Source organism: Rhamphochromis longiceps, linkage group LG5, assembly GCF_057381845.1.
Source record: "Rhamphochromis longiceps isolate RC_006_pf linkage group LG5, R_longiceps_female_GT1.1, whole genome shotgun sequence".
NCBI classification, from domain to species: Eukaryota; Metazoa; Chordata; class Actinopteri; order Cichliformes; family Cichlidae; genus Rhamphochromis; species Rhamphochromis longiceps.
The window spans coordinates 18072937-18217115 of NC_140561.1; the positions used below are offsets into that span (position 1 = coordinate 18072937).

General features: G+C 42.2%; 1 protein-coding gene and 1 non-coding gene across 5 annotated transcripts; both read right to left on the reverse strand.

Annotated features, from left to right (window-relative positions):
• Nucleotides 1–2363: 2363 nt before the first annotated feature.
• On the reverse strand, nucleotides 2364–92654 carry foxp4 (forkhead box P4). Of its 4 annotated transcripts, none has more exons than XM_085406239.1 (18): nucleotides 91928–92654; nucleotides 58887–59066; nucleotides 42519–42608; nucleotides 32088–32210; nucleotides 27750–27875; nucleotides 24109–24247; nucleotides 21315–21516; nucleotides 20727–20825; nucleotides 19263–19361; nucleotides 15647–15734; nucleotides 14309–14392; nucleotides 12012–12237; nucleotides 11638–11714; nucleotides 11452–11553; nucleotides 8310–8431; nucleotides 7615–7681; nucleotides 6383–6555; nucleotides 2364–5768 (listed from the first exon to the last, which is right to left on the reverse strand). In XM_085406239.1, the coding sequence occupies exons 2-18, from the start codon at nucleotides 59055–59057 to the stop codon at nucleotides 5618–5620; spliced, it is 2139 nt and encodes a 712-aa protein (XP_085262365.1). In that variant the 5' UTR covers nucleotides 59058–59066; nucleotides 91928–92654; the 3' UTR covers nucleotides 2364–5617. The 4 variants fall into 4 exon arrangements, with proteins under 4 accessions (XP_085262365.1, XP_085262364.1, XP_085262363.1 ...); XM_085406238.1 differs by having other exon boundaries at nucleotides 24109–24244; nucleotides 27750–27881; XM_085406237.1 differs by having other exon boundaries at nucleotides 27750–27881; nucleotides 91928–92652.
• A 41111-nt stretch (nucleotides 92655–133765) lies between these two features.
• trnai-uau (transfer RNA isoleucine (anticodon UAU)) lies at nucleotides 133766–133859 on the reverse strand. The gene is made up of 2 exons: nucleotides 133822–133859; nucleotides 133766–133801 (listed from the first exon to the last, which is right to left on the reverse strand). It is a non-coding gene; the product is annotated as a tRNA-Ile (tRNA).
• Nucleotides 133860–144179: the final 10320 nt, after the last annotated feature.

Below are 144179 nucleotides of genomic sequence, written 5' to 3' on the forward strand. Positions count from 1 at the left end.
ACATTGTAATAAGTATTTTATTGCATTTTATAATGCCATTGTCAATAATTAGTACAGATTACATGCAACTAGACCTACTGTACAGTTTTTTATTGTCTGCATGGACAGACACAAGAAGATTCAGGTTACAAATACACAGATATATGTGTGTGTTTTATACAGCATGAAGGAAAGGGCAGTGACTGGCATTACATGGCTACCCGGGGTGGAGGGTCAGAGGTCTGGGCTCCACTGTCTGTCTAAAGCCACCATCCAGTCCCTGTTCCCACCTCTTCCTCGGGTCACACTTTCAAATAACAAGAAACATTAAAACAAATAAAACAAATAAAACAAAAACAAAGGATAAAGAGAGGTAAACAGGTAAACTGAACTAAGAAACAATACAAAGAGTCACTGCTGAAAATGTACACACATTCCTAAGGTTTAACCAGAGGAGAGCTGAAGTGGTAGTTCCATCAGATTCTGGCTGTCTACTTGATAATACCGTCAGGCAAATGCTCCACTTTGAAAGTCCCTTCCCCTTCGTATGACACCTCAGAACTGTCCAATCACACATTACGATTTGATCTCCCCATGTCCTTTGAGCTAGTCACCAGTCAACCGGATGTGGGCTGCTCCTACAACACCATTACGTGGATGTATGCGAGATAACAGCTATCAGTAAAGGTGATCAGTGAAGTCGATGGAGAGTTTTGGAAGTAGCTTGGTCTTTGTTTGGTTAAAGTTGTGGCATTGGTTTGGTTACAGTTTGGTTAGAGTTCAAGAGTTTGGACTAAGCAATGTTTTGCTTGCAATGCCTTTGGTAGTCAGAGGATGAGCTGCATCTCTGAGAGTCATTCCACATTTTGGTATTGAGACTGCGCAAGAGGACGAGTATCAAAAATGCAACAGTGTCAGTCTTTGATCTGCCTTTGTGGGACTGGGAGATGAGGTTTCTGGCTGGTCACCACCTGCCAGGTGTTTGACTCAGTGACACCCCCACGGCACCTGCAGATGATTGACAGCTCTGCGGGTCGGAGTTCAACACAGGAATGACAGGGGTCAGGGGTCAGAGGGAGGGGGTCAAGGGGAGTAGGGACACATATTGGCACCTGAAAGGACCAACAGCAATACCTTTCTAGAGCTCCGCAGTTTTTAAAGCAAGAGAGGGGCTACATATTCGTAAATTTTTTTTCCTCTTTCTCTTTTTCTTTTCAGAGGTTTTGGTCCTGTCTTTGCGGAAAAAAAGTCCTTCTGAGGTATCAATACATAATGAAGAAACTTTTTAGTTTGTTTTCCATATGTTGTTTTTTTTTCTTTCCTTAAAAATGCATAAATGCAGTACAGAGACAAAAAAGTATCAAAATAGACCTAGCTAAGATAAATATACAAACAGGTGTTACCTAAACCACTGATCTAACTTTAGTTCTTTTCATTTTTTTCTTTTTTTTAAAGAGATAATACATTTTTAAAAAAAAATCAGCGTCCCAGACGTTTTATGAAGAACCGAAAACAAACAAACCTAAAAAACATTGGAAAAAACCCCAAACTATTAAACCAAGATACCTGCAGCACTTAATATGATAAATACATATACTTCTGCATTAGCAGTACAGTATAGGAATCAGAGCTGAAAGCTTTACAATAGCTAAACAGGTTCAGGAAAAGAAAAAGAAAAGAGAAAGAAATCCCAACAGAGAAAAATCAAAGGACAAAATGGGAAAGAATGCCCTGGAGAGATAAGCCAAGCATCAATATACAAGAATACATCATGTTATGCCAAGGTGGAGAAAGAACAGAAGTGTTACATGGTGACCTGTGAACAATCTACATCTTTATAAAACAGCTTTGTTTACAGGTGTACCTTAAAGCACAAGTCAGAGATCATCTATGTACTGTATGCAGCAGTTCCTCTTAGTTTGGATATTACTAGTAGTGATGTGTTAGTCCTCTCAGTGTCTCTGTGAGTGTTTTGGTGAAAGGGGGTGCTGCAGTGTTGTGGGTCTTTGGATATCTGGATGGTCAGAGCCTCCGTTTGCACTAACCCCTAGCCCTGTTTCTACACTTCTATTATACCCCTCTGTGTGTGCATGTGTGTGTCTATTTGTGTGTGTGGCACTAATATATTCAGCCCATCACTACATCTGACAGCCAGCTCCCTGCAACAACACGCAGCCATTAATGACCAGCTTCTCATTGGCCGAGAGCTGCGCCTGATGATGAATATGCACACGTACAGTCAAAGCACACAGTTGAGAGGCTGTTCACATAGCTCGATGCTAATCGGGTACAGGAGTATGGTCAGTTTGAAACAGCTGATAGAAAACTGTTCATAGATAATGAGCACTTTACAGCACATTTGGAGACGTAGAGAGTGCTTCAGATGTGGTTTAAGGAGAGGTAGTCATTTTTAAATCTATGGAAAGTGAAACGCCTCTATGTTTTATTTTGTTTTTTTGGGCTCAAGCAGATGTATTAGGGAGTCCAGATCACCAAATACTTTTTTTGTTGCCACTTTTAAAGTAAGCGTTAAAACAATTTTGGCTTTTTTTTTAAATCATCATTGAGGATGAATGGAGAAAACAATGTTTAAGAGATTTCAGTCTCCCGTTGGCTATGTGTTGAACTGTTTTGAAAAGGAGGTAGTGTTATTTTTGGTTTTTAATCTCACTTCAAGATTTCTGTCTGCCACTTTGTACTTTGTAATAAATCAGTCTCTAATGTGACAGGAAACAGTCCTGTGTGAACGCAAACTCGTCGGAAATGTGATTTTTTTTTTTCGTTAAATAACAAAACCCATCTGAAGTGCAAGAGATAGTTTGACATAATAATAATAATAATAAAAACAAAACATTAAAATAGGAACCAATCTTTAAAATTACTTAACGTCCCTTGGTTGTTTTCCTCTTACATTGGTATATTTTTGCTGTTTTCCATTGTTCCCTCTTTATTGTATAATCAATAGATATTTGGAATAACTCCTCCCTGCCCAAAGATATCACTTTTTTTTAAAGCAGATTACAGTACACAACTTCTTCCTGTGAATGCTGAACATTTATGTGTAAAGAGCTTTCTCTTATGGATTTAAAACTTCAACAGTATCAATATAAAGTACCTATATAACAGCAGCTGTTTCAAAGATTTTTTTTCCATTTCACCTTTTGTTTTAAATCTCAGACAGAAAGGTAATTGTTGTGTTCAAATGCCTTGTGAGTGTTTATATTATTTTTTATTTTTAGGCCTGCTCACACTGTAGTCGGGCCACTCCCAGGATTGTGTTTGGAACACAGCTGAGCCTGAGTATGAGAGAGAGAGAGAGAGAGAGACGGGGCTTCATCTCTAAGTGCTTTTCTCTTTCTTCTGTGTTTCTGAGGAACTGTGCGAGGTTTGTTAATACTAGTTTTTGGCCTCATAAGTAATGTGGGTCATTCCTAACTGTCTCCAAATTGTAGTTTGCTTTACACACTTTGGTTTTTGGAATGGTCAGCACTGTAAGTCAGGTATAATTTTTCAACACAATAGTTATATGAATACAACAATAAGAATTCAAACTCCTGGTTTGTTGACTTTTGGACAGTTCTTAAAAAAATTAAATAAAAGAATTTAAAAAAAAAACAAAGGGAAAAATGAACTACAGGGTTTTTGGTTTTCTACATATTTCTTTGGTTACCTGTAACAAAAATAAAAACGGGAATAGGCAGATAATAGATTCAAAATAAATGTTAAATTTGGTATGGCACTGTAGAGAACAGTAATGCTTTTCTGCTAATGGAAACAAAGAAATCTCACGTGCTATTCCTTTAACGTAAACTCACACAGTGAATTGCAGCTAGCTTCTACACAGTAACTATTACAACCACAGAGCTTTGAATCGAAGCTGAGCAGAGTTGCCACATTTGGTGTCCCACAGAAAGAATCCCCCCTTATTTCTTTAACGATTTGGACACAGTTCCAGGCAGAACCTCTGTGGGATGAGGTATTCTCTGACTGCAATAATAATATATCTATATATAGTTTTAAAGCATCATGGATATTTCCCAACTAAATACACAACCAAAAACAAGTGAGTGAGAGATAATTAGAAGAAGAAAAAAAAAGATTCAGCTGTTAAATAATCTGTCTGGACAACGGCAACTTTAAGTGCTATCTCCCAATTTCTTGCCTGCTACGCTGGGGACAGAAAGGGAAAGGGGCGGGATTAAAGGATCAGGTAAATTGGGACAATACTGAGCTTTTTTTTGTGTTTTTTGTTTTTTGCCAATACTCATTTGGAATGGTGTGAACAACCAGAGTAAACTAAACAACTTACAATACAAAAAACATAAACAGCATCCATAGAAAAGGTACGTCAAAACGCCACCTTGGAAATATTGATCCTCAAAAATAAACAATGATAACAACAACAAATTAAAAAAAAAAGGAAATGACAAAAAGCTACCACACATTTTTTTTTCTTGTTATATTCCATAATCATGAACAGTTTCATTTTTTTTTTAGTCACAATATTCTGGTAGACACTTTCTCCATCGTTTCTTACAGATTCCCCTCTTTTTTCTTCTCTTTCTCAAACGTGTTCCGTGCTCATCACTCCATCTGCAGATGGACGAGAGAAGAAGAACAGCACCAAACGGTCCTATTCCTGCAGTCTTCTGGGGGTGGGGATGTGGAATGGGAGAGGATGCAGGAGGGGCAGGGATGTGTGTTCTTTTTTTCCCCACATAGAATCAAAGAGTTTTAAAGAAGTCCCTCACTAAGTGTCTTGCTGCTGGCAGAAGTTTGGGCAGGGACCAGGGCCGGTCACACGCAGATGTGGATGCGGGTGCCTGCTCTGCAGAAGTGTTAAAGTACTGTTGGAGGTAATCTTTGTAAGTATTCTTCCTTCCTCCTCATCGAGAAGCCCAACAGTTTTAGTCTAATCGGATCAAAGGAAATGGAAAAAGCAAGTGACTGGACTAGGGCGAAGAAGGAGAGGTATACTGCACAGCCCCTGATGACCGCTCCCATCTATATACACATGATCCTCTGCGTGTGTGTGTGTGTGTACGTGTGTGTTCTTTCTAACACACACATCTAGGTGTCCTCTCAACTGACGTAGAGATAAAATGGCTAGCCAGGCAGCCCGAGACAACAGAGAGGAGTGTGTATGCAGGGTGGTAGGCCGAGGAGGAGAGAGTGTGTGCGCGCGCGTGTTTGTGTCTATGTCCACTCCTCTAGAGGTTCTCTACATAGAGGGCAATTTTTCCAGGGAGAATGACAAGACATGGTGTGACAAGTGAATGAGTGTGTGTGCGTGTTTGTGTGAGTGTGTATGCATTAAGTGGTGTCATACCTTTGAGCCAAGTGTTGAGAAAGCAACACATGGAGGTAAAGCAGTGCTCCACAGTCTTATTTTTGTGTCTGAAAGTAACGAAGGTCATCTAACCCTGTTGTTTTTTTTTGTTGTTTTTTTGAAGTTACTCAATGTCATCCTTAGTTGCTTGAATTTTCTTAAAAACAAAAGAACATTCTCTTATTTTTCTCTCTTATCTGTTTTCTCATAAGTGTACTGTTGGTAATTTTTTTCCTCTTCACACGGGCGAGAAGGGCTCGGGGATTGGTCTCAAAAAGTCCCGTCCCTCCGGCTTGTCTGAGATCTGTCCTACTCCAGCTCCTCTGTGGGAAGATCCTCCTCCAGGTCACGCTCATCGCTTGGCAATGGCAGGCTGTGTGTGACACCAGCCAGGAGCGATACTGACCGGCTGTCCTCCTCCACCACTTCAGTGGGCTCTTCCTTCACATGCACTGGGTGGCTGGAAGAGAGAGCGGAAGAACAAATCATCAGATGCTGTCTTTCAGACTTTTTAAGTTTTTGAAATGCTGAAAAGAAGAAAAAATAATCTTTAAATATGCCACAAGGATTTCCTGTTTCCAGAAGTCTTGCCATGGTTTACGATAGCTTCTGGTTGCATTTATACAATTTTATTTAATGAGCTGCAATATTCCTGATACAACAACTTGCACACATTAGCACTGGGAAATGGGATATTTTGTTGCTGCTGGCTGATGTATCCTGTAAAATGTAACCAGTAGATTAGTTACTTCTGTGATTGAGGTCTCGGGAAATTTGCTTAGGTTATAATAGAACTTAAACTCTTCAGTGACACCTGTTCATTTACTTAAAGTCTACTTTTTACTTAAACCCAGGGGACAAGGTTCTCTTTAATATTGCCACTTTAAAAAAAATTTTTTTTATAATTTTAAAATTTAGGCATCTACATAAAGCTCTCCCACACTAAACCAAAAATATATCTGTGTCGATACGCTTAGCATATGGACATAATATTATGGGCATCCTGTTTTTCCTGGCAGCACCTGTATGTTCTGCATGTGGGAGTTTACACGTGCGCCTTTATGTACCACATACCTGTACTGTTGAGGGCTGAGCGTGGGGCTGCAACTGCCATTGCTGTTGACCTGCTCCACAGTGGAGCTGACATCATCGTGGCCCACATGCAGCATGTTGAGGCTGTGCGCAGACTGAGGGGTCACCAGGGGTGGGCTGTTCAGCAGGGACAGACTGCTTTCTGCCAGAGCCGCCTGGAAACAAGCGAGCCGTGTGGTCACTTTAAATATACAAGTTATCATGTTTGGAGAAAAAATATGTGGAGTTATAAAAGAAATGTGACAAATAGAAACATCTCTACTGATATATTTAATCTTTAATGATATTAGAGTGTTTTTATAAACCGAGCTGACATGGAGGTCTGCCTAAAATATGTAATTGGATGATAAGGAAGATTTTCCTTTCTGTACCTCTTAAAGCTCTTCTATACAGAGTGCCAGTGAGCACGACAAACCACTAGGGGGCACTTACATACAGTGCTTTCCATATCAAGGTCTGTGCTTTTACATTTAAGTCCCTGTCATAAGTGCGTGTGTGTGTTGACACAAAAGTCTCAGCAGTGTTGTTAAGAGAGACTGAGCTACAACCTCAATCTAAACACACACCGCGCAGCTTCCGCATCTGCAGGAGAGAGAATAGAACTAAAGAGAGCTGCCTCGGCCGCTATTCTAAATCCAGATGTTTGAAGACACAGGTTGGGGCCCTGCTTGGTATACTTACCCCACCTTCCCCTCTCACCAGAAGAAGGGGGGAAAAAAGACAAAAGGAATTCTCAGTGGCTCAGAGGTGAGTTTTCTAGGGCAGGCGATAATTTTATGCAGTAACCTTAATTGACAACTACTTGCTGCTATAAATCATCTCGGTCTCCAAAACTGCACATGCGCATATGTGTGTGTGTCTGTGTGTGTGTGCATTTTTGATTTGTACATCTGCACTAAAACAAGGAGAAGAGGTGGGTCCGGTGTGTGTTTGCATACTTGTGGCGCGCACGCGGTGATGAAGGTGGCGCGTGTGTGAAAAAGCGAGGTGGGAGGTGAGACTGTGTGTTAATGTGGGAGGAAGAAGAGGGGAGGTGGTGTGAACGTCGTTAGGGAATTGGCTAATTATAAGAGGGAATTGATATTAGTGTCCTTGATTATGACTGGCTACTAGGTGTGTGTGTGTGTGTGTGAGTGTGTGTGAAAGAGAGAGTGAAAGGTGGAGACAGAAAAAGAGATTGAGAGAAGTGGGGTGGTAGGGGGAAGGAGCCTTACCTGGTAGCTGGCATTTAGGGATCCAAAGCCGAGTCCTGAAATCATGTTTTTCACCAGAGTGGGACTTCTACAAATAAAGCGCGCGCACACACACACACACACACACACACACACACACACACACACACACACACACACACACACACACACACAAGCACAAACAAGGAGAAAAAGGAGGTTGAGGATCACAGATTGCATACACATGTGAGAAAGATGTCACATCACCAAAAGCGTTGCAACAAATTCCACAAATATGTTTGTTACTGAAATATCCACAGACTGTAAACAGACGCTAAAAACATGCACATGAAAGTCTCTGATATCTGGTGTGCAGGTGTGTGTGCATAATTATCCCTGGATTCTCTGGTGGTTGGAAAGAACATCTGTTTACACGCGCTAACAAGGTTTTTTCCTGTCTTGCATCTCACACAGCTGCTTACTAATGGAGTCGACAAACAGGGAAAAACGCACACACACACACAGTATGTACATTAATGGCCAGCAGCCCCTACTTTGTTTTTATTTGATTCCCGAGTTGGCCTCTCGGTAATAATAGTGGGTCCATTTAAGCAATCATAGTGCCAGCACCGATAAGCTCACACTCACATCAGCCTCAACCGTGCATCAAGAAAGCAAACGTGCGTGCGCATGTGACAGCGTGTTCACTTGACTCTGTGTATGTGTGTGGTGCTTACCCGGTCATCTTTGGTGGTCTCCTCTTTTGGTATTCAACTTCATCCACAGTCCACACGGCCCCCTTCACATTCTCAACACGAACAAAACACTTGTGCAGACTCAGGTTGTGGCGCACGGCATTCTGAGGAGACGAAGAGTGAAAAGAGGCAAAAAGAGTCACCGAGGATCAATCAGCTACTATTGCATTTTCATTGTTTAATATTTAACTTGACGCTGAGATTTCAGGTTTCATTTTGCTTTAACTTTCCTTGGACTCTCTTTGCAGAAACGATTATTCATTTTTTTTAAAATTTAGCATTAAAATTAGTCGGCCTCCTTTCTTGCCTCATAAATGTTCCAAAAGGGATGAAGAACCTCATTTTGCATTAATGCACAGGCTTATTGAAATAACTGTAAAACACTTTCTCAACTTATCCCGCAAAGTGATGAATTTAATAAGTACTACTACTGGTTTAGTAGTACTAATGTTTCCTGATGACTGCTGTTAATTTCATAAGATTTCATCCGTGGTCTTCGGTTTTACCTAAAGTGTAATGCAAAAGTTGTAACAGGAAGTCAAAAGCGTAACCACACTTTTCTACCCTTGCACTAAGTCTGTCACCCAGTTGGAGGCAAGAATACGAGCTTTCCATCAAAAGTTAATAAGTAATGCGACTTTAAGGATAGGAGCCGCAACTTCTTCAGCCATCGCTTTGCACCTCAATGTAGCTCCCTGTGCAGCGCTAACACAAGGCAGCGGTTCTCTAGTACTGTTATTTTATCACAGAATGCTTCTAATCAGTCATCATCAGCACACACACTTTCACAGAAACACACACATCCACAAGCTCTCAGACAGCCAAGCAGGCGGGCACACCGCTATCTTCGTCTCAACCCCCCAGGGACAGGCCTCCCTTTTCATCTGCTATTTGTAGTTTGTTCATGCCCAATTTCATTACCAATTTTAATTCGTCTATAATTAAATCCTGCATATTCTCTCTGACACGCTGTTCTAAGCCGAGAGGGAGGGACAGGCCAGGCATGCATCACTCCTTGCCGTAATTACACACGCAGATACACACATGCGCGCGCACACTCACACACATACAAACACACAGACACGTAATTACACAAGCCATAATCAGTGGAGGAACCCTTTCTCTCCCCCGCATCCCCTCAACCCCCGAGCCGTGATGCTAAGTTTTGTAAATGAGTCTGACCCCAATCTCTGCCCGCCACCCTGACAGCGCAAACACACACACAAGCACACAGACACACTCCAGACGCCAGTGCTATTGCAGTGCGATTTGCATTCGTCTCCGTGATGAAAGCCTAATTCTCCCAGTTAAAACATTAGCAGTCATTTACAGTGGGTCACAGCACATGTGCCACTCATCTCCACTCCCTTCGGCTGGGAGAAGTGTGTGCGTGTGTGTGTGTGAAATTTTGGAAGAAAGATCCAATTGTGTACCTCACAAATGAGAGAAAATAAGCATTGAAGGTTCACAGATGTTAATCCGAGTCCTATTGCTATTATATTGCTAATATTTGAACACGTTGATGTTTCTGACTTGATGCATTCAGGGCCAGGCTACCTGCATGTGATGCTACATAAAGTAGATGTAGTGAACAAACAAGCAAGTGCCAGTACAGCCTCTAATTTGGCCCTGATTGCATTTCTTCAACATAAATTTCATTTTTTAAATTTAATAATAAAAGAAAAACACCTACAAAAAAAAAGATTATTACTATGAGAATCTACATTAAAAAATAACAGACCCCAGCCCATCGTGCAGCACCTTGAAAAAACACTTAGCACTCATTTCCTCTCTTCTCTCAATCATCTTTTTCTTTCTCTCTCCCATCTCTTCTTCATTTTCTGCCCCTCTCTTTCTCTGATCAATGACTTCCACTCCCTGACACCGCTGCTCTGCTCATGAAATATAACGGCTTATTAAAGGACATATATCTCTACGGCCCCATTTGACTCACTGGGCTGCTATATAAATACATAAGGCCATGCAGAGCTATATTTAAAGGTCTTCTAGGCCAGCGGCACAGGAAGCAGACGCCAGACATTAATAGTTAAAATTCATAAAAGTCAGATGAGGAGGTAAAGATATTCCTGGCTAGCCTGTGTTAACCATTTGCACAACTCTCCCTCTGTCTTCATCTCATTCTTCCCTCCTTGGTTTGGGCTATTAGAAGAAGCCCGTGGTCGTCCCCTTCTCACTCCTTCGCTCCTTTCCTCACATTCCCTCTTTCTGACACCCAAATTAGTGTGAGGTTTCAGTAAAAATGGGTCACCTACAATGGTGAGATCAGGCCAGGTGTGTGTCTGTGTGTGTGTATTAGAGAGAAGGATGAAGAGGGAGAAATGGGCAATATAGTGTGCGATCATGAGCAGTGTGTGTTAGCTCTGTATGTGTTTCTCTGTAATGAGGCTGCATAACAGCTAGAAGTGTCTTTGCTTGACTAAGTGGGGTCGACAATCCATGTGCCGCGTTGCAGGTGAGAAAATTGTTTAGTCCTAAGAAGGAGAGAGAGGGAGCGATAAAGAAAGAGGAATGGAAAGCGTGAAAGAAAGAGAGCAGAGGAAAACTGTCTCATAAAGGACAGAAACAGCCAATAACTGTCAAATCAGTCATATTGGTGGGTGCTGAGCAAAGTCAGCCTAAGAATCTGCGTATGCAGGGGTGTTCAGACCGTGACTGTTATTGTACTCGTATCACTACGTAAGTGTTCAGGTTAGGCCTTTAAACTGACACAGCTGACTGCAAAGTACAGTCATTTTTTTCAGTGTTTCAAATACATCTAATAAGTTTGCATCTTCTTGGGTTAGGGGCTTCAGCAGAGAGCACAGACGAAATTTACATGTGCAATAATCAGCTTTAAACCCAGCCCAGTTGTTGTTTTAGCCAAAATATTATGCTGAATTCCAGACTTTCATTTACTAGATATGGCCCAGCTTGTTTTGCTCTATCATCTAAACAGCTCTAAACTAGTTTGTTAATTGGCTCGTTTTACTTCTGCTCTCGTTTATTTTAGATTCACTGAATACCGTGTTGTACCAAAACCAGAGATTAGTATAACTGCAATACGGAGGGGATTCAAAAGCCATACAAATGGGAAAGTGCAAAGGCGCATGCGGTGTGCCTTTACCTTCCACGTGGCTGTGTTTCTCCTGAAATAGGCAAACTTCCGTGTAAACCAATTGTAAATCTCGTTGAGAGTCAACTGTCTGTCTGGGGACTCCAAAATGGCCTAAAAGAAAGGAGAAATGGAACAAAAAGGTTAGAGGAGGACACAGACGGAGAGATGCTGATAAGAATCATTAGAGAGACTCACATGACGTATAAGAGAGGCGTAGGTAAAGGGAGGCCTGACATCAGCATTCTTGTAGAACTCACAGTTCTGGGCGAGCTCTGAAAGACAGAAGACATTTCAAATGAGCTCATGTGAGCTTATGCAGAGTTTCTGAACTAATAAAACTAACACTATAATATTTTTCAGGTACATGAAATCACTGAGATGCGAGGAAATGCCCTCTTTTTTGGCTTTGGCAAAATAAAATGCAAAAATATATAAATGTAAAGCAGCAGTCAACACCTCAGGTCTTTCTGGACTCCAGAAAGACTATGTTGCATCACTAACAAGTAATGGTATTCTCAGTAAAGTACTGTGAGCATCAGGCGATGGTGAAGATGGATATTTCAGTCTACCTGAGGCGATCGGGGTGCAGTACTTGTCGGAGTTGCGCCTGCGTATGGGCCCAACAGCGTGCGTGTGTGAGTGGGAGTGTGTGTGCAGGCTGGAGGAGCTGATGACTGAAGGCCCCTGGCGCAGTGGGGTGATGGGGGTGGCAGCCGAGGTGGGGGGGTGGGGAAGACCCTCTGGGTAGGCCTCGCTATCCCGCTTTAAGAGAGAGCCGCTGGAAGCCAGGTTCAGCTAGAAAACGATACACACAGAACGGGCAAATTGTTTCAAAGCACAAAAAAAGAGAAAAAGATCCTTTTCATGGTCCTTTCCATGAAGACTGTTATTTAGGTTGGGCTTATAAAACTTCATTGTCTAACTTTATTGTTTATGTACTTAGTGTGTTGAACTTTTTAGTTCTGGAACGTCAAATAGGTTTTCTATTTAATTAAGGCGGACCTTATGTTTACCTTAACCCTTTGTCATCTGTCAAGGTCTGGAGCTGGTTACAAAGAAAGATTATCTTTCTTTCTTTAAAATCATGGCAAGGAGGAGGTGAAAAGACACCTCACCTCAGGCATTTCACCCAGAAAATTCATAATGTTTCAGCTCAGAAGCGGAATACTATTATTAAGTTCCCCTGCTATGCTGTACATAGAGGACAGAAATGCAAACACACACACCGGCAGGCCCACTTCCTTCCTGATGACTGAAAATTATACCAACCATTAATTTGACATTATTTAACCTATCATAATAGGCTGCTTTATTCAGGGGCCACTACTAATGTTAACTCATAAGGAAAGAAAGGCCTTCAACACTCCCTGTGAAAATGTGGTCCTATCATTTGTGCAGAACCGCACACACTCATACACACTTGAGCGCTTGAACACACATGTATACTTATACACACACTGCACTGGCTGCAATTAACCCTGAGCTTACAAAAACAAAACCACACGACAGCATGTTTTCAAGAAGGGAACACACACATGCGCTTTGCGGTGGCGAAGTCTTCACGGACCAATTCGGCCCAATTAGGCAGAGCCTTGCACAGATACACACTTGAACGCACACACACGCACACACACACACACACACACACACACACACACACACACACACACACACACACACACACACACAGAACCACTACATCCAGTCTCTCTGGGAGAGCTGTTGTAAGGCTGCTAGTTTAGGACTAATTAAAACCACTAAGTGTGTGTGCACGTGTGTGTTGTCTAGATGTATGCAAAATGTGTTGAATCGCCTCCTCTTTACTCTGCCCCCTCTCTGTACCATTTAAGCTGACTGGAGAGGGCGGGGCTGTTTAACAGGTACTTCATTAAAGCTGCAACCCTGCCCCATCACCACGGCAACAGTCGAACACTGTTAATTGAGGCCAAGCTTTGTTTCCATTCCTGATGCTCCTCCTCTGCCCCTCCTTCTCCAATCCCTGACCCTGAGGCTCTTCTCCAGTGGTGACAGAACACGCCTCTTCCTGATTTCCCATTAGATGAAAATGGCAGCTGATCCCCCTGCGATCAACACATCATCCAGGCAGGCGCACAAGTACGCGCGAGCACACGCGCACACACATTGCCACTCGGCTGCACCCATTTATATCCTCAAATTAAGACACTCTACCTCTAATTGACAATTAATTTCAACATCTTCATATTTTAATAAGACTCCTCGTCAATCTGAATAATGAAATATTCATTAGATACCTAATAACAACCTCGCCAACCAGTGTGGACACACACAGACGCACGCGCCATGTCAAATTTCTATCCTATGTTGTTGGCACACACTGACAATATTGTGAGAGGCTGTTTTAACTGCTCTCTCTCATAGACAGGCTGGGAAATCTTAATTCTCAAATGCAGGATTTGTTTAGAAAAATGAAAGGAAACTGACACAGTTTGAATGTGGGGATTTGTTGCAATCTCTAACTTTGCATGTGGAATTAAAACATTGTGAAAGCCTACTCTTCTGGGAAATTCGATGCACTGTATCATTGCAAGTTAAAGACAGAGAAAAGGAGAGTGAGGAAAGAGATGAAAAAAGTGTGGAAATGTGTAGCAAAGTATAAGGAAAATTAAAAAGTAGGCCTTTATGATTCATGAAAAACACATTAACTCTCATTGGTCAATAGGGGGCGTCGATACCAAACTGAACAGTAACAGAGGAAGGTTACTGTACCCAGAAGGGTAGAAATAAAGAAAGTGAGCTATTAAAAGAAGATTGTGGGTGAATAAGAAGGAAGAGCGTTAGGTTTGGGGTCACATGTCATGTGACTGGACTTTGGGTGTGTACTCACAGGTTGGTTAAAAGGCTTTGGCTCTGAGGGGCGCATATGCAGGTGGGTCATCATGGCCTGGAGTCGCTCGCTCTCTTTCGCCAGCTGAAAGACACGAGCGTGGACAGGATTACTTTGATATACATTTAATTTCACAACCCTTTCATTTATAGTGTGGTATTGGCACATCCTACAATTCCAAAACCGGTCAAGCACCACGAAGAACATGAGCGTGAGCCACCTCAGCACCAGGCACCCTCTCGGACGCTCACGCGAGTCTGCAGACACAACTGTCCTCATTTGACTTTGATAACCGCTGTTTAAAGGGTGATGTTACAGTCTGAGCTGAATCCCGTGTGTGTGTGTTTGTGCTGGAGTAGCAGCGTACACAAGTGTCGCCTCTAGAAAAACAAAAAAACGGATCCACGCCAAGGCGAACGCGGCGATGTGTGTCCGAGTGCAAATATGAGAAATTTAAAACACGCTTCACGCATGTGTGTGTGCGCCGTGTGCGTGTTCGTGCACGCGAGGGGCAGAGCGGTGGGATGCCGATGAAGTGACATGTCGAAGGAGAGAGAGACGGCTGTCCTGATGTGATGTGACACCAGCTGCCTCTCTGTCACTTTGTGTTCCCTGGTGGTGGCTTCAGGGGCTGAGCTAAACGCTGTTTACCACTACTGCCAAACACAAAAGCTAACCCTAATTCTGGACCCCCCACCCCCCCACCAGACACACACAAACACACACAGGGACGTGGCCGCTGTGTTCAGTAAACCGAATGTCCCAATGCGCGCCAAAAGACTCGTGACAAAGGATGAACTGAAGCTCCGCCATCACGTGATGTCACATGCTGCTGTTTCTGATGTCACTTCCAAAAAAAAAAAAAAAAAAAAAAAAAAAAAAAGACTCGTCTTTGTATTTGAACTTTGTTTGGAACTTTCTCACATTCGGCGCCGTTTAAGAACAGCATTTCACTTCTCGTTATTTTGCTTCTGCGGGACCATTCAGATGTTTCAAGAGGGTTTGCGTGCATGAACCACTCTGAGAACAAGAGACTCCTTGCAGCCTGGCCCTCCACTCTCTAGCTTCTCTCTCACTCTCTCTTTTCTTTTCCTTTTTCTTTTCTCTTCCCTCCCTCCTCCCCTCCTCTCAGCCTCACTCTCTCTTGCTGGTGACCAGAGAAGCTTTATAATTGGAGCAGCAATGGCAGCTTCCCTGCTGACTGCTCCTTTTAAATTACAAGCTCCACTGCTCTCCATAAACTCTGCCCTGCCTCAGACGAGTTGCGGCCATTGACAGGCTGAAACAGTCTTCATGACTTTGTTTGTGAGCAAACGAAAATGAGGTGTTCTTGCTCACCTGTATCTCCAGCTGCTGAACCACCTGCATCTGGACTCGGCACTGAGCAGTGCTGCGGTCATCTAGGGCATGCTCGTTGTTCAAGTGCCTAGAGGGGATGAGAGAGTATCAGTAATTTACTCATTTTCTGGGAAGTGATTTGATATCTGCTTGCAAATTTAAAAATTTTTTTTAAAGCGTCAAGATCAAAGAGCCGCTAGTCCCCACTCAATTAAGATTTTTAAGTCAATAGGATTATTGTTGAATCAGCTTGCAGGTCCTGGATGATGAAGTAACAAAACTCGGCTCTTTTACATTTATTTAAACTGAGATCTAAGCTGCTTCAGTGCTAGAAAAATAAATCACAATCTTGGAAGTTTATTTTGTCTACTGAAGGACGCGGCAGCTGTATTTTGTGTGTGTGTGTGTGTGTGTGTGTGTGTGTGTGTGTGTGTGTGTGTGCGTGTATACTTCATTGGTGCTTAGTGAACCATGATCCAAGACAACCACCTGGATATGAGCTCATGTGTTATTGCACAAAGCCTTATCTTAAGACTTTCTGTTAAACTCCTCTCCACATATTAACGCTGGTGTGCATCTGTGTGGTGTGTGTGTATGTGTATCGGAATGGTGGCGCTATTTGTTTCCTCAAATGTGGGAGGACCTGGGACCTTCTGATCTTTCCCAGATCACCCCTCCCTGTCTCCCTTCCACCTTCCCTTTCTCTCTCTCTCTCTCTCTGCACTGTCATCGCCAAGGTTATTCCCAGGTTGCTGCTGTCTGTGCATGAGATTGCGCGGTCATATATATGTCGTTGTGTGAGGGTAGTTAAGCCAGGCTGACTCATTAGATGTCCTGCTGTGTTAACTTTTAATGTTCATAAAGTCACTTGCTTGTTGTGAAAGTGCGGAAAAGTGCGGAAATGCACGTTTGCACGGCACGTACGGCATTGCGCGTCTAGCAGAAAGTAGAAAGTTGGGCAACATCAGGCGAAGACTAGAAATGAAAGAAAAACAATGATGTCATGGCGGGGCTAATCTAGGCAGATAGATGGCTCAACACAAGTGCACGATAATAATAACAAAAACATGATCTCACCCCTCTCACTCGCTCTCTCGCTCCCTGTCCGTCACTTATACTTTTGTCGACTCTCCCCTTCCCACTCCTCTTCCCCCGCAACTCCCCAAATGCCTATGATTCACACTCATTCCAACTGAATCTGCCCCCCAAACCCTCCCCTCTCTCTATAGCTGGGCCATAAACAGTAGCGGGGTTTTTTTTTCTTTCTCGATGTGTCCCGACAATGAGGCTCTGTTTACTCCTCTGAGTGCAGGCAGACAAGGCTTTAACCCACATTACACCCAGCTCCACCAGCCACAGCCAGAGTATTATACCAGAGGACAGGGAGGAGGAGGGAGGGAGGGAAGGTGGGCAGAGACAAGAGGAGAGAAGAAAGACTTGAAATAGTGAAGTGTCTCCTTCCTCTGTTCTTTTGCTCTACCCTTTTCCCTCCTGGGGCGATGACTAAGGCTCGCTGGAAGGGAGCGCACGGTTAGACTGATGGCACTGTGTGTCGCTGCCTCTATTTTTTCATCTTCCTCCCTCTCTCGCTCTCTCTCTTACATACACACACAAACACACTCTTTCACTCTCCTTCCATCTGCCCTGGGGCTACATGAAATGAGACACCAAACAACAGCTTTCCTCTCCAAACTTTCCCAGCCTGCCTGCTAGCTTTGATCTGACTGTCCGATGCCATCACAATCACTATTCACAGTTCTGTGATGGTGTGTGTGCGTGTGTGTGTGTGTACGAATACGTATTTCATCACCCAGGCTTATTAATATCTCCACTGTCCAAATAGCTAAGAGTTTCACATAGATAATGAGTGTGAGTTTGTTTAAGGCTTCATTAGAGGCTTGTGAAGCCTTCATTATCAGCCACGGTGCCATGGGGAAGTCCACAGTGCTACGTGTGACAGGAGGTGGTAGGAGAATGTCAAGGCCGAATACTGCATCAGCATCGCACAGTGTATCCAAACTGGTAAATAACAGAGGGAGGAGTGAAAGTTAAGTAGAAGGACGCAGAGCGAAAAGAAGTGAGAGAGGGGTTTCTTGCTCTCACAGAGACCAAAAATCATAAAAGCCTACCAAATTAAAGAATGGCTTACAGACCAATATTTTTAAAGCACATCAGTGATAATTCTACATAGCTAGACCAGTTGTCTGCCTCTACTCAAGCAACAATGTGATGTATAAAAATGCACGTGCAAACATGGAATTATGGAGATGGAGGATTCTGTTCTTCAAGGAAGACAAAGACTCAGAGAAAAACGAAGTGAATCTGTGTACCAACGTGTGTTTGTACATGTATGCATGCATGTGCCTGGGAGCTAATGTGATGTAACATATTGCAACAAATGAATTAGCCAGGAAACGCAGAAGTGATGTGTACGATTGACATGTACATTATTAGCATTATTAGCTTTTCTTTGTTTTGCCTCACCTTTAGTTCATACAGGTAATCTAAATCAGACATTGTGAGTTTTATTGGCTTAAATTTTAAAAAATGGTTGTTTTGTACTGGTGGTAAAAAAAAAAAAAGAAAGAACTTTTAATGTTTGAATCAAACCTGAACTTTGGTCGAGGATTGCAGAAATATTTAACGTTTACAGTTTTACAGTTTCATTGCCATTTGAAACTGTAAATAATGCCAACTAATTACTGAACAGACTTTGATTATCTTTAACTGTGTGATTTCTTTTTAACAGAGAATTTGAACGCATCTAGAAATATTACTATTATGACCTCTCCAAGGGAAATATATGCATGTCCCTATAACAAACTCTTTAACAACAACAACAACAACAATCTTTATTTTTAGAGCACATTTAAAAGCCTTGGGCATACCAAAGTGCTTTACATAAAACAATAAAAAATAAAACAGTTCACACATAACAGCTGTAAAGGGGATGGAAATGGAAAATGGACAATAACAGAAGTGGGGTCAAAACAGAATCCTTTCCACTTTGACTTTTCTTCTACTTGCACTATTAAATATATACTAGGCATGTGATGTAAGTGGCAATCATAGTACAGCTCAGATTAACAGATATGTCAATCAAATGTAGTGTAGGGTTGTCTGATTTTACGCTGTGGGCCACAATTTGATCTTAAATTCGCCAGACTCCACTTTCTGTCAGTTTAAAGAAGTTAAAGTAAACATTTAATCCCTGAGATACCTTAATAAAAAATTAATACTTTTAAAAGTGTGTCTCGGAAAGAAATTTTATATTTTTCTATTGTACCCTTAGTGGAAAAACCCCCACCCCCGCCCCATATATTTCTTTAGTAGTTTTCTGTCATTTAATCTTTTGTCAGTCACGTATTTGCTTTGGTGTAGTTTGACTGGCCATGGGGGAGGTCATAATAAGTAAGAAAATCTTTAAAACTTATGAAGACACAGTTAAAATTCCAAATTTCCTGCCCTCCTTCACTCACGTCATTCATTGAGCCCAATTTGAGTCTTTGCTGAGCCAATTCTGGCCCCCAGGCCTTCTGTTTGAAACCCCCAGTGCAGTGCAAATATCTTTATTGATTTTTCTGAGTGCTTATTTTTTCAGTGGCTGGTGACTTACTTGATGAACTGTCCTATGTCCTCACACAGTGCTTCACAGCCAGGCCACTTACACTCTCCATGGCCATAAAGGGGATGGGAGCCAGTGTGCTCCTCATGACTGTGGAGAGAAAGACACACACAAACAGAGACAACAGTGACATTATATATTTGTTATCCTCATGAAACAGTAGATAAAGTCAAAGTAAGTGCTTAGAATATTAAGAAGAAAAGCATTAACATGTCACACTTTCACATACATACACATGCAAAAACAAAGAAAACAAAAACCGTGTAGCAGCAATAGCAGCAGCAGCATCAATACAGCCATCTGAGTTTGGTTAGCAGTCATTAGTACAGTTCACGAAGCCAAGTGCAGAGACAGGAGGAACAGAACAGAGTGGGGTCAGTCACAGAAGCCAGGCAAACAGGGGAATTGGTCCAGCAACCTCACATTCTGGAGTCCATGACCTGTGTTTCTGTTCCTGGCGTGTGCTTTGCATGTGTGTGTTGGTTTTGGTGTATGTTCTAATGTTTCAGGAGCTGACACAGAGCCGGCACGGGACCAACCAGCCATGACTGATTGGTGGCGGTTGCCGTCATGTGCTGGTTGTTCTTTTGTGGTGAGCTTATGTGTGTGTTTTTTGAGTGCGTATCTCTTCATATTTATGACAGTGTGTGTATTTATATGTGTGTCTGATGATGAAAGACTAGGCCAGGTTTGGTTTGGACCCAGGGTAAAATAACTGTATCCGTGCATGTGTGTGTGGCAGGTCCAGTAGCAGATGTGGTTCAGACTTGGACCTCTGCCGGCAACTGCTGTCTCCACATATATTTACATGACTGTGTATGTGCGTGTTTGTATGAGTGTGTGCGTGTGCATGTGCGCGTGCGTGCGAGTGTGTACATATGTGTGTGCGTGGACTGGAATGGGGATTCTCCCAAATCAACATCATAAGGTTGTCTAACAAAAACCATTTGTCTTGCAGATGGAAACATGTCTCTCTCCCTCTCTTTGCTTTTCACCTCTTCCTGATCATATGTGGAGGCTGAGGTTGGAGTGTATGTTGTGTGTATGTGTGTTGGCTGTGGTTGAGTCAACTCAGAAGCAGCTCAGACAGCAGACATGACAAACTGCTGGCAACCGCATTCTCCTCCACATCAGCCATGCATTAGCTTAGCAGGCTAATGCTATCCCCTTTGTGATCTTCTAAGCCAACTCTGTCGGAGTACTGCCAGCACACTGTAGCTTCAGCATGACCATGTGTGATATATTTGATTAACTAATAGAACCTCTCTTAATTAACACTTGACCAGCCACCCTTACCCCCCTCTGAAATGAAGTCAGGAGTCAGGATCAACAATGCCACTGGTACAAGCAGTAAATCAGTGCTGAAGGACACTTCAAACCACCCACCTCTAGTGTATCTTCTTGTCTTAGACTTGCCCACTTGTGACTGTGTGTGTACGTGCATGTGCTACTCACTGGCTGCTGGGGGGTTGGCTGCCTTTGGAGTAAAGAGGGATATGGTCATCTCCGCTGTCTGCCTTGGTGAAGGAGGATATCCACTCAAACAGTCTGGCTCTTAAAGACGGAGACAAGCCCATGAGCAGCCAACACAGCCATGGGACAACACAGCCCTTACACAGTGTGTGTTAGTGCATCCCCCAGCACATGCATCCCTGGAAATGATCACGCTCGACTGCGGAATTTATCTACTTGAGTAGAATTTATCTACTTCCTGCTACTACCCCTCTCCCGAATCCACTATCGTCTTGTCTTCTTTCCTAACTTTGTGTCCACACCATACTGACATGTGGCTGACACACCTCCTATCAAATGAGCTGAGCGAAGTTTACGCCACACTGATGTGTGATATGCTGAATGTGCATGTTTTATATCTGTTTTTTTCTGTGTGTCCAAAAGAAGGTTCAAATTTAAGAAAAAAATGACACAGTGAGAATGACTAAATAAGAGAGACCGGAAGAGAGTCACACAGAGAACAGACTGTGATAGCCACATTACCTGTGGCTATCATCAGGAAGTCATACTTGTTTCCACACATCACTATACCTGTCTCTCTTTGGGGTGTGGCTCTGTCCATTGGGCAGGCTGTGCAGTGGAAGGTGAGCACTGGCAGCTTTGGGGAAGGCTGAGGTAGAATTGGAGCTGTTGGTGCTCAAGTCAAGGCCCTCGGCCTGTTTCAGGGCCTCCTCGCTGCTCGGCACCCCCGACACATCCTTCCACAGTTGCTGTAGGTCTGACGGACACATCGCTGCAGGCAAGGACACAGATTTAACTTAGCAACTGGTCCCACTTAACCCGTCCATCAACTTCAAATGTTCATGCACAAATGTGATGATAGGATATTTAAGGTAAGCTGATTCTAATAAATGGAAGAAGAAATACGGTTAACTATAAACCAGATAATTGTACCGACGTGCAGACACACACAGAGAAGCAGCGATAGCTGAAACTAATCTTAAATGATAGCAGACATAAAACACACACGTGCTACTTTAACTGTCCCTGTGTTTAAGAGCGGTTTAGAGTGGAAAACAGAACATCTTAAAAACAGACCTTTTTATTGTCCCCCCAGAAAGCCAGTATTCTTAATTAAGTAGCTAAACTTTGTTGCAACTGCTACTGTCCAGCAGCTCCACTGCTCCCGTTGCCACCACTATTTGTGTGAAATGGGTGGGTGCACACTTTAAGCTTTCGAGTCATAGCTTTGTTATTTCTGCTCCAATTTCACAGCGAGAGAGACGCCTAAAACGCCACAGCCCACTCCGGTGGATCTTGTAGCATGCACACACGCGGATACACACACACACATCGACACAAACTCATACGGAGACTTTGCAGCAATCCAAATATTATGTCTGCTTTGTCTGCATTCTTCTGCGGTCCCGCCAAAACAAAAGTTCTCACTCTGGAAGAATGAGGTGCCGTGTGCATCAATGTCTTTGTATGGGTACGCACATATATGTATTATTGGGACAGCTCCACACAAAAAGCATGGACGTGCTCACAGAGCGAAAGTGTGAGGTAGGTGAAGACCGCTATAGAAAGCGGCTCACAGCACAATCCAGTCACAAAATCGGAATTTGAGAGGAAAATGTAGGCGATTTCTTGGCAAAAGTCTGTGGTTTATTGATGAGCGACAAGGAAATAAAGGAAGGTTAAAAAAACAAACATGAAATGAGATGAAAACTGCTGTTGTAAGTTCCTCCAGCTAGAGCTTAAAGATGCAAAATATTTGAGGAGATCAGAGTGCTCTTGCTAAAAGTTTCTGCCAAACGTGCGTGCCCATATTTGGTCATGAGGGTTCATTTTTCTTTCACATTAATAACCGTGGACAAACACATGCTGGGGAGTTCTAAAATTAAACTGGGCGAATTCAAAATAAGTAACTGATTTGTCTGAAAGTTTCAAAAGCTGCTGAAACGGTTCCTTGCACACTGTTTGGTCTGTCTTATTGCAGTTAAAATTTATTTAGTGCTCTTTCTTCTTCTTCTTCTTCTTTATTTCCTTTTTGGCATGAACTTATTAGGCTTTGTCATAAGGCAGTTATGAGAGGTCTACGCAGCACCTCCATCCTACTGCGGTCAGAGAAATAAACTGAAACCAAAGCAGGACCCCTAATGCCACCACCTTCACAATGAACACAACAGCCCTTTGAGGCGGGGCAATAGTGTGTGCATTTGTGTGTAAAGGTGCGAGTGTTTATGCTCGAGTGTTTGTGTGTTTGCGTGGCATGGCTGGTCAGAGGAATGCTTCTGGCTCACGCCTGGCTGAGCCGTCACAATGGACCAGCTCTTTCACACTGCAGGGAAATTCCAGTCTGATACGGAAGGAGAAAGAAAGAAAAAAGGAGATGCCAAAGCCAAATGTTTGAAACTGCCTGAAAAATTACACTTCTAACAGAAACGTAGCCCCTGTCTTTTTCATTTGCACCTAGTAAGTATCCATTGGCTTTTTCCACTCTGTGTAAACTGGCATATCTATTTGTCCTCACCTCACACAAACAAACACCCTGTCCTCTAGCACATAAAGCACACATGTATACACACGCTTTTTGAGCAATTTGTCCAGTATTAAATTGATTTGAATTTCACTTTTGATTAGTTAAACACAGTTTCTTTGTTGTATGTGAGTGTGTGCGTGTGAGACTGCATGTGACTGTGCATGAGAGAAAAAGAGAGATCAGGGATCAGACAGCCAGAGGGAAGGAAATCGGTCTGTTTGGTCAACTCAGTCAGCGCTTTAGCAATGTTACGGCCACTTTAGAGCCTCTAAAGCATTCTCCGTGAGTGAGATAGTGTGTATGTGTGTGTCGAGGGCTGCTGTGCTAAGAGCACGGAAAACAAATGGACACAGATACACACACAGGACACATATACTCAGGGCGGGCCAGTCACCAGTCAACATTTATCATTCTAAAACTCTGCTGACAAAATGAAGGGACTGTGGGAGAAGTTACACGTAAGAATACACAAAAAAAACCCACAATCCAGTGGGCACAGCAATAGCAAAACGATGATGTTCTTGTATCTGGCTAATCTCAAGTACACACACATGCGTGCAAACATTCGCCCAAGCACATGCACACATTTCTCTAAGCAGGAGGGCTTAGTGCCATATTTTACCTATTACCCAAATGAGTACTTTCCACAAACCCACCAATCACGTTTCCTTTTATCTTTTATAGGCTGATTAACTTAACGGGCTTCACAGGCAGCACTGGGTACAGGCCCGCCTGTGTGTACGCCCATGTGTGTGCACACGCTTGTTAAGATGTGTTTGTGTCACCGGAGTGCTACAGAGTTACAGTTCTTTTCATGAATGTGTGTGCATGTGCATATACCTTGCTGCAGAGTCTGCATGGCGGCGGTGGGCTGCAGTGGAACCAGGCCCTGTCTCTGGAGGTTGAGGATGTGCTGCTGCTGAAGCTGCTGCATCTGGATCAGCTGCTGCTGGAAGGCCAGCTGCTTACTGCCTAACTGCTGTAAGCCACAAGATAAAAGGCAGAGGGTAAAGCAGTTAGGAAACTCAGTGCTCAGTTTAACTAAGTTGGTGAAGAAGTTTATTCATTCTTATTTTATGCTGTCTCAATTTTTTTATGATCCATATGGAAAGAAGTCACGCCAGCCAAAATTGCCTTATACAATGTCATACTGTAAATGTACTGTGAGCTCTACTAGACAAAAATCTGCTTGTAACTATAATTTACAACAACAAAAAACAACAAATTTGTAAAGGTATCACTCTCAAAATGAATTTTTAAACTATGCTGAATGGCCAAAAAATGTAGTTAAATGAGTTCATTTGGTATACATATCCTATTCCAACATTCAGATAAGATAATAAGATATTTAAAATCACCACACAGAATAAATAAAAGCATGAAGCAAGTAACCCATAAGGGATCGCAAGCTGTGAAGGATGTAGAGAAGGGGTGAAATGTTTGAGGGGAGAGTGCAGGAGACTGCATGTCATTTAGCAATAATGTTAGTGTGTGTTATGGTGATAAATGTCCCCTTTCCTCCTCTCCCAGTTCGGTGCAGACCTATGTTGCAACCCCTGAGAGAGATGGACTTTATCTCCCACAGATAAGTAGTGGAGAAAAAATAAATAAATACAACTCCTCATTGTGTGAGAATGTATGTGTGTGAAAGTGTGTGTGAAAAAGAGTGGCAGTCTGGACCTCTTTGAACAGAAAAGAACTCACAGGAAGGGCAAACAGGTCATTTCCTTTCAGACTTGGTGTCTGGGGAGAAGTAGTGTGGTGGTGGTGTGTGGAGTCTGATGGGTGAGTATATGCATGTGTGTGTGCGTGTGGGCAGGGGAGCATAAGAGAGTAGTTACAATTACCCTTTACATTGATTACACTGATTTAAAAAAAGGAGGAAATACATCTTTCAATGAAACGGTTCAATGGAACTGTATCATATGATGTGCTGAACATCAGAGGCCCGACTTGACAAACACCACTTGTAAGTGACGTTTAGACACAGATGGTGTCATATCTCACAAATGGCTGCTGTTCTCATGTGTTCAAATGTGTCACTTAGCATGAAAGGGAAATTATTTCATCTTTCAAATCCCTGTGTGCATGTTCAGCAAAATCCGCCACTGATTCCAATTAATTAATGTAAATACATAGTACTCCATTCTAAGGGAATAAATCTATGAAAAACAAAAAAATAACCAATCAAAAAACAAGTGGAGACCTGAGAAACGTATCGATGCTAATTGTGTCTGATTTTTGTGTGTGTGCGTTTATGTCTGTTTATTTGGTAACTACAGACACAAATATAAGTAGTTCAATTATTTGTGACCACAGCTTCCTACACCTTATTTTCTGCTACACCTTCCTCACATTATAATTGTATAGTTTGTTAAAGATGACACTTGATTGTTGTACTGTACTGCAACTGCAGTGTAACTGTGAAACTAAGCTTTCTCATACACAAGAGGTGTTGTAGTGCCGACAAAGCCTGTGCCATACTTTCGTAGTCTGTTTCTTTGAAGCGGATTGCCAAGTTCTCATTAGTTGCAATAAATGGTTTATCAAAATCAGAGTGTCCTGACTGAACTGCCTCCTCCCTCTCTTTCGCTCTCTTTTGACCTCAGTGCCCCCCCTTCTCTACTTGTCTGTCCATTTTCTTTCTTCCAGTCCCTCCTCTGTCTCTCATTCTCTCCTGAGATATGGCTATGGTTTTTTTAAAACACACATTGTGTGTGCGTGTGTGTGCGCCTGCGTTCTGTTTACATTAGCTGTGGCTGAGTGGCCAAAGCTAGCGCAGTAACAGGCTGTCAATGTGATTTATGAGCACATCACACACTGTCTGAGCCTGCCAGTCACACCGACATGCACACACACGCACACACACACGAAAAAGGCCATTCAGTAGATGCACACTAGCACTGTGGATGGACACACACAAAGTACGCATGTCTAGTGATGGTCAGAGTCACTTCATTAAGCTGACTCCTGACCAGTCCCCAAATACTCCAGCCGGTGCAAAACACTAGCTTTACACATACGTATGTACACACTCTTTCAATGCATCATTTCCACCGTGAGGAAATTGAAAAGAGGATTGCAGAGAAGATGGAAAGGGGCAAAAAGTCAGTCAAATACACTAGTCCACAAACACTTCAGGCTTCCTTTCTCTATATATAGGCGGCTCAAATTTACAGCCTGGCTAGTTTTATATGTCCAGAAGAAATATGAACTGTTACGGCTACCTGGAAACTTCCAAACAATATGATACTCACAATGGAAAACAGTGACTGTCTCAATACTGTGCACTTATTTTACAGGACAATTGAGGGGAAAACACTTGGTGTTTTGGTTGTGAATGATGCCTTGTAGCACCTGAAATATACAGACTGCCGCAAGTGGCCTATAAGTCACATGAGTTGTATGAATCCCTGTAGGGAGGCATAGTCCCTCAGGTGTGTGTGTGCACGCGTGTGTTTGTGCTTTGAACCGTGACACATCAAGTCTTCCTCTCTCTCTCTGTATGACCAGTGTTGGCACTTGTCTAGTTGTTACAGGACAACAAACCTGAAAACTGGGACAGCAGCAGAGCGGAGGGAGAAAGGGAAAGCGTTTCAGACACCATCGCAACATGCGACTCAACCACAACTGGTTTGCTTTTGTCACGGTCGAGTTGGTTGACCGTGGTTGGTATACCCGCTGGGAGAGGGGGAGAAATCTAGGATGTGTCTCCTCATGCGTTTATCAGAAAAGTCTCATGGGGTTCTTCTCCTTAAGTCTGCCTCCTGCATTGTCCTGGGCATCTTTGGAAGCTTTTTGGCTAATGATCATTCATACAGTACAGTCAAATACAAATAGGCACGCACGCACACCCATAGGTTATGACAGTAATCGTGTCTCATCGATTTCGATTCGCTTTGTTTTGCCGTGATGTGTTCCCAGTTGATCCTCTGTTATCCTACTGTAACACAGCTGTGGTTAAACCCGGTACAGTGTGTGTGTTTGTGCAAATCTCTGTGTGTGAGACAGAGTGCGAGAGAAAGAGAGTGAAATGAAGGCAGACTCTTAGTGTTGGTGGGGTTAATTGACAATTAAAGTGTGGCAGACCCCTCCTACAGAGAGATTTCCCTTCAGTCTTAGAAGGCATGCAAATGAATACTTTGGCAGGGTAGCAGTTGGTTTAGCACAGCACTCCTTTACTGCCTCAACATAGCATGCAGATGTGAAAAAAGAATGAAAACCCATATTTACTAATTCTTAAGAAAGACAAATATGTGCATGCATCCCTGAAGTTGACAACTGGATGAAAAGGAGAGTGAAAGAAAACAGGAAGGAGAGAGCTATATGTGTCCTGCAGTCTATACATCAGATCCTCCATGTGACTTTTTTTCTTCCCCTTATGGTTTTCTCCCATGTCACCCACTTTTACTGCTTTTAAGAGTACTTGTGTACTTTAGAGTGTACTTGAGCTGAGTGAGTGTGCGCTTCGTTAAGTTCACCTCTTTTGCTGCTTGCTTCCCGGCCTGCTGCTGCTGCTGCTGCTGTTGCTGTTGCTGCTGCTGCTGCTGCTGCTGCTGAGTCAGAAGCTGGAGATGTAACTGCTCCTGCTGCTTCTTATAATACTCCTGTAACTGGAGACAGATGCAGAAAGGGAGGTGGGGTGGGTGGATGGGTGGGTGGGGAGAGAAATGTGAAGCAAGTCGGTCACAACACACTTTGTAAAAGCTTCAACAATGCTACAGGTTTCCAACAGTGAAATGACCCAATATCGCCAAAATGCACTAACGTGAATGGCAGTCGCAAGGAATGCAGTTGCTTTGATTCCTCTCCTTGCAGCGAAGGCCGCAGTTTATTGTTGTGGTGGTGTGTGGTTTATTGACAAACCACATGCAACAAGCAAACACAGGCCCGACAAAGCCCACTGAAGTACTGCACTGAGCTGTTAGTATGTGTCAAGCTGTGTAGCGAGGTAATTGTATATGTCAAAGCTAACCGCCGGTGCTGGATTATTCACAGGGTTCAAGTTCGGTTATAGAAAGCTCCGACTGACTGACCGTGCAACCAGATACAAGAGCAATGAAACAGAAACACACCTGAATATTGTAAATATAATGCACTAGACATGCATTATACTGCAGTGCAGAAATAAATCAAAAGGTCTGAAATGGCAGTTGGCACACACTAAGACACACACACACACACCAGCACTGCAAGACTGAACAGGACTGTTCTAAACCTGCAGAGAAAAAATGCACAAGCAGATATACTTTGATATACTTTGAGGCAGCACTTAGTCTATTTGGTGATGTGCTGTCATAAAACACCTGCTAGGTTCGTGTGAATACCTACACTGTTCTGCTAAGGGTTATGAGTCACCGAATCTTACATACCCTGTTTTTAGACTGCATGCAGATAGGAGGTATGGCCCTTAGGATACATGTGGTTATTTAAAATGTGTCCATCCATTGCTACTGAGGTTTCTACGAGTCTCCTTCATACTGCAGATTTAAGTGATTGCTCCCCTTTAATACCTTTAGATTTAGTGTGCTGCCTTTGATACAGTCACTCATAGTATCCTCTTACATCACTTACAGACTTTGGTAGGAAACAAAGGCTCGACTTTTAGCTTACCAGTCTCAAACCTCTACAACATAGCTTTTTCTTTCACTCTGGCTAACTTAAATGTCTTCAGTGGCCCCATTGAGTTATGGAGTCCCTCAAGGCTCCGTTCTTTGCCCCCTTCTCTTTTCCACAGGCATGCTGCCTCCTGGCAAGGTTACTCAAAGTCATAATGTGCATTAGCATTTCTACAGCTAAATAGATTGATAAAAAAACAACCCACATGTCCTAGGAGCCTAGCAAACCTCACTACTTGATTCTCTGATATGAAATCCCATTTGTTCTGAAATTTCTTCAGATTTAATATTTTTTATTCTGTCTAGTCGTCCAAATGCCATCAGCTCTACTGGGGATAACCTCTGTAAAATAATATGAAATGGGCTGGGCTCGGACTCTTATTTGTAGTGCCAGCTTTATTAAAAAAAAAGTTGTTTAGTCTAGGTTCTGTCAGCTTAAAATTATCTTTGTAAGTAGGTCATTTCTTAAATTGCTGGCATACAAAAAGGTTTACATGCTTGTACATATGCAAGCTGTTCTCAGCTTGATGAATGGAACTTTGCTGGGACATGAGCAAAACCTCCATTCAGCATTTGCACCAAAGAACAGCACTTCATGTTGGAGCCCCCACACCACTGAACCTTCTGTCGACTGAACTCAGATACAGTTAAGCTGTTTTTATGCATTAACTCTGGACAAATGTAGCACACAACGGGAGATAGTCTGTTTATCGCGTGCTCTTCTTGCTTGAAATCTTCCATTTGGTTTAGGTGAGCAGGGCGTACAGGAGGGACGACACAGGACTATTTCCTGCTCTGTTCGCACATTGGCACTATCAGACATCGCACTCACTTTGTAGCTGTCTGATCCGACTGCTTTGGACAGATCTGTTCTCAAACGCACCTCTGTTGGGAAAGGTTCAGATCCTCTTAAAGCTCCTCTTTTTGTGAAAGCCTTTAAAAAATGTTTGATAGCTTTTTGTTCATACTTTTTCATTTCTATTTGTTTGCTTTTACTCGTTTCACTGTCTATACTTCCCATGTACTCTGACTCTTTTGTTTCATTCTTTTTTGTAAAGTACTAAGCCCCCTCCCCCCCATACACATACAGAGGATCTGACCGGCCACAGCTTGTCTGTTTGTTTGAGTTTGTAATCATTAATTTACCCAGGAAGCTCCATTAAGATTATAATCTTGCTGAGAGTAGAGCAAGGCTGACAGGAAAACTCACACTGGCCACAGTGTGTGTGAGTCTTTGTTAGTCTGTGTGTGGGTTATCCTCCTGAGAACAGCTTGTACATGTGTCCGTCTGCAGTTTGTCTTTGTTTCATGGTGCATCAAATGTTCAAAGAGGCTTTTCAGCAGAGAATGACTTCACAGCACAGCAGTTGCTTCGGTCTCTCATCCGTCTGACCCTACAGTGAACAGACTACACACCACTGCCCATCCTCACCACACACACTATGAAATGTAATGCTCCTTTTGTGCAAAGCTGTTTTACATTTTCCAGTTTCAATCTTATCCCAGACGTAGCTTCATTTTAGCATAATTTACTGTGCTTGCTACCACGATGTTCCTTCTTGTCCTTAATTTATTTTAAATGCGGGGCTCATTCCTTCTTGCTGCTCTCTTTTTTTCTTTTCCATCTGTCTTTCTTCTCTTTTATCGCTCCTTAGGCGGACTTAATCTCTCTTTTCCGCGTCACTAGCCCTGATCGCCTCATAATCACACAGACAAATGCATATGCAAGCGCACGCACACACGCACACACACACACACACACACACACACACACACACACACACACACACACACACACACACACACACACACACACACACACACACACACACTTAGCTGGAGAGTGGTGAGTTGAGGGAATAATTAAGTGATAATTAAGGTCTTTTTAATGATTTGATTCAGTGGCTCTGTACATTAAGTGTATGTGTAAGTGAGGCACTCACCTCTCCAGCCTATTACCATGACCTTGACTTTAGTGAACACACACTAAAGAAAAGCAGAACAACTGTAGCATAAGTAAAGTAAAGGTTGGAGGAAACTTAAAGGTTAAAACACACACACACACACAAACACACATAAACATACACGCAAGATCCACAAGTCAGTGCCTGTGCAAACACACAACTGCTGTGTAGCAGTGGGCTGTAAAACTTACTTACACACTCTTACACAATGTACTATTGCCATGGGGATATGAAATTTAATGCTCCAGTGAGTGATATGTTGGTTGACTGTTCTGTGTGTGTGTGTGTGTGTGTGTGTGTGTGTGTGTGTGTGTGTGTGTGTGTGTGTGTGTGTGTGTGTGTGTGTGTAATAGTGCCTGATTTGCAGATATACACTAAGTGCGTAGTCCATACTGTGGTTAATTAAGTGGGAGAGCAATGTTAAACTCAGTGGTTTTATTATTGATGCTGTGAGTGAGTGTGCATTATCAACCCCTCGTCCCACCGCCTCCTTTTTCCTCGTTATAGAAAAGAAAAGAGGAAAAAAAGAGCTGGTGAAGAGGTTCTTAGCCATCTGCATGTCTGTTTATAGAAAGCCACCACATTTCACATTTCCATTATGATACATGTTGTCAGATCTTCCCGCTGCAATTTATACACGCCTAAAGCTACCACTTCTTATTAAATCTTCTGTCTGCTCTGGCTTTGCCCAAGCCGTGTTTTCTCGATATCCCCTACTAAGCAATTACTTCTGTGTCCCCGCACTGTTAGTGGTCATGTTTGCAGCCTTTAAGAGCGTTTGCCTGTGCAGGTAGCAGGTCATGGGGGTTGGTGTGGCTAAGCATTTGACAAATGTGTTGCAGATGAAGAGTGTTTATTGGTTTGTGTGTCGACATGGCAACTCCTCTATCACCTGCCGGGCATCAACACACTTCTTAATCACCGTGATTCACAGGGCGATGCCAAAAAGCACGTGCGTGCGCGTGCATAGGTGTGTTCGTGTGTTCCCGCGGGCAGAAGCGTGCCCTGTCTCCTAACAACAATGCTAAAGAAGAGGCAGTTGAAATGACAATGTGTGTATGAGTGGAAATGTGGACGTGTGTTTATCTTCAAAGATCTCAGAGCGTTGAATGAGATACAATCGCACCCATTGTGTGTCAGCGGCTACTAAAACAGACACATCCGAACATGTCAGGCTGGGACTGGGTCCAGATAAAGCGTGTGTGTGTGTGTGTGTGTGTGAGAATCCGCGTCTTACCTGCTGTAGCATGAGAGCCTGCTGTTGCTGCAGCAAGGCCTGAAGCTGAGGAGGGGACAGGATCTGTTGCATCTGCTGTGGAGTGATCATCTGTGGACTCATCATAGCCATAGACACCGGGACCTAAAGACAGAACAGGGGAGCACATACATTATAAATTATTAACACACCTAGATATTGTCAAGCAAAAGTAGGATAAGTCAGCCACTTAAGCTAAGTTAAGCTTTGTGTCAAAAGGCAGAGCCAGCGCAGCAAGCTTTAAGCATGACTGTGCCTGCACCTGAATGCCCCATTGAAAGGAGGTTGTACAGTATGACGGTGCAGACGAGTAAGCTGGAGAGTTATCTTGTCTCTTGTTCTTTGCTTTCAGATACTGTTAAGAAATGCTGGCAACATTAGACAAAAATAGGCATGCTATAAAACATATTGTTGACAAGTTCCTACACAAAGCTGCCACTATTAAAAACTATTTCTGTGGCAAAATCCCAAGATAAAAGGACAGATATGCAATAGGCTTATAAAAAAATAAAAATAAAATCTTATCTGGTTTTATAAACACATGATTACGACTGCCTGCGATTCTCTTTTCCTCACAGTCAAGCCCGGCTAAGAAGAAAGGAAAAACAAAGTGGATATCTGATGAGATGAATATCTCACGAGATAGCGCTGCAGGCTGCTAAAGAAAGTGAAAGTGAGAGGGGGGGGGGGGGGGGGGGGGTTACAGGGAGAGCGGCATGGTGATTTTTTGTAGATGGCGTTGTGCAAGCAGCTCTTAATGCATATGCACTGTACACAGAGACGTGCAGATACTAATCTGATGACAACTGAAGACAAACTTACCACATAAAATCAGAAACTGAGACAAACATGCACATGCATAAATGCAGACACAACATCTGAAAAACCACTCTGGCAAAATCCTGCTGACAAAGCAATTTTGCATTTATTCACTGTGGCAACAACTACAGTTAATTAGCTCAGCTAATAGATGAGAAACTAAGAGATATTTACGGAGGTGGGAGGAGGGCTATATGGGGTGGGGGTGGGGGCGGTTGTGTTTGAGAACTCTTTTTCTCTGGTTATAGACTGAGTGATAACAACCTCTTCCTTCTCTCCACATAAATAATAAAGTTTGTATTGAGCTGTTTTAATATCTCTGCTCACATATTATGGCTATTTCACAGGAAAATGAAGCAATTGCCCATCTCCCGATTTTCACTTTTTGATATATAAATTATTAATCCATCTCTTGATCAACTGTATGCGTGTGCATGCATTTGTGTGCTAATGTGTGTGTCGTCCCCCCCACCCCACCCTTAGGCTCTTTCCACTCACCACCTAAGTTCAGGTATGGAGGGTGGCAGCAGGTCAGCTGTTAGCGGTACATGAAATTTGTATAGAGTTGATTTGACCTTGTAAACAAGATTGGCCATAAAGAAAAAACAAACCAAAAAACAACACTTCCATGCCATCTGTCCTCTTGCTCTTTTTCTTCTACTCAGTGCTAACAGTGTCCCCAGACTTTGTCTATCCCTTTATGAAACCAGGCTTACCTAATTAAGGACACTTTGAACCACACACAATGATGAAAGGATGGAGGAGGGGTAGGAAGAGGGCAGGGCACAGGTGAATCTGGGTTACGGAAGTAGAAGAGGATTGAGTTGCGATATAAATGTGCTGTTGTGTAAGGGCGGGTGGGTGTGTGAGCTGAGAGGAAGGGAGGAGAAGAAGAAGAAGAAAAGACAGAGTCAGAAGGGGATGAGCAAGGAAAATGGTGGTGTTGTGGCAGTTGGTAAAGGAATAGGCAAAGGAGATGGGGGAGGTGGTGGAACAGCGAGCAAGATGGGGGCGGTGATGGGTGCCGCTTGGCGTCATGCCAGCTTGCCCCCACCGCTGGGCCTTGTCATTCTAAGCTGCCAAATGAAAAGCTGTAATTAATTGCTCTTGTGCATCCCATTCTTCCTTCCTGACAACTCATACACTCTATTTTATACACACCGCCATCGACATTTTCAAGTCGCAGGCGTAATAATTACTGGAGATATAGCACCTTTCTGTGTGTTGGCTGACGTTCTGACGCCAGAGCCGAATGTGCGTTCCTGTGTACAAGTGCAGATATACTGTACTGTATGTGTGCGTGCGAATGTGGGTGAAGGTGTGTGTGAGTGTGTGTGTGTGTGTGTGTGTGTGTGCGAACGTGCATGCGTTTAAAGCTGAACGTGTGTGTGGCAGGCTGAATGCTGAGTAGTTAAGGTTTGACGCCATTAATTGCCCCTATAATCTAATATCACAAAGCGTGGTGATTATGGGGCATGCGTTGCCACCGCCATACGACACCGCCAGCCTGAGAGCGCCGCCACAAAACAAAAGCCTCGCCATTAGCGATTTGACGGGCCAGGACAAAAGCGCCTCACAATGCAGAATTATATTTTCATTCGGCTTTGTCTCTCCTGGTGAATGATTTCTCCCCTTTCATTGGACTGTGAATAGGGAGAGTCTGAAAAGCCAGGCGATTTGAAGTCAGCCATTTATTAAATGCATTTAATTTTTTTTCCCGTTGTCGTCCATTTTTTTTTCACGTTGCATGTTAATTTAAAAGAGAGAGATGCGCGGCAGATTAGTCGGCGAGAGGTGATTCTGAGGGGAAGTGAGCGGAGGGGCGAGAAGAGAAAGTGGAGGAGGACGGATACCATCCACAAAAGCAAGAAATGGAAGAAGATAGGGAGGAATGAAAAAAGAAGTGGATTATAATGGGTGGAGATGAGAGATGTGTGTGAGGAAGGAACACGACCGGGGAGGTTTGCTTAAAGAGGAAAGTGCGGCCTCGAGCTTCAAGCAGCGACGACGCGTGTGCACGAACGTGCTCACGCGCACACATTTAAAAGTCTGACAGTGAACAATGCCACGATTTCAAAAATCTAAGCTGTCTCTCCTATCATTTCCATGTAAGAATCAGTCATTAGTAGACGCACATGCATGCACGCACGCACCAAGACGCACGCTGTCGAGAGGGCCAGCGGCTGACAGAGGTCAACCCTTGCCATGGATAGAGGGAGCCCGGGGAGATGGGGATCGAGCGAAGAGGAGAGAAACAGGAGACAGCCCTGTCGTTTACAGAGAGTGGAGGAGTAATTAGAGGGGTTGTTTGAAGAGGGAGTTTAACTGATTAACAAAGGAAGAGAGGGAGCAAGGGAGCGCCTGAAAGATGGGAAGGAGAATGGGGAGAAAGGCATAAAGTCCCAAAGGAGTGAAGAGAGAGAAATAGGGGAATGTAACTTGCATTTCAATGAGGCTCCATCCCTCTCTCCTCTCCTCCCTTGATGACTTTTCATTCTAACAAGGAGGAAAGCCTTTCACCGCTTTCCATGATGAAACCTTTAGAAGATGCGAAGGATGGCGATCTGATATTAAACCAGCGTGCAGCCAGAGGGAATAGGCTCTGTGCAGCTCGCTATTATGTTTACACAGAAGAATGCTAGGTAAACGAATGCATCGCCGCTAATTTGGAAGTGAACTTTGGACTTTAGACTTCACGTTCCCAGCTGAGACAGCTGACTGCAATAAATACGGTCAATGCACAGCCTCCTGAGCCATCATATATATTTCTAAAGTATGTTTACGCACCAGAATGATCATCTTTGAAATACACAAAAGCAGTCTTTCTGGGCCGTGACACAACTCCTTATTTTCAGAGAAACAAAAAGATCATGTTGACAATTTATAAAAGAATTACTGTGCCCTCAGCACAATGAGATAAAAGTACTTCTACAGTTCTCCACCTCATGCTGGCTCAAATATGTGAAGCCACAACATGTATCTAAGTGTGCGAGTGATGGCAGTGAGTGGCAAGAAGAAAGGAGGCTATAATCAGAATCTAAACAGGCTCTCGCTCTAAATGATGCAGCCCCTGCCTCTGGGTCTATGGGGACACACAGGAGAGAAGGATAATTGAAAAAATGACAAGGAGAGAGCAGGAGGAAAGGAGAGAGAGGCTGACACAGACCTCCTCTCCTCCTCCTCTTCACCCCGCCTGTTGGTGGGAGCAAACCCCAGTGCTGTTTATCCTTGTCACTGAGCATTACCACCTCACCCCGCAAAGTGTGTGTGTGTGTGTGTGTGTGTGTGTGTGTGTGTGTGTGTGTGTGTGTGTGTGTGTGTGTGTGTGTGTGTGTGTGTGTGTGTGTTAGACTTTTCTTTGGTCTTTTACGCCACATTCATTCTTACCACACCTTTTCACTGCGTTTGTGTGTGTGACATGCACACACACAAACGCACTTATACACACACACCCACACAGATGCAGGTGCATATAGCTTCTGGAATCTGGTTTGTGTGACCGCAACCACACAAAACTTCATAAATAGCAAATAGAAATATGAGAAATATGAGTATGAGAGAGAATAGAACTCACTGAAGCAAATAAAAAAAGATAGCAACTTGGTGAGTTTGTCAGCGGCCTTCGTGACTTTTAAGCACCTTTAAAAAGAAAGAAGTAGATCTCTATATAGTTTAGCTTGTCCCAAGCTGAAGGAAAATGTGACTTTGGTTGAGAAAGTTTCTCTTGAGAAAGTAAAAGTCATGCAGTTTCAGGTGATCCTGCAAAAACCCTCCATTGGTCCCCCTCTCTATTGTTCTCCCTCGTGTCACTCTCCCCGAGGCTTTGGCGTAGATCTCCCAAGACGCTCAGTCTGCATCAACACCTCAGGGGCCGGCGGCTGTCCTTGCGAGACGGGCTTCATGGACCCTATAGTCTGGGCCGAACTGTGTCACCCACCACCTTCATTTCAAGTATTTCCACTGTTAAAAGGTGACGTTTAAAAAGGTTCTATGAATGCAGAATGTTTCTAAAGTTAGCGAGTAATCAGGATTGAAAATGGATTTGTAGGGAACGCTCATCGTCCAGCTGTAATTGGCCGCATTCCATTTCTGTTCTTATACTCGTGCTGTTGTCCAACCAGCTTTAAAGATAGGCCTATGGACAGTTGTTTTTTTTCTGTTGATATTTATTTTTGTTTCATTCTGAGTTACTTGAAAAAGTGTTTTCAATCATTATTCCATGGACACAGGTCGCAAAGAAGTTTGCAAATCACATGACAAAGCATTGTTGTCTTTTTTTTCTTCTTCTGGCACCGGTCAACTGCGTTTGGTTGTGTGTGTTTCAGCACCGTGCAGCGTCCTTACACGTAAAGATTTTAACAGTGTGAGGCGAGCGCTCTCGTTTCTTGCTGGTTTAGGATTTGTTTATCCTCCAGCTATCATCTCTATTGCTCCCTCCATCTTTCAGCCCCTCCAGGTAAACAGCCTGTCTGTCCTCATCATGCCAAGGACTGAGAGGAGAGCTTGGGGTTGGTGGGGGAGTGGGTGTGTGGGGATTTGCAGGGGTAAGAGGGGAAAAGAGAGAAGCAGAAGAGAAAAGCATTTGAGTGAAGAGAGAAGGAGTGCCTACTGTGCTGAGAGTGTTGTTTGGAACTCGGGGCCAGGGCCTTCACTGAAAGTAAAAGGGCCCCATTGTGTGTGGTGAGTACCCCTCCTCCAGCTAATCTGCAGTGGGGCTAGGGGCCACATTATTCTGAAGGAAACTGATGAGCGAAGCCAGGTGAGGCTGGGGATGATATGGACATGCTCCGTATTTCAAACCTTTTTTTTTTTTTTGCTGAGTAACGCTTCTGTCGTTGTCTCGATGAACAATGAACATATTTGTTTAAGCGGCTTGTTAAGAAACAGTAAAATGACTTTAACTGGGGACAAAACGTTCTGGATTAAACTAAATAATAAATAGTGTTTTACATACTTGTAAAATGCTATAAAATATTTTAGTTCAAAAAGTGTGTGAATATAATTATTAAGAACGGGTCTTTTAGAGCAAAAAGGGAAGAATTGAAGGGATCTTGAAGCTGGTCCCGTGCTCGCTGGCCATGCACGCTTTGACTCTTATACTCATATACAAACAGTATGTACTGTATGTGGAGGCGTATAAAACATAGCTTTCTCTGACAGGGGCTCGACAAATGAAAAAGAGAGAAAAAAAAGAAAACTTGAGAGAGGACAGTGAAAGACCAGTAAGTTCAAGTGGATAACCCCCCCTTCCACCAAGCTCTCCTCCTCCGCTGCCTCCCTCCATCTAACGCCCCAGTGCTCCAGAATAAAAATGACAACACATTTCCAGAAACACACACACAGACACACACACACACTCCGGGCCCTTCATTGGGAAGTGTGAGAGGCCGTTATCGACCATATTTCATTACTGATTTCACTCATGTTTCAAATCACAAAATAAGAGTTTCACACTTCAGTGGCCAGACCCAAACCTTTCCTTTCCATCCTTCTCGTCTGTCTGTCCACCCCTCTGACCAGAGCCAAGCCCAATCTACTGGCTGCTCAGCCTCCTCTCATACACCCTTCGCAAACTGTCAGGATCCCATACTACCCCCCAAAACACACACACACGCTAAACTGCACACAAATACGTGCACACACAGCCACAATTCCCTCCACATCAAATAAGAGAAACTGCCAACTAAGCACTTTCATTGAGTGGACAAAAGAAGTGCTTTGGGAAAAACACTTTGAAAGGAAATAAAAGAGAATGAAAGAAGGAACTGCTTCAATTCTGCAGACTCTAGGGGGCAAAACACTCATCTTTCCAAGTACTTTTGTTGATTAGTTAAAAGACTTCGAACACCCCCCACCCCTCAATCCTTATGTTTAGTTTTCAACATTTCAACAATATATACGTGGTAGTTTAAAAAAGGCAAGTGGAGGAAATCACTTAGCAATACAAAGACAAACACGGCAGATATTAATATTTTAAAACGGATTTAAAAAAAAAAAAAAAAGTAGCTGCATTCATAAAAAATCCCGACGTGACGAGCGGCATGACTCAGTTTTCGCCTCGTGTGCCTCCTTCTCTTCCTCATCCCACTGCGCTGGTGTCAGACCTCTCCAGAGAGCAGAGAGCCAAGCTAATTAACATATCTCTAATGAGTCTTTTCGTTTTTTTCCTAATTAAACGAGCTCCTCAATAATACATGAAAACGGGACACCGCACTATTCAATTACATACGTATGGGCCACAGCCAAGCACGTGCGTTAATCTGTATGTGTGCATGCCAAGTACCAGTTTGCTAAGTGTGCCAGGCGCGTGTCTGCCAAAACGGTGCATATGCTTCTGCCCGTGCCCACCCTGGAGTGCAAGTGTCTGCCAAGTGAGTCCATTGTAGAGAAGGTGTGGCAGGTCACGGACGCATCGTATCATGCTGGGTAATCCGCCAATTCCAACACCGTCTGCCAACTTTGCTCACCAATTCTCTCAGTAGCACTTCTGCTGCTCCCAATTAAGGTAACTGTGGTCAATTATGTCCAACGCCAACGACAAACACACATTTAAAGTGTGAAATGAACCAGCTGCCTTTGTGGCAAGATCATAAACACAACTTCCCCAATCTATTTGTCCAATTGTCAGACTGTAATCTAAAGAGCGACAATTCCCAGCCATCGTTATTAAGTATCACTTGTGTTCATTTCTTGAACCAGTTGTTAATACACTGCTATCTAATAAATAATCAATTGTTAAAATATTTTCTTCTTTTTAGTCACTGCCGCTGCAATTGTGTCGCACACAATCGATTTCTTCTTCAATTGCTTGTCTCGAGACTCGAGCTATTGTCGGGTTTTTCCTGAACGTGACATGACAGTGACACACACACGTGTGAGCGCACAGACGCACACACACACACACACACACACACAAAGTGCACTGATACCATCTCGCACATCCAGCCAAACACAGAGACCATCTCTGAGCAACCAATCAAAAGGCAGATACAATCTGAGAGTTTCTTTTGCTCTCTGCTCAGATCCTCCCCTCTATTATAAATAAAGAAAAGAATAGAAATATGATGGGGAAGGCGTGGGGGCATAGGATATGGTGGGTGGGTACGGGAGAGGGGGTGGGTGGCTTGTCAAGCGCAGACCGAGGCTTCTCCAGAGAAGTCAAGACACGAAAGGAAGTCTTCCCGCTCACCCTGTCTGCCTCTGCGGTTCTCCCTCGGAGAGAAGGGAAAAATCTAATTATCGAGCTCCTAAAGATCTCATTATTGTCTCAGGCTCATTTGCATGTGTGAGAGCGAGCCCAGCAGGAGCCAACCTGAGGACGGCCATTTTGTGCCTGATGTGGAGCCACCGTGCCACCGCACAGTCGCTTTCTGCCACCTTTACAAATGACCAGATTAAATGTCTACCTTCGCTCACGCCACCGTTCACGTCACCCTCTGTGGCCAATTTATGATTGCTTCAATTAAAGAAACCGAGCGCAGTCGCCGAGATTTAAAGGCGATCATAGAGCTGGAAATTACAGTAATTAAGAGATGTCTACCTGCCACCCTTACCAGCCTGATTTATTGTAAACAACTTCAGTGCTGAAGCGACACACAGGAACACACAGGAACAACAACCGGCGTATACTTTGTGCTGCTGTGTTTGTGTCTGGAAGGACTCAGGAGCAAACACACACACACGCAAATGTAAATCCAAGTGTATCTGTGTGTGTGTTGGCAGGATGTGTGGGGCGATGTGAGCTGACAGCTCAGACAACAGAGATGTAGCATTGATGCCCCGGAGAGTAGAGAGGTTAGGCAGGCCACACAGCAACAAACAAGACAAACAAGACAGAGATGGAGAGTCAGGAGAGGAGCAGGGCGGCACAGAGAGAGAGGAAGGAGCAGGCAGTGGAAGGTTACACTTCTTTCTTATAAGTGATGCGCATTTGAAGCAGGTCAAGTGAACGCGCGTTCGACCTGCACTTTATCCCATTCATGTGAAAATGAATGTCAACATTCTCGTCACTCTTCAATGGCTAACATCAGAATTACACTGCGTGTTAACTCCCAGTTTCACTTCCCCCTACATGCTTACGTTCTCTTACTCCCTCCCCACCCCCTCCTCCTATCTCTTTTAGTTCTCTTTTAAGATGAGCCAGGAAGTGAAGAGTTGTAATGTAGCATTTAATTAAATTTCTATCCTTTAAGTAATCTCCTGTTCGCCAAAGCAAAGTTGAGCCCAACACGGATTGACCGCCAGCCTGGATTAAAGCCACGGAGGTCATTCTGCAAGCCAGAGACCGAGCAACGAACAGTCGAAATAGTAGGAGAAACTAAGAGTTTCAAAACCCAGATATGGTATAAAACAGTATTTATTTTATTTGCTTATGTCATAAAACCTCATTTCTACACCTGCCAGGTTCTATCCAAAGTAAATAGCGACTCAGGTTTTGATTAAAGTGTAAGCTGTAAAATCCCATTTTTGGAATCTTTTTTTTTTCTTTTTTTTTGACATCTTGAGTAATAAGCAGTCATTAATTCAGTGGCATTTTTTGCACTTCTCAGAGGTCACTTGGCAATTAAACCGCGTGGCCGACAGTTCAAATTCTTTACTTTTGGGCTTTCTCTTGATGATGCTGTTTCTGATCAGCCACGGAAGATTCTGCTATTCACAGTAAAACACACAGCTCCGAACATCCCTGTGCTGCTGCTGAAAAGCTTTGACATTTAGATGTATTTTCTATATATTTAGGAGTTGAAATGAAAATAATTTAACAGGAATGTTGCTGCATATATAGATGAAAATTGCAGATCTTTATGCAGAGTGTTATTACCTTGCTTTATAAATCAGTAAGCCCTATTTTCCCCCCCAAAAGTGCCTTACCGGGTTTAGACACCACACAGTAAATCTTACCTCATGCTCGTTTCTGACTCACATCTGTCTTTCTCTCTCTTCCCCTTTTCTGCGTTTCCCATATTGTGATGGTGCGGCCGTGTGTTTATAATGTGGCATGCTAATGAGAAGAGCAGTGCAATAACCGGACTGCTTGCTGCTCTAATAGACCCACGATCCCGCTTTATGGATATGCGACACAGCTACAAATCACGCTTTTGCATGTGGCCTGCATATTATAACCGAAAAGAATTACCAAGAGGAATGTCTTGTGTGATATCTATCAACATACACTGCTAGCTATAAAGCATGTGTTGTAACTCTGTGTGTGTATCTATATCCTCCTCAAGTGTCTTTTAGCAGGGATCCTGCACTCCAGCTAACCCCGCTCTCTCCACTTACTGCTGAATTCAACTCTGAAAAGAAAAAAGAAAAAACACCGACTCGCTACCCAATCACTACAAAGGCCTCATTCAATCACTCACTAACAATCACGCACACACACACACACTCACTGAAATCGAGGGAGAGATACACACAGATAGAGAGTGAAAAAGGGAAACAAAAGTATGCACCTATATCATTGACTGCAGGTGACGTGGCAGTTGGTGAAAACAAAGTTGCGGCTGGCAGAGGCTTAGTATCATGCAGATTGTGACAAAGCAGCAACTATGTGTGTGCTAGTGTGTGTGAGTGCGTGTGTGTGTGTGCTCTGACCTGCACTGGGCTCTGTTTGACCTCGTTGCTGCCAGGGGAGTTGAGTCCAGAGGCCTGCTGGAGGAGGAATTGTCTGGCTGCCTGGAGGGCCTGCAAGAGAGAATTGGAGATGATCAGATGTTTATCGTGCACGCACAGTCGTACAGTGCAGTATTTTCTGTGTTAAGCAACTCGAAAAAGTCACGCACTTTCAAAGTAATGCTTAACATTTACAAAAAAAAGAAAAGAAAAAAGCCCAATGTGTGCAGTTTCATATCACCATGCACCCATAGCGTCTGAGCGTGCACACTTTCAGTACCTGCTCTCTTCTCCAAATCTGATTTCCTCAATCTGAGGTATGCACCTGGCTGTCAGCCTGCTTGAGTTTTTATATCTGTTGGTGTGTCTGAGTTCTTTCTCAACTCATTCAAAACGTCCTCTTGACTTAAAAAAAAATCTCCGACCATCTCCTCTGCCCATTCCCTTTTTTTCACCGATGCCCTTTCTTTTCCCCCCTCTGTTCACTTTCTTTCTCCTCCTCAGGGGAAAGTGTAGAGCGGGTTTTCCACATCCTGTGAGGCAGAAGTGTGTCAGCAACATCTTCATGTGTGTCTTTTGAATGGTGGGTGTTTTGTGTGTGTGTGTGTGTGTGTGTGTGTGTGTGTGTGTGTGTGTGTGTGTGTGTGTGTGTGTGTGTGTGTGTGTGTGTGTGTGTGTGTGTGTCAGAGTGATGTAAGGAACCGTTTGGCTTGGTATTCCCTGAAAAGCTGTGACTAACCCCCACCTAGCTCTTCACTCTCCCTTCTCTTCCCATTTCTATCGTGTCTGCCCTCCAGTGCTGTCCATCTAAACCAGTGTCACCATTGCTCACTAGCTGTTTCCATTCTTTCACTCTGCTTGAGTTTTACTGATTAATCTGGAATCTGCCTCAGCCATCTCTCCTGCCCTCTCAACATAAGGCACCTTTTCTCAATGTCTTTTATCGCCTTTAACTGTATTAATTATATTTGTTTCGTTTTGGTTTTTTTTTAATGTTTTTCTTTCCTTTGTTGTGTTTTTTGTCACAGTGCTAAAGAGCAAAACTCTCTATCACTGAGACAAATCACTCCCTGAGGAAACAGGCATTTTTGTTGGAATGTTTGAACTACTCAGAAAACAAAACAAGAAAACACCCATCTCAAAACAGAGCCGCCTTGCACTTACCGTAAGCGCACAGACCCACACATACACACACACACACACATGCAACCACGCACAAGAGCTCATGACAGAGAGTTAGAGAGGGGAGACAGCAGGATGCACATTTGCTTCCTCTGACTCAAAGGGGAAAGGTTCCTTAGTAAATATTGATTTATGAAAGTCCCTGTGTGTGTGTGTGTGTGTGTGTGTGTGTGTGTGTGTGTGTGTGTGTGTGTGTGTGTGTGTGTGTGTGTGTGTGTGTGTGTGTGTGCGCGCGCCACAAATTAACGGCCAGAATGAGGGATGTTCTTTACCCTGGAAGCTCTTACTCAACTGCAGCGCACAAGAAATCTAGTGCATCATTTCACAACACACAGTACAGTGAAACGTGCAGCACACGCTTACTTTACACTCGTGCTTATTTAATGAATTGTCGAATTAGAAGCTTGGGTGCATTAGGCAACGTTTAATTACAAAAGCAGAGAGGAGAGATTAAACCGAGGCTGAAAAGAAAGAGAAGTTCTCTGTGCAGTCAGAGTGATGAAAACCATCTGTATCGAGCACACTTGCTACTTTTGCTGAGACCGCAATTAAAACGCACACACGGACACGGCTGAGGACGTGCCTATATACACACACACACACGCACACACGAATTTTAACACTTTGACAAAAATCTTGGTAACCCCCCTCCCATTTACTGGTTTGACCTCAGCTTTTAAGCAGCACAGACACACACACTCATACACACACATAGACACACCAAAAAAAACACAACCGCCCAGTTTGTTGGCATGTGGTGTGAATTACTCCTTGAACACCCTGTCTGCCCAGGAGTGAGTATGTGTGTTTGTCTGTGTGGGTGTGTGTGTGTGTATGTGTGTGCATATGGCTGTATGTTGGCAGGAGCTGGGGAGGCATGTCTGGCAACAATAAGGGACAATTCCACCCAAATTACCACCCTGATTACCACTATATTAAAGAGCCATTTATGGCTTTCATAAACGCTACAACCAAGCAGAGGTGATGCCTGTCTCCACTCGTGTGCCTGCATCCATGCATGTGTGAGTGTCTGAGACACAAGAATTAAGTTAAAAATGCAGATATTTATATACATATAAATAATCTGCAAGTTCTGCTGGACAGCAAAGAGGAAAAAATTCCCAGCTAGCTACCATTAGGGCATCTGTATACACCATAAATACAAAAAATGTTTACCGACTAGAACAGATGGTAATACAAGGCGGCTTAGCGTCGGGTATTTTTTCATTATTGATATTTACAGAATCTATTCTATATCGTCAACATCCAACAAAACCTTTCAGCCTTCCCTAATGTCTAAAGCTGTCTGTTTTTAATTACAACAATCTTGGTAACATTTATTTAAACTTAAACCGTAACAAAAGATGACCGTAATACCATGCTGCTATTCCACTGAAACTCACCGAACAATATTATTAAATTGTTTCCTCTCCCTCGGGTACCTGAACTCACTAAAAGGCAGTCAATCATAAATTTCCTGTATTTTTCCTCATCTTGCTCGGTACAGCAACTAACCATAAGTTTGGAGAGGAAGCTCAAGAAGTAGCTGATTATGTAAACATTACTTCATTCTTCCGTTACAAAGATTGCGGTTCAAGAGTGACAACACAAATCGAGATGTTGGGATTTAGAAAATAATGACCTTAGTAAGTTTAAAAAAAAACCCTCCTCCTCTTCTTGTGTATTGTCACTTGGAAGCTTGTCTTTAGTACTATTGGCACCATATGTAATTGTCACTCCTTGCTTCCACCACATGTATGGCTTATATTGTGAGGTTTTACTCACACTGTAATAATTCCCATTACCTTGTGGATGAATAAACGGAACCTTGAACTTTCAACTTTGAACAACACTAGAAAGAGGGCCGCAGGCTTAGTGCGCACGCACACAAATGCCACCAGCAACCGCAGCCAAAGCCTCTCAGGTCTACTTTGTCAAGAAGCACTTCTCTTCTCTGACCCTTCTCTTTCATTTCTACTCTTTATGCTCACTCCTTGCCTTTTTCTCTGTGTGACCTGGGCGAGCTGTAGCATTACAAAGCATGCCTCCTGCCCCCTTAACCCACCCACACACTTACACCAGCTCCTCTAAGACTCCCCCCGCTCCCCCTGTGGCATTCTTGGGGGCGCACTGCACCTTTAAAGAAAATATGAGGGAGGCCTAAGAGGGAGGCCCAACAACAGAGTCTTTGTGCTGCCGCTGAGCACTCACACACACACACAAACGCACACGCGCACGCACACACATATACACACATCAGTGGTGTCAGACAGGTTTTATTAGAGTGAGAGAGGGAGGGAGGGAGGGAGGAGGAGGAAGGGGAAGGAGGGGTGAGGAGGTCACTGCTCAGCTTGGAGGCTCGAGAGCACACTGAGTGCGCAAGTGTGTATGTCAGTTTGGTGTGTGAGTTCTTATGACTTGTCATCGCTCCCCTCTGTAAATCATCGCCTCTGACACAGCCTTTAATAACAGTGCATTTTTTAATTCAGCAGGGTCACACACACACACACACGGCTACTTTTGCTCAGATTTCCAAAAAATGCCCAACAACTACGCGTTTAATTGAAATCTGAAAACGACTAGAAGAAAGGAGACGAGAATGGTGATTTTTTTGCTGCAGGTATCTTTACTGCAGTATCTTTATGAACATGTGCACATCTGTATGTCTGAAAATAGCTTCTTCTTCACCTACAGCTGGGATGTCACGAATTAAATGTTAGATGCAAACTAGAAGGTCTCAACAAACATGTAGCAAATCCGAGCCTCCTAAAGTAGACCTGTGTGTGTCTGTATGTGCGCACCCGTGCCTGGCTCAGGTTGCTAAAGCAAACAGGTCTCTGTGTGTGTGATGAATCTGGCCTCTAATCCGCCCAGTGTGTTTGGGTGACAGAGAGAAAGAGAACGCAGGAATAAGCAAAGAAATCTAAACAGAGAGACACAGTGAAGGAAAAAGGGTGGGGGGGGGCAGACGCAGGGGAGGGCGAGAGAGAAAGAGACAGGTGGGTACCATATGTTGGAGTAATCCGTCAGCACTGACTGAGGTCCATTGTTGACGGCCGAAACGAAACAAAATCGTCCCCCTTTTACCCTCTCCTCCCCGCATCCCCCCATAGATAAACAGCCCCCGGGGCAGACAGTGGGCTGTCCTTGGGGGAGAAGGAGGAGGAGGAGGAGGAGGAGGAGGAGGCGAGGGAGTTAGGAAGGGCAAGGGGGAGGCAGGTGGTATCAGATTTCTTTGCTCTTAGACCAAGAAGAAGAGTGTACAAAGAAAAGGAGCACAAGTGAGCGCGAGGGAAAAGCTTATTGTTGCATTTAGTGACAAGGGAGCTAAACTAGGCTCTAGCAGCTGGTGATTCACATGTCTGTGCAGCGTCTGAGGCAGTAGATAACTTCAACACCAAACAAATATCCCCAGTCTGCCCCTACTAGCTCAACAGCCTGGGAATGGTGGCTCGTAATGCACCTCGTCTCCAGTGCTCTATCCGCTCCCTTCTCCGGGAAAGAGCAATAGATGGAGACACGGGCAGATAGATTCAGGGTGAAGATGCAGAAAAGAGCATGTCACACCCTGCTGCTTCTCTAAGGTCTGCATGCCTTCTGATTTTGGATCAGCAGGAGAGGCTGGGTTCAGAAAGAAGTGGACCCCCCCCCCCAAACTCTTCCCTCTCTCTTGCTATCTCCTTTCTGGAGGGCTGTTATTGAAGCTGAAAGCCAAGCTAAAGCTGTGTGGATGCTGCCATCCTCCTGGGTCATCCAGTGATCCCTTGTATCCATGTGCGCTGCTTCTCCTCACTTTGGCACCAAAAACACCCTCAAACTCCACTAAAATCCCCCCTCGACTTTAATTTACTCCCTCTTTCTCTTTGGCTCGTTCTGTGCTACTCCACTAGTTTTCCTGGCTCTAATCTCTCTTATCTTTGATTCCTTCTCTTTCTCTTGCTACTCAGAGGGAATCATGATCAGAGAGAAGATGAAACAAGACTGAACAGATGTAATACAATCTACAAAGCATGTAAATTTGTTAAAAGGATGATGATACACAGTATAGTATCAGCTCACCTGCCTACAGAGATAGGCCCAGTATTTACACACACACACTGTACACAAAGTGAGATTCCTGAAGAGGTGACAGTTAGTGAGATTGCTCTGACTTTGGGGCATATATGAGTGAGGGCTTGGTTACAGCCACAGTGAAATCTCATGTATCAAATGCATCACTGTCAGTCACCACATAAACCAGATTGCTTTCCCAGATCACTTTATTTCTCTCCGTCTACATCACCTGATCTGTCTCCCACCTTCACTCTACCTCGCCATATAATGCACACAAATATTTGCTTGGCACTCCTCCAAGTATTCTGTCTTTCTGAACCCCTGGCCTCTCATCTCTAGAAATCTGTTATCCATACCCTTCTTCACAACAGCAAATTCTGACAGCAGGTACGGGTTAGGCGCAGGCCTAAAATAGATCGTCTGGGTCTTCCAATGGAAGCAAAGTCTTGTGAATGCAGCTGTTGGGCTTAAGAGGGGACCCTCGCCTTCCGCCTTTGACTGACAGACAAAAAACGGCTATAGTGACGACTGAATGAACGGCATTCTCGTGTAAAGTATTTAAAAGTTGTTGTAACAGATATGTATTAACCATTTTGCACAGTTTTATATTGGTAAAGAGCTTTTATGGAACTGTCGTCATCAAGGCTGCAGTCAGGAAGTTTTTATTCCAACCAAACATTACAGCAGCTGATTTCACTGATGCTCATTTTTTCCAGCAGACATTAAATTTAATGGGAATTTTGCAGGATTTTGCAAGGACACAAATATAGGCTCCTTTGTAGCACAGAAAGGAGGAAAAACAGTCTGCTGAGCCACTGCGACGGCGGTGTCTACAGAAGGAATCATCGCGGAGAAAATAAAGGAGTTTTAGGTAGTGTTATTCACCATGCCAGTCATGGCCTTATTGATTTAGCGTACATACAACAATGCGACAAAGGAAACAGGCAATGGCGAGTATATTTAAGACAGATCAGGGGTTTCCACGGGGTAAACATATATGCAGAAGGAATTTGCAGCTTGAACCAAAGCCTTCTAAAGCCTGTCAATTTCACGGTGGGTTACAAATAAACTACCCTCTGCCAAGCCTTCAACCCTTTCCTCCGACTCCTCATCGTGCACGCCTTCTCTTTTTCTGGTATTAATCAGGTCTTTCCGCCCTCCCCTTCACCAGCTTTCCTGTCATTTGTTTTCGCTCCCTCAAACGTGGATTTCAGACCAGTTGTCCACCAATTTAGCGGAGCTTAAGCAACACCGAATGCCTCAGTCTAAACTATCTGGGACACCTTCGGAACCACCGGCCAGCGGCAGGCCCGTTCAGCTATTTAATGTAATGTTTCCGCAATATAAAGGCACCGTTTGAGTGCTGAGGTTTTTAAAATGGCTGAAGCAAGCTTCTCTGGGCCCCAGACTGACCATTAAAGAGAGGAAAGACCGTATTCAAGAGCCAATGCTATAAAAACTCACAAACTCCAAAAGAACTTCAAAATACGTCGTAGTGTTTGAAAACCCTGGCTGATTTTAGATTATTTTTTTTCACATACTATTTTTCACAGAAGGGACCTGTTCTAAACTCCGGGGACCCTGCCGACTTCCAGATGGTTCTCTTCAGTTCAAAACTGTTTTGTGAAACGAGAAAACCTCTCCCCTTCAACTATGTCCCGACACTCATCTAATGTTTCTATTGACTCACGGGGGTATACCCATGGTCATAAAAAAAGAGCTGAACGAATACCCAGAACTGTTTTATATCATGACACAATTCATCATCATATACACACATCTTAAATCCAACACGAGAGCTTTTCGGCTATTTTCTGTTAAGTGAAGGGAAAAGGGCACGGAGAAATAGACAATTAAAGATAATGATGAGGTGAGGAGGGACAGAAAGAAAAAGGAACTCCCTTCCTAGGGAATATAAAAGCAGCTCCCTCTGTACTGTAGGCCTCAGCTCAGTCCAGGCGGCTAATTGATGGCAAATAGCTCTACAGCAGTTTCCTTACACACACACGCGCGTGCGCACACTCACACACAAATACACGTCATATATTATATACACATATGCAGTTTCTCTGCGGTTTTCAACACAGCTCGTTTGGCAGGAGAGGAAGGTCTCGCTCCAGACAGACCCAACCCATAGAGGAAAACAAACACACACACACACACACACACACACACACACACACACACTTATAATATTTAGCACTCATCTCGTATAAGGTAGGACAGTTTAGTAGTCGGGTCATGCTCCTGGGAAGATAAGGCCACATAGGTGCAGGTCTTAGCTGGGTGACGTTTCAGCCATTTCTCCTGCCCAAACCATGATGAGGATAGCACTAGCCTGGCAACCAGGCCTCACATATGGAAACCGTTTAACTCTTATTATTAATAACCGAAAAAAAAAAACGTGGGGGGAAAAAAAAGCAAACTAATAACACATGCAAGACACTGCCAAGACCCAGCGCGCGAGACAGAGGAAAAACACATACATACATACACAAACAAAGACTGTCTGCCATGTGCACATGCATGCACAAACACGTACACACAAAGAGAAATGCGCACACTCAGAAGTCTATTGGTTAAACAGAAAAGCGCAGTCCTAGTCAGTGGCCTGTAAAAGCATTAGCCCGCCTGCCTGCTTCGATGGAAATAAAACTCTTTCATGTTTTTGGTTCAGAGGGTTTTTACACCTGGTTGTGGCTGTAGAGATCGAGATAGACACACCCTAACACCCACCCTTACCACACACACACACACACACACACACAAACACACACACACACACACACACACACACACACACACACACACACACACACACACACACACACACACACACACACACACACACACAGAGCGGAAGTGGGCAGTACAACAAAGGCTGGCTGCTGTACAATAAGTTTAACTAAACAAGCACAAAATCTTTAACTTCCCCAAATGAGGAGCAGGGTTGGGGTGTGCTATTAAAAAAGGGGAAATGGGGAACTATGTGTGCACGCTAGACTGTGTGATTTAGTAAGAGATGTAGTGAGGCACATTTTTAGGTTAAAATAATACAAAACCAGAAACCAGCCAGAAATAAAAGGAAATTTCAGCATGAAAAGTCTGCTCATGGCAGTTTTTATGGCTTTCTTTAGTCTTCATCATTCACAAAACATCTGCTTTAATCCATTTCCCTGCTTAACATATTACTTTTTACTAGATTACACAATTTTTATACTTTTCACTTGCAACACTTACAACTATGGCTATTTGTCATGTGTTTCAGTTATGGAAAACTTAACTAACAAGACAACAAAGGCATTCTTTCTATCAGGTGAAAGGAGGGTGCCGTGCACGGTTCCAGAGCTCAAGAAGAAGGCAAAAAAAGAAAGGGAAAGAGAAGAGCTACATTCCTCTCGTCCTCCCTGTTGACTCTAATCTCTCCTTTAAAATGGCTCGCACAAAGGACCAGCACAGACTAGCTAATTAGCAACACTTTAGGCCTCTGCAGCTTTTGTGTGTGTAGTGTGTATATGTGTGTGTTCATTGTGTGCATCCTGGGCTCTCAACTGTTTCCAGGGTAACTGCTTGCCCGGCAGCCTTGCAAGCGTTGCACATTTTGTCTTTACTTTCCTGTTGTTCCCCTCTCAGTGTCCATCTAGTTCTGTAGATTTAAGTAGTAAGAAGTAACAGCACAGACCGGGCACTTGGACCGGGATAGGAAATGGTAAATGGCCTTTATTTGTATAGCGCTTTACTAGTCCCTAAGGACCCCAAAGCGCTTTACAAATGCAGTCATCCACCCATTCACACACATATTGGTGATGGCAAGCTACATTGTAGCCACAGCCACCCTGGGGCGCACTGACAGAGGCGAGGCTGCCGGACACTGGCGCCACCGGGCCCTCTGACCACCACCAGTAGGTAACGGGTGAAGTGTCTTGCCCAAGGACACAACGACGAGACTGTCCAAACCGGGGGCTCAAACCGGCAACCTTCCGATTACAAGGCGAACTCCCAACTCTTGACCCTTCATCGCCGCGATAGGAGGACCTTATAACACAAGAAGTTCTCCTAGAAGCAAGTCTCATCCTTAGGCACACATCTGGATAGATTATTTTTAGCTAACAAGACCAATCCTGCAACTAAAGACACGGGTTAAGAGTTAACATTTTAATGACTGCACGCATAGCATCAGCAGTCAAATTTGATCAAACTGGAGCAAAACATTTTGTGAATATGCACGACTAAAAGGGTTAAAAAGCTGCTTTCTTTACCAATTACCCTTCTACATATGCAGGCAAGAACTTTTATGATCGTGCAGATTTATTTGCGGCTCAATCCAGAGTGTGGGAGTATCAGTTTTTTGGGATCGTCCCACCAAAGTGCTTGTACAAAATGCCATGCTAAGCCAGGTTATGGATACAGTAACCCAAGAAAAACAATACACATTGCCACATTATTTCTATGATACTAAGTAGATTTGTCTGCCGCCACACACGTGAAACATTCATGAACCTTAACTGTGCGCGGCCACCTGTGCAACAACATATTTAACTTACACGTTTCCTTGTTTGGGTAAATGAGTGGAGTGCATGGTTGCAGACTAAAGCTGTCCTGTCTTGGTGCCTTATTCCAGATGAACTCTGCAACAGAGCACCTGATCTCAAGTCAGTTAAAACCAATTATGTCTGGAGAAGCATCCCCAGACACACGCACACACAAGCTGTTACTAATAATAATGAGGTCTTTCAGCTTTGTTTTGTGACCTGTGACCTTATAACAGCCTTCAGTCACCATGGTGACAGGTTGAGGAGTGGAAGTCCTATTTCACTCAACTTTTTAACCTCCATAAACTGTGTCTGCTGCAGCCCATTCCTCGACGTGTCTTGTGTGCATGTGTGTGTTATTTACCTGACAACACCGCCAGGCCTACCCAGTGTGAGTGCTTTCAAACACTCCCATGGCAACCAAACCCAACCTAACCCCTACAGGTGCCCAGGTATGTGTGAGTATAACACTGTCTCCACAACAGAGACAGGACAAACACACACAAACACACATTTTTTTTGTGTGTTCGTGCTGTCTATTTTCATCTCTGGGTCCCTTGACCGGTTGGATCAATCAACCATGACTATGTCCATGCTAGCTCATCTGGTCTGCTGAACCATGTCTACTCTCCGTCTTTTGCTGTAGTCCTGTAGCATACTTATGTGGAAGACCGTATTAAGGAGTTTACAGTTTTACAGTACTGCTCAAGTTGATGTGAAAACTGTGGTGAATATTTCTGCTATAATTTCAGAAATGTGCTAAACTATGGTGGATTTTTCCTCTTTAGCTAGAGAATGAGCATGTATTATGAGGAGGTCACGGGGGAGAAATGCAAAAGAACTGAGAGAACAAAAGTGCGAACAAAAAAACAAACTCCGCATTTCAATAGCTTGGCTGGAGAAAGCATTAAAAATTCTTTTATTGACACAAAAAAATACTATTAGAATTAGGTATGTGGGAAAAAAAGAGAAATTTGAGGAGGGGGGGGTCAATTGAACACCTTTGAACACTAAAGCTATATTTTGGGTATTGATGCATATTTGTTCTTTAGGTAGATGTTTGTATGCTAATAAGCAAGCACCCAGAAGCTTTAAAGATTTGCAGTAGAGTGCTTCCGTATATCCGGATCTCAAAAGATAGTCAGGGTAGCCGATTATATTTGTTGTGTGTTCATGTCTTAAATCATCCTGATTATTAAGTATGAAGTACTGGTTAAGACAAAGATTGATTTTCTGAGATCCCAACGAGTAAAGAAAAAGTAAAGAAGTCAAATTCAAGGAAGACACAAAAAGGGTACTGCTATTCCTTTTAAGACTCCTAGAGGAAGTAGTTGCTCTATAGGTCTCTTTGTATCAATGCGGTAATAGCAGTGGGTGTTCTGTGATGGTAGGCAACCCTATTTGCCCCTCCTCTGTCTCAGCATGACCTCTGGTGACCTGTGAACCATACTGACCTCCCACATAAAGACGAAGGCCTGGGCAAGACCGAGGGAAAGCTTTTAGGAGGTGACAGCACTCAGGGAGAAGAGTGGGACTGATTTAGTGACCAGAACACATGACAGACAAACAGTTATGGGTTTATGCATGCATGCATGCAGACAGGCAAGAAAAATGCATTGGTATATAAACTGTTGTGCAGATGCACTAAAAAGGAGCTGAATTTGATTATTCCTAATAATCCAGAAACAGTAACTGAAATGCTCTTTTCCCATCTACCTTCTCTTTTCAAGTCACCCCTTCACCTCAATCTGCTCTGCACTCCTGACCTGAAATTGAACTCTGTTGAGTGCTGGAGGTCAAACAAGACACAACAGTCCCAGTGACCAACATTCACCTTCCATAATTCAGCAAAGCCTTTTCAGCCAAAGCTAGCGAATCCCATATGGCTCAAAACCTCCCCACCTCCATTCATACGGGCCATAATTACCGAGTCTAGCCAATCTAACAGGAAGCCATACGTTATATGAATCATCCAGCATCTCTCATCATCTGTTAACATGCTCACACACACAGCATTCTCATACATCTGTCCGCAAAGCACTCCCAGCATCAAACCCAAATGTTCACTCTTGAACGTGCACACACACACAATGCACACACACACACAAAACAGCTATCTTTCATCAGTGTTTGTGTATATCTGAGATCTGTATCGGTTCCCCCTGATCTCCAGTCATCACTGCGGCTCCTTAATTACACCCTTCATTAACTCACATCAGCTCTGTGCACGTGTGTAACTTCCTATATGTGTCTGTGTGAGCGTATACGAAAAAGCGAGCGTGACAAAGATCGCTAGTATCCGAGTGTGTGCGAGCGTGCACACGTGCGCAACACGAGGGAAGCACTGAGGAAAAAATAGAACATGACAAATGGGAGTGGGGATCGAAGCTCCAAACCAATTTCTAAAACTGCCTTTTTCTCAACCAATGTTCCTTTTAAACCCTTGGGGGATGGAGACCACTGCTACAGTCTGCTTCTCACTTTCTATTTGCGCGTAAGAGTGAGTTAAGCACAAGAGAGAGGGGAAAAACTCCTGTCTGGCTGGTTTAGGCAACTGATGAGTAGCCCTGCCAAGAGGAAATGGCACCTTTTTGTCACCATCTCACTCTCTTTCCTACTTTCTTCTCCTCTCTTCCTCTCATCACCAGAAGCGATTAATTGACAGCAATGGGAGGGGGGGGGGGGAGACAGAAATGGGTGAGAAGAGAGAGGGGGTGGCAGCAACGTACAGCATAGACTTAAAATCTGCCAAAAACAAGGAAAAAGGTGGTAGGAGAGACTTAAACGGAAGGAGAGAATAGGAGACACCTGGTTCTCGTCAGTGAACCCTCCACCCAGCCACACATACACACACACTTTGAGGTTTGTTAGGATTTATCCTGCTTACATTTCTCTTCTGCTATGCATCATTTCACGTCCACACCCGGCACCTCAACAAACTGCCATACACTCTCCACTGCACTCTCACTTTTCCACCTCGCTCTCCTCTCGCTCTGTAACTCGGCTCATTGTTTTCCCTCCTTGCCCTCCCTTCATCTCTCTCCACGATGATGGGGCAAAACTGGTCTTCACCCCCTTTTCACTTTCTTCCCTCTTTCCTGCTCTGTTCTTTCTGGGGAGGCAGACAGGCCACATTCCACAGGGAGGCCCAGGCGCCCTTTTCTGACACGTCTCAGCATTACACCCCTCCCTCATCCCTCTATTTCTTCTTTCCAGCCCACAAATGCCCCCCACCCCCACCCCCCTTCTCCGTCCCAGTGCTGCCTCTTCACCCGTCCTTTTACCTTCATTCCTGCTGACTGGTAGTCCCATCTTCCAATTTCTCTTCTCTGTTTATCCCTCATCATTTACTTTCCTATCTTTCTGATTTTCTCTACCTATGACAGACAAAAATAAAAAATAAAAAAAATTAGACTCCAAAGACAGAGGCCAGTTTAGAGGTTTGATGGCTGGAGATGGCTGTGATTTCTCTCAGGTTCCCAAGAGGCCCAAGGAAAAGATGGCTTTGTGTTCTGACAACACTGAGCTGTCAGGATCCCAGTATGTCAGTGTGTATATCTTTTCTGCTCCAGTGCGCATTGGCAACGCTGGTCTACACTATAGCTTCAGGTGAGAGACTCAAGCGTGGAGATAAAAGGAGGATAGGGAGCAGGAGGTATGTCCATGAGATTTAGGTAGCGTCTTAAGTTAAAAAAAAATGTATGCATGTATATATATATATATATATATATATATATATATATATATATACACCATTATTTTACAATCAAGTCTGAATATGAAAGGACGAAAATCAAAAGACCAGTACAGACTAAAAAGTTAGAAATCCTAAATTGAAATCTAAAGCTAAGACATTTTCCTTCTAGTTTTTAAAGACTGACTATGAAATAAATAAATCTAATAAAACTTAGTAAAGTCGTATGAAAATGTCTTAAAATAAGTATAATGTTCTCTTTTAACCTCCTAAGACCCAAACTCTTCCACGGCATGCATTTTTAATTTCTCTTTGATATTTGGGCATATTTGGGGCAGATGAATGTAAAAACAAAGAATTACCAGATTATTTTTTTTACCTTATTTTTGTTTTTAAGAAAAATAAGAGCCACATATGAGGATATTCATTTAAAATTTTGATAGAACGGTAGCAGTATAATGTCCTCGTAAGTGGATATCAGGCCCATGTAGAGCAAAATTGAGTATTTTGGTCTAAATGCCCCAAAATGTGATGTCCGCATATGTAGACGGCAGGTCCTAGGAGGTTAAATAACAAAATTCACTCTTAATAAAAGTTAGGATACAACAACAAAAATAACATCTTAACTCCTGCTGCATTTAAACTACATATAGTATATTTTAATATTTTCTAAGATCTTTCATTTAAACATGGATAAAATATTAATAATAACAAAGTTTAAAAAATAAAACAGATGAAAGATAAAAGATAAACTTAAAAAACTCAGCTCCTATCAAAGAAATAAACACTCCAAGGTGCTTTAATCTTATCCAGGGAGTGAGGCAACGAGAGCGGAGAGTTTGGGAGGTGTGTGAAGGGAAACAAAGGCTTGTGATATTTCGAAGGGCTGAAGGTGGCACGCAAGCTTGTAAATGTACGCGTGAATCTTAAGTCAGTGAAAAGACACGGTACAGGTGATTCTAATAGCATTTTAAGCAGACACATGTTTAAGAGTCCTCAACATAATCGCATGTATGCAAAAACTACGCCTCACAATCCAAAATGCATTGCTGTGAAACACCCATAAATCAAGTAAAAAAGAACACAATGGTTCCAGACGAAAAAAACACAAACATGTATAGCACAGGAAGACCACACCTTTAACTCTTAACAAGTCAACTTCGCGAGAATCGAGTTAAACTAAAAAAAAAAAAGCTGTTCATAAAGAACTACCACAATGCAAATTTACAGTCACATATGTGGATGTAACATTTTTGTGAGGTGAGCGTTGGGATCTGGAGGAAAGGTTGTGCTTGTCTTTCATGGTCCATAGTGGCTGGGGTGGGGGGGTGGGGGGTTAGTACAGCAAAAGAGAGGAAGAGAAAAAGATGGAAAGAGAGAGGGAGCTATGTTTGTGGTTGGTAACCCGCTCGAGAGAGGAAATACCAGGGTTCACGCACACATACACACACCTATATACACACACACACAGGTGCAAAAACATAGAGAGCATAGACACGTCCAAGAGAATAAAGACCTGCTTTGTATGAGCTACAGGTTTGGTGTTTAAATGTGTGCATTTGTGCGTGGCAGTGTGTGTCTCTGTGTGTGTGTGTGTCCTCGGCTGAAGGTTGCTGAGGAAGCAGGGTGAGGATGCAGTCATGGGAAGGAGGAGGGAGGGCAGGACAGGAGTGAAGGGCTTCGAGTGTTCTTCATTCACCTAAGGCTCCATCATTATAATTAGGGGGGAATCATTTTAGCAGCAGGGAGGAAACCCTGATTTTTTTGCCCCCCCTGGGTTTCCTCACTAGAAAGAACCCAGAAACCCACACTGACCCTCTGTGACGGGCAAACATACAAAGCATGCATAAAAAAAATAAACAGGAGGACAAAAATGTGTTCTATCTATTAATCTACTCAATAAAGAAAACGCCTCAACATTTACTGAAAAACGTGAATCACTAAGTTTCCACCATTAGATCATTAGACGACAGCATGGCGGACATTTTTGTGTATTTACGGACAAATGACTAGTGTAGAGACCTTTATATGAAAAAAAAGTTGTGAAATTCTGTGTGTGTGTGTGTGTGTGTGTGTGTGTGTGTGTGTGTGTGTGTGTGTGTGTGTGTGTGTGTGTGTTTGTAAGTTTGTAGTACGTGTAAAGGTCCAGGGTCCTTCAGACAGTAATCAGTAGAGAGTTATGTGGATTCTGAGGGGAATGAGAAATAAAATTTTCATCCAAGAAGTTCCAGGAAAAGTTTGGAAATTCCATTTGACGCAGTGGCCAGTGTGTGTGTGTGTGTGTGTGTGTGTGTGTGTCTGTGTGTGAGAGAGAGAGAGAGCGAGAAAGACAGAAGAAGAATAGCATAACTCCAGACGTTATGGACACACATCCGAGTGCTATATGGAGTGTGTCATAAAAATAAGAATCTGAAATGTACACACACACAGAGCTTACCTACAATAGCTCATTCTTCCCTGTTTTCTTCTTCAGAATTGTGAGGACTGTGTAAATATCCATCACTGGGAATCTCACGAGTAGGAATTAATGCGGGGAACTGTGTCCCAGTGGAATTATTTGGCACATTACGAAGAGTGGCTAATTAAAGCAACGACCAGCCAACCTGTCAGAGCTTTTCACTGTTCGCACACACAAAGCTAACTATTACTGTGTGGCCACTCGAGTGCTGTCACATCTGTACATTATGCAATGACCTCACGTGTACATGCTGCTCCATACGATGTGCCATATATACAATCACGAGTTGCACAAGGGTTGCAAAACAAGTCTCATGAGTACATATAGACAAATGGAAACAGTGCAAAAAGCATGCATTACACCCATAGGGAGACCCCACAAAGGCCTAAAAACAACATGCGCACACTTATATGCAACACTAAAGCACACACCTGTTGCTGTTGCAGGTGGAGTAAGTCAACTGGGCTGATCTCTCCATTGGTGTCTCCGTTGGACCCACCCTCTCTACCGCCCCCTCCATCCGACTGGCTACTGAGGCTGCTGACTCCGTTCTGGTTGGACGGCGTCGTACGAATGGTCTCAGAGGCTGATTCCACCATCATCACTGGCACCTGAGGACAGAAGGGCGTGTCACAGGTTGAACAAAACTGACCTGGGCAGTTTCAGCTCTTATCTGATAGAACGGATCAAGTTGGGAAACTAAAGTTATGCTGAAGGAGAGAGAGAGAGAACAGTGTGCGTATACGTGCATATACACTTTCCTTTCTAAAAAGGGCTCGCGGTCATGCACAAACCTGCCCAAGAGGCCACAAAGCAACACCTAAAGCAGACACTTTTTTTGTGTGCGTCTCCATGTAAATGTGTGTGTCTCTGAGCATACACAATGGATTAGGATCACATGTGCAGCAAATCTAAACTGACAAGTCTGTTAATACTCTGCTATATAGTTAAATAACACACACATTTCTCCAATAATCAGAGGTGGCATGTGTGCGCTGTGTGTGAGACATGAGCTGGTTGCTCTTTGAGAAAGATCTGTTTGATGCACCTTCAGAGGGCCTCTCTAATTAGAGCGTGTTCCTTCCACAAAACCCGACAAAACGAGCCGTTCCTGGATGTGTTGTTGTTTTTGAGAAACAACGCCTCGCAAACACACAGGCGCATTTGCCATCGTTAAGAGATCGAGCGTGGGAGAGAGGAGACACAGAGACACACACTCTGCGTGCGCCGACCACACACAAGCTCAGCTAATACAAAACAAAACAAACCTTCACACAAGCACGCAGGCTGTGAACTCCTAATGACAAGCTCAATCTCGTCTTTCTGCCTCATCCAGTTTTAGAAATTAACACACACAGACACACACAAACATGCAAGTGCACACTTTAAAAGGGGAAAGTTCTCTTTGCTTTTACTTCAGCATTCCGGAGTGGGTACACAAAACGCCATCGAGGCATTCTACCTGCCGTCTGCGTCTGTGTGCGCGCGTGTAACGCATGTGTGTGTTGTTTCAGAGGCGTACAACCCATGCCTTCTGGGGAAACAATAAAAGCTATTTCATGGGAGAATCTAACTTTTCTTTTCCTCTGAGGCAAGAGTAGGTGAACATGAGTGTGTGTGTGCATATTTTTTTTCTCTCTGACAGCAGGTGAGGGTGAGAAATCGCTGGTGGCTTTGTTAATGGAATGCTGCCAAATGTTTGCTGGGGGACAGGGACCTTAGCATGTTTGTGTGCATGTAGGGGGAGGTTACAAGTGTGTGCAGGTGGATGGGCTTGTTAAATGGTCAGTTCTCTCAAATCATACTCCCCCCCCAAAAAAACAAAACAAAACAGGTTTTCTCATTGATGAGGTCTCCAGCCCTGCTGATAGTCTGGTTCCACTTTTAAAGGTTTTGCAAAACCCGGATATAAATTTTCCGCTCTTTTGTGTCAGTTCCACTCTATATCACTTTTTTTTCTGGGGATAGAATCAAAAGTATTGGAGGCAAGCGTCTCAAGGCCTTAGAACGTGGAAATAAATCCATGCAAGCTATCAGTGCCACTTAAGCGCACCGGGCGAACGTGGATCATCGAGGAATTCTATGAGAAGGATTCAGAATGTCTTCGTTTATATGAAAACCTCTCTCCGGTTTCAGTCCCAGACGAGCTACTGTTTGGCCACTGTGGCGAGACCATTTTTTGCCATACATATTATTATTTTTTAAAATATTGCGAGCTAAACCTTTAAAAGTACAAGGTGCTTACTGACATATTTCACCAGTTCGAGACTCTTCCCTAACAAGCAGCGCCATTCGAGAGCCACAAATCACACTGCAGTATTTTTCCTCCCCATTAACTCTCCCCTGTCTCCCTCCTGGCACCCATCCGCCTGTGAAGTTAAGAGTGAGAAGTAGAGCGTTATTGTGACATTTAAAGCTAGTCACTTAATCTCCAACCTCACTCCTCTCCTCAGTGCGCTCTCTCGCTCTCTTTTTCATTGTCCCACCCCCACCCCAACCCTCATCTCCTCCCGCCTTCATCCAGACCCCTGCTAGGTCAAACTACTCCCTGAGGTAATATTATGAAGCAAGGCATAGTGCTGAGTGATCAACACATCTCGCCGCACAGTCCACTGACTTTGCACTGCGGTAGAAAACTCCTCACATCATCACACATTTCACTACGCATGAATCACCGGTCTGCTATCTATCCCACACTATATTGTGCCATGCCGTAATGTACTGTAGACCCATCTGCTTTTTACTCTTTCTCATTGACCTTATTAGCAATGAGGGGAAGAGAGATAAAGACAGACAGAGAGATGGAGCTTGCAGGTGGACAAGGACCTAATGGGAAAGTGGGAAGTGTTTAAAGCTGCAAGCACATGCCTTGTCTTTTATACACACACACACACACACACACACACACACACACACACACACACACACACACACACACACACACACACACACACACACAGGCCAGTGTGGTGGTATGCCCATCTAAAGGGTGTGTACTCTGTCATATCCTGTAATGGGTGTATATAAGTTGGTGTAATGGAGGTCGGGAAAAAGGCAGGGGCATAAATCTACCCTGAAGTCTTTGATTAGGGTTATGATACACACACACACAGACACACACGATTTTTACATTTAAGTGTTTCTGGCAGCGAAGAGGAGCTGCCCGTGCAAAGGCCTGCCTCAGCCCGCTACCCCGCTCTCAATCTGCGCCTCTTTCTTGCTCTCTCAATCTCGCTACATGCTCAGACCCTCTCTTGCTGAACCCCTGACCTGAGAGTGTGTGGGGAGAGACATTCCCACTACCCCGAGGGGACTGAGCAAGGGAGGGCGGAGTGCAGATCAGAGAGATAAAGAATGTGTTTGGAAGAGAGGGAAATAAAAGGCCTCTTTTGCCTTTTAATTGGGATGGAGAAGAGAAGGAGGGTAATGGGACTCAACATGTTTCTGATGACTCTGGCGTATACGTGAGTGTTTGTGTGTGTTTGTCTAAGAGGCTGACACCTACCTTTGTACTGTAATGGATTAGCTCACTGCGAACGCTTGGTGCATGTGTTTATGTGTGCGTCTGGTGAGATTGATGAGCCGAGAGGCGTTGGGACGAGTCTTGTTGCAACACGTACTGTAGCTTGTTCAGATGTTCCCAAAAACACAGCATTAATAATAATGATCAGAACAAAAAACTCTCACTCTGTTTCCTCCCATTGCTCTGGGTGTGTGAAGTTCAAACAAGCCAAGCCAAATGCCCAGTAAGCTGGCTCACCGCGGCTGACTCCCAGGCTTTGTCTGTGGTATTTGCACTGTCAGATTCCTCCTGGTCACTGCTCATCAGGAACTTTGTAAAACCGGACCGGTTTCACTTTCTGCGAATGCATGTGTGTTTGTGCGAGAGGGGGGAGAGATTTGTGTACGGCGTGTATTTATGTGTGGATCTGTGTTTACAGCAGCTTAGTGAGATAATAAGTCTTTATCATGTTATGCCTCATGTGGGAATATTTCCTGCACTCCCAGAACGCCTGTTCTGTTTCCTCCGCCTTGCATCAGCTCACAGGAACGCTGCTTATTAGGCAAAGAACTGAGGGAATAAGAGTGGGAGGGAGAGTGAGTGGAGGAGGGAGGGGGTAAGGGGGAAAAAATGTCTGTACCAGTATCTACACTCCATCATCTATCTACTTTCATCTGACTCTTGAATTATCTCTCCTGCTCTCTTCATGCCGTCTTTCTCCCTCTGGTTATGCCTGGCAACTAGTGGCAGGTTCAACCCTGGAAAACATTAAAGTTTTCACCCTGAAATAGAACCCACATAGGTTATGTCTATGATCTCTGATAGTTCAATCAATATTTGTGAGCAAGTGAGACTGTCTTCTGAAGACAGTATCTGAGGAGCCACAGCTCTAACCCGTTTTGTAATCAGGAATCTCAATTCAGAGTTGACAAAGAGTGGCTCTGTGGATGCACAAAATATCTGGTTAACTGTTACAACTGCGAGGACTTTACTTCATTACAAATGACAGTCTCGGAGGAAGGAATGGGAATCGCAGTCGTTATTGTCACTCTGTCCAGAGAACGTCCTATTTACTGTCACTGGGGAAAGCTAAAGGATTTGTCTCCTGAAAACATTACAAAGAGCCTAAGCTGCTCTACATTTGCGCTTTGACAAGGACAGGAACACTGTCATGCAAAGACAGATCATGATTTAGTAAACACTTACACGCCCATATTCTCACACTCTCACCCAACAAGCTGTCAGACTCCGGTGCTAAATAAACTGTGACACTATCCCCGAGGGAATCTGATTTAACCCCAAACGCCAGAACAAATCCAACTATCAGATCTGGCCACTTATGTCTTCATAAATCCATTTGTTGGTTAATGAGTGAGAAACACAACCCGAAACACTGAGTAAATTGTACTTATCTGCCACAATGACATACTCTGCTGTTGGGTGTAAAACAATAGAAAGAAATGAAAAGCAATAAGTAGATATATTTGCTTTAATAAATAAAGCAGTGACTATTGGAGGAGTTCTACAACATCTTGCTATCAAAGCACCTAACGCTTTACCTTTTTACACAAGCAAATGACTATTTAACCAATGAGGCTACCGTGTGCGTGTCAGCACATGCTTAGCAGACTTGTTAAGAACAGTCACTCTAAAGTCAGTTAAACTAATTACTGTCAACAGAGCATGCATTGTTGTGAAGCATATTCATAGTGCTAACTATATTTGCCTTATTTCACTGCTTATTAACAAAATGTTACCAGTTCTCTGTCAAGACACCGAATTGCTTTGTTGCATTCAGTTTAATCCAAAAATATTCACCTAGCCTCTGTGGATGTTTCAGAGATCTTAAGCTGTCTTCTCCTTCTATCCTTGAGAAGAAAGCGAAAGAAGAGAATGAGAGGAAGAGGAATAGGAGGGATATCTGTGTGGCATTTCTGAGCTGACGTGTATTAGTTTCAATAAAAAAAAAAAGAATGAGGTCAAAGGTGAAGTGAGGAAATAACACACTACATTCACACACAGGCACAAAAGAAAAACAAAAAAACGTGTGTGCATAAACCAGACATATACCAGCCAGGTAGACTTCAGCAGAGAGCTAAAGCTAGCAGCTGCTAGCAGCACTGCTCCGGGCTACTTTGGCTGTCAGCCAGCGCTAACAGGTTGGCTAACAGCAAAAGGGCTAATGCTAGATGTCTGCGGCTGCCCTGGCCCTGCTCCAGTGCTAACAGGTGAACTCCATTATCCCAGACAGATAGTCAGTCAGATGTGGGCCAATATCTACTACCGGCTGGCTGGCTGACTGACTGGCTTCAAAGAGCATCATCAACCCAGAAAGAGGAGCTAGCAGCACTGGCCTGTACTCTGACCTCCACTGTGCTGTGCAGCTGGCTAATGAAGAAGCCGGTGCTTTTGTTAGGGAGTGGAGAGAAGAAGAGAGGGGGCTCAGAGTGCAAATGATAAGAAAATCCCTCACTATGAAAACACGAGGAGTTTTTCTATACTTCTGCAGGACTGTCTGCCATATGGTGTTTAGTTTGGGTAAGCATTTAATAGCACTTTTGCGTGTGCATGTGTCTCTGCACATGCATGTGCGCCTTTCTGTGTACTGTTGTAGAGTATGTATGCTAACTTGCAGTATGCTTTTTGCCTCTTCTATCTATTGTGCACGTCTATGTTTGCATGCTGTGTGAATTGTGTGTCTTCTTGCCCTCCTGCAGTTCTCAGAAGACAAAGTCCCTGTTTACAGAGCCCATAAAGATTAGCCTCCCTCGGTCAGGTGGGTTCTGGAGCCATAGGTAAACACACAGCACATTCCGCACCGATGAGATCGCTCCGTATGTGTGTATGACCGGGGCAAACATACACTCCTGCCTTCACCTCGACCCTTCTTTTAGAGTGCAGTAAGTGATTTACCAGCTTGGAGACTGCTGTCTGTTCACAATACTGGAAACAAAGATACACACATACATAAACGCACCACACACACAAATATTTGTAGAAAGCATGGGCTTCATGCACACCTCATTTATCTCAGCCTAAGATCACGGGTTGTACGGTACATTCCTAAAGAGGTAAAACTTGTGCACGTGCATGTTCATGTGCCCATTTGCCAGTTGAAAATCACCCCGTGATCATGAAGGTACAAAATCCCAGATTTTACCTTCATCTCTTCCCTCTGTCTTGAGAGGTAATGGAGGCTGAGGGTCAGGCTAATACGGTTCACACAAATATTACTCAGATTGTACTTAACATGGTGGAACAGAGGTGAAGAGGGCGGTGGAGGAATGCAGGGCAAGGAAAGGAGCTTTTTTGAAAAAGGCGATGTGCCTTTATTTGGATCTGAAACCAGCTAGAGCGCCGCGGAGCAATTAGCAGCTCTGTCCTACGAGAGCTCTTTATTAGAATGACCTTCACTGTGAAGGGGGAGGGAGGGGTGAGGGGTGCAGAGAGGGACAAAGAAAGAGAGAGGCAGAGAAATTTTTTTGAGGAATACGGATGAAGGGTGTCAGCTGGGACACAGTCACATGACATGAAGGTGAAACAGATGAGTAAACTGAGACGTAAGTACCCATATGGAAAAGATATATATAAATCTTATAAAGTTTGTATCTGTCTTGTGTGAAACTTGTATGAAAAGCATATAAGAGTGAAAACAGATATAAGATCCCTTGAAAAATTATATAATGAAACTTGTATGTTTTGGATACTTCCTAAAACAATATATGAAAGTAATGAGAAAGTGGCCACTTTCATGAGTAAATCACATATAAGTTTTTACTATTTCTTTTCCATATGGGTATGTTGAAATTTACATATTTGGGCCACAGAAGTGACACACAAACAATATGCGATGTGGTCAGTGTGACCTAATATGCAACCCTTAATGTTAGAATTCAAATGCACACATTCTAACACAATTTCAGTCTTCAGTCGTTTCAAATTTGATAAGACAAATATGCCCGTACATTCGTGTGCGTGTGTGTGTGTAAAAAGTGGAATTTCATTTGCTTACTATATAGAAAAACCTGACACCGATATCCTCCACTTTCACTGAATAAATTACCAAGTACCTAATTTCAATCAAATGGGACGTTTTATTTTTTATGGCGTGAAAAGGCAAAATTGTGGAGGAAACAGAAAGAGGAAGCGTGACGCGTACGTGTGTCGTAGTAGCCTTTAGGTGAGGCGAAATTTCATTTACAATCAAAAATTTGCATTGAAAGGAAGATAAAGTGAAAAGATTTAATATTAGCGTAAAATGGGGGAAGAGCAACCTACAATAATAAAGGGTTATGATGGATTATTCGAAGAAAAAAAATAGTGGTGTATAAAATATAAATAAATAAATATCAAAGTGGACATGATATAATTTTGTACATCGGCTTTCAAGTCGGGCACTTTGCATTTCCTAGTTAATTAATAGATTGGATCGGAACGAGTTTAATCAAATATAATTGAATAAGTCCACAGTAAAAACAGGCCAGACTTTAAAGGAGACATGCAGAGAAAATGATAGCATGTCCAGTTTTCAAATTAATTGGATTTTAGTACTTTTGAACTTGGTCCAAGCTGCTACAGACTAAATTAACTCACATTCTATCCAAAAGTGCTAAAACAAGATGATATCCCTGAGCATTCAGAGCACTCACACAACTTCTTGTGCCCCCCCTTTTTAGAAAATAAAAATAAAAACCAACAGTGCTGCAAACCAATGAAAGTCTGTAATGTATTGCATGTTATTGTTAGTTTTTCTGTTCTTCTCGCTCTTTTCTCCTCACTTTTGTCTTACAGGCCACAACTAAAATATTAATCATTTCTCAGGCAGTTCTCATTGTATTAAAAAATGTCTCCTTTATAATTTATCAGAGAAAGAAAAATCTTTGTTATAGTGACAAGCATGCTAATTAATAGAAGTAGAAGGAACACTGAGAGAAGTAATACTAATTTGGTACATGCTAATATTAATAGAATAATTTATGGCACAGTATAAATAAATTAATAGAGTAATTCGTTTGAAAAGGGGATGCCTTCAATTCAATTTAGGAGAAAAGAGTAAAAAAAAAGAAGTCTGCCTCTTGGACAAGGACATTAATAGCTGTGCTCTATCACCAGAACAGAAAAGGAAGAGACAAAACTAAACACGCACAGTTCACTTTTAAAACGCATCAATATTTCAGTCAGCTGATGAAAATTGGATGAGCAACACTTGTATTTGCTGCCTTGTTATTTTCATTTGCTGTTTAAGGACTTTTGGAGTTGTGCAGAATCTGCAAAAGGCATCTACATGCATTTAATTGCACCCCCCCCCCAATTTTTTTTCTTTAAATGAACTCTTCTCATTGGCTTTATGTAAACTAACAGCTGTGTGCCAGGCAGTGGGCAAGAGACGCAGGGAAATAGAGGGAGTAACAAAGACTGAGAGTGAGTGAAGTGGACTGGGTCATTACCATCCTTATTACTCCTCATTAAAATACACCCATCACAAAGACATTCTTCTGAGTGTGTGTGTGTGTTGCGCGTGCGGGCCTACGTGTGCGCCCGCACGCCGCCGTGACCGAGCATACACGCGTGCACGCTCGTTTCTGGCGCTCCTGATGTGCACGTGTGCGTTCGTATGCAAAAGTGACAAAAAAAGAACAATATAATTGGAGAAATGTACGCAGTAATAATAGGTATTCACAAAATGATAATTCATATTAAACAGGGTGCACAAAGTCAGCCTCATTTGCATGTTTTAGATTATATGCATTTCAAAAGTAATTTCCGCAGGGCATATGAATGACATTAATTCCCGGGCGGGTTCTGCTATAGACCTCAAACTATCAAACACTCAAACATTTAACAGATGAAAAAAAAGAGGGAGCTAGTGCCTTGGCAGGGGAGATTTCAAGGTTAAAGTGTTTGAATGTGAATTTTTAAACTTCTGTCTTGGTTTGTTTAAAGTTGCTCTAAAGCTAGACTAAGAATTCCATTAATTCGGAGACTTTGGGGGTTTTTTTTGCTACTCAGCTGTATGCGCGCATAAGTGTGTGTTGGGTGCGTGGGTATGTGTGTGTTTTCAGTAACAACCCGAGAAAGACACCTTCCCTCCTAATCCACCACCATTTCCTCAGCAATAAGCCAGAATTGGTCTGACTCACTTTGTGAGTCATGTGCTTTTTTTCACTCCAGAGGCAGAGTAGCACGATCCAACAGAGAGAAAGAAAGTCAGAGCTGCGATAGCCCACATCAACTGACCCCGACCGATTGGGGGGGGGGGGGGGGGGGGGGTGATGAAATGGATGAGAAGAAGGATGTGGCGAGGGAGGGGATAGGGACAATGGGAAGAGCAGGGAGCAGGACAGGGAGACAGAGGGTTCCCTCTCCTCATCTGCTCATGCCGAGAGGAAGACCCCGGGGCAGGAAACAGGCTGGATGAATGTGTGATTCCAGTGGAAAACTCTGGATGCCACGGACAGCATTCTTCTCTTATTAGGGAATCTGGTCTGCAGCCACATTATAGCGCTTGTCTCATTACTGCCTATGAGCATTTCTATCAGACACACTCACTGGGCGCGCACACACAGAAACACACACCATCAAGATGTTCCCCACCTGTTATTCTCACAATGTCTTGGCGAACACACAAAGTCATAACTCGGGAAGAGGGGAAAAGAGTAAAAGGAAGAAAAAAAATGAAAGCGTGTAGGAAAAAAAAAGAAAGCTAAAGGGCTCAGCATGTCTGTGTCTTGTTTGTGGTTTGTCTTCATCTGTAAACAGAGCTGCTGCTGTGAGTATGTTAGCATGTCATTATCTCATTAAGAATTGAGGGCTTCTGTGCGAAGGATTCTACTGTTTTGTTTGTGAGCGTTCAGCGACTGATGTTGTACAAACACAACAACCGCAAAACACACATATCCTACAGTGCAGACACACGGGGACGCGAGGAGACGGTGGCAAAGACTCGCATATAAAAACACACGTAAACACGGCTCCCGTCAATGTGTCTCAATCTGGAAATGTGCAGATTTTAAAGAAATAAAAAAGAGGGGCCAATTTGCGGTGCACTATGACTAGAAAGACTTCATAGAGTAAAGAGGAGGGGGTACATCTAGGGTCAATAAAAGTGGGCTAATTGGGGCCTGGGAAACATGTTTGTTTTTTTCACTTGTTCTCCCCCCTTCTTCTTTCTTTCTTTTCCCTCCAGCCAGTCACGGCAGATCTGTTAATCTGAGAAGGACGAGTGGAGAAAGCAAAGAGGATTACATTCAATAAGACATTAAATGTTGCTCACACATGCACGTATGCGGACCGATTTAACATGCCATAAGGCAGCCGTAGGGTGTATGTATTGACCAAGATCTGTCTGTCTTAACCGATGACCAACGGGATGCAGGGCTCTCCGCTGGTCCACTCTGCTTCATCAATACTCCGCTGCTCAGTCTATTCAGCAGCAAAGAGCTTTCCTACGGCTGCAGTTCAACACAGGATCGATGTTATGAGCAATGCAGACAAACTGCTGCTAAACAGATCGGCCCCTGCCTCGAAAGGCCCGCCACAGGACCAGCTCCCCCTATGCTTAGATCGTTCCACTAATGGAGCTCTCCGCCGGGGCCCCCAAGGGCCCCTAACCACTAAACAGGCCCCCAGGGAATCATCCCCCCCTTCTCTCCCTCCTGTCATCTCCAAATCCCTCAATCATTTCTCCATCCGCATGGTTGTATTGACCTACACCTCTTTAATCAGGACCGCTTACTTGTCCTTCTGCAAAACTGTGTGTTCGCACTCAAATGTGGAGTCTATGTATTTCAACTGCTGAGAGGAAAAGTCAAGCATGACTGTTTCAGGAAGTGAAAAAGAAGGGGGAGGGAAAAATCCCTCTCTCTCTCACTCACTCTCCCCCTTGAATGTTTCTGGGATCCCTCGCTACATGACTCCCGACTAGTCATTCTCCTGCATTTGTCTTCTGTAATAACACTGAAAATAGCAAGAGATGAAAAAAAGAGCAATGGAAAGAACCTGCATATTTGTCATTTCCGATTGTTTACCTTTTTCACGGCAAATTGACTTTTACATCTCCTGTTACTGGAAGCTCTCTGGGCTCGACTGCCAGGGCTGTCTGGCTCTGGCCTCGGCTGCCAAGCCCGTCTCTGGGCTTTATGACCTGGCTCTAGGGAGGACTTTTAAGGCTTTCAACTCAAAAGTCATTCCAGTGATACAATACTGCTTTTGTCCTGACCACCTTTGTTGTTTTCTTTCTGTCTCTGCTGCCTCTCACTCTCTCTTTGGCTCCTTCACTTTTCATCTCTCATTCCCAAATCCTTTTTGTTTTTTCACCCGAGTGTTAGTCACAAAGGCTGGGGCCTGTATCTTGCCCGTTCCTGTTTGTTTGCAGAAAAAAGTGGACTTGTTGCATCATGACTGGTTGACTATCAAACAGAAAGGATGTGCTTTAGAAAACACACATTAAAGCCCTCCAGCTGACTTTTAAGGCTTGCTGTGGGGTGAGCCTGGTCGAAGCAGCTAGAGTTTCCCTGTGGTGGCTAGGCGGTGCGCTGTGGTTCGGATCTTCCTGGATTCTGGTAGGACTGAGGTTTGCCTGCAGGGACCTCCAAGTGAGCCAGGCAGCAGGCCTGAGCTAAACTGAGGCCAGAGCCAGGAATAGTCCTGAGAGCAGAGGACATGGCTAATGGTGTGTTTGTAAGGGCAAACCCAAACAAACAACCTGCAGTTTGAATTGAAGGACCGAGCAGGGCTCAGGCCAGATGCTGCGGAATAGGAGAAACACACACAAACAGATGCAAACGCACACAGAGGCGATGGCTGAAATAGACATGCGGCAAAAGAAGTGCACCATGTGCTTCCAGGCTGAAGTCATGGCATTAGCCTCGGCACTGCGCGCACGCACACACACACAGACCTCTGTGTGTGTTTTGTGTGTTACTCATGCAAACTGAGGTCCTACAATTTCTTTCCATATTCACACTAATGAGAGAAAGCGGCCAGAAGATCTCCTCTGTAATTACTCCCCAAGGAGCAAGGATTCAGCAATGACCATAGCGCATCAACAAATGCACACTCATACACTCACACACACACATCATCCAAATATACAGCATGCTGAAACATCTGAAACAGCATGTGGCTGGCATTTAAATATGTTCACCTGTTGGGTACAGGAGCATTTGTGAGACTGAGCGAGACAGAAACACCAGTAATACCATCGTATCATTAACGAAGGACATCTGCTAATTAGAACGCCGCCAAACAGGTAATTGTGTGTGAGGCTGCGTATGTGCATGTGTGCACGCCGTAAAGGGCATTTTGTAAACAAACGTTAACACCATTCACCTCGCAATTAGACCCTTATCACCGTCGCCTACGCAGAGTAGTTGAACTCGGTCCAATCTGTCGTGATGGCAAATCTGCATGGAGCCATAAAAAGGGTAGTCCTGCAGGAGATGAGGCTGCGTGCTGGAGCACGTGCTTATGCCAGGGAGAGAGAGGAGCAGAAGATGGGCTCTACATGAGGTCGGTTTTTTGATGAAATCATTCTTTTTCCTACTTTTTTGAGCCTTTAATTCAGCAGCTTTGAACAACTTTGATAGTTCAATAGTCAAAACACACTGTTTTACACCATAGTTAAAAACCTGCTCGCGCTCAGACAAAGAAGCAGAGGTATACAACAGAATCATTTTGTCTGTCTGAGAGTGAAGAGTTGAGAAAGGAGCCTTTGAGGCGCACACGCACACACGCTGCCTGCCCAGTGTTTGCGGTGGCGGAGCACAGCTGGTAACATCTGGATGTATTTTGTAAGTGTTTACATTTCCAAAATGCAGAAAAACTACACAGAAAGAGAGAAAGAAGAGAGATGGAATTCTGAAAAACACTACAGGTGCCAGAAGAGTAATAAAATAGGAGAGCAAGTCCCAAACGAAGATTGTTTAAAATCTATCACGCTGGAGTTAGCTCACTTACACACACACACACACACACACACACACACACACACACACACACACACACACACAACCATTGGCCTGTTGTAGTTATTGCCATAATCTTAGTCCAACAATAACTGACATCTGGTGCACTAATTGGCAGACTGCAGCTTCTCCATCTGGGTTTTAACCCATCAGACTTCCCGTACTGCAGCAGCTCAAATGAAAACTGAGACTTGCACACCAGTTTCTCTATATGCACCGCGTCTCTGCTGCTCACCAGCTGACAACCAGTCTTACACACTCGCCGGCGCACACCACAAACCAGTTTTCTCCAACACACACACACGCGCGCACAACACAACAGCTGCATTTCCATTTTACTTCCCCTAAATGACGAAAACACAAAAACAGTTGGACTTCATTCAGTTTAATCAAACCTGACATCGAGAACAGCTCTGCGAGATGACGTCAACAATCAAGACAAACGCACACACACGCACAGAGAGAGAGAGAGAGAGAGAGAGCAAATAGGATGTAATTTCAGTGATTGGGTGTAATTTACCAGTGTAAGTTGAAACCAGAGAGGGCAACTAGAGTGATCCTTGGAGGATCAAAAACAAACCATACATACCGGGGTGGGGCGCAATGCACACACACACACACACCCACACAAGCATACCCTCTAGGTATGCTCGTCTCGCAGTGACTCATGTTCTTTTGGATAGAAAAGGGCCCGGGGTGTGTGAGATGTTACAAAATGGCACTGTGCTCGGATTTGCAAGAAATTAGTATTTCAATCTGTCCCACGGAAAGCTGTCCTTGGGATCGTTGTAATCCGCTCAGGTATGCCACTTTCCCATGGCCCACCCTAACCTCCCCACACACACACACACACACACACACACACACACACACACACACACACACACACACACACACACACACACACACAGGGGAGATTATTAAAGCGACCTCGTGGCACATGGAGGTTTCTGATGGATTTAACATCAAGAATGATTGTTAACTTTTAGGACTAAAAAGACTTGGAGTGACTCCTGAGAAAAACTGAGCTCTTAGCCAGACACATGGATCACATGACAACTGGGCCGCAATAGCAGCGGCAGCAGGGACCCCTGGGAAAACGGCGCAGTGCCATCTCTCAGATCGCACAGACTCAGCAGCCAGGCAGTAATGACGCTGTGCAGATATATCATATTTAGGTATGAATATACCATTCATGTGCAAAAGGCTGAAGCGGATTTTGCTGTGAATATGAACATCACAGTCAAGTGGTTTTAAAAAAAAAAAAAAGAAGAAGAAGATAATCACCGTGAAATAAATTAAACCTATTAAGAGGAACGTATGCTCAAGGTGACAGAAGAAATTAATTTGGCTCAACTATTGAGACCCATACCTCCACCCCACTATAGGATTTCAACCAAACTAATTATCACGCTCCACTTTCAGAAATAATAAGGAAAGTACTTAATAGGTTAGGATTCACCCCTGCATTCATATGTCCATTTAACATCCCTGCTTTCATGCCCACACACTCTTGCCTTAATGCAATTTCACATCCATGATTTAAAATAGGGGAAAGAATTATATTTCAAGTGGTGTCAGGATTATTAGAATATACAAGCAGTGATATTAAAATACTGTACAGCCTTCTGTGTGTGTGTGTGTGTGTGCTGAGCCTTTCTGAGTGGCTGAAGTGGAGGTAAAGATGTTAAATAATGTTTTTGTCACAGTTTAACACGACGGAGGAATTCTAATAAAACCACAGATCTCTGATTAGTCTTCTTTCGCTGTATATTAATTTTTACCCTCTCTGCTTAATGCTGGCTAGGAGTTAAATTTTTAAACAGAGCACAGATATGAAAAAGACCCCCAAGTGGGTGCTCCTGCGCCAGCAATAGAAGTCTGTTTATCTAGTCAGCCATTCGCTCCATTTATAACAACATCCAAATGCAACTATTGTTTCATTCCAGTCGTTAAAATTGAAATCTTTTTTTGTTGTTTTTTTGTTTTATCCTCCTACGTACACACCACAGAATTAGCATTTTAACACCCCCCCATGAAATAACTCAAAATGCACATTAAACCACTTTTGCTAATTAAGTTCAGCAAAAACTAACTAAATAAAACGATCAAGTCCTCATAGAAGGTTTTTATCAAAATTACACTTTTTTACATAACTTTAAATGAAATTAAACTTTAAATGAGGGTTTTAATCGAGCCCTCTTTTACCAAACCACTTCTGTTCTTTGCCGGCGTGATATGCCTCTGTGCCACTGCGTCTCTGTACCTTTTGTGCCACGTTAAAGCTAACAGGCTGCTAGTCAGTGAGGGCAAAGAAGTCTATATCCCGTTGAAGTCTGAGTGGATTACTGATCTATATGTCAGTTCAGTACAACACGAATCCACAGGCTACGCTACACGTGTACACAGAACCAGCATGACCTGTCCAAGTGGATCAGCTGAGCTTCTGTCAGAAACATCAAGGAAATAAACAAATAATTAAAGAATAAAAAGAGACAGAGAGAGAGAGTCTGTTATTTCTGCAGTTTTGTATTAAACTCTAATGGAGGTGGTGGAGAAAAGGGAAAGAGGAGTTCACATTATCTAAGAGAATTCCAATTAACACTCTCCCCCTCAGTAATTAGCTACTAAAATAGCGAGCGAACAAGCCCAACATCTCAACCCTGACGCCACCGCACTGCCTAATTAATTCCCAAATCAGGAGCATCTGATTCAGAAAATAATCTGATAGGGTAGATGACAGACAGGCCAGTCAGAATAAAACATGAGTAATAGTGTTCAAGAGTAAATTAAAAAAAAAAAAAAAAAAAAAAAAAAAAAAAAAAATATATATATATATATATATATATATATATATATATATATATATATATATATATATATATATATATATGTATATATATATATATATATAGTTTTAAAAAGCTGCCAGCTCTCAGGCTTAACCGTTTTATTCCTTGTCATTTGAACTGCATTCACGTGCTACTTTTCTTTTAGGCCCGTTAAAGTGTCTTTATTTTAGAATAGAAAAAATGCAGTCAGACAAAAGCAAATACCATTACCTCAATGAGGGAAAAAAGTGTTAAATTAGTGAGATAAAAGAAGAGCTGTAGGATAAAAGAAGCTGCTTACTGAGCAATCAAGGTTGAGCAGAACGAGTGAAGAAAAGCTGCGGCAGATATCTTTTAGCAGTCTGCCGCTCATTTGCTCCCTCACTGGTCAGTTCTTCCACTGTTTAACGCAAACAGATGGGGCCTTTTCTCACTCTTTTTCCAGAGCCCTGTCTTTTTAACGGTGGCTTCTTGGCCTTGGCAGTAACGTCAGCGCAGCGACTATTAAAACAGCATGTGGCCCAGACTGCTATACATGCACGGGCGCGAGGCCTCTGCACTTTTTTGGGGTGAACTTTTAACCTTTTTCAATTAGGTGAAATCTGGAGCATGGAGGTTAGGGTATGCCTAAAGGCTTATTACACACATAGTGCAGTGTCCACACATGCAACAGCTATGAGATAAAGCTTATCAGAGGTGGGTATCAGCGTGAGCGATATTAAGATATCATCTATCTGCAGCTGCTATCAGTTTAGTGCTGATGGATAACAAAGCAGCAATAAACGCAATCAGACAACAACTTATGTGGCCATAATGTGGGCTGCAAACCCGTCTCTAAAAGCACCAACCCTAATTCTTCTGTGTTTCAATATGCATAGCATATGGAGGCCTGTTTCAGTTAGACACACATGCTCTCTCTCTCTCACACACACACACACGGCTTGTGGAAAATGCTGCACCACTAAGAGTAACTTTTAATATGCCGAGATACCCATCAATTAGTGATTTCTGCAGCCGACAAATACCCTCACTCACGCACACACAAACTAAATCGCACACACGTAGACGTAGTGGCACATTATAAAAACATGCTGTCACATGCTGATCTGTATCTGGACAAGTCAAACTGCGATAAAGTCACTCCACAACTACAGCAATCGATGGAAGTAATTTATTTACCTCACTAGGCAATTTCTGCTCTGTCTTTGGATGGAGGGAGGAAGCGAGAGAGAGAGAGAGACAGAGGGAGATTTGGCAAGCCTATGTGAGTGGTGTGTAAATTAATCTAGCGGCAGTGAGATCCAGAGCCATGTATAAGTCCATAAAACAAGAGGAGGTTAAAGCAGCTCACATCACACACACACACACACACATATACATCAGGCAAAGGTCCAACCCCAAAAACCACTTCTTCCAGAGAGAGACGAGATGTGAAACGTCATCTCTGTTCCATTAATGTGATGTGCTATCCCTAGATGTCACTAAAAAAAAGAGAAAGAAAGAAAGAAAAAGAGGGAAAAAGAACAGTTAAGAGTTTCTCTTCCTTTTTCTTTCTTTCTTGCTTTCTCTCCATTCAAAACCAACGCGCTCTGGAGAGAGGCCTGTCCATGGTCCTTGACTTTAACTCAGTGAAATAAAAGGCACTTAACTAAGCCTCAATGATCGATACAAACACTGCTGCTGCCTGGTTTTTCCACACACACACGTACACACGCATGCGGACACACACTTATCCCACCTCCTCAGATGCTCATGCATATGCATGTCCATAGTGATTTATGCATCCTGGCGGGGATGCGAGCCTATCTGAGAGCAAGGCCAACACACAGGTCAGCTCATTTGTAAATCAGTTGCCTATTTATGGGTGTGTATGTGTTAGTGTTTCCGTGTATATCTGTGGATGTTTGTGCCTATAAATCTGCGAGTGTGTGTGTTATGGTAGAGGTCAGCTTTGGAAACAGGCTCATAATCACTGCAGCGCCTTCATTCATTATATTTATTGAATTCTTTCCAGCTTCTGCTCTTGGCGCGTGTAAATCATACAAGTTCAACACTACGGGTTGCCGTGCATTCACAGTGTGTGTGTGTGTGTGTGTGTGTGTGTGCACGCGCGTGTTTATATGGCTTCCAAGTCCTGTCCACTGAGTGCTGACTACTTCTACCAACCAGCGCTCTGACCCTGCACTTTTCAGAAGAAAGTCACCCAACTTTGTGACCCTGTGTGTATTGTTCCCAGGGAAGGTTGGAGAAAAGCCTTCAGGAGAAACACCTTCCATCAGAGTGGCTACCAGTTACTGGCATTGTCTCTAATGTCCTGGATGAGCTCTAGTTGTTCACCAATTTACATAATTTCCTTAGGGATTAAAGTATTCTGATGTCCTATGCACTGGATTATGGGTAAAAATTAAGATTATGAGACAATAATATCTAGGGATAAACATATGTAGCATAATCTGAGACTATAGCCCTGTCTGCACACAAAGTGAACAAAGTGTGCGTTTTTCTTTGTGGGACTCTTGTGGTGTTTCTCCACCCTCCTCCACCTCCTCTGAACAACAGATTTGGGCTTAGAGGGCAGCTGCTTGTCCCCCCTTCCCTAAAACCCCACTATGTTACTCCCCTTGAAACCCTTCCACACCGTCTCGATTCCCAACAAAAGCCCAGGAGGAAGCCTGTTGTTTTCAACTTGTTTTTGACACAACTATGAATGGAAAAGTTCAAACTGTTCACACACACACACATACACACACACACACACAAAAAAAAAATCTGCATTGTATTTTGTCCAATATTTTCCTGTATCGTTACTCAGCACAAGTTTCCAGAGCCTTTAAAACACAACAATGCAAAGAATAAAAACAGCCACGTGGCCTGTTTGTTTATCCATCTGCGGAGCCGCTCCTTGCCCTTTCCTTTCTGCTTTTTGTACGTTGTCAACAACAGGCAACCATGTACCAGAAATAAACCCTGCATTAGACAAACTGGCAACAAGGGTTTGTAACAACACACACCGCAATATAAAAAGAGCCATTAGAAAATACATGACTATATATATTTAAAAGAGGTAAACATTGCAAGCTATTGCAACACAAACACAAAAAAATGACACCAGGGGAAATACTATCGAGACAAATCCACTCAAACACACTCAACCAGTGTCTTGTGGCACGTGTAAATGAGCTCACAGAGATGTTTCAGTGGAGCGAACGCTACTGTACGTGCGTGTCCAGTTACGTAAGACGGCGAGGCCTAACCTCTATGTTCGAGTGTGTCTGAGTGTTTGTTTGTGTGCGAGTAAGTATTTTTGTGTGTGGAGGGTGGTGGGGGGCTGTGTGTAACTGGAGCCAAACTGTAAGCCATATGCCGCTCTGCCTTTGGTCCCACCCCCTTACCAGTCATGCACAACAACACACAGACAAGCACGCACACACACACACACGCTTGCCCCCTCATAAACACACTTGCATGTACACACGTGGGCTTCTCTGCATGAAAAAAGAAAGGCCCTCCACTTCATTAGGAAAGTAAACACAAGTGCTGTCTGAAGTGGCTAATTAGAGACTAATTACTCCCTGCTCGTTACTAATGCAAATTAGATTATGCTGCTTAACTTCGTCGTGTCCACAACGCTGCTGTTAATTGAGGCCTTTTGAAATTAAATTACCCGCTAATTAGCATATCAAAACCATTAATTCTCAGCAAGGCGGGGGGAAAAAAACAACAACAAATGCCAAGTTTTGCTAATGAGTTTTGCTAATTGAATATGTACGCTCAATACAGGGGCTTGTGCCAGGAATACCTATTCAGCTGATCAGCACGCTCGTGCCTCTGTGTGTGTGTCTGGATGTGTGGGTGCGTAAGCAGCCAGACAGAAACACCATGTATCATAAGAGCAGCATATAATTAAAGGAACCATTCCATCTCTCCAAACGCTTTGTCAATATTTCCCTCTGAACGCATGACTCCACTGATGTTCAGCATGCAGGGAGCGAGGGATATAGCAGAGACGCAGAGAGAGGAGTACGAGAGGGGATGGATATTCATCTCATGAGAGGCAAAAGAGCCACTGAATGTGGAGTGTGTGTGTGTGCTGCAGTGGCATGTGAGCACGGTTTGCGTTTGTCCAAGCTGTAAGCCGTCTTTGAAGTAAAGAACTCTGTCTCTCTGATGCTCTCCCAAAGCCCCAGACCCCCTGCCAGCTCTATCTCTGTGCTTCCCCCCGGCCACCTCCCTTTCTTTAACTGGCCCCTCTTCACCTCTGCTACAGTACCTGTCCAATTAGGGAAACACACACACACATACATGTGCACACAAATGGATACACGCAAACACTTTATGGCCACTAGCAGGTGAACAGCGTAACCTTTCCTTCACTTGAAAAAGCTGCATCTGTTTTTTTCCCCTCTCTCTCCAAATTAAATAGATGATTTCAAACTTTGCGGATTAGGCATGGTGTGCATATTCATGGGCGCGCCTACCTGCCTGCCTATGAATAAGAGAGGCTACACACGGAGAAGCCAGGAGCTATTAGCTACTTTAATCTGCTGACGAAATAAAAGAATCCCACATCTAAAGATCCATCTCAGCTTTACATGTAAAACGAGCTGAAATAATGTCATTCTGAGCAACTCGCCTCTCCTTTTCCTAAATATCTATCCAATCAGGGCGCGTGAAAAGCCCCATTCAGGTTGGCCCTTATAAAAGTTTCATCTTATTACACTTTCCAACTCTCTTTTCATTATCCCTATAATGGCAGATGAAAAAAAATTGAATGGTAAAATTGAGAGGTAGCCATACAAAAAAATTAAATAACCATGATAATTAGATGTAAAGATATTATAATTCCTTTAACAGGATGCATAGAAACTGCTGCTCGACAATATTTGCCCTAATTGCTAGAATTATCATATTAACCAGTTACCATTTGGGTAAGTTGATTAAAAAATTGATTATTCGTCTATTTCTTTTAGGAGTTTCTTAATCAAAATCTAACATCCTTGAAAAATTAATTTGAAGCCGTTTCTTATCAGTTAATTAAATCGGGTTGGAAGTCATTTTTTCTGTGCGGCATGATTAGAACGGTTCTGTTCTCTTCTGTTCAGACACCATGACGTTAGAGGGGGAACTTTTCACTGTCTCATCAAACATTCACAACCACAAGAATAGGACTTCTTTGAAGGGCCCGTCGCCTTTTTTTCCCCCTACCAAACCTCTGCCTTTCTGATAAATTGTGCTATACCCAATAGATCTTTCTTTCTCGTTAACACATTCTCATTAACGGACAGAGAAAGCGAAAGGAAAAGGGGAGGGGAAGAGAAAAGGAGAGTGCCGGGGAGAGACAGAGGGGAGCGGGCGGGTGGGTGTGGATGCTGAAGGCGGGTGAGGGGGGGGGGATAGAGAAAAAAAAAGAGGTGAAAAAAACAGGGCAGAAAAATCTAAATCAATAGCAGAGATAAAGTCAAAGAGAGAAATGAATACACTGACAGATTTTTAGTGCACACTGATGAAAATTAAATAGTGTAAAGACAACAATGAAATGTTGCCTGGGTGACAGCCTTGAGGTGGCCTGAGCTGAGACTAAACAACTAAAGCAGGAGCTAAAACAACACCTGCTTTTCCTAAAGGAAAAAAAAAAAGAAAACCTCTATCCAACCATGCTCGCTTTAAGTCAATAAATTTGAGAAATCCAAGTGTCAGTTTTGACATTTTTGTAAGACAGATAAAAAAAAAAGGAGAAAATGCTACAAAGTGAATGGTAGTAAAAAAAAATGATTTAGTGATACCTAGAACAGATTTCACTTCAGTTTTTTTTTTTTTAATTCAGATGTGCAGCTTAAAAAATACACATCGGAGGTTGACGTCACTTCAGAAAACTAGTTTTCTATTTCCAGAAGAAGACTAATTATGAAGCTCTGCCCCTGGGAAAGAAAAGCCCCTCTTGAAGGAGAGAGCGAGAGAGGAGAGAGAGAGTCCATTCAGGGCTGGTATCGGTGGAATATAAGTTTGTCTCTCTCTACTTCAGAAAGCAGCAGAGCAGAACGGAACAGATACAGCGGGCTCCTCTCATCTGTCCATCCCAGACTCCTCGGGGAGGTATGAGAGGATTGGAGAAGGGTAGAGGGGTGGAGGGGGTGAGGGGTGGTCAAAAGGAGAATTAAAAGGAGAATCAGTGAGGATACGGAGCAGTGTGGTGAGTCTCTCTGATTGGATGATGAACTGAATGATTATTAGAGCCTGGCTAGTAAAGTTGCACGAAAAAAGAAAAAAAAAAACTCAGTTCATCAGCCAATCAGCCAATCAACCAGCTCCCTCATCAACCAATCAAACCCCCACCCAGGGGGGAAATGGTAGAGGTGTGGGTGTTCGTTTTTTTTTCTTCTTCTTTTTACCTTCTGCCTCTCTGACCATATTTTTCTCTCTTTTTTCCCCTGTTACAACACATTACACTGTCTTTGGTACAGCTGCCCTCATCTTTCTCTGTGGGAGACGCAGAATTCTCAAAGCCACAATTACCGCACAGAACTATCAATTTCCCCTTCAATTAACCCTGTGGGAAGAGAGGGGACAAAGGAGCGGACGGAGAGGGAAGAGAAGGGGATGAGAAATTCAAATTTGGGATGAAGAGGACCTCCTCCCACTATGGTCCCCCTCAACACACACACACACACACACACACACATACACCTCAACAACCCCTGATGGTGCAGTCACGTGATTGGGCTAAGAAACTAGAGATCTACGCCTCCTCGGGATGAACTTGACCCCGCGACTGGAGGTCAAACAAGTTACTAACAGCACAGGACCCCTATCCTCATTACCAGTAAATAGTCCCAGCCAGTGCTCTAACAAATCAGTGTGTATGTTAATAACCAGCGCCCAGTCCACAGCACAGATCTGTCAAGAAAATTAAATAAGACAAAAATAAGGGAAAAGATAGACGGAAGTCAGGCGGAGTAGGAAGAAAAAGAATATAAGGAAAGAGAGGGGAGGGTGAAAAGGAAAGAGGAAAAAATGGGGAGGGATTAGGAGGGGGCGTGAGTCAATGGTTGTGTTTCTTAGATCAGCGACTAAGGGCCTGTGCCCCATAACAACGGACAACTGTGATGGCATGCCCGCTCTCTGTGCTCTGCTCCCCTTTCCTTGTCTTTGCATTTTCGCGTCCCTTCCCACCTCCTCCTCCTCCTCCTCCACCTCCACCGTCTCTCTCTCTCTCGCTGAGCGAACCCCTGGGGGAGCTGCTCAAACCAAACCCAGCCTTCAGCAAAGTTTCGCAGGCGAACTTTTCACAAAGCCCCCAGAAGCCGTACGCCTGCCTGACACCACAAAGCATGCCAGGGTTTCATTGCCACTCACCCTCCCTCCTGTCCTCGTTTTTGTACTTTAGTCCTTCGTTCCTCCCTCAGTCCCCTCCCTCGTTTATGCTAACTACTTTCCAAGGCTAATGCGCTGTTCCTGACTGACCTTTAGACAATGGAAACCTGCAGCAGCAGAAGTTACCGATTAGGGCTACAGGTTGCATACGGCAACACTGACCTTCAGCGGGAAAAATCGGCCTTGTGGCATCTGCTAATCTCACAACCCTACGGCTACTATTCAACCTCTTAATCTTGGACGAAAAAAAAATATTCTAGTGTTCACTCCAGTTCTTAATAAAAAAACACATCATTCTGGAAATAATAAAGGCAAAATACAAAGCAGAAATCTATTTTTTTCTCCTCTATGTTGTTTTTGTCAGAGAATCATTTCTAAGGTCTGTGTATCTTTACAGTGCGAGGGACAACCTTTTGTCCAGGGACAAGTAGGTGGGCTGACAAAACAATACAATATTTTTTAACAATCCCAAAACGGACTGAATAAAATTTTCAGATGTATTTCAACACACCGACATAATCCATTCAAAGAGTAGAAGCACAGTTGAATAAGTTTGCAGCTAAAAATGATGTGTGCCGTTTTTTTTTAAATATAGAATAAAGTAATAGTTGCCTGCCTTTCTTGCATAAACTTCCATAAAATGTTTCTTTTAAAAAAATAGATGTAAAAAATAAAAGAAGAAAAGAAAGGCACGGGTTATTATAGCTGTTTTTCTGTAACGTTTTAAATTTGTTGTAAAAGCATTTTAGTCATTTTGAAAAATTCTCACTCACACGCTTGTCATTTCAGTAATCCGGAATAAATTATAGCTATTGAAAAGGGGCCCGAGCAGAGGTAGCAAATGTTGGAGTTAAACTGTGATGACATCTTGGATGTAATGAAGAGGCTGAGGGAACACAGAGCTGTGATAATTAGACACCGGGCTTGACAAGGAGAGGAGGAGAGTACCGGAGAGGGAGAGTGCGGATGGGGGGGGGTAAAAAAAACCAAAAAAAACCACATGAACAGGAGAAAGTGCAACACAATAAGAGGCAAGAAGGAGAGAAGACAGACAGCAAGTGATGAGTCCCTCACACTGAGCGACTATTGGAGCTCCAACAGGGAAAAGAACACTTTTCGACCAACCATGGACCCGAAGAGAAGGCAGCCCTAGCAAATGCAGGCACGCATGCTGAGTATACGCGAGTGCCCTTCTGAGTGAAGCAAACCTGATAGATTTGTATAACAGACACACACACACACACACACACACACAAAAGCAGAGCAGAAGAAATTGACTGTTTACTGCAATCTCTATATATTTTTTTAAAAAAGACCTGATTAAATGTTCTTCTTTTTTTTAATGAGAGACACACGTGTGTCTCATTAAAAGTCAACCGAAACTGTCTGTGAAGGCGGAAAAAGTGTCTGTGTTTAAACATTGTGTTGTCCCTTTGTAGATACAGCGAAACAGTGAGAATGTGACAGAAGTGTATTCGAATGATGTATTCTTCTTTTAATCCAAGAAAATATGATTTTAATTAATTTTTTAAAGCCTAAACTAAAGCTTCTCTCTGTTTTTCATTTTAAATCTGAAGTCGATGTACTGAGCTGGAAGAAGAAAAAAAAACTACGGCACATGTAAATTCTTTTTTTTTTAAAGTGTAGGTGCATTTTGTTAAAACAAAAAGACCCAACTTCTTCCAACCAATATCACGTTTCCTGCTTTTCCACTTGTGTTTGCACCTTGTTGTTTTCTCATCGCTCTTTGCTTTGCTGTCTTCCTCCCCCCCTCCAGACAGTTAACGCTGCTTCACAGGCCAGCGGCTCACAACGCAAACACACCCACCTACATGCTCTTCGTTCCCTCTCCTCAGGAACATGAGAGCGGGCTCTAATTCACAGGCTGGTAAAGCTGTGGTGGACAGCAGCCTTGATCTGGCAGGATTAGGCTACTTTTATTTCCCCGAGAGGGAAGGAGAGGTGGAGGGAGGTGAGTGTGCATGTGTGGGGTGTGCTCAAATCCTCCTACAAATGTCAGACAATGACCGGTGACCAGGAGCCACAGAGACACACACACACACACACATGTGCACATACTCAAACTCACACATTCATAAACACTCCTGAGAAGGCCCAATGTGACACCCAGAAAAGAGACTCATCACTCTCCGTCTCATCAGTCTGAGGAAGACGAGATGTGGGGGCAAGAAGGGAGCAAAGGAGGAGAAGAAGGAGGAGGAGTGAGCCCGGGGATCGAAGGAGGGAGTAAAAGACAGAGGCAGCGAGGATGGGTGGGGGTGGCGGCGGTGGTGGGGGGATTACACAATTATTCAGATAACAGCTGGGAATAATCTAGTGGCAGATGTCTCTCGGTCAACAATGCCCACCACACACAGGCTTGCATGTGTATGCGCACTAACAGAGTTTCAATGCTCAGCAAGCAGCCAAAGGGTGGAAGAAAAAAAAAAAAAAAAACGGCCGCTAGTGAAGCTCCAGAAGCTACTCAAGCACACAGCTCGCACAATCTGCCCGGAAAAGTTTTTTTGTTTTTTTCCTTAATTTTAAATCGGTCTTCAGTGCAGATGAAACAGCCTATAAAAATAACGAGAGGTAGCATCGTTATCGGTTAAACACGTTTTGAAAAAACATGTCGGAAAAGTAACGACCTGTTTGCTTTTCTTTCCCTCGGCGAGCTGTCTGAAAAACAAAGCCCGAAACTTGATGAATTCTGGGAGAGAGCCAGAGAAAGGGAGAGAGAACGGGGTGGAGGGTCACCCACTGACTGACAGTTAATTGCAGTTGGATGTGCACGCTTACATGCAGAGAAAATAAGGGTACGCACATGCGGACCACAACTGTGTCCTTTGCATCTATAAGCAATCCCCCATGTAGCGAACCTCTAGCAGTAGCTGTCATCCCCTCCTCTGCCTCTCACTATCTGAAAGCCCACCACAAAAGCCAGAGTCCGCACCCCACTGGGCAAAGCCTGCATAGTCTTCTTCACCTTCAGACCAAAGCAAAAAGTAAGCAGAGTGAAGCGAGAAGTTAAGAGAGAGAGTTGGCATTTGTTGGCCAAATCGTCGTTTTTTCCCCCCTATTTTACATTTTTAAAAATCTCTTTCAGAAGTTTTAAGGAAGTAAAATCAAATCTGTGCGTGAAGTTTAGAAAAGGGAAGGAAGGGGCGGCCCAGTCAAGTGGTGAGAGGCGCCGTCAATCCGTCAACCCAGGCAGCCTATTGTGATTTGGTTTAACACTGGTTAACAGCTCGTCCTGTCAGGGGATGGATCATCCCACGGCGCCTCACATGCTAATAGCTTAAGTAGGCATCCCATGTCCCCCGGAACTAATACCACAAATACTAATACCATAAAAGAGGAGTGCATGCCAGCGATCCAGCCTTACTTTCGCCTGGGTTAGCCAACATCCCGATACTTTACGGATTTGAAATATAATGAGACGCGTTTGAATGGTTATTACCTCCCTGGACCAGGATGGAAAACAACAGGGACAAGGGAAAACTGCTGTAGTGCTTATTTCCTGTCATCGTGTGTTAATCCACAGTCGTTATTGTTGAGGTAATTCAAAGAATCTGATGCAAATCACAAAAGCTAATAAAAAAAAGGTAAAATGCATCACACTAGCGCTAGATCTGAAAAAAAGAAATTATAATGTCGAAAGTAAGTAATAAGTAAAGATTTTAGGAGGGTTTTTTTGTAGGTAATACTTTATGGACTGCGTGCTACTCTGGTGTGAATCTTAGCGTTTCATCAGAGCGTTCACTCATCCGCTCGGCAGATTATACCGCCACAGCACCACGGACAAACGAGCACTCAAGTGCTGTTTAATGCGTCTCTACAGTCAGAGCATTTATGAAATGTGCAAAAATGTGTGTGCGCGCATCTATATGATCCTGAGTCTTGTGCTTCACAGCTGTCACCTACCCTTCACAGACATCCTTTCAATACACATTAAAGCAGTGCTGCAGAAAGTTTAGTCACATTGTTGCTCTGAGTGAAGCTTTCCACTGCTCCGCTCCCTCGGTTACCCGCTCGATTGACGGCTGCCCTGTCAGTTTGTCGCAGTGCTTTAGAAAACACCAACAGCTCTCTGATGAAGTGCTTACAAAAGGTCATAGGGTGGAGGCGATGGAGAGGAGGGGAGCCGACTACTGAGAGAGCGAGGCAGGGGAAAAGGAAAAGGGAGACGGGATAGAGTGAAGGAAAATCTATAACACAAATACAGCTGTCAGAAGCAATGCAGAGTTAGCGGGGGATGCAACCACTGATTTTTTTTTTCTCTTTATGAAGATGCTCCGCATGAACACAATAGCGTTCTCTGAGGGCAATTTTTTTTCTGCTTACACTGACCATCTCAAGTGCTCCACCTGATCAGTGCCACTGACGCCACGATCTTCTGAGATCCTCCCTCTCTGTCTCTGAAATCAAACCTGATAGCGCCACAACTGCCTTACTTCGCGATCTGCTTTCAGTCCTTCGAGCTCCACAGCCACGGCCCTCTCCTTCAGCTCCAACTCTCTGCTTCACATGGCCTCAGGTGCCAAGCGCACTCTGGAGAGGCTGATCTAATGCTTCCTCAGCTATAATAACCCATGCCTATAACCCTCGCGCCGCTGTTTCCTTCACTTCGCAGAGGCTTTCTCTCATATTTTCTATCTCTCTCTCCACACCCCACCACCCTCACTCCCCGCCCATAGGAAACAGTCGCTTCCTCTCTGAGATTTCGGGTCACTCCTTCCCACATCAATCAGCTGTTAATGGGCTGGCGCTCTGTGGAGCTTTAGGAACATCTCCGGAGCCAGCCTGCATCCTAGTCATCCCAAACACAAATAGAAAAACGTATGAAACGTCTCATCATAAATGCACTGACATGTTAATGACCACAGGCTAAACCACCGTGTCAGACAAAATGATTACCTTATCATTCACCGCGGGGGAAAGAGCGCCTAAATTTTAGAGAGGAATCGGCTCGGCTGTCACCACATAAGCAGTGACAGCTCTTTCAAAAGCCACAAAAGGCAAAGGAAAAAGCAAACAAACAACATCATCTCTCCTGCACAGCTGCTCAACTTGCTAAAGCATCTTCCTTCTTTTCTTTTTACTTTTCCTGAAACTTCACTGTACAACACCTCTTCTGACCTGTCAACACCCCCCCCCCCCCAAAAAAAACAAACAAAAAACAAACAAAACACACATCTTATCTTTGAAAAATGTTTTGGACTTATTGCGCGCACACACACACACACACACACACACACACACACACACACAGATGTTCACGCTTTCATAGAAATTATTCAGCCCTTAACTTCTGCTAAATAACAGGTTCAATTAGAACCACATGTATAATCAGGCCTCAGTCTAAAGCAATGTGCCGGCAGTTTCACTGTGCACTCACCGACTTTAATTCACAACCAGAACATTAACCCACCATCTGAGCTGTCCATATACAATAACACATACACCTAACACACACATTTGTTCATAAAATTTCAAGAATTTTTTTTTAACAATGTAAAATAATTTATACTGTAATGCCAAATTGTTATTACACTTAATTTCTTTTTAAATCACAGAAAAATGTGAAAAGGGGGAAAAAACATTTCTATGAAAATCTCTGATACACCTAATTCAAATTGAAATTTTAACAAACATTTATAGAATTGCTATGATCAGCAGAATATCTCATATCCTTGTCTTTTCCGCGCTTAAAGCCCGACGCATGTTCACCTCAAATACATGCAGCCCTGCAATAATGTCAGCTTCAGGACCGACACTTGAAATAAGCCCATCTAAAAACACGCTCTCTCTCCCAGCATGGGTTTTCTTCCTTTTTGGGCTTTTTTTTTTTTGCTTTTCTCAAATAAAGGATATCGAAAATTTAACCATTTCAGCTTTTTTTAAGCAGGTAAAGCACTAAGTGCTGCAATAGAAGTAAATCTGTGAATATCTATCACAGGTCAAACCCTACATGTATAGCAGTGTCATATACGGGTGCTCTTCAACATCACTTTGGAGCCAAAAGCCCACTCAGACTTGTGGGTTTCGGATAGCAGGAGGGTTTTAATGAAGAGAGCACGAGAGATGAAGAGACGGACAGGCGAGCCATCAATGCTACCGACGCACAGGACATTTAAAACTTGAAATAATGTCCATTTTCACTCGAGCAGGACAGGTGAATTGAGAAAAAAGCACTCTCGTATACACACACTCCCGCACTCTGATATATACACTCTTTTCACACATACATTCCCATGCGCTCATGTTGGAGGTAAGGACTCTCTGAGCGAGTTTATGGACTAACACAATCATGTTGGTGGCTTTTAATCCTGCTGAAGGGGTTTTAAAGCGCACGAGATTCAAAGCCATTACTACCCGTCTCTAGACGGTCTCGCACATGACTCTTCCAGTCACACCCCGGCACACGATCACATACTTGGGACCAAGCTGAAAAATAAAATATCATCATTTAGGAAAGGTGTCAGAAAGCATAACAGAGACAACTGTGCGTCTGAAAGCGATTAAAAATCAGCAGTATGTGAGAAACAGGACATGGAAAAGACACAGCTGCTGGGAGGGAGGAGAGAAAAAAGAAGAAAAACACCACCAAAGATGGGAAAAAGTGTTGATGCAAGTCAGATGAAAAAAAGGTGGCAATGCCAAGCAAACACACAGACACAGGCAAACAATACCCGACAAAGAGCAGAGAGTCAATCTGCCTTTGACACCTCTGGCTTCCTGCACACGTACACTCTTTTTACAACAAGAAAAAACTAAATAACTACTTCTGCCTCTCAAACACTCTTTTGTTTCACTGTCTCTTATTGTGTTTTCATGAAAAGCCTGTCACTAATGTGATAGCCTATCAATGATAAGCATTACACGAAAATGATAACTTCACGCCGATTTTTTTTCAGGCTTTATGTGGTAGGCAAATGTTTTTTTTAAAGGAGAAGAAGAAATAAAAACAATCCTGTACTCTATTCTTCAGCAGTGTTTCACACTTCTACTTGAGCTCCATGAGGCTTCTTCTTCATAAAGCAGTCACTTGAAACAGAAACTTAAAAACAGCTAAAACTGTGTAGTAACTTGGCATGGGTGCTGAGAAGTCATAGCTCCAACTCCAAAGATCATTCTTAAACTGAGTCAACACAGCTGCTGTGCTTTTACTGCAACAAAAAGAACTTAAGCAGCTGAAAGATCAGGCAGCTGTGAAATACCTAATTTAATAATATTAATAACCTTCACAAATATAAGATTTACATTTTCCATAATTTTAGGAAACATTTTACCATATTTGGCAAAATGGTTAAGCCTGTAAAAAAAAAAGGAAAAAAAAAATGTTTATCTGATAGTACTGAGTTACTGCCAGCTTGGTTTGGTCCAGTTATTCAGGATTTTAAAAAATATGCTTATAAAACATCTTATAAAACATGCAGTCAGCCTCTTCTACTACATTTACCAATCAACACACACAGTTTAAATTCCCTTCTAGGATAGATGGCTAAAATGAACAGCAACAGGGTTTGTATCTGCATGAAGGCCACTGTGCATTAACTATTCTAAGGTGCGTTTTCCACAGCTTGTGGCGTGATAGATGAAGATGAAATAATCTTAAAAAAAAATGAAGGAAAGAAAATCGGTATACACTTTACAGCACGGGCTCGGAGCCACCACAAAATACCTGCTTTCCTGTCTGACACCAGAACTGTGACAAGGTCATAAAACGTGATTAAGAGCTTTTTCATTCCCGCTGGATCTTCTATTAAAGTGCAATTAAAAGTATGTCATCACGTCGCGGAAATGCCACCACAGAGGAGGGTGGGAGGGGGCACAACAGGAGAGAGCGAGCGAGATAGAGGGAGAGAGAGGGAGAGAAAGAGAGAGAGAGGACACAGTAAATAAAATTAATTATGCCAAATGCCCCGGCGCCCATCAATCACGGGGCAATAATGCCCGTGTCAGGGTGAGCACCCACACGGCCTGTACGCTTTTCTCTCGGTGACAGACAACTAACAGCAACGAATTGTCATTTCATTTCTCCCTCTTTTTTTTTTTCTTGATCTGAAGGTTTCAATCGAGAGTCTCTGTGTGCCCGGCCCGATATCTCATATTTGATAAAGGCAATTTTATTTCATGGAAATGGAAGAAAATCAAAAACCCTCAAAAGACAAAAAGATCAGCAACTTTGTTTCAACGGCCCAAAAGTTGCTTTTGTGTTGCACGCCGTGCACACAAGAAAATCCACATTAAACGTTTTTATCTCTGCAGAATACTTTTCTTATTTTTTAAAACAAGTCGTAGTTCGCGGAAGAAAAAAGAAATATTTTCCTTTGTGGTGCAGGCCTACTTTTAGTCGGTTTATGAGCGCGAGAAGAAGGGAAAAACATGTGTCACACAGAGGTTGTGTTCAATTTCTTAAAAAAGAAATTTCTATGTCAGTAGATTTATTATATTATAATCTAGAAAGTATATAACGTGCATTCTTTTTAATTAAATCACTTTAAATTACCGATTCTGAAAAAAAAAAAACCCTTAAACGCGTCAGGGTTATAATGTACGTAAAATCACTGTCCATAATCCTGCTTATGTACATAAAGCGTTCAAAAGTTCACGTTGAAACTGGAACTGGAAGTTTTACAACGCAGGGAGAAGTTTTCCTCCACGTTCAGCTGGTAAAACGTCCCTCTCTAAAGAACAGAGCTGCTATTATTTAAGATATCATTTAGGATATTTAATTCAGCTCAAATAAGGAAACCACAACGGGCACCTCAAACCTCAGTGGTCAGAGAAAAGTCCTAAATCCTAAAGGCACTAACGTCCTCAGACCTTCTAAACGTGTCAATAAGAAAGTTGTTTGTTCTTTTGTTTCTTTTGTTCAGGGATTTTCTGTAAGTAAGAAGTTTAACTGCCTTTCTTTTTTTATTTTTAAACGTTAACGTTTAATTGTAGGAAACTAAAGTTCAATAATAAAAGACACTAAACCCAGCTGTGAGGTAGAGAGGTATGAAGCGATGGCAAAGCAAGTGGTTCTCACACGGCTGCCTGTGACCGTTCGTGTAAAATCGCCACCACATAAGCCACGTCCACGCGTATGATCAAATATAACGAGCGATATCAACAAGTTTATTCCCTACGTTTGAGTCCACTCCCGAAATCTTAGCTCGTCCTAAACCTGCGAGAAATAAACTTTTTTCCCTTTCTCTGGTCTCATAAGCGAAAACCTCGGACAATGACACATTACGCAAAAAATGGTATCCCTCCGAGTCATCCAAAGTAGGCTCTAGAGAATTTACAAACTACACCGTAATATCCAGTTAAATAAACGACGATTAAAAGGAGGCTGGATTTGAACTCTGTGGATATAGGTTGGCGTGAAACTAGTGATGAGGTAGAAAGAAACTTCGATTTTTCATTCTACCGAGAACACTGAAAGGACGAAAACAGCTGGTTTAAATATGTTTTCTTTTTTAGAACAGAAAGTATGAAAATAAAATAAAAAAAGTTTCACTCCAGGAAAAAGTCAGAGTTAGAATGAAACAGAAAAAGTACGGAGGAGGGGGAAAGAAAAAGAGAAAAACAAAAACCTCCCTAGTGTGGCCGCTGGATCGTACCTACTTTAATACTCTATCACATTATTAGGCAGACCTGGAGGAGTTTCACAACGTGCCATGAAAAGTTGAAGTGCGTCGCTTTAAAAGCGTCTAGCAGCGTGTGTGTCGGAGAGTTTCAATGGGAGCACAGAGTGAGGGGAAAGTGAGGAAGATAAGAAGAAGGGGGAAACGTGTAGATAATGCATCAACCTGTTCTCTTGGTTTCTGAAGAAGTCAACTTTCACGCCAGTGGTTGGACCATGTGGGCAGCCCCGCTTCTGCTCCTCAAACCCCGGCGCGTCCACTCTCTCGCGGCGACAAAAGGGGGGACACAAACCGAAGGGACGTAAAATTTAAAAAAAATATATATAAAAATAAAAGTGGAAAGAAACAGAGAGCAGAGAGAGACAGAGAAATCTAGGATCTAAGACGGCAGGACCATTACTTTAAACGACCAAAAAAAAAAAAAAAAAAAAACGTGCTCGTTAGTCCTTTCCTTTCCCCTTTTGTGTGCGTCCTCTCTCCTCGGAGTGGCCCCTCTGGAGTGAAGTCAGAACAATACTGCCGCTAAAACTCTGGCACTGAGCGCAAGTTGCCGCGGAGAAACAACGCAGCTTCTCGTTTCTGTTTGTTGTTTAGTTGCCTCCGCTTTTTTCTCCTCTCCCCCCAAGCCCCAGCTCTCTCCTCAGCAGGCTCACTCAGCGCGTATAACCTCTCCAACGGTCTTCACTTTTTTGCCATCCCGTCTGTTGCTTGCTCGTTCGCTGGAAATCAGGGTTGAATCACTGGAGCTGTATGTGTGTACGAGTGTGTGTACGAGTGCGGAGTGTGTGTTGCGGGAGGACAGTTTGCTGTGCTACCGTAATGCCTCTAAAGCAGGTGCGCGTTTTCGTCCTATCCATGCAAAGCCCCGGCGCATAATAAAACAGCAGCCAGTGAGAGGCATCTCTCCGTCGCTCCCCGGAGAAGTGTGCGCGCGTGTGTGGGCGTGCATGCGCACGGATGAGGGGAAGGCACTGATCTTTTGACCTCGCTTTTGCATCCTGGTTGAGTTGCGCTATTGTGGCGGCAGAGAGGAACAGATGTTATCCTGCGCAAAGTTTGAGCTCCTAAAAAAAACCAAAAAAAACCCAAAAACCCACCAGTAACAAAGAACGATCGTTTAAAACAGGACAAAGTCTGCCATGAAATGATCGCTTTCTCTACGTGTCTGCATGTCAGAGTTACGAATGTATCTGTAAATAAAAAAGTAAATCGTAAAAAGAAAAAATAAACCTTGCAAACTTAAAAAAAAAAAGGCAAAATTCTCCATATAGCTTCTTTATTGTCTTTTAGATGCTTGTTCCTCTTGACTTTTGTTAATGTAATTTCATTAAAAAAGAGGTTTTTATGCCAAATAATATCCTATATGGATTTATGTCAGAAAGATTTAAAGCCATCCTAAAAAATATAATAATAAAAAACGCTGTATTCCTAAAATAAAAACAGGTATAAAATCCGTTTTAGTAGGTTCACACTTGTTATGCACTTCCCTTCAGAATAGACAGTTATATTGTGATTAGATAAATTTTACTGTCTGCCTACCTCACTGTGTCCTTTATGTATTTTGGAAGCTTGACAACTCCTTTTTGCAGAGTTATTACCAGCTTCCCCCCCGCCACCACATTCATTTACTAATTGACAGGATAATCAGTGTTGAGATTACTGTCTCTGATGAAATTTGGAAATTACATCATACCTGTCGCTGGAGAAAAAAAAAGTGGGGGAGGGAGGAGGAGAAAAAAACGAAGCTATAACTCAAAGAAAGATCAAGGAATAATTTTGCTTTGGCCATTAAATGGGACTCTGCCCTCCTGCCTTTCCTCTATCTATGCTTTTACCTTTGGAAAATGATGGCAGTCCATCACGACACCACCTAACAATCGGCCACCACTGCAGTAAATCACAACACATTCATTAACACAATCAATAGCACTAAAAATATGTGTGTCTCCACATGTGTGTGTGTCGGCGTGCAAATGTTTAGGTGTGTGTTTGTGTGTGTGAGTGTATATGAGCACCCATATATTCCTTTACTTACTCCTCTGAGCCTGACGGATTTTGCCAGGAACACTTTGTCATATGTCTGAAATAAATCTCCCGAGAATTGACGGGCGCTAATGTGAGCAACTGGATGGTGATGAGTGATGCTTTTCTAAGTGGATGTGATTAGGAAGGTGCACCTTTTTTCTTTTCTTTTTTTAAAGTTGGATCTGGAAAAACCCACGCAAGGGCTCTTAAAGAAAGTTTCTAACCCAATCCCAGCAGGGTGAACATGCTTAGTTAACATCAACCTGCATCCTGCATCTGAAAACTATGTGCGAAGCACACCAGAGAGCAAAGAGGCTGAATCATTCTTGTGCTTGTTGTTGTGTAACTGCTGACATTTTGACTAAAGATTTCAATCACCCCCGCCTGCCTGCAGAATGATGAGTTGTGTGTTGTTGTCTGTTTTGGGGTTACAGCTGCATAAAATCGTAGGATTAAATATAAAACAGGGAAATGAGAGGACTCGGTGCTCTGCACTGCCTGAATAAAGTCAAGCCAGTCCAAGCTGACCTGGACATCTAAATTCGGTACCCTCATTCTTGTTCTTGGTGAAAGGAGGAAAACGATGTTTGGACCTCTAACCCATCTTCCATCCCATTTAGGAACCCTTCTCTCCCTGTTAATCAGGAGGAATAATTATCAAAGTGGACAGGTAATTAAATTAAAACATAAGTGGCTACATGAGCTGGGTTGGCTGTACTACAAGGTTTTCCCTGGCTTAATTAAAGAGAAATATGGGAGCGCTCACCCACAGTGTCACAGAGCTGGTAAAAATGAGGAAAAAAAAGCTCCTGCCTCCAACTTGAATAAGTCCTGATCCATTCAACACAGGATTTGGGATTTATAGAAAAGAGGAGGGGATTCTGGTCCTGGGTGTATACTGTAAGAGGAGGAGAGAGAAAAAAAGAGGAAAGACTGTGTTGTTGGTTTGCATCTAAAAGAAAAAGAAAACATCTGCGTGGTGGCGAGGACGAGTTAAAGGACTGCAGGATGTGTGGTAGACGCATTAGCAAAAAAAAAACCTGCAGGCTTTATTCAGCCATCTGGGAATAATGTCATAAAATAAAGCTACAATAAAATAAAACTTACTGCTGTTGATGTTTACAAACAACTCCTACAAAATCTCCCACAATGCCTTGAAAGTCGAACCCTGAGAGGGGCCTCACACAAACAGGCGTATACAAATAAACAGAGAGGGAACAGTGCGCAGAGCGCAAATTATCCAAACATTCGCAAACACGCTCATATGTGCATACACCCACTGTCCTACACATGTGAGTGTGCATGTTTACAAATAAAGACAAAGTGGGGAGGCAGCATGCATACACACACACACACACACACACACACACACACACACACACACACACACATGCCGCCTCTGTGGTTATGCAAAGACAACAGCAGACTGTTGCTCAAATGCACCAATGCTATCTCCCAGCTGGGAATGCAACAATAATAATTGACTTTACAGGGCATCTCTTCATCTGCTCTAGTACAGAAACTGTGGAGACAGGGTGATTGTGCCTATGTGACCTTGGTGCAGACAGTGGCATCTGTATAAATCTCTGAATATACACTGATTGCTGGAAGGATCACAACCAATCACCACCTGCTTTCTATTAGCCACTCATTAACTTGTTTACTGTCACAGCTGCTCAGCATCACACAACCTGACACACACACAGGCGCACACTTACTGAAGCAAACGGAAAGGGGAAAGACGTGCTAAGAAAATGTGTTTATCACCACTCTCTCCTTGTCTCGGCCCTTCGTTGGAAGGGAATAATTAGAGAGGCTCGGCCAAGGCAGTGGCGTACGTGTTAACAAGCTGCTTTAACACACACCCGCACACTTCTTCCAAAACGCAGAGATGGCCAGAGAGACTGAAACTCAAGGACTCACTTTACTTTAAAGCACTTGCGGCCGAGCAGTCGATTCAAGGAATGAGTTCCCGCCAAGCTGCTGTGGAAATCTGACAGGTACAAACTCACGCCGACAAAAAAACACAAGAAAAACTGAGGCTACGCAGAAAAGAGTTAAAGAATACGTTCGAGAAAGCCCATGCCCTCAACCAGCAAAAACATCATTTTCTTTGAAGCAAAGTTTTCAGCATAAAAAATACACACTTTAAGAAAAAGAATTGTGTTTCAAGAGTGAAGGATTAACTGTCCAAGGAGCTGCTGAATCAAAGCTGGAGAAGGATTTTAATTATCATTAATTTGAACTTTCTTAGGGAAAGTTAAAATCTTGGCATTTTGACTATTAAGCACAAGGATTCATTTTGATTATGACAGTTTATACATTTTCTTTTCTTAAACACATTTAAAGTTAAAGTTTAAAGCATAAGATTAGATGGCCCCACAGCCTGAAAATGTGCAGCAGTGTACGTCTACACTGTTTTACGTTTTAAAAGCATCTCTGTGTGGATATTTTCACACACGAGTAAGCATTCATATAGGCATGTATTCCTACCTCATCTTTAATACCAATATGGTGATGAAGCTTATTATGTGTTATGGTGCAAGTGTCACAGTGAAAATTTAAACACACGCACATATGTGTATATATCTATATATCTATCTATCTATTAGGGGTGCAACGATATTCGTATCGATATTGAACCGTTCGATACAGTGCTTTCGGTTCGGTACGCATATGTATCGAACAATACAACATTTGTAATTTATTTTATCAATTTTCCTTCTGACGATGCTGTCTGTGTTGAGCGCTCAGTGAATCTGTGTTCGACTACTCCGCCTAGGCTGCACTGTCCAGCGCAGATCCACTGAGCGCTCAACACAGACAGCATAGTCAGAAGGAAGAGCGCAGGGCACCTCCCCCACCCTCATTCAGATCTGGCGTTTGGAATTATTTTGGTTTTCATGTGACGTATGACCCTGAAGGTAAGCGAGTCATGGACTAAAGTAAAACAGTATGTTGGATGTGCCACGCAATGCTCAATTACATTGGTGTGAACTAGTGTGCTAGCGCAGTTAGCTCGTTAACGTGTTGGCCGTCTAGCCCCATGCACGGGGCGATCGGCGGTAGCTCGTTAACGGAGATTTGCCGTGTTGTGGCGTTAAGGTCATTTCAAGGAGATTAACCTGAAAGCACTAGTGGGAACACGACGAATATGACTGCACATTTACGCCGACATCATCCTAGTGCAAAGACAAGTGGAAGCAGACAAAAAAAGCAAGCATGCTACTAACTTTAGCCGAGTCATTTAGACAGCTGTTAGCACATGATTCTCCTTATGCTGCTGAGAATATAGCCCAGAAGAAGCGGATAGTATAGCTTTTATTTTGGAAAGAGCCATCTCTCTGTAATAAACTCTCTTTTCCAAAGATGAGTGATTCCTCAATCAGATACAGGGCTTGCAATATCGCTAGCCCGACGTCCCGGAGCTAGCGATTTTTTCAGTCGGGCTACCAAAATCTATCTCTGCCCTGCCCGTCGGGCTATTGTAGGAAAAATATATGTCAATGCTTTTGCATTCTTTCAGAAATGTAGCTGGGTAATTATGTCATTGGCATCGGTGAGCCACTGTCAATATGTGACATATTGAAGTCGCGTTTGAATTTGCGCTTGTTTTTTTGCTTTCACTTTGCAATCGTGCGAACTGTGTATAGAGAGCGACAGCACTGATCTGTGAGTGATGATAATTTGTGCACCAATTCCTCTGACATCGTCTTATTAATCGTTAGCTTACTATGCAAACATGACAAGTGAAATCTCCCGCAGCTTAAACATGTGAGAGGTTGATTGCGCAGAGAATCGCTGAGCTTATGTGAGTGCGTGTGTAAAAGCATTTCAGTTCTGCTGAGCCAAATAAGAGAGGTCAGGGTGAAGAAGTGACAGCCAAAGAAAAGCTTACCACAAAACGGAGAAGTTATGACAAATCAGACTATAAGGCAAAAAGAAAGTGCAGCTTTATGGTTTCATGGACAAAAGAATTTCTGTGGCTGCGATATGACGAGCTAAATAACCAGGGCTGCACATAAGTGGTCCGCAGGTGCGCATTCGCTGTCAAAATAAAAAACACGCACAAGGGTTAGGGTTAAATTTAAAAACTGTACTTTTGAGTTAAAATATATATTTATAATTTTAATAAATGACAAATTAAAAAGGCATGAACAGTTTTTTGTATCGAAAAAATATCGAACCGTGACACCAAAGTATCGAACCGAACCGTGAATTTTGTGTATCGTTGCACCCCTAGTATCTATCTATCTATATATAATACCTAAATACTAGGGGTGCAACGATACACAAAATTCACGGTTCGGTTCGATACTTTGGTGTCACGGTTCGATATTTTTTCGATACAAAAAACTGTTCATGCCTTTTTAATTTGTCATTTATTAAAATTATAAATATATATTTTAACTCAAAAGTACAGTTTTTAAATTTAACCCTAACCCTTGTGCGTGTTTTTTATTTTGACAGCGAATGCGCACCTGCGGACCACTTATGTGCAGCCCTGGTTATTTAGCTCGTCATATCGCAGCCACAGAAATTCTTTTGTCCATGAAACCATAAAGCTGCACTTTCTTTTTGCCTTATAGTCTGATTTGTCATAACTTCTCCGTTTTGTGGTAAGCTTTTCTTTGGCTGTCACTTCTTCACCCTGACCTCTCTTATTTGGCTCAGCAGAACTGAAATGCTTTTACACACGCACTCACATAAGCTCAGCGATTCTCTGCGCAATCAACCTCTCACATGTTTAAGCTGCGGGAGATTTCACTTGTCATGTTTGCATAGTAAGCTAACGATTAATAAGACGATGTCAGAGGAATTGGTGCACAAATTATCATCACTCACAGATCAGTGCTGTCATTGCAAAGTGAAAGCAAAAAAACAAGCGCAAATTCAAACGCGATTTCAATATGTCACATATTGACAGTGGCTCACCGATGCCAATGACATAATTACCCAGCTACATTTCTGAAAGAATGCAAAAGCATTGACATATATTTTTCCTTCCTACAATAGCCCGACGGGCAGGGCAGAGATAGATTTTGGTAGCCCGACTGAAAAAATCGCTAGCTCCGGGGCGTCGGGCTAGCGATATTGCAAGCCCTGTATCTGATTGAGGAATCACTCATCTTTGGAAAAGAGAGTTTATTACAGAGAGATGGCTCTTTCCAAAATAAAAGCTATACTATCCGCTTCTTCTGGGCTATATTCTCAGCAGCATAAGGAGAATCATGTGCTAACAGCTGTCTAAATGACTCGGCTAAAGTTAGTAGCATGCTTGCTTTTTTTGTCTGCTTCCACTTGTCTTTGCACTAGGATGATGTCGGCGTAAATGTGCAGTCATATTCGTCGTGTTCCCACTAGTGCTTTCAGGTTAATCTCCTTGAAATGACCTTAACGCCACAACACGGCAAATCTCCGTTAACGAGCTACCGCCGATCGCCCCGTGCATGGGGCTAGACGGCCAACACGTTAACGAGCTAACTGCGCTAGCACACTAGTTCACACCAATGTAATTGAGCATTGCGTGGCACATCCAACATACTGTTTTACTTTAGTCCATGACTCGCTTACCTTCAGGGTCATACGTCACATGAAAACCAAAATAATTCCAAACGCCAGATCTGAATGAGGGTGGGGGAGGTGCCCTGCGCTCTTCCTTCTGACTATGCTGTCTGTGTTGAGCGCTCAGTGGATCTGTGCTGGACAGTGCAGCCTAGGCGGAGTAGTCGAACACAGATTCACTGAGCGCTCAACACAGACAGCATCGTCAGAAGGAAAATTGATAAAATAAATTACAAATGTTGTATTGTTCGATACATATGCGTACCGAACCGAAAGCACTGTATCGAACGGTTCAATATCGATACGAATATCGTTGCACCCCTAATATATATATATATATATATATATAGTCCTGTCTCCCTCCCATCACCCCACCTGCCCATTTCAGATGGCTGTCCCTCCCTGAACCTGGTTCTGCTGGAGCTTTCTTCCTGTTAAAAGGGAGTTTTTCCTTCCCACTGTTGCCAAGTGCTTGATCAAAGGGAATTGTTTTATTGTTGGGGTTTTCTCTGTATTAGATCTTTATCTTACAAAATAAAGCACCTTGAGGTGACTGCTGTTCTGATTTGGTCCTATGTAAATACATTTGAATTGAATTAAATAGAAGTGTTCTTGATACTGTTGTAAAACTTCTCTACTCTTCTCAACGCTTTTACATTTTTATAGCCCTTTACAGTTTTACCCCATTTCAGCTTAAAAGGAACTCCACTTCTTTTCCCCAATAAATCTGTATTACAGCTGGAGTTACTGGTTGCCCCTGGCAGCTAGATTCAAATGAGAATTGCACATTAATCAGCAATTAATAATGTAGCATTATATTTAATAGTACATTAGTCCCATTTTACTGTAATATGAGTGCCTTTACTTCGACACATTTCAAGTGCAGGGTGTGTATCTGTAATAGAGTACACTAGCGGAGTATCATTCCCTTAGCCACACACAAGTTCTCAGTGACCACAGGTATGGATTTTGTATACATGCCACAGATCAACAACGCAAAATGTCACTTTTATGTGCCGAGCAATGCATTCAGACAACTTTATGGTAGATAGTGAATAACATAAATTTATAATCCTCACAGGTCAAAGCAATACCTTGATACTGACTGAAAGTAGAGGAAAATGTCAATCTAAACACAAATCTTCAGTGTCAGGGTGTTCAACTGGGGCCTTCACGATGCTGCGTACAGAAGAAATGCCTAGCCGGACTGTGCCAGTCTTCATGTGTGTCTATTTAAGTGTAACTCAATATAAGACATTTAGTAAATACCCCTGAAATATTATCCCTTCATCTGCTCACGTGCTGGGTATACAAACACACTGTCAAAAAAGACGCACACAGACACACACACACACACACAGACACGCATTTGCAGAGCCTTCCATTCCCTCCCTCGGTGCGATCTTGTATCAAAGCAAACAAATGACATGCTGTCTTCTCCTCTCTCTCCCCCCACTGTCTTTTTTGATGTGTGGTTGTGTAAAATGACACGCCGTATCTCTCTAGCTGACATTATCACTCGCCAGTGCGCTCACATCTTCCGGCCGCACGCCTTTCCCACAGGACTCCCTACAGCAGGGGTCTTTGTCTCTAAAAGCATCGCACGCACGCACGCACGCGCACACACACACACACACACACACACACACACACACACACACACACACACACACACACACACACACACACTCGGAAAGATGTGGAAGCCTCTATGATTTTTACCTCTGCATTGTGTGCTGTCAGCGACTGGTTTAAGAAATGAGAGCGAGAGAGAGAGAAAGAGGCTATAGAGAGATGGAGAGAAAGGATAGGATAGAACTGGCTTTCTTGGGCAACCTTTTTGATGTGCGCGTGTGTTTCTGAAGATGTGGTGTGTGGCTTTTCTATACTGTATTGAAGATTTAGCCCAGCGAGCTCTGCCACACTAGCGTGGCTGTCACTATTAAGCTGACAAATACAACAACCTCAAAACAACAGACTAGACCGGATAAGTTGAAAGGTGTCAGAAAGAAATGCTTGCTTTACAGGAATAAAACAGAAATGAATATTCGTCATCCATCATATATTAAAAGAAAATAAGGTGAAAGTCAAATCTGAATTTTGTGATTGAGAGCTGCACATTTTTATGCAAAACATCAGAATTTATCAGCATGTAAAGGACACGAATCACCAAAGGGGGATAGAAATAATAAAAAAAAATGTAAAGAATGAAGTGAGAAAAGCTAATTATAAGCAACACCTAGCCAATGAAGCAAGCACATTCACACTCTGGCTGCAGAACTATTTGCCCTTTGACCCACACTTCAAAGAACCGACAACTGAAACGCACAAAAAAAACCACATTTAATTAAATCACTATGATGTTGTTGACATTGAAAATACATAGCCTTCATTTATTGCAAACAAGCCCACTCTCCCCTCACAATCATTCAAGAATGCATCGCAATTTTTTTTTGTCCCCTTGTGTCATTCAATGCTCTCTTTAATAAAGTTCACTCATTGGAGATGAATTGGATAAAAAAATAAATAATTAATAAAAATTAATGTCTTGTATTTTCTTTTTCTTTTTTCTTTTTTTTGCAACCTTGGATGTTTTATGCCATTGAATGCAACACGCCTTTTTAATATAAGTTTTGATCTCCAATTCAATGTATCTGGTTATTGACATTTGCTGGGTCTGTTTGTGTATATGTGCTGTGGTTGTGAAAGGCTCAATGATTTCTTTTGACCTACACATCTAAGTTCCCCAGACTATTCATCTGCCCGTCTTTAATTTCTCTTGGCAGCTTAATATTAGTAGTTTAGCTAACAACTGTTTATGAATATTACTCACTGTATTATGCATACACACATATATAAACACACACACACACACATATATAAGGTAAAAATGTTCTTGCAAATTTCTGTAAAACAAGAACATCAAACAAATACATGCCACAATAATTTATTCATCCTATTTCTGCTTGTATATAAAGTGTAATATCCAAACAGTGCCTAAATTAATATTTGCAATTTGTGGTCTGGCTGCATCAGATAAGACGGTGGTGGTGAGTCTGAAATTGAAGACTGAACTTAATAATTTAAAAAGAATTTATGCATTTTTACTGTAGGTTTGTGTCACTGGTTAACAATGTCCAAATATTAGGTTTCTGTGAATATTAATAAAAATACAGAGCACATTTTGGCTTTAATATTCATTCTCCTCTGGTTTACAAAAATTGCCTTTTTTATAGAAAAACAGTGAATGTTAATATTTCAAGAATAGGAACTGCCTTTAAGCATCGTGCAGGGTGCAGGAAATACACATTAGATCAGACCTTCATCATAACAGGTCACTCAATACGTGTGCGTATGTGTGTGCGTGCACTGCAGAGAGAAATAGAAAGACAGTGAAGGCCATCAGGGGTCGTCAAATTGCAACAGTGCTTTTTGTCCTGTCAAACGCTCACGTGAGCCAGTCTTCAGTGAATTTCAATAATCATCTTGAAGGACTTTTCTTCTTGGGCCACATTCTACTAAATGTATCTCTCTCCTTCTAATTCCCCTTCACAATACGTCTGGCTCAGGCTACTCATCATGTCATTGGTCCCTTTTCTATTCCCCTGTTTGATTCTGACAAATACATGGATTATCGGCCAGGGGGATTTTTAAATATATGGCTAATGTGAGCTTTCATGCCTGTGCTTTAATCTGCTGAGTATTTAAAACCAATCTTAAGGACGGGAGAAAACGCAGAGGTCAGGCTTTTTCTGCGCCCGGCCCCGAGAAAAGAGAGCGAGTGAGATTGAAAGAGGGGAGATGTCGCAGCGAAAATGGAAGCAAGGAAGGAAAGTGAGAGAAAGACCGTAATTTCCCCGCTATTTGAATTCTAACCAGGATTAACTGTGGAATCGCAGGTATCAGACCTCATCTGGCAGCGCAGCTAAAGAGTAGTCCCTCAAAGAAAGGAAAAGTTGGTCTCCTTACCGTGTGTGTGTGTAAGAATGACAGAAAAAGAGCAAAAGACTCTCGGGTGAGGGTGTTTCTCTGCTTTTTCACTTATCACGTGCCCACCTATCCCAAGGAAAATGGGGAAAAAAGTATATCTCTCACTTTCCATTTATTAGGGCAATGACACAGTACGGTGAAGGATGAAAGTTCCATCATGTGTCCGGCTGCTCGGCTGTCAGAATGTCGTCTACTCATTTACAATTCGCTCACTTTCAACTCCTTATTACTGTCTTTCTCCCACCTTTTCCTTTCATCTCCCTTCTTGTTTCTGTTCCTCTCCTGTCCAAAAGTACTTGTCTCCCATCCTCTCTCGTCTGGCTTCTCTTGCTTTTGTCACTTCCCGTGCGCGTGAAATACAGACAGGGCTTCGGCAGTGCAACGAGTCCAGTGTGCGTCTGTGTATCAGGCTAAAGGGCAGCATTGTCTCCACAGCTTTAAACTGCATCCAGCAACTTACAGAGCTTTTCTATTACTTTTTTTTTTTAATGGCTGTAATGCGTGGGTTTTAACATAACGCTGTCATAAAGTGCAACAGACAAAGGGTCGAGATTCTGGAACACACAGAAACGACGCATATGTATGTAAGTTTGAGGACAGCTGGAGTTGGATAAAGATGTACGTATGAGATGAGGGAAGTTTTTATGGTACAGACTCTTGTGTCTCACCCAGGACAGTTAAGTAGGCCAAGGCTGATATCATCTGATACACGTGTTTGCTTGCCAAATGTACAATCACAGTCCTCCTCTGCTGAGGAAGCATTCAAACTGTTATTTGAGCATCAATGCAGCATGCAAATAACATTCACCACCCCTTTTCACATCAGATAAGATAACCCACAATGCCTCGTCTGGCAGTTCAGAGATGTTTTGCATCCTAAGGCTATGTCGCTGTTGCAAAAACATCAGAAATGAGCCTTCTCAGCAACTTCCCTTGGAAAAATAAGAAGAAAAAGTTAGTGAGTTTCAATGTACAGCACGTGTGCGTTTAAGTATGTGTTTAAGTTTGCCAGCATGTGTGTGTATAAAAGCAGAAAGAGGCTTAATGGTACGAGAGAGGGAGATGGAGCCTGGATTATGGAGGGGAGTGGAAGGGTGAGGTGGCCTTTTAATTTGGAAAGTTTGATGTGAATGACGCACATCTGGCTCCACAAGATGATGGATTCTTCTACACATGCAATATGGGAAAGTGATCCATCTCGCTTTTTTCCCTTCTCCATTGTCTTCCCCCTCTCTCTCCGATCCCGGTTCCTTACCTTCGCATAAAAGCAACTGCTTTTTCCAGTCGCCCATCACTCACGACGCTTCCTCCTCCCTCCCTCAGACTCCCTCTGTTTAGGCATCTACAGTCTTGTATATTTATAAGTTGATAGCAAACCCTGCACTACATCGTTCTATTTTACATCCTCCTTGTTTTGATAACAGCTGGAGAACATATCAAGCAACCATATTTTTACTTTGAAAATCTCCTTTTTGCACATTTTTACATGCATCTGTTTTTTTTTTAGATTTGTTTTTGTTGCACAGCTAAATGCTTTTCTCTGATTCATTAGAGAACACTTAATACATGTAGCTTATTTTTACCTTTACTTTAAACTTTAAAAATACGATATATATTTTTTCAAATGTATTAAAATGTGCCTGTAAAGAGGGATCCATCAGCACCTGCAGTCTGTGTGTTTGTCAGTGAACACGCTGAATCAGACGATAACTTTCTTTTTGTCATTTGCAAATGTCAATAAAGAAAACTGGTGAAGTAGTTGGACAGGGATGTGTTTTCATTGTCACAATGCCCGGTTTGTGTTCACTAGATGACTATCACTGTGACAACTCGTGCTCACATGTCACAGCGATAGTCATATAGTGACTATCGCTGTGACATGTGAGCACGAGTGTTATTACAGTAGTGTTACTACTGTTAGTTGCTCAGTATCATCTGAACAGACTATATTGTTTTTACAATTTATCAAAACTGATTTTAGGTAAAAATCTGGATGATTAAACAGTGTTTGTAATTTTGCTTCAGCGGGTGACTCCACATGTTTGGCCAAGTTTTAGGATGTATGCTCATTTGTGTCACTGGCTGGAAACAAACCTTTCACTTGCAAAGTGAATGTGTCAATCACCACGTCACTTTTGGCTTCAAAGGATTAAATACTGCTTAGGAATTTCAGAATTTACTATAAAATATCTCACAGAGGACTTGCATAGTTCTGAAAAGAAATTGACACTTGAAACCAAGGTTAGCTTGTACCAGAATCATGGCGAGATAAAAACATGGAGAAAGAAAAGAACAGCTCACGATCCAATTGCCTCCACCATGTTTGACACTGTCTGCTACATATGGTGGAGACATGGGCGTGTAAGGCTGCCAGCGGAACTGAGTCTCTAGTGTTTAGATGATATGACTGCTAACAGAAGTACCAAGATGAATCCTGAAGCATGCACTCTCTGCTCAGAATCAGCCAAGTGCTGAATGACTGATCAGCCAGTACTTTACAGTGAAATGGATAACAATATTCTTCAATGGCCAGATCAGAACTCAACACAATAGAACAACACAAAACTGAAAGGAGAAAGTCCCACAAACAAGCAAGTGGCTGCGGTAAAAGTGGATGCAGAGCATCTCAAGTTGGAAATATGACGTTTACCTCTAGACCTTTCAATGACTACAAAAGCTTTTTATTCAAGCATTAAAAAAAATACTTGGATGCACCTTGACCTCCATCCACATCCCCATGCCACAGCATTGTTTGGTTTGTTTGTGTTGTTGACAAACTGATGTACTTTGTGAGGCCTTTATAACATTTTCAGGTGCTTACTGCAACATGAAAGACGTCCTAATATTTGACATAGATAAGAATCTATGGTACCTACGCATGTGCGCCAGATTTGGTTGCTTAACTGATTTTGTCTGAGTACTTTGTGCGCAAACATACAAACGGGCAGAGATTTTGAGTAAGATGATTTGAGTATGTTTGTCTAGTAGCTTGTGAGCCTGTGAAAATGGGTCACTATGTAGAACAATGACAGTAATTCCTAAACAGTTAATGTAATGTTTTTTGCTAAATCCCTTGAATTAGATCTGAAAGTCTGAACTTTGATCACACATTGATGGTTTGATTTAAAATCCACCGTGGCGAGGGAAAGATTACAAGAATTGTGTCATTGTCCAAATATGTTCATTATGGGGCTAACTGCAGCCCCTGCTTTCTTTGGAAGTCGCTTCAGTTAGTCACCTCAAATTTAAGCTGCGTTTAACTCTCTACCTTGTTACCCTCATTTCCCTCTGTTTCCTCATTTGCATGTTATTTTCACTGTATTTCGGTGGCATGATACCAGTGCTGCAACCATTTGCAGTATATGCACCACTTTGTTTGATTTGTGACTTCACACTTCTACTCTCCTATGGCAAAATCATGATGTCCACATTTAGTTATAGTTTAGTTTAATAATAAACCTCCACGAACATCGGTGACATCTAGTTTTCGCTTTTGAAACTGTGGTAAATAGATTCATTGCATGCAAGCTACGTGGTCTCTAGACGGAACCAAATGTTTGAGCTGAGTGTTTCAGATGTTTATTATGTATCTTGGGTTGGTGTGACAGACAGGATGGCTCATTTTGTACCGTGTAACAAAAGAAATTCATAAAGTGAGCAGAAAGTTAAAAAAACACCAGTAGTATTCAAATTAAGTATGTATTAAGTATAAGATTTAATTACGAAGCACAATTTTGTTTTAAAGATAAATGTTCTTATTTTGACCTAAAACAATATGTGAACCATATACAGTATTACAGAAGTATTATATATGTGGAATCAGTAATCAGGAGTTTCACTTGAATCCGTTGAATAGCAGTACTCAAGTGAAGATGACTCATCTCTGAACTGTTTTGTATCTGTTTACGTACTTTTAAACTGCAGAGGTAAAATTGCTGCAACTATAATAACAAAGTAGAAATCTACATAGTTTCCAGTTTGTAGCAGCCAGACCATCCATTCCCATTTCCAGAAATATAATCCAACAGGTTGTTACTGTTGCAAAACTGTGACAACAGTTCACAGTCACACATAAATCAAAAGTCTGTGCTCTGAGATGCACAAACTCCAGTACACTGGAATTTTCTGCGCACTGGCTGAAATAGAGGTGACTTTATAAACACACTGATGTCGGCCTGTGCGCCAGTAATTGCTATGCATTTTAATTTATTTTATAATTGCTACTGCCATCAGTTAACCGAAAGCAAACTTGCACACACGTTATAAAAGAAAAATGTAAACATGATTTCTCATGCTTGGATGTACATTTAATTTATGTGTGCACAGACTTTCGAGTAACCTGCCAGTGTTGTCATATCGGCGGGAATGCTCGTTCCTAATCAAAAACACACCGGCCTGTATTTGTATCAACGTTGTAAATGCAAATTGGAGCAGACATCTAAAAAATAACTTTGCACATGTGGTGTAATATTTTATATTTGCTTGTATTATTAAACAATCACAAGCAGTTAATAAAAGAATCACTCAGTGGGATTTATGCAGCAGTGTTGGCTGTAATATGTTACTGTAATCACATTACATTTTTTAGTGACACAATAATGAAATGCATTGCTGTACTAAATTCAGTAATCAGATTACAATTATAATAATGCTATTACTTTGCTACAAATGTGCTTCAATTATCTGCACAGTGGTAAGACAGAAAGGAAAGAAAAACCTTTCTGCTGTGCAGTTGCACTACAATCAGCTGATTTCAATTAGTGTGCAGAAAGGAGGTATATGGGGGACTTTATTTTTATTACACAAAAGGACGAGAGTGGTAAAGCACAAACTGCATCCAGGAAAAAAAAACAGCTGTACTAACCGTAACAAAACATCAACCTCCATTTCCATCTGTACATGTTTCTACAGCAGAATCTCTGTGAAGTCTGTTTTTGCTGTTTTTCAATTTTGCTTTGTTTTGTCATCCTTCTATTTAAACTTAAACATTAAAAGAAAGATTCCTTATGTGTCCTCATTAGGGCTGGGATTTATGTCGGTGAGTGGGAAAGTAGTGTAAGGAAAGAGTAATTATGTAATCCATTACTTCTTTTTTTTGCAGGTGATTCTTGACACACTTCTTTAAACAGTCCCAACACTGTTTGAAAATCCTTCCTCACCCTTATTAGACCTTATTGATAAAATCAATTATTCTGGTAGTTTGAAAAGATTCATTTGATGTTCCTTAGATGTTAGAAAACGAATCTTCACTCACTCCATGGGACACTTATTTATCTCTGAGCTTTGTACATCTAATTTTAATCAATTAATCAAGATAAATAATCAAGGTGATTTTATTTCTAATGCTTGAAGTTTCTTTTAAGACCTGCCTGACAGTTATCGTAGGGTCTTTACCTTCTTGTTGTGAATTGACGCTGCATTAAAAGCTGAATTGATCTGAAGTCATGCCTGTCAGTCTTAATACTGTATAGTTGATAGTTTTACAGGACTAACTACTTGTCAAATATGATCTTTTGGGATTATATAATAATATAAGGATGTAATTGCAGACAGCTTCCAAGCAATACCCATGCTGATGAAAACCCTGACAACCTAAGGATATTGATTTGTTACAGCGGGCGTTGTCCCCTCTTAAATATGTCCAATTCTTCCCCTAAGGACAATTCTTACCTCACCAGTGTATATTTGACTTTTGTCTCATCATCATCATCATCATCATCATCATCATCATCATCATCATCATCATCATCATCATCACAATTTTAATCTTCAAATATAATCCAATGCACTATAGTTTGGAGCAGGTTTCATAATATTAGTTGTCTAACACATAAGATCTCATATACTTCTAAATAAAATGGCATTACGCGATAGTCAAAGGTTTCTAAGGGCAAATCCAGTTCAGATGAGGTGGGTCATACACATAAAATGAACAAATGAGCAAAGCAAATGATAGATACCTAAAAATATTCTTGATGTATAATGCAATATGATGATTTTATTTATTTATTTACTTTTTAAGGCAATGCGAAAACCATTGTTGGGACTTAAATGGCCTGTATTTGTATAGCGCTTTTACTAGTCCCTAAGGACCCCAAAGCGCTTTACACATTCAGTCATCCACCCATTCGCACACACATTCACACACTGGTGATGGCAAGCTACATTGTAGCCACAGCCACCCTGGGGCGCACTGACAGAGGCCAGGCTGCCGGACACTGGCGCTACCGGCCCCTCTGACCACCACCAGATGATGTTGATAATTCCACCCACAAGTAAAAATATCACGTATGGCAAAAACTGAAGATGTCTGCCAAACAAACTTTGACATAGTATCTGTGTGGAAAAGTGATGCCTATGTGTCAGTATGGTTTAGGCCACAGTCACATCAGAGTAAAGATAGGACAGGAACTGCATCCGACTAGCAAAGAAATCAGCAGTTTCTCGGTGACTGCATTAAAACTTTTTTTTTTTAATATTTAGTGAATGATTACAAGTAGCTGATCAATACCCTCAACCTCTGTGCGCCCACTTTTATCACAAGGTGATTGCCTGGTGGGAGGCAACCTGTCTCCAAACAATCGCAATCCCCTGAAATCACTCTCAGACAAATAAGCAAAGGATTGCAAATAACGCGTTTATAAATGAAGACAGATTGCCAACACATTGCAATCAGCTGGAGTGAATCACAGTCTCTGACCTCTGTTTTCCCTACTGTGACTGTCCCATTAGCAGACATGCTGGTCTTCTTTAGCTTCTTTAGCGTGTAGAATGTTTGGACACTGGTTTTCATAAAGTGTGACTCACTGATTGGTCTGCTCTGGGTTATGACAATGAAGAAACGCTGTGTGAATGTGGCCAAAAAAAAAAAAACCTTTTCTGAATGAGTTTGCTAAAGAATAAAATGTTATGTGACCTGTCAAATGCACTGTTTTGTCACATTTGTAACAGAATGCACAATGGGAATGGAAAGGCACTCAACCTTCACAGAATGTCTGCATAAGAAAGTTGCAATCAATAAATGTGCCATGACCTTCTAGCCCTTGGAGAGTTTTTCAGTCTTGGCCACAGTGATGCGCAACGCACAAATATGCACACTGAACTATGCTCAGCTGACATCTATGTCCATACATGCGCAGACTGTGTTAGATTTGATACAAGTCTACATTTGGAAGCCTGTAACCTTAAGAAAGGCAGTATTGTGTATGCAGTATAGAGAGCATGCTTGTGAGGTAAATGTTTTTTTGTATATATTGTACATCACCATGATTCATTCCAACACATCTCTTCACAGCTGCTGTGAGGCTGGTGGGTGTATTTGGGCTGTGATCAAGCAATCGCTTAAAAATACACAAGCTTTGTTCACATACAGCTACAGCAGTGAGTGCAGAACAATTTTAGATTATGTTTTTTGATGCATGCTCAATCATCCAGGTAAGAAAACGGCAAAAAGTTGATTCTGTTCATCTGGATGTAACGCAACAGCCAGATGTTGTTTCTCTAAAGCGTCTGTGCCCCAAGGGGAATTAAATTATAAGGTTGTAAAAAGTGCGGAAACAAATAAGCATTCACCAAAGAGTCCATTAAGATTTGGTTGTTGATTGCCATAATCTGAAAATCTCGACGCAGCATCCACCTAGCAGGATTGAGAGACGAGACAAGACATGGATCTGTATTTGTGAACTGTATTAAGCATTTTTTTTAATGATAGCAATTTTTGAGGAACACAATAGCAAGTTTCTCTTATGGCAAATGTAGTTGGTTAAGATATCCATTTACATGTTGTTGCTTTGATTGTGTAAGTCCATCAAAAAAAAATGCATAGTTTCTGCTCTTTTATGATATTTTACTGGCTGACACAGGATAAAATCGATCACAAATAACTCCTTATGATTGCTTTGATCACAAGCTGATTGATGGAATCGCCTGTAGTTTGCATTAAAGATGCTAACTTTCTGCAAACACTTGCCAATTTACCCTCTGTGCTGGAGTACAACCTGAAAAAGTGTGATGCCAATCCAGAAATAGGAAATGTTTGCCTTCAGCGTAAAAGTTGTGCCATATCGTCGAAGTCAAGTAGTTTACCAGTTTCCAGCCTTTCATCTACCACCAGCTAAAGCAATCACAAGGAGGTTTTCAATGCACTACCTCACACCTCTTTGCAATCAGTTTCACATGACCAAGGAGCGACCTCCAGAAACCACTCTCCCATCAGTTGCTGAACACACACTTTTCCCTAGCAATGGTTTCCTGGGGTTTACTGATTGGTTTCAAGGATAGGACTAAATGGGGTTTTAGCTGTGTATTTCTTAGTGGATACCAGAAAGCCCTTGCAAACACTCACCACTGATTGGGGAAAACACATGTACCTTATGACTGGTGGTTGCCAGACGCTTGCTAACCAGTCCCTAGGCCTGTGTCACTGGAGTTCATGAAGGCCCACTATTGAGCCATTATCTCAAAAAAAGAAAAGAAAAAAAGAACATGAACAAGTGATGTTACATGCCCCATAAATTAAACTACAACTTTTAAGAGTTGTTTTCTGTTCTAGAAAGAAAATAAAGGATATGCCATCGATGATTATTTTAGACGTATCAAGATATCTTTTTATCTTGTCTATTTTCACCACAGCACCTTTTCTAAATCAGCTAATGATGAGAAGCAGCAGAGCTGTTGACATCTCTCAAGAGTAAATCAGAGTTATAAATGAATTCTATACATTTATAAATGATTTTTATCATGCCTACTGTAACCCCTTGCTTCTCTCCTCATCTTGTCCTAGACAGCTTTACAATGAAGTAAATTGTATGTCGTCCATAAGCTTCTCTGTCAATCTACGGATGCCTGGCCTTGAAGTCAGTGTCCATTTGGCACTGTGTCCACACTGATGGATTTGTAAACAGTAGGACCAACATGTCCACGCGCACCTCTACACACACACATACAATTTTTCCCTTTGGCAATCGCTCACTCTCACACCTGTGTCCAGATGATTACGGGGCCATGAGGTGCCCTCTGACTCCATCAGCACAAAGGTAATCCTGTCACTTCAGAGAAGAATCACCAGGCCCTTTTCTGCTTTCTTACTCAAACATAATTCTCCCCCATTTGGCATTTTGACATCATATCTTCAGTCCTCTCTTCAGTCACCCTACCACAGTTTTCTTTCTCTCTACCTGGCCAAAACACGACCACAATAACTTCATTTTATTTTTCTCCCTCGCTCCAATGGACAACATTCAACCCTTACCTCTCTATTCTCTTTTTGTGTTTTTTGTCCTCCTCTGCCTTTCTTCTTTCTTTTTTTCCCCTATGACTTCCAAGGTCAGACAGGACAAACAATGCCACTGGTGTCTGTCTGAATGTGGCTCACTACCCACCACCACTGCTGCTGTTGCCTTGGCAACGGACTAACCATTAATTTTCAATTAAAGCAGACAAAGAGATGACAGCTCAGGGTCCATGGAAGATGTCAAGAAGCAGTATTAATATACGACAAGTGAGCATAATTGTGTGTCCATTTTCCTCAGCTCTCATCTATGCTATCAGTGAAATGTGAAAGCAGCAGATAATTTGAGGGTTTGGGAGACGCCGGCCACTGTTTTCTTTTAACCAAGACGCCTCTGATGTATCTTTCCCAGAAATATGGCGTTCATCATTACCTTTATGAATATTTTGTCATGGATGTTATTATTTTCATTATCACTCTATCAAAAAGATACTTTTTCACTTACGATTCAAATGCTGACACACAACACGCTCGCACACACACCCACACCTGTAGGCTGTGTGCGGTGCAAGGACACGCTACTTCCGCAAGTTGTTATTTGATTTCCATTAGAAACCATTAGTGAGACCTCCAGCTCATGCAAATGTGTGAGCTGCTCTCCATCCCTTTGTCTGGTTATGCAAAACCAAAGATGTACACACAAACGCACAGGTACGGGATCACACGCAAACACTTTCTAATACATGTATGTTCAGACATGCAAGGCCAAGTCAAACCACAGACTTCAGACAGAGCGGGACCTTGGAAAGTATAAAAACATGCAGATATGAGGTGACTGAGTAGTGGGTCAGTGGCAACGCCCCAACATCACACACTCACAGTTAAATGTAATGATGTCTGTGTGTGTTTAGCCTCCACTGTGACCTTCCTACAGCGATGTGCCAAAGGCTTCACCTGAATAAAGGCCTGTAGAGGTTTGCCTACTGCTCGCACAAAGCAACAAATGCATGGTTGTGTAACACAGTGTACAATATCTGAACAGATCACTTTGCTGACACTTGCTGATATACTGTGTGTGAGTTTGTGTGTGGTATTGTACATAAAGATTGCAGAGGAAGTTTGTCTGCTTTAGGAGGGTTGAGAAATATGCCCGGCCAGATAAGGGCCAGCATAGTGTTGGTACTTTGCAACATGAGGTTAAACAGTGTCTAATCAAAGCTTTTCTCTATTGTTTTCCATGCGTGTGCTTGGGTTTCGTTTGTCAAAGCTTACGTGTGTGTGGGGAGCACCTTTTATAACTTAAAATACTTTTCACCTCTGCACAATTGCTATTGTTTTGCTAGTGAGTACTGCAGGGTGTGAGCAAAGTTTTTCTACTTTAATGCTTGTAAAAAAAATCATCTTGTTTTTGTTTTCTTACAAGACAAGGTGATTTTTTTTAAAAGTGTTTTTGTGGATATTTGTAAATGTTCATGTACATTTTTCTAAATCTGCCACAGGTGGGGAGAGCATAGTTAGAGATTAAGTGAAAACATACACACAGGAGACAGGAAAGACATGAGAAAATGAATTTGGCCAGATCGCTCTTTCGCTCCCCGATCCCTGTCTTCTGCATTCACCCTCACATGTTTTTATTTTTCTCCAACAAAAATAACAGAACCCGACTGTCATCCTCAATCTGCAACAATTTTCTTTCATCCCCAACGGGCTCTCCATCCCTCTGTCCCTACCCCTTTTCTCTCTGTCGAGTGTGCCCCGTAAATCACACAGTCTCTAAACTGTCCCATAAAAGATGGCAGGTTCTCCCCTGCCTCCCCTCTCCCCTCCTTCCCTCTGTCTCCACACATTACTGCTTTAATTAAGGTAATTACTTTCAGAGTAGTACTAATCGGATCCTCTTCTCTCCTGGCGTAAACGCATGCACGCATACACACATGGAGTTTACTCATACACACTTTCCTCTCTTCAGCAGTGTATTCACACAGTGCCAGCATAGACGCAATCCTTACCTGTGTAGAGGTGGACCATTGCTGCTGCAAAATTTAAACCGCTGCTTGAATGCTTAAAAGAAAAGCCAAGTAGAAATTCTGTGTAGTCTTTTTTCAGTTTGTAATTATTAATAGTTCTTCACACTGTGAGTCAGATTAATGCTGGCACAAGTGGCATACGATACTCATACAATGTTATTCAGCTTGGATAAAAAAACTGAATTAACAGTAATCACCCATGTGCTGTGAGAGATAGAGAAGATTTATATTTAAAGCCTATTACCTATAACTTTTTAAAATACTGTAACTCTTTTGAAAAGATCATGCTTGAGTAAAACACTGAATCACAGTGATTGTATCGTCTGTAAGCAGATCTTAGCTCACAGCGACACTTTGTTAAGACATTGAACTGTGTTCATTTTTTGAGGGAGGCAGAAATCAAATAGGAAATCCACAGTGGATTTGTTTATTGCCTACTAGTGTCTCTCAGCTGTGAAAAAGAGTTGTATTTTAGATTTGGAAGAAACAGTAATTACTAGCTTTTAATTTGGCTAACACTCTAATTTGATGGAAAAGTAATTTAATTTAATTGCATTTTATTTCTATAGCACCAATTCACAACAGCAGTTGCCTCATGGTGAGTTATATTGTAAGGGAACTATCCTGCATTATAGAAAGAAACCCCAACAATCACATGGCCCCCTATGAGCAAGCACCTGGCAATGGTGGGAAGGAAAAACTTCCTTTTAACAGGAAGAAATCTGTGGTGGAACCAGACTCATGGAGTGAGGAGAAAGAAAAAAAACCTCTTAATAATGGAGCAGCTAATTAAAAAAAACTGCTGCTGATGAATGTATATAATAGATCTAATCACATAGTTCAATGAATCCTTTGGATCCTGATCTGCCTGCATGCACATATGTTGGGTAAGTTTGGTATGAGTGACTCCTGAGTGGGAGGGCACCAGTAAAATGCCCAGCACTACGGTGGAAAGGGGAAGCAGACACTGAGTGGCAGTTGGCAGTTTAATTCAGCCTGAACTGTGGATGCACAAGTGGCCTGTCACAGGAAACTCGGGAGTCCTCTCCTTCCCCCCCCCCTTCTCCCCCCCCCCAAAGGCACCTTCACTGATAATGAGAGAGGAATTGCAGGTATGGCTCAAACTCAGGGGGGTTTCAATTAACGCCCAGCAGATTAATAAAGAGTAATAAGGTGTATTGCATTTATGTGTGCGTGTGTGCACGTGTTCCTTGAATGTGTGTCCACGCGCGGTGAAAAGACCCCTGTCGCTCAGTGTGATGGAAAGAACAGAATAAGGGAAGAGCTGTGAAAAAGCAGTGGCAGACTGCAGAGTGGAAGACTCAAAGAGCTCAATTCTGATTGGATGTTTGCCCAAGAATTTTAAATTGGTCATCTGCTTCCTGTCACCATAGTAAGATTAACTGCAGGAGCTCAATTGAACTATATGTGCATGACAATACAAACACACATGCACAGAGCAAGCTGGGATAAATGGAAGTGAAAGGCTCCGAAATGTTAAAAGAGAAGGCTTTTTTTAGGTCAATGAGGCTATAATCTTTAAGGACTTCGTGAAGTCCCGCCCACTTTATTGCCATTTATAGCTGACATTTTCTGACATTAACTGTTTAGGAATTACAGCCGTTTATATACACAGTCCCCGATTTTCAGCTGCTCAAAACTAATTGAACGTTTGGCTGACAAGCAGGAGGAGAGGTTGTTTCCCTCATGATTTCATGAAACAAAACATATATTTTTTTATTATTATTAACCTTTATTTAACCAGGAAAAGTCCCATTGAGATTAAAAACCTCTTTTTCAAGGGAGTCCTGGCCAAGAGGCGACAACATGTTGAAATTACAAAGTTACATACATATTATAAATATGTATGTAATATAAAATATAAAATATAAAAGATCTGGAGTTCATGTCTAACGTTAAACTTTGATATATGCGGAGCTTGAAACTTGCATCTTAACACTGGACTCCTCAATATGATATCCACAGAGGTATCAGTGCAAATGAACACTTCCATCACACCTTGAATGTTTGATTTAAAATTCAGTGCTGTGCTGTACAAAGGTCATATTAAAAAACGTGTCATTGTCTAAATACTAATGGACATTTAGTGTGTACACTTTGAGTGGAAAGGTCCATCCTTTTCCAACTAAAAAAAAAACAATAATTCAAAGCAATAACGTATAAAAAAAAAAAAATGCACTGATATCAATTGAGTATCATCAACATCCATGCCTGCCATGGCTGTAGTCGAACCAAGCTTAAAAATAGAGGAATATCTCTATTTCCCTTTTTTAAATAAAGCTCCCGCACAGCGACCCAAAAGTGAACAATTAAAAAAAAATCCAATTAAAAAGCAATTAAAAAAGGATAATGTTAGAGCAAAGACTGGTAAAACATGAATGTCTACAAAACAACAACGCTGTTGGTGAGCTGTCAGATGGAGTTTCAGGCAGCAGGAGGAAAAAACTACACTATAAACACACACCTCACCGCAAACTGTTTTGAACACTTGTGACATGAAGGTCTGTGGACTATTCAGAGTAACGGCCTAAAAAATTTTAATTTCCCTCGAAGTGCCGCACAGCAGAAATGATCTCAAAAGCTTGGCGTAGTGTCGCAAAATAGCCCACATGGCCTTAACACAATTAGGAAACTATTCAGTTGGAATTTGGTGAACTAAGCCCTTAAATAGCTGCCTGCTGAGAGCTAGGTTATGCTATTTTGTTTGTCTGGTGACACTCCCTATTGCATTTCCCATGGTGGTGCATAGAGTCTAAATAAACACACACAAATAAACACACCCTGGTGCCTGTCACTAAACAATGCTTGTGTTGTTTGTTTTACAGAGTGAGCTCAACCAGTTTCACTCTGACCGAGTCGCTGATTACCTTGGTCTCCCACTCGATTTTTCCACTTCTGCCTTTCTTTTCAAAGGACTACACCTACAGCTATATGTCCGCATCAACACGATTCCCACTTTGTTTAGAAAAAAAAAATCTCAGTATTTTTTTTGCTTCTGTGACAAAAGTGAGCAGCACCTCACACTGACAAACTTCTTCCTCCTTCTTCCTCTTTACCGTAAGAGTTCTGACCCAAGATTTAGGCTGAGCCACAAACAAAGAGTAGAAAAGCTAAAAATTCAAAGAAAGAGAGGCCAGACTATAAAACACAGAACTTATTAGGAAACCATTTGAAAGTGAAACCAATAAAGGCATGTGTGAACCACCACAGACTGTATATAAAAGATGACAGAAGCCACTGTGACATCAATATTACGTCTACCGCGGACAACAGTTTTGAAGCGTCAACGCTTGAATTTGGCTGTTTTTCTTTTCTAAAACCAGATATCATCAATCTTTTCTAAAGTAAATAAGCAATGCAAACAACAGCAACAGCAGCACTCACAAACACACACACACACACACACCTTTCATATCATAAACCTGAACATGGATCAGTTTGCAACATTTCGACAATGATTTCATCCTGTTTCAAAATTCAGGAAATACACAGTGTTCACCAGTGCGCTGTGATTCAGGGGTGCACTCAAAAGCCTACAATTTTGTGAGTGTTTCAGCCTGTACTGTCACCCTGCCACTCCGGCTGCATCTGGTCCTTGAACATAATTTCAGCTGCCAGCTGTTGTAGAAGTCTGACAGTTTGCTTTCACCAAGAGACAAGAATGTCAAAACTATTTTTACAGGATAAATCAGCGGCTGAAAGTTAACAAACTCTCTCCTCAGCATTTTCTGTAATCTCAGATCATGTTTGTTGTGTTTGCAACAGCAGAGTTTTTGCAGGTTTCATTCATCCATTGTTAACCTGGACTGACTGTGCCGTGTCGGTCTTGGAAACTTTTGTCTCAACCACGTAGCTTGTGTTGAATATCTCAAGCTTGCAGTGTAAATATTTACTTTATTAAGGTCTGGATGTGAGGAATGCTGTTATTGGTAGATGAGAAAACATTTGTTGTATTTACTGCATGTGTCTGGGCGTGCGCATTTTTATGTGAATGTCTGTGTGTTGTGTGTAGTTCAGAGCGACTATACAAAGTGCACATGCCTGAAGATCAGAAGTACAGATAACACCTGATGTGTGGCGTGTGCGTGAGAGAGGCTTGTCTGAAAATCGTGATTTATGGTGTAGTGTGGTTTTTTGCGCTGCTTTATGCTGTGAGCGAGCGTTTAGGGCTGAAAAGGACGCTTTCAGGTACCCTGCGGCTTGTACATGTATGTGAAAACAAAGTCCTGGGCCCCTGGGATGAGCAGCTGCAAGAATGATTGAGTGACACGGGGCTCCACCCTGGTGCATTTCACTCTGGCATATACAGGAAAGATATGGGAAAAAGGAATGTATCCATTAAACATCAGCAAATATCATATAGCATTTGATCAAGAAAAGACGCAGGGAATTACGATGTAGTGAAAAGAGAGAGTATAGTTAAAGTGGACCTGTGAGCCAATCCCTCAGATAAATACTGCTCTAAACCTTTGCTTTGCAGCGTTTTTATCTAAGTAGAGCACCTCCACCAATCAGCTCGTGCTCAATCGGACTGAAATCTTTCCACTGCTCTACTTAACAGTACGCTACACTGGCCAAAAACAACATGTTTATTCACAGCACTTCCAAAAAGATTTTTTTAGTTAACAAATTTCAGCCTGAGATGATTACTGATCAGGATAATGCTAAAAGACAAGGCTGTTATGCCTTGTCTTTTAGAGTCATGTTGAAGAGTCGGAAGCCGCAAATTGCCTTATAATAATAAAATGTCTGCATTGTATTGATTGTCAGACCAAATAGCTTGTTAGTGCTGTTTCAGTGAGGATACTGAGCATAAACAATCCGGCTAAGCTATTTATTTTTTGTTATTCTGTCCATTCTCGAAACCTGTTTGATATTTGTGAAGGTTATCGGTGGTAACAGTGAGCTAAAGCTTGATTTACAGTTCTGCCAGGTCTCCATTTGAATAAATCTCAGGCTACACAGAGCGAGGACGTACAGGAATTCAACCAAAACAGAGGCTACTAAGATCAAAGAAGGCAGACAAGAAGCACAAGTTATGACTGCAGCGAGCAGTTTTGTTTTGGTAAATGGACCGGCCCTTATGAAGTTCTTTTCTACTCTAAGGCAGAGCTGAAAGGGCTTTTACTGAGTGTTTAACTGGTTTAACTGCTTTCACTTCACCACCAAGAAGGTTTTTGTTACTATTAATTCTTTCTTCCCTGTGGCTTAGCTAAGTCAAAGGACCAAAAATAGCACAAATATGAGCAAGAGTTCGACTTTGCCCCCACATGGTAACAGACAGTTACCATAAGTTGCATTAGACACTATTTTATTTATAGTTTTATGAACGACTAATGCAGAGCTGCTATAGGGTAAATAAGTCCTCTCTCTCTCTTTCTGCTTTCTTCTTTCCTCTCACCACCAACTGATCGTGGCAGATGGCTGCCCCTTCCTGTTCCGGGTTCTGCCAGAGACTTTTTCCTGTTAAAAGGAAGGTTTTCCTTCCTGTTGTCGTAATTGTGTAATTGTCGGGGTCTCTTTTTATTATTGTAGAGTCTTTACCTTCCAATATAAAGCACCTTGAGGCACATAAATAAGTGCCATATAGATAAAATGGAATTGACTTGAAAATAAGGATTCTTTGGAACTGTGAGTCATGCAAAGCTATTCTACTGGACTCCCAGAATAAATATGCGGAGCTTGAAATGAACACATTGGGTCCACTTTGAGTAAGCAAGTAACAAACAGGAAAAGAGACAGAAATGATCTATAAACAGAAACTCAGTGACAATTGGGACAAGCAATATTTCCAAATTTAAAAATAAACAGAAAAAAAAGATATTCTTGCTCAGGATGTTAAAAACATCTCAGACTCTACAGGATGTTATCAGTAGAATATTAAATGTTAAAATTAATTACAGCACAATTAGAACAAGACTGCACAAATATGGCTTGTTTGGAAAGGTTGTGTTTAATAAAGAATATGGGAGCATGGTTTGTAGAGTTGCCTCTGAATCAACCACAATGTCGTTTGTAGAGACAGGAACAAAGTGGAGATGATTGGCCATAATGCATAGTACTATAGTACAAACTGCCCTCGTTGATCATGAATTCCTCTCAGTACCCAAGTACTCTAGAGACAAATGTGAGTCTGTGTGTCTGATAGCTAAAGCTTGATCAAACCTGGGCAAACGGACTAGAACTACAACAGGATGGCTGAAAAACAAAAGAATTGACTGTCAGGTTAAAGTTCCCAGATCTAAACTCGACTGAACCGATTGCTGTGGTGAGAACTTTAAAGAGCTGTGTGTAAACTTTTTCTCACAAACTTTAATGGACTAAATGCTGTAAAGAGGAGTGGGCCAAAATTCCTCCATGATGACTGCTAAAGTCATACAGAAAATTACTATCTCAAGTTATTGCTGCTAAAGGTGGCTCTAAAGCTATCGAATGATGGGATGTACTTACTTTATTCCATACTACGTCTTTATTTTGACTTGATTTAAAAGGAACAGATGATATTTTTTAATATTTCCTGATATATAAAAAACCCTTAGAACTGAAAGAAAATGTAATTTGTTTTGTCACATGATTTCCTGGGTGTTTGCTGAAAGGACTAATGGTGTCATTCTTCTTGTGAAAACAGTCAGTCTAATAAACCAGAACCATATTACGACTTGATAAGACCAGACTTCAGCTCTTTGGTGATGTCTACATCACCATAATCACAGAGACAAAGTCATATAAAGACATATGCAGCCACGAAAAGGCACAAAGTGAGGGATGACAGAAAAGAAGACGCACAAGATGGGACAACAAGAACGAGTAAGCAGGATAGGCCACAGTGTGCAGGAGAGACAATCAATCAGTCTTCAAGGGCCCGTTGATTAGACATTCTACAGCCTTCTCCATCTTCGTTAGGCTTTAATTAATTCATAATACTGAAACAAATTACCTTTGCATAGATGAAAATTACACCTAAATGTGGTGTGGCAGTTTGGCATTTAGTGATTAAATTATCTCTGGAGATAGCAGGAGTTTGATAGAGCAGTGTTGTCTTGATGGAGTCCTATAACATTATTAAATCTGAAACAATATTCTTATTTCCTATGTGGAGCAATTTGTAACAGAGAGGAAGCGTGATGTGGCGAGGAGAGGAGTCTATACACAGGACGGTCCCTCCAACAACAGAGAATGTATTGAGTCTTTCTACCAACATCTGTTACGTTAAAGCTTGTGGGCTCCAGATAATAAGCAAAACCTTTTGTGTTACTTTTATAAAGTCTTTATGGTATTTGGCCTTTATTCTGCTGTCTGCAACTTTGTGAGACTGAATAGATTGTGGCATATACAGTTTTTTAAATCCACTTTTCATTGAGGAGTGACTTATCACTCAGAAAGGGCAGATAGTGCCCCATCAAACTCAAAATGTGCCTTTATCAAACACCTGCCACTGGCTTTGCTCACCAGACTGCCGGTATGGGGAATTCTCCACAGACAATGAAGTATAATAATAAAAAAATACATACAATAAGAATACTTTTTCATGACAATACAATAATACAGCCTCGCAGTAAGAAAGAAAGCAAGAGAGCTCAGCTTTGAAAAATGATAACACAGCTGAAGAAAAGAATGGCCAGGAACCTTTTCATCTTTTTTTGTAGGTTATAGATTATGGTAAGCAGATACCCGCACAGCTTTATCTTTGTCTGAGCTACTCCGTTGCTACTTGACTTAGAGGCTTAGAAGAAGAAATGCAACAACTCCTGCAGAGTCTCACCTTTGTCCAGATTCGGATGCTATGCGGTGATACTGTGCTTCTAATATAGGTGCAGCAAACAGTGTTACACCTATGCTGCTGAGGTGATATATGTCGCACATTCTCTATTAAAGCTTGGATGCACACAATGATGTATAAGAGTGAAATGATTAGGAGAGACTGACCTGTCAAGAAGTATCGCAGCAACAGTTATTTCCCCCCAAAACACATGTATAATGTGACTAAGTGTGGTCACAGTGATATTAACTAGGGAGGATGCTGGGGAGAATGGACAGGTAAGTAAAACTTCAGACTTAAACATGTGAGACTGCAGCTTGCTACCAATCTGTCACATTATCTCCATCCACTACCACCGTCTTTATTACTTCTTCTTTCTATCTATATTCTCATTAAATCCATACTTAATTTTTACTGTAGCCTGATACAAGTTATTTCAGCGCCACCGACAAATGAAATCGTGTAGCTATTTCTTTTTCGTGTTTAGCTAACGTGGCATATTTTACAGCTACCTTCATGTAAGGTGGTCATATTATCTTCCCTTTTGACAAAATGAAACACCTTTAAGATTTTGGCTCATGCAAATATTAAACTTCTTGTGTCAACATAGTCACATAAGCTCTCTCCATTCTCTCAACCAATGTCATAACTTTATGTAATAATTTAAAGACCTCATAGTTATTTTCCTGATTCCACAGGAGGCAACTCCCAGTCTGGGCTCAGGAGCCATGTCAAAATTTAAGATTAAGTTTAAAGATGTCTTTTTTGGGGATAAAGCTTGTAGTTTGAACTGGATCAGGTGACGCTAGGCTATCACTGAGTTTAGCTGCTAAAGACTACGGTGTGCTGAACGTGACTCCTGATGTGTTTGCGTACCATTACTGCAAATCATTAACTGTGTGTGCTCTGTCCCATAGTTTTGTCCTTGTCTCTCTATAATCTTTTGCTCTTGTCTCACAGTAGATCCCTGCCGATCCCTAGGTAGTGGTTCTGCCCGAGTTCTCTTCCTGTTAAAATGGGTTCTTCCTCCCCACCATTGCAAATGCTTAGAGGGGAACATTCTGGGGATTTTCTCTGTAATATTGTCTTTACATCACTTCTCTTCTCTTCTACCTGTTTATTCGTTTTGGGACTTTTCAGATGGGTAGCTTCTTCCTTCCATTGTTCAACAGTTTTTCTTCATCTACATAGCAACTTTCCACGATCCCCAGTTTTTACAAAATCTTATATTTTATGTCTTAAAAACTCAGCGTTATAACACCTAATCTTCAGATGTGAAAGGGTGTAAAACTTTAGTCTTTCATAAGTATTTTCAAAGTCTTTCTATTTATGTTGGACAGTAACAACAAAATCCTTCCTTTAAAACTCAAAGACTAATTTTTTTTTGCATCAGTGATCATAGAATGATTTTTTTTAACAGTACTTTGTGCCAGATAATCTTGTTTCCTGTAAGTAGAAAAATAAATCAATATAAAGCAAAGGTTAAAGTAAAAAAACAAACAAACAAACAAACAAAAAAAACACTTCACTGAACTCATTAACCTGCTTTTCTTAAGGTGCCAAGCCCTAAACTTAAACAACCAGTGCAGATCATACCAACCTCAAGAGCAGGAATAAGCTGCTCAGATATGTGTGTGTGTGTGTGTGTGTGTGTGTGTGTGTGTGTGTGTGTGTGTGTGTGTGTGTGTGTGTGTGTGTGTGTGTGTGTGTGTGTGTGTGTGAATGTACTATACACGTGTTTGCCTGTGTGCGTGTTTGTTCACAGTGTCTTGTTTGCTCTCTCACTAAAGGCATTGTACAGATAAACCTCCTCTGCAGGTAACAGGAGCCTCCGTGTCAATTATCCTGCCCTGAACCTGCGATCTCCTCTCTTCTCTCCCTCTCTCCTTTCTGCCTCCCATCATCCTCAGCTTCCTAATAGGCCCTCTCTCAGGATGATGAGAGGACATGCTCTCCTCTGATGGCTGCGCAGCACAGCTCACAATGCTCCGTGTCAGGGCAAGATTAAGACAGGGCAGAGGGAAAAACATTCCCATCAGACGTGGAGGGCTCTGTGTGCGCGCACGTGTGTGTGGTTATGTGTGTGTGCGTGCTGACAGGTATTAGAGTATCAGGTATTGTTGGCTTTTCAAAGGGAACATGCCAAACATGGGGGTGAGATACTAATAAACACAGACATGAATACAAGCTTCTTTCCTACAAAGTGAGCATGCACACAGGATGAGCAGAGGAAGCAATGAAATGCAGGAAAGGCGGTGAGAGAGAGAGAGAGAGAGAGACATAGGAAAAGAGAGGGAAGGAGGGAGAGAGATGTATAAACTGTCAACACTGTCACGGAAAATGGCCCTCAAATTAAGCCGAGCGTGTGGTTCTACAAGGGACTCTGGGAAATTGCCTTTTATCGCTTCCCAAACAATGGACCGTCTGACAGCGCTGCGTATGATAACGCACACACATGCGCACACGTCTGACAGTGCTATGCCCAATAACACAGCCAGTCACTATTTACATTATTCCCTCACCAAGCCTCCCTCTCTTGCACCCTCCCTCTGTCTTCTTCAGCGACTTTTACTGTCCTCGGCAGCCGTATGCTTTCATGTGGTTAATATCATGCAAAATAACAGCTTCTTATTTTCCTGCTGCACCCCCCCCCCCCCCCCCCCCCCCCACACCTCCGCATCCCATCTTTAATGGGGGCTAAGCGCTGTAAGCTGGCTGAGCGTGAGGGCCTCTTATACACACACTACTGTGGTTATCTCTCCTCTCTGTTTATCATTGTTATTATTATTAATGTTCTGCTGTAACCGCAGAGCCAAAGATGAGAGCGGAGGAGAGGAGGAAAGGAGAAAGGAATGAAGGCAGGAAGAAGAAGGGACGGGGTGGCGGAGGGTGAAAGCGCTCCTGTGATATGATGCTTGTTAAATAAACTGCTATTTACCACCGTGACAGAGAGATTATTTACAAACACACCGCATTACACCACCCCCGTCCTCGCCTCCAGCTCTCGCGCCCTCCTCCTCTCCTCTGTTCCAGAGTCATCTGTTTGATGCTCCGTGAGGGCCATGCTGGTCGGCGGATTATGACGGGTGACAGTGTAATGAAAAGCTCTTGTGCTGTACTGTATAAGGATGATAGAGGCCTGCAAGATGTTGTTATCAGAAGGGATTTGTAATGCACTGAAGTTGGGGATAATGAGGGAAGTGTTCATCAGAGCTAAAAAGCAATTGTAAACTGTAATCCCATACATGCAGCATTACTATAAAGCGGTTTCTTTATGTACTTCCTTTAATTTCTCAATCAAAATGTGCTGCTCATTTTGCTGTTTACCCGGACATAAAACACAGCGTATCTTTGTCATCTTTAATTGCATGTGGTGGTATAAACAGTCTTCTTTTAAACAAGAAAAAATTGTTAAATTGTCACTGAGGGTTAAACAGCTGAATGGAAAGTTTAGTTTATATAAATGGTTTGGAGGGGTTACTGGTTGTCTTATTGATGTTTATTGTACATTTTTCATTTGTCAATGCAGCTAAATGACAATTTAACACCAGAACTTTGAGGGAAGGTCATTTTGATTCTGTCCTGCAACAACAGCAGCAATGGCAAAGAAGTCATTTCTTGAAGAAGTTAAGTTGTTAAGTTTCATCTGCTGACTCTTTATTGACTTGGACTAGCCCTTTGCAATGTGGACTCTGGACTCTCTTTAGCCTCCAACCAGCGATATATGTTGCCCTGCTCTGCCAGCATCACAGCTACAACCTATTCAGAGCTGCAGCTATTATGCAACTATTATCGAACTACGGTCCCCCATATGTTTATCTGTCAATGACATCAGGCTAGCTATTGCTCATGTTATAGCATGTAAAAAATACATGTTGCTATGCAACCAGGCGGGTGTACATATTGAGTGCAGCACGTTATATTGATTTCTATTGAGGTTTTGCAGATGCATGACCATATTTATGTGACGTTAACCTGCCATTGTGGACCTGTGACAATACGGTGACAAGTAGGATCAAGTGACTAAAGTCCTGCGACTGGTCTACAACCAACCACTAATTGTGATGTAGGTATTCACCCACCAGTTGTACTTGCGGGAAGCTGATGGTAGTCACTGGGAATTGCATGCTAAAGGCCCAGTTATACATAACCCCAAATTGGTCTGCACAGTCTCCCATGGCAACCACCGGTCACTAAAGAAAAAAGTGGTCTTCCCCAACTTGTCAAAAACCTCTATAGAATTGCCTTGGTTGCTAGCATATTGCTACAGTAACAGTTTTAATTTTAAATTTGAAAAAGTTAAAAACTTTTAAACATAGAACTTACAAGCTTTTGTTGTCTTTTCTTTATCATGCATGTGGCCAGAATTATGTTGATGATCAGGGGGAGAGTAGAATTTTGTGAAGGTGTAATTTATAAAGGAGCTGTACGTTGTCTATCATATATTATGCACTTCCAAATCCCAAATCACTACAGTTTCTCAGAGTATTGCATGGTCTGATCTTGGGGTTAATTTTCTGGGATGTCCACTGGTACCTGTTTTGATTGTTACACTTTTGGTGGACTTCAAATTGTCTGCTCAAGTTGATAGATACCAACAGTTGCTTCTTTAAGACCATTGCTGATCTTTTTTCTTTGCCCTAGACTTACAAACTGCAGGTGTATGTTTTTTTATTACCATGAGTGTATAGTTACATTTTAAATTTCATAAATTAGTTTTTTTCTCTCTCCAAAATTCATGTGTACAATATAAGACCATATTAAATGAAATATGCAAACTGTTTATGTGTGTGACTCTTATAAAAAGTCTTATTTATGAATTATACTATGAAGTAGTGAATGTAGTTCAGTTTGTTAGTTTATATAAGAGAAGTCTTTGGAAATATCAGATGCTGCATCTGGATTCGCAGTGAACATTTTCTATATTAATAAATTCATAATAATACTACCTGTTCCCAATAACAGCCACGATTACTATCCTTAAATAACCAGTTTGCTAATACATTTTCCTTGTATATAAGCATAATAATTTCTGGTAGACAGCTTTTTTTAGTTAGATGTTCATCTTTGAAAACTCCACCACAAACAACAGCCTCCTCGCATTCTCTTCAAACTTCTACGATGGTCCTCTACATTCGGGTTTTTAGCGAGAGTGTATGTGTGCGCTGCATGCGTGTGCTTGCCTGTACTTAGAAAGGGAGAGCAAAACAGCTTCAAGGGCCTTTTCTTGACACTGGAGGGGATAAAATGAAGAGACTGAAAGAAAGCGAGCTGAACCAAGTGAAGGGAGGGGTAAAGGGCAGCGTGAAAAAACCCCTGAGTGACTGGATGATGCTGAGAGTTTTATGTTACCTCTTGGGTCAGTTTGGCAAACACAAAAATGAATGCACACTCATACACTCTTATTATTGCTCTAATACACATAAAAGCATTACATATAAACCGAAACACTTACTAGAAGGATATCCCTTCACTCAAAAGAGTTATAAGTGTGTTTGTAATATGAATCCTATGCAAACAGGACTTCTCATAGAGCCAATGGCTTGTAACCTACACCCAATGTGTAACCTAACAAAAGCTAAGATAAAAGGAGAGAAGTCTGATCTACACCTAAACCTCTATAAAGACACACACACAGTCACACACGTACACACACAATAGCTCATTATTCTATGCATGTGTCATCATGGTTTTATGAGCACCATAGTAGTTGTATTCAGGGTATTGAAAGGAAAGCCTGAAGCAGCCTGGTGTACACTTCTTTACACGTCCTCGCTCTCCCTGTTCGTCTTTCCCTCCCTCCCTCTTCTGAGTCCATTAAAGGACCTGCAAGTTTATCAAACTTAATGTAGCGTTAGCATATACAGCTTTTGGCTGTACCACACTCTTTTCTTCCTATCTCTACCACTCACTGTGCATAAACCTCACTAATACTATCTCTTCCATTCACAGTGGATGGGCCCCGCTAACGATGCTAATTAGCAAGCGAACACAATGCACGCTTCATCTCCCCTCCCACCTGTCAGAAGTACATGCGGTGCAGCCTCAAAAACCAGAGAAAATCGCTTCCCTTCTCGTCTCTCCTCCTCCTCCTCACTACCGTCACTCTTTTGCGTTTGCTTCGTTTCATGTTTTGTTTGGCTTTGCTATGAAAACTCCAGTAGAAACTTTGCTACCTGTATCTGTGTGTGTGTGTGTGTGTGTGTGTGTGTGTGTGTGTGTGTGTGTGTGTGTGTGTGTGTGTGTGCGCGCGTGTGTGTGTGTGTGCTCCCTTTAGTGGATTTTTTTTTTCATAGGGAAATGGCCTGTAGAGACTAGAGAAGAGAAACATGACCACAAATGAGGATAAAACAAGTACACAGCAAACACAGGAAGGTATGAAACGATCTGCTACTGTTTACAGTTATAACCTCTGTTCTCTGCCTGATGTGGGGTGTTGAGAGTGGAAGGCAAGATTTACTGTAAAAGAGAAAAATGAATGGAATGATCAGGAAACCAATGGTGGAGTCAGCTGGCCACCTAAACCCTACACCAGACCCCTGTAACCATCTTTATTCCTCTGTCCACACCTTGAGGGCATTCCTCAGTTCACCTCTCAGATGAAAAGAGTGAATGTAGCCTTTCTGATGCTAAATAGAGTGGTGTGTTTCTGCTCCCCGGAGGATGCAGAATACTGTTTCATCAATTCAGTCAGCTGCCCACACATGCAAGTGCTTGTTGAGTGTATGTGCGTGGGCTAATGTGTGTGTGTGTGTGTGTGTGTGTGTGTGTGTGTGTGTGTGTGTGTGTGTTTGATAGAAAGAGAGAGAGAGAACAGAACATAATGTGTAAGTGGTAGTTAGAATGCTACAGCAAAAGCTGCTCTCTAAAATGGTACTCATATTCTGAAGGGCCGACAGGGTTTTAGTGGCGCTTGCTAACGAGGCATTCATACTGATCCATTACAGAGTGCCACACACACACACACACACACACACACACACACACACACACACACACACACACACACACACACACACACACACACAGTCATGTGCCCAGGACATTCCATTCATTTCTTGGAGACTTACTTTAATCATAACACCTATTTACTTTACCCTTTACTTTTACACTAACACTCACCCTTAAAAGTGTTTTATGTTATAGGGACTTATTGTTTTCAAAGGAGCTTGCAAAGAAAAGCGTCTGGACTTCTTTAAGTTACTTGAAGACGTTTCACCTCTCATCCGAGAAGCTTCTTCAGTTCTAAGGTCAAATGGTGGAGAGTCCCAGATAAACCTAGTGGGAGTGACCCCCCACAGAGGGACAAAAGGACCCCCTGATGATCCTCTAATCGCCTGAGCCAAGGTGTGAAACTGGGTGTGGGTCCCTATCAGCCAGAGTTTGGGACTCTCCACCATTTGACCTTAGAACTGAAGAAGCTTCTCGGATGAGAGGTGACGTTTTTCTTTGCAAGCTCCTTTGACTACGATGACCTGGATGACTGAGAACCTTCACAGACGGACTTATTGTTTCTATAAGGTAAACACACTCTGAGATGCGACAAAGCAGATTCATGTCCCTACAACACAATTAATGCCTGAATTTGTGTACCTGTGGCAGTGGTTTTCTTCATCTTGCAAACAAGCATTAAATTGTTTTTACTTGTGTGAGATATTGTTGGGACACAAGGACCACTGCGATCTCGGGATGCTATTCTTATCCTGAAATGATGAATAATTGTCAACTGACAGTTTGGATTTCAAGAACAATATACCAAAATGAAAAGACAAACAGCTTGGTAACAAGAAATGGAATATGAATGATATGCCAAGTCATTTTACATGGTTTTGCTGCATATTTTGCTTTTTGTGTCATTTCTCTCAAACTGTGATACAGCTACTTAGTCCATGCATGTTGCTGATCAACTGAATTTTACCTCTCATGGTCTGAGACTTATTTAGGTGCCTTTTGGCAAACTCCCTGCAGCTGGTATGTGCCTTTCAGTAAGGATTGGCTTTTGTCTGGCAATTTTTCTCTTCAGAACTGCTTCAGAACTAATTCTTCATGGCACAGATTCAACAAGGTGCTGCTCACATTCTTTTGAGATTTTGGTCCGTATTGTCATGATAGCATCACACAGTTGTTGCCGATTTGTTAGCTGCACATCCCTGATGTGAATTTTTCATTCCACCACATCTCAAAGGTGCTCGGTTGAGTTGAGGTCTCGTGACTGTGGAGGTCATTTCAGGATGTTAAAGAAATCAGAAATGAAACCGTTTGAGCTTTGAGACACGTCACATCATCCTACTGGAAGCAGAAATCAGAAGATGGGCACACTGTGGTCATAGAGATGGACATGGTCAGCAACTGTACTCAGGTCGGCTGTGGTGTTTGGTACTAAGGCCCCACTCCATCATGCAACTGCCACCAGCCCAAAGCACTGATAAAAGGCAGGGTGGCTCCGTGCTTTCATATTGTTTAAATCAAATTCTGACCCTACCATCTGAATTTTCAGCAGAAATTAACATCAGAACAGGCAACACTTTTCTGATCTTCCATTGTCCCATTTTGGTGAGCCCGTGTCAACTGTAGCCCCAATTTTGTGTTTGTAGCAGACGAAAGTGGCAGTCATTACGGTTGTCTGCTTCTGTAGACGGTTTGCTCCAAAGTTTGACATGTTGTGTGTTCAGAGATGCTCTTCTGCATTCCTTGGTTATAATAAGTGGTTATTTGTTATCTTTCTATCAGCTGGAAGCAGCCTGGCTATTTTCCTCAGACTTCTGGGATCAACAAGGTATTTTCCCACAGAGAACTGCCGCCCCCTGAATATTCTCTCTTTTGTGGAGCATTTTCTATAAACCCTAGTGCGAGAAAATCCCAGCTGCGAGAAAATCCCAGCTGATCAACAGTGTCCGTAAAGCACCAACAACACTTAAAGTTATTAAAATTGCCTTTCTTCCCTATTCTAATGCTCAGCAGGGCATACATATGATTGGCTGATAAGATAAAATTTAAAGATGATTTAAAGAACAGTTAAGTGGTATGTCTAATGCAAGAGTGAAAGAAGACTGGTGTGATTATTTTTAATTATGTGTGATGAATAAGGGACAGGTGGACTCCAGATCTCAGAAACAGCTGATATAAAAAGGGGACCAGGGCTTGAGTGGAAATTAACACACCAAAAGAGCTGGTTTTTGGCATTCTCACTGTGGATTACTATGTCCAAATTCATGAAAAAATAAATTCATTTAAAAATGTGTCAGAACATAAGAGCGAAAGCTTCAAAGTGTCTAAAATGTTTTTATAAATTTACTGTATCAAGAATTTTATTTATTAAATTTATCATTAACTGGAAAGCCATTCATTCACAGGATCCTTCTGTTTGATCAGGCTAAAGGATTCTTTAATGTAAATAACTGTTTTTAGGTGTTCAGTGTGGTTTCAGAAGGCTGCTGGCAATCAGTAGAGGATTGAGTACCAGTGTCAGTGAAAGGTATTTGCCTTCCTGATTTCTTTCTTTCCGTTTTAACAAAAAAAAATAAAAAAAATAAAAAAAATTTAAATTCAGTTTTTAAATCATGATTTCATTTATTAAGGGAAAAACGTTGTCCCAACCTACCTGGCTCTATGTGAAAGAGCAATTGCCATCTAAACCCAATACCTGCTTGTGCCACCCTTGGCAGCAAGAACTACTATATAATCAAGCAGTATGACTATAACAATAACTAGGAATGAGTCTTTCACATTGCTGTGGAGGAATTTTGGCCCACTCGTCTTTGCAAAATATTTAAATTCAGCCATATTTTCAAGGGTTTTGAGCATGAATGAACTGCTTGACTAGGCCACTCCAAAACATTCTTTTTATTTTTCTTTTCTTTTTTTAACCATTCAGAGGTGGACTTGATTGTGTATTTTTGGTTACTGTCCTTGATAACCTGCAAGTGTGCTTGTGATGGCCTGAACTTCCCCTTCAGGATTTTTGGTAGAGTGCAGAATTCATGCTTCCATCGATTGTTCGTTCAGGTCCTGAAGCGGGAAAGCAACCACAGAAAATCACATTATCACTGAAAAAGTTTTGGGGGTCGCCAAGATTTTTTATTTTGGCAAATGTGAGCCTTAGGTCAGCAGCGGTTTTTGTGTTGGAACTCTTCCACCGATGCTGTTTTTACCCACTCTCTTTCTTATAGTTCAATAATGAACACTGACTTTAACTAAGACAAACCTAGATGTTGTTCTTGGTTCTTTTGTGACCCCCTGTATGAGCTGTCAATGCTGTTTCATAAGAAAAATCATATTGATGATCTGGAATGTACACAAGTGTGACAGATATAGAAAAAAATTAGACTTTTTCATAACCCTATATGTGACAGAAGGTTGAGATGAAAGTATCTACTACATACACTTTTGCTTTTTGTGCTAACATCCCATGTTAGCTTTTTAATCCGTAACAGGTAATCCATCCAAGTCAAGTCAATAGTACTTTGGTGTTCTGACTCTGACAGAACACCAAATGACACAGCACACTGAAACAGTTATAACTACAGGCAAATATAGCCTGCTTTATCATTTATTTTACTCTGAATGGTATCATGACTTTTAAAATGAACACCATTTAACAATGACGAAAACAACAAACTCAATAGAAAAATGTTTATTCAGGTAATAAATCAAGTGCAAAGCAGGGTAATTTCCTCATTAATCTCTATTAACAGAAATCTACATATGAATTTGCAGAATCTAAAGTAAGTGTGTGATTTTTCATTTCAGGTTTTCCACTTGTTTGTCCAAGTTCTATCAACCAATCACATTTCAGTTTTTCTTTTTCTTCTTTCATTTTTTAAATGCAGGTAAACAGTACGGAAAGAAAAAGAGGGGCAGAATTTGCAAGGAAATCGATTTTGTTTTTCATTGAATTTTATTTGCACTCATCAAGAAGGCTCTGATAACCTGGCTGCACCAAGTGGACCTTTATTTATGTTCATTTAAAACAGCACTGTCAAGAGAACACAGGTGCTCCAGGTGAGGCTTGAACTTACGACCTCAACGTTGCTCTGCAGTGTACTGTCTTATAAGTATCACGTGCTACCCGATTGCGCCCCTGGAACTTGTGCGCAAAGTGTTTAAGTCAAGTCAAGATATCACTACTTTTTTGCCACCAAAGAGTTGCCCTGTGCTGGCTGTTACAGAGATTTCACTGTCTGTAACAGTTTTTAGACCCCAAAACATCGAGAGTAATGAACCTAGCTTCCAGGTTGGAAAAGCTAACACAGAAGTGCTCATGCTTATCACATCACTGCTTTCTTGCAACCACAATGTCAAGAACAGCAGTTCATGCCTAAATGCTTGGTTACAAAGAGCTGGACCACAGTGATTTAAGTTCAGGTGAACCATAAAAAGAATGCCGATGCTCCAGGTGAGGCTTGAACTCACAACCTCAGCATTGCTCTACAATGTACTGTCTTATAAGTACTGCGCGCTTACCGATTGCGCCACTGGAGCTTATGCAGATTATTAGTTAGTCAAGTCAAGACATAATGACTTCTTTTTGCAACCAAAGGAGTTGCTCCGTGCTGGCTGTTAGAGAGATTTCACCACTGGCTTCCGTTTTTAGACCCCAAAACATAGAGAACATCAAGAACACTCCAGGTGAGGCTTGAACTCACAACCATTGCAGAAAAGCCAGTCTTTGTCACATTATTGTTTCTTTTCTTTTTTTGATGACATCAGCAGAAACCGGTTCTGTGATCAAACAGTCAGACAAAACATCGCTTAGCATGTTGAGGACTACATTTCAAAATATACCTCTATATCCAATACCAAATATTTGATGGATGAACATAGAAGATATGTTCCATAGTGCAAAGAAAAGCCAAGTTACTGTATATGTACACTATATGTAAAATAGCTTAGTCCAGTTATGGCTTCCTTACCTATTACTAGATACAGTAACTAACAATCGGGCTGTGTCATCCTTGAGTGCAAAACCCAATGCAGGAGATAAACCTGTGTATTATTACCAAGGACTAAAATTGCAGTCATTTTACCTAATATGTACACAAAAATATTCAAAGAACATTCTCATGTCACAACAACTTTCAGAGGGGACAATGAGACCAGTCGATTTGTGTGGTTCTAAATGCAGTGCTGCAAAATTGTTTCATTCCTTTCTTTACAAGGTCAAGTGCTTTGAGTACAAACAATGGCTTCGGCCTCACAGAAAACTCATAAAGTAGCGCCGCGCACAGATTCTCCCTCTATGTGCTTCGTGTATGTGTATGTGTGTGAGAGAGAGTGGTCTTTGTGTCTGCATCTTTGTGTCTCTCTCTATCCTGTTAAGACATTGATTTTGCCTCATGACGGGCAGAAGGCTCTAAAAAGGAACAAAGATGGAAAGATGAATGACCGTTGTCCTCAAGAGGGATGCTTGTTTTCTCGTCTCTCTTTGATGAGGTCACAGACAAGACTCTGGGCCACAGGTCATGGAGCCACATAGATTGACATCAAAAAACATACAAAAAATTCACTTTACTCTGTTCAATAGGTCCCCAGCTGCAGGTTTCTATAAATTGTTGTCACTTACCATATCAGCCTTCATAGAAACTGTTATCTACACAAAACTTCTCTAAAACATATGCACATGTATATACAGTGGGGCAAAAAAGTATTTAGTCAGCCACCAAAGGTTATGTTACAAAGTATTGAGTTGTATTTTTGTTATTGACCAAATACTTATTTTCCACCCTGATTTACGAATAAATTCTTTACAAATCCTACCATGTGGATTCATGGATTTTTTTTTCACATTCTGTCTCTCACAGTTGAAGTGTACCTCTGGTGCAAATTACTGACCTCTGTCATCATTTTAGGTGGGGGAACTTGCACAACCGGTGGCTGACTAAATACTTTTTTGCCCCACTGTATACTGTAGAGAAAGGAAAGCACACACAAGCCATGCCTCTGATTGTATGCTTTGATATGAATGCTTTTGCTTGTATGACTGCATGAAAGGCCCAACAACCACCTGGATTCTGCACTCGTAACTTTCCGATAGTTGACTGTGGAAGTCACTCTGTCAGAGCTTTTGTCTGTTTTACCTCTGCTAGCCAGTAAACAGCAGTTGAACAACAGTTCAGATGTTGTTGTTTTTTTCCAGGCACTGACTTTAAATAGGTTGAGGTATCTTTTGTGATTGTCTCACAAGATGATCACAGTAGAAGGTTACCATTATATTATGTGGCAAGGAGAGAGCCATGTTTGAGTTGAGATAACACTGCCCTGTAAGCACAGCACATAGTGTACCACATTAGAGTGTATTGTACTAATAGAAGTATCAGAGCTCAGACACAGTGCCACTGTATGCATGGACAAACCCAGAAGTAGGTTATTGGGGAATAAAAGCTGGCATTGAGATCATTTCCAGCTCAGTTTCAACTCATGTCCTGTCTGGCTGTGCCTGTTGTTGTTGTGCACTGTATAACCTAGAAATCCCCATATATCACTGTGTGCACATGTGTTTGTGTGTATCTAGAGGCCAAAGGTCATTGAGTGAGGGGCCGGGGAATGCTCATGGAGCACACAACCAAATTCCAGCCAAACAAAGCTGTATTTGTACATTCTACAAAATGAAGGCTTCGGGACACCCTGATAGGTGAAAACGCTGACCTCTGTCTGGATGACTTCAGATGGATGATCTTCTCTTTTTCTCTACTGCGTTTTTTACTTATGACATATGTCTTGGCACACTTTTGTTTCAAAATTAAATCAGTTCTTGTCTCTTTTTTTCCTTCTTTTTCTCTTCTTCTTTTAGGTGTTTGCTTATAGCAACGCTTTTAGTGTTTTTAGTCAGGCGTTTATGAGGTGAGACGCTGCATATGTGTGCATGTGTGTATAGTGTCTTTGTGTGTGAAGTGTTTGGGTGCATATGTGTGTGTGGCCCAGCTACGGTGCCTTGCTGTGGAACGCAGAGGTCAAGAGGAGCTGACCTCCCTTGAAGCCTTAATATGGTGCAAAGGGGGAGGGGAGAGGTGAGAGCACTGGACACGCTAAACAAGCAAACGCATACACCTTAAAACAATATCTCCACTTTTTTTTAAACTTTGGATCTTATTTCTGTGGTTTATGCCAGCGTCAGTACAAGGTTACTGCGAGCACAGCAGTAAGAAGTGTTTCCCACGCTTTATCCAAAACCTCTGTTCTGGAAATTCACTTCATAAAGTGATTAGCCATTCTGTCCATCTGGGCGTCATCATCTTCACTCGTAGCATCCCAATTAGTTTTTGGATAATGGCATCATAATCGGGGAATTTTACATCTGTCTGATGAAACATTTTGCTTGCAGCTGCTAACTTCATCTTTAAAGCATTTCGGAGAGTGCTCACTACTTTTCAGTTGGCATTAAAATCGGGAACACAAATTACAACAAAAGGCAAAGCTCGAGCTGTTGAAATGAAACTCTCCATGCTTGCAAAAGTATGTGCAGCATAAAAGACACAAACACATGCACACTTTCATACCTGCTCTCCCTTCCTTTCTCTGTTACTGAATGCTTTAATTCTCTTGGCCTTACTTTTCTTCTGCTGCGCCCCTACACTCATCTTTTAGACTAAACAAACGGAACTTGGCTGGGAAAGGCTCTGGTTCCAGATGCTGTCTCTTTCTCACTCCCTCATCCCTCACTACCCACCACCACCCCCACCCCTACTCCTCTTTGCTGACCTTTGCCCCACCACCCTCCCACCCTCTCTGTCACAGGGAGACCATGAGTGCAGCAACACCTCTCCCCTTTCTCATTCAATAACACTCATTCAATTCCCTCCACACCATGAAAGTTGAGAGATGCTCTTCTTCTCCCTTCAATACACTCTTCTCTTTTAGGGGCTGGTCGTTGCTTAACTGCAGCACAATTTTGATAACTTAGTTGTCCTTATGAAACCACTGGAAAAGAAAGAAGGACACTGAACGTGAGAATATTCCAGCTAAGAGTAATCAGTCTGTCACAACTGTTTTGTCCTCCTGTCTTCCATCAAACACTATTAAGTATTTTGGTCAGTATTATAAAAAATTGCATATAGTAGTGCAAATCATTACAGGTCACAAGGGACCCGGCTATTTTAGCTATTTTGGTTCATTTGCTGTATTTGACTATAAATAAGCAGGTGTAGTGAATAATAATTTCATCATGTTTCCCAACGTATCTCACACATAAAGAACAGAGTACAGAGTAACAGTGCTTGTTTCCAATGTGTGTAGGCAGGGCAGAGCACTGGGACATGTCTTGGTGGCATGTCTAGAGTGCTTAGGAACAGGTGCACAAAGGTGTGCGTTCGCAACATCTACCTGCTTTACTAAAGACAACATTCAGACTCGTCATCCAGTAAGATGTAGTGTCAGAAGAAAACAAAGAGTGGAGCAGGTGGTAAAGTAGAACAACAACCTCTTTGCGACTAGGAATTATTGGAATTGAATTCGTTTGCATTCTGCAACTGATTGCAAGGAGCTGCAGCAACCCACTAGTCGGCAGCAGGTTGAGTACACCACCCTCAACCTCTGGTTGACCACTTTTGATTACTAGGCACTGCACAGGTGGGAGGCAACCTGTCTCCAAACAATGGCGGTCACACTTGGAGTGATTGCAATCACTGTAAGACAGACTAAGGAAGGTGCAGTGGTCTCCAACCACTGGTGTGTGTGACTGTGGCATTAGTCTTTTTACATTGTTTTAGTGAAAGCATGAAAACACTAGGTGGATGCCTATTTATAAACAAACCATTTAAAGATTTGAGCTAATCCTTTTTGCAGGTGAACCTATAGCTATGGTCAGTCTTGAAAATTAGGCTTTTTGGTCACTCCAAAATGTTTGATCATCTGGATATATTTCATTCTAAAAACTTGTCTGGGACAGATTACAGTAAAACACAGGGTTAACCCATAAAACTAGCAATCTGGTGATTTGTGTGTACAAAGTGGCCTGGGATTTTCTGGCTAGAATTACTGCTACAGTTGTTTGTGTATGTAGTACCATTGATTAGAGTTACATCATAAGAGGCTGTTGTCAGCACAGTTAAGATGGTGGACTATGAAGTCATGGTGAACACGTTTCCAAATCAACATATATCTCCTGCTGTCTTCAAATTATTTTTCATGCAAAGTTGCCATAGACAACAGACAAAATCACTGACAAAATCAGAAGTGACTTATTTAATCCTTAGTGCTGCAGAATGACATTGTACAGGAAACAGTTTGTGCTCGGTGCTCTTTGTACTTGATACGACACAGATGCACAAAGCAAATTTCAAGGCCAATAAATAAACAAACATTACATAACAAGCAAGTCACTGTAGAAAATAATGTAAAGAGCAATTCTTTGAATGTCAAATACTGAGAAACAGACGTGTGCTATGATAACCTCAGCTGATCCTTTTGGTTCAAGCACAAATGTACTGTACTTTGCACACAAATGCAGGACAAACTTTCTTCTTTGACTATGAGCTGAGGTTTTTCAAACAGGGGTGGCCCCACCGCAGGACAGAAAGAGATACATGCATACAGACTGACAGACGGAGAGAACTTTTTAAACCTTGTGGTTATATTTCCCTGGAGCCTACCCCAACTTTACAACTCCATTAACTGCTCCAGTGCAGATTTTAGGCTGCTTCGGCCCAGATTTGTTCAGAAATAAATCAGAAATAGAGGAAAGGTAAGTCCAAAATGTGGGTCCCCGAGCACATTTTGGTATAATTTCTTCTACCGACCAAGGGGACAGAGCTAAATATTAGTACAACTGCATCTCCCACTACACACAGCCTAAAGAGGGCCCACCAAAAGACCAAAGACCGCCCGTCTGACCTTTCTCATTTAGGAACTAAACTTCTTCCTCCTTCCCCGCTCCTTGAATTTAGCAGCACCAACAGTGTGTGTGTGTGTGTGGTTTCCGCATGTTCTGTGCATGTGTGTGTGCGTTCATGGAGAGATCTCCAGTGATTCCCTGAACCCCGCAGCCAGTTTCATTTCAGCGCTTTTCTAAACATCACCTCTCAAAGCTCATTCCCAAATAAAAGACAACATGGAAAGAAAAACAGGACAGCAGCAGAAAAAGGAGGAAATGTTATTTAAAAGGTACCAGACCGCAGCATTTTCCACTGATATTATTACTCCTTGCCCATTCCAAAATATATATGGGCTGCAGGCCAAGAATGTAAAAATAAAACACACAGACTCAACATCTGGAGCAAACTGAACAAAACCCTCATTTAATCTGTACTGAATACTGTATTCTACCATTCTACCACTGGCCTGTCTCACTTCTTGACACACACACGTACTTATATTCATGCATATACACACATACTTTGTCACAAATGCAAACCCAGCACATACTGTACATATACAGGTCTGCAGACTCCATGAGCACACGGTTCAGAGTGTGCTGTGTTACTTTGGACTGGTGCTTATTTAGCACCTTTCTACTCAGTGGAGCACTCAGTGCGCTTCCTTACTACAAGTCTCATTCACTCAATAACACACACATTCATACAGTACTTTTAACTACACATAAGCACTTTGGAACATTCACATACACACACACACCTGCCCAAGGACACTTTGGTATGTGGACTGGCGTAGTCCACTGACCTTCCACATGGTAGATCCCCTGCTTTGGCACCTGAATTATCCTAATAGTTAATTACACATAATATTACAAAGCACAAGCCTTTTGATTTTGTTTTGACGAATACATACATTTATTTACAACTTGTTAACATATGCTGAAAAAAGTTTTAAAATAAAGCTGGGGGGGGGGGGATACAATAAAGATTGACGAAACTTCAAAACTTGCCTTTAACTTCTCCATTTTTTCAAAGATGTTTAAAATGCTTCTACTGCTACGCAACAAAAAAATAACAAAAAAACCCACAAAGTTGATTGTCAATTCACCAAGCTTCATTTTACAAATTGTAAACTATTACAAAGTAAAATGTCACTTATGTCGCTTGATGGTGCAACTCTGTTTGACATGGTAAACTGAACCTGTTATGCCTCTTTTGTGCATAGGCGAAGGCGGTCCTCTGCAGTGTTTGTTGTCAATAGGGGCAGTGTCAAAAACATGTGATACAACCTGTTTGTGGGCCACTCTTGCTTGTGCTGTTGGTCCATCAGCCAGCTGCAGAGAAGAGCGACGTTACAACACATAAAGAGCTGAAGTGAAACAGAGTGGTAAAAACAATAAGGGCCCACTGGAGCCACTGTCTGTACTTTTCGTCCTGTGTTTTTAATGTGTCAGGATTTTTTTGCTCTTCTCCCGTTCTTCTTCTGTCGCGCCTTTTCTTAATCCAGCCCTTCATCAACCAATCATCAGTAAACCAATGCCTGGGTAATTTATGTCCAGCAACCTGCAGTTGAGATTTTGGGGGACTGCACAGGAGAATGTTTGCGACGGATGACACACTTCTCTGTTTGCTGTCCAAACACTAATGCGTACGCGGATGGACACATTTGCAGGACCGTAAACTACACATCAGTCAGAGATGTTGTGGCATCACTGCTTTGAAAGTGACCAATCACATTAATATCATTCTTTCTTTGAGCTCTGCCCTCTAAACTGTCAAAAGTTAGAGTGATTCACGTTAGCAGAATTCAGCTTTGAGAGCCGAGCTCCCTGCGAGAGTGTGAATCTGCTGCGGGACTCGCCTAGTACACACCCCCACTGAGTGATGGCTTCTTTGTGTGCTCCTGCAGGTTGTTTAATTAACCCATGAGGAGTTTAACTGCATGAGTGGCAATGAACTGAGGTTTTGCAGACACATGACCACAAGCTAAGGGATGTTAACTTGTCCATGGTTTTGGACAAGTGACAATTATGGTGACAATCTGGGATCTGGAAGTGAATAAGGCCCCCTGTTACATAGGATTAGAGACTGGTCTGCAGCCTCCTGGCAATCACGGCCATGAGGCAAAAATATGAATTTCCTGACCTGTTGACAGATCTTTGTTGTGATTGCTATGGTTGCTAGCATATTGCTGCAGTTGTAGGAAGTAGAAGATTTGTCAACAAATACTGTCCAGCTAAATGGAGACAGTTTACCTTCAAAGTAAACGTGAACTGCAGCGTGAGGCACAACTTCTACTCTGAAGGCAGAGTAACCTTCTATATTTCTGGTTTTGAGAACATGCTTTACTGCCTCTGGGCTAGTAGTTAGTGATTATTTGCAGACAAACGTGGAAAACTACAGCCAACTGTGGAAATCTGCTAGCAACCAAAGCAATCACAGAGGGTTTTTAGGTGTAGCACCTTCCCAGAGACAGCTAGCAGCCTCCAGGAGTCACTGCCAAGCAGTCAGAGAATACATATTTTTCTCCTAGCAAACGGTTGTTGTTGTCATGTCTGATTTGGTGGACCACTCTTCAGCAATGTGTGCATGACATCACAAGCCTCGAGACCCCAGTAAAACTGAATTATTTGCTTGCAATTATCTTTTATCTTGCGTGCTACTTTTGACACAAACATAATTTTATATAAATGCAAATCCAGATGTACCAGATTTTTGTTTATACACAGATCAGTCTTGCTAACATTAGGCAGGCTATAAGGCCTAAATAAAAGGCTAAAGGTTTTTGTTTCCGTCCTGTCTAGACCAGCAAACCAGAGACACTGCATCTGTTCCAGAATCATAGATCTCTCGTAAAAAAAAATGATTAACCTCTGCACTCTACAGGCATTTCCCTGGGTCCATCATTACAGATGCATGTTGTGAAGCTGAGCTTTGTTTAAAGTCAAAGAATTTTAATTTAAATTCTAGCCAACAGTATGACTTTCCAAAGATACCAGATATGTCAAACACAGTCAGGTTATAAAATGATGCAACAGGGAGCTTGAACTTTTCCATGCAACTATAAGAAACTGGAATTACCGCCCCACACTTGTATGCTTCTGCCAAACATTGAAATTGTAGTGTAAATCCAGCATCGGTCCAGACTCATATGTAGTAAAAGGCCACAGAGACATTTACCTTTGACCACATAACTCCAATCATATCATTCTTAAGTCTCAGAGAATCCTAGTCGCAGCTGTAAAGAGAAATTCCCTCCAATTCTTCCAGAGGTCGTCATCTCACAGTGGAGCTTTGATGACAAAAATCATTTGCATTTCAAGAGGTTTGTATGAAATGAATAGATATTGCATCCATTAGAACTGAGCCTACATTTTGTTTCTTTTCACTTTGCATAATAGAGACATGAAATTTAAGCATATAATAACAATCTTCATCAGTTTGTCTTCAAATCAAGAAAAAGTTTCGTTTATATAAATGTGTGCATGTGTGTGTTTTGTCTCTGAGCATCTGATAACCTGTAACCTGCAAACTCAATCCAGCTCTGCAGTGAGAGCACAGTTTCATACAAAACCAAACATACCTATATGTATTACAGATGAGTTTCAAGGCTTACTATTACTATAACCCAAAGCAGCACCAGGAATTACACAACGCAGTTTCAGGATATATATAAATTCACAGAGCGTTGTCTTCAGACTACAAGACGACTCCTAAAGAACTTCTATCTAAAGTTTTGACTTCATTGTTACCAATGATGTGCAAAAGAACAAAATGAAGCTATGGACTAATCACTCGTGACCTCATCTCTCATACACAGGCATTACACGCAATGTCTTGCTGCAGGCTCTTTGTGGAGCACAAGACTGATATAAGAAATAGAGATGCACTTATCAATCAGGACAGGTACAAGCATTTCCCCTGACCGCTCCGTTTCATGCATGCACAACACATGCACAGCCAAATGTTAACCTATCATTAGCGTGGAACCTCCTCGCTGTAAGTGAAACACAAGTAAACAACCACAAAAGCATTCGTAACAACAATCACCTCACTAAACATGGACATTTTAAAGACGCTACCACAGGCGTGACTAAAGCTAAAGTTACCTCAGAGGCAGCCACAGCTGAGCAGCCTCAGTATGAGCAGGCAGTTATATGGAAAATTATGGAGACAAGTCCTCTTCTTCTTCTACTTGCAGCTGCTCCCTTTAAGGGTCGTGGATCATTTGCCTTTATCTCACCCTCTCCTAAGTATCCTCCTTTGTCACACCAACCCTCTGAATGTGCTCCTTCACTGCAGTCATAAATCTTCTCTGTGGTCTTCCTCTTTTCCTCCTGCCTAGCAGCTCCATCTTCAGCATCATTTGTCCAGCATATCCACTATCCCTCCTCTGCACATGTCCAAACCAGCCTTGCCTCTCTGTCTCCAAACTGCTCTACCTGAGATGTCCCTCTAATACACACATCTATAATGTTTGCATCCTGGTCAACCCCAATGAAAATCTTAATATCTTCAACTCACTTTTCTTTTCGTTAGTGCCACTGTTTTCAAACCATACACCACAGCAGGTGTCACCACATATATTTATCTTGTAAATTTTGCCTTTCACAGTTTTGGAGACTAGTACAAAAAAAGAGAATAGAGTGAATGTCCTGTTATCTGGGGAATTTATAAAACTTACTGGAAAATGGTCATCTGCAATCCAGCTAACAGACTCACTGATTTATATGCTGAGTTTGAGTTGCAAACAGTTCTGTGCTGCTTTTGTATCACTTAACAAACATAAGGCTTTTCCACATTCATTTTTCCCCAGAATTAGTATTAGCTTCACCAGTATGAATTACTTTAGGTTTAAATTTTTGTGTCTGCAGGAAATCACACAACATATGCAAACCTGGGTGGAGCTTGTGTGCTTAAACGTGATAGGTTTGCAGTAGTCATGGTGATTAAATCAATTTTATTTATTTATTTTTTAATTTCAGACATTGGC

Bases quoted from the DNA above. Each gene is read 5' to 3' on its own strand.
- foxp4 (XM_085406237.1), bottom strand. From the start codon at position 59,057: ATGATGGTGGAATCAGCCTCTGAGACCATTCGTACGACGCCGTCCAAC. The intron at 21,517-24,108 runs GTATATGCACAT...CCTTGCCTGCAG, and splicing joins CATGCAGACTCTGCAGCAAG to CGATGTGTCCGTCAGACCTA. The intron at 15,735-19,262 runs GTAAGTCACCAG...CATCCCCTCTAG, and splicing joins GACATAGGACAGTTCATCAA to GCACTTGAACAACGAGCATG.